The sequence below is a fragment of the Pinus tabuliformis genome, chromosome 8 (genome assembly GCF_031772625.1).
Source record: "Pinus tabuliformis cultivar Carrire ecotype Pingquan chromosome 8, CPIR1, whole genome shotgun sequence".
Classification (NCBI taxonomy): Eukaryota; Viridiplantae; Streptophyta; class Pinopsida; order Pinales; family Pinaceae; genus Pinus; species Pinus tabuliformis.
Genome location: NC_142294.1, coordinates 1,874,393,403 through 1,874,537,581, shown reverse-complemented (window position 1 = coordinate 1,874,537,581; position 144,179 = coordinate 1,874,393,403). Strand labels below are relative to the sequence as shown.

Sequence of the window (144,179 nt, the reverse complement as noted above, 5' to 3'; positions counted from 1 at the left end):
GGATTTCTTCCTACCACAAGATACAGCTACTTGTTTGTTTTACTGTCTTGGAGAGTTAATTACTCTCCTACTCCAAGACACTAGCCTAAGCTAAGTTGGTGTATCAGAGCCCTAGAAATAAAAATGTTACTAGGTGAATTTTAATTAAGCGCTGTGTTATTTAGGCTGTTATTACTCAAAAGGGTAAATGGATACAAAACCAATGGTGTTATGACCCGACTCAAAACTGAATGCAATCGAATATGATAATGTAATCCTTTCAATTCAATGAATCCTAACTAAAGTAAGGAGAGAGTTTCCATTTACTTCCAACAATGCAAAAAATTGATCACTAAGAGAAAATATAACAAATTCTCTAATGCACTAATTTCATCAAGAAAAACTAATGCAAATCAATTCCAAAATAGTTTTTTTATTTTTATTTTTGTGTAAATTCAAATCAAAGAAAACTGATCTAAATCTACGATTGATTTTTCAGAATGTAAACTATGCAATTGTAATCTATGCACAATTCACTTGAAAAGTATGCAAATGTAATCCATGCACATTTTTCATTCATATTCTGAAATTGAGAATTCTAATTATGCAAATGTGATCTATGCAAGAGAATTATCAAACACAAGACGATTCTAATGTAATCTAAGAACCAATCAAGTGCAAGTCGAGAAAATTGGGTGAGAGTTCCAAAGATCAAAAAATAAAAACACTCAGAGGCGATTAACACTCATACACAATTTAGCCCCCCCCCCCCCGTCGAATGAGGGGGAATTTTTTTTGCAAAAACAAAAGCAAAAAGATGCAAAATTGTGAAAAGACTGAGACAAACCTCCAAGTAATGACTAAAGGAAATCAAATTTAGAATTTCTCGAAAAAAGAGACTCAAAACACCCAATTGATAAAAGCTTAAAGTAGGAATGCCAATGATATTAACCAAGGAAAGTTTTTTGACAGGGAACAAGCAGGTCTGGGCAATGGCTAAAACCTATAAACAAATTCTAAACTGATAAAAAAGAGAAAAATTTAAAATTTTCAAATTTTTGACAGGGTACGCAGGCAACCTGTTTACACAGGTGCGTCCACGCTCTGTGCACAAAGCAAAAGTGAGTACAGGTACGCACTGTGCTTAACTCAGAGGGTGCGTACCTCTCCCAAAACTATGAAAAATAAAAACTAACTCAAAATTAACTAAATTCATCCAATCCCACAATCATCAAGTCAAAAACAGAAACAGAAAATACAGTTTCTCTGGTCAAAGTATCAATCAAAAGAGAAATCAATCAAATCCATGGATTCCCCAGTATGGTCGCCATTTTGTCATGCGGAAAGAGTCAATTTTGCGGACAAAACCGACCTCCCTAGAAAACAAGGCTTTTCTAGTGACAAACAAAACAATCAAGCACTATCTTTCCCTAAATATGCATTTAAAATAAAAGCAACCAGGTGTATAAGGCTTACCTTTAGTCCAACGCTGTTTGTAGGGGCCAAGCCTCTTGGATCCAAATGAGCTCCTCTCCTTGAAGCCTGCATACACAAACAAGCAAACGATTACATAGCACCTGAATAACTCATATAATAAAACATATTCATCATAAAGACCAAGGAGTTTATGAAACAAATTATATATAACAACTTGTTGAGAAAAATGAACTTAATTGTATTAATTGGAAACAAGAGAAACCTTACAACCAGTGCCTTGGTGTTGTGCAGGTCCAGCAAGAGTTCTCCTCTACTTTGATCAGCTCACCCACTTCCAAATGAATCTAAGAAAGGAATGTGATCTCTCCTCTCAAGCTCTATAAGGGAGTCCTAATTTCAGTAGCATCTACCCTTAGGAATGTTCAGCTTTCAACCTCCTTTGCCTCTGGCCCAATGCCTGTATTTATAATGCTTTGGAGGAAGTTAAACAGGTCCACCATCAATGGGATAAGCCCCTCTTTCAAAGGGATAGCTCCCCTCTTCATGGGATAAGTTCCTCTTTCATTGGGATGCATGAACCATCTGGAGGCGCTCAATCCACGTCAAACCATCTTCTAGAATGCTCTAGAATCGACCGCAAGTAAGTTTTTTGAAGTAAAACTTGCGCCTTTTGAATTTTACAGGGGTACGCACCCACCCCTTTACAGACAGAGAGTACAAGTATGCAGGTATTATGTACTTGAGGTGCGTGCCCGCAGGTAAGAGTAAGAGAAAGTGCGGAACCAGAGTTATATTGATTTTTTAAAGGCTTTCTCTCTTTTTTGGAGTTTGACATGAGGAGCAGAGGTATAAGACTTGCCAAGGAGGACAGTATGGTTATTGATGGAGCCATGCTGACTGCAAATAGTCATGGTGACAAATTTTAGTGTAACACAACCGACAGTTTCCAAGAATGTCTCTGTCAGTTCCTCTGTCCCTCTAGTCAGTGGCCAGGTTGTGCCACCGCTTGGGGGGTAGAACCTGAATGTTTCTATGGTGTCAGGTGCCACTAATGTGAGTGGCTCACAAGCTCACATGCTTGGTATAAACCAGCCTTCTTTTGGTATTATTCATAACCCTGCTGATCCTACTGGATCAAGTGATGTTCAGTACCAACAGGTTCAGAACCTCCCTATGGTCAAGGTAATCTGCAATGGGGGCAACCTCAGATGCCATATGGCCAAAATCCCCCACTGTGGGGCCAAAATCCTTACCAGCAGGGATGGGCTCCTCCATATGGGCCCACTTATCAACCTCCCATGCCTTTTAACACCCAATTACCTTTCTTGGCTACACTTGAGTTGCCAGATGTATCTCGCCTTATGAATGATCCGATCCTTCATTCGTCGTACTGGCCTTCAGTGTCGTCCAAGATACCAAGTGATTGCCCAAAGTTCGATGGGAAAGCTAAAGAAGATCCTTAGGCCCATGTGATGACATATCACCTCTGGTGCTCGTCAAAGTCCTATGTGGACAATTCCATTCATCTCTGCCTTTTCCAACAAACCCTCATGGGTGTTGTAGCGAAATGGTACATCGAGCGAAGTACTTACCATGACTTTAACTCTTTAGCCATGGCTTTCCTCACACATTTTCTGTTGTCGGTTCGCTATGAAACTGGAACCTATTTGCTCACATCGCTTAAGCAAGATACTGTGACACACATCTCAGATCACATCCATGAAAGGAGACGTAGGCAATGCCTAATCAAATTCGAGATTGCTGATCAGTTGCTCACTTAATGATTCACTAAATCATTCGTGGCCCCAATTGCTCGTGATATAGCTATGGGTGGATGCGTCACTGAAGAGCAGGCCATCGCTCGTGCCCAGTACTTGGATCTAGTTTATTCTCAGTATGGCACTTTATACGAGTTATTACCCAATGATTCACGGCCGTCATCCAATCCCGCAGCATCAAAGTCACTGGCTATACCTCCCGTTGATGGATTTATCGGTTCAATATCTCACACCCCTGCTAAAACTTCTTCCAAAGAGAAGTCGGTCTCAAATGTTGTTCCTAATAGTTCATCCCAGAATCCACCTGGCCCTAGTAAAACCTTAGAGGTCCATGTTGTCCAGTCTACCATAGCGGACAAATCCACGAAAGGAAAGAATAAAAGCAAAGGCAAAGCTAAATCTGATGCCCCGAAACAGGGTCCTCCCAAATCGTTTGTTGGTGAATCTTCACAATGGAAACCTAAGTATCCCTGCCTCATTTGCGAGGAAGATCACTACACTAAGGATTGTCCCCGACGATCCGAAGTTAGTCGCCTGCTCAAAGGGACCCTTGTTGTCCTCAAAGAGTCGTTTTCGTCTCAGCAAACCCAAATGGTAGACCAACCCCAATCTGCTTCCTCCGGATCTCAAGTGTTCATGATGAGTACGACTATTAATGTGGCTACTAGATCAAAATACTATCAAACTCCTACTTCGACAGCAAGAAAAAGAAGCCACACATTCTTCTTCTACCCTGAGTTTTTGCCCTCTTCATATTGAGCGCCCTAACCCTGATTCCGCTATGAGGCCACCCTCTCAAGGTGTGTTGCAGAAATCCTCGTTTGATCTAGAGAACCATGTTCCGTGGCTCCCTCATCAGATTACCTTTCTTATTCAGGTAATCATCAATGAGAAGACCATCCACCGGACTATCATCAATGATGGTGCTTCCACCTGCATCATGTCAACCGCATGTTGGAAGGCTATTGGTTCTCCTGCACTGAACTAATCTCTGAACACTTTGGAAGCTTTCAATGGGTGCGATTCGCAACCCTTCGGTGTCTTACCTAACCTTGCCATCAACATGGAAGGCAAGACAGTGCAAGTCGAAGTAGAAATTATTGACGCCAATCTCAATTATAATCTTCTACTTGGCCGAAGTTGGACCCATGCCATGCTTGTCATGGCCTCCTCTTTATTTCGTGTGATTCGTTTCCTCCATCAAGGAAAGATTGTCACCGTCGACCAGCTACCTTTCTTTGCCTCTTCCTCCTCAGATGGTAATGTTCTGCATGTCAAGCACACTGGTGCTCCCTATGAGAGTGTGGAGGCAAGTCTCTTCAAAGATTTTTCCTTAATGGGAATTTTTCCACTCCCGCCTGCTCATGTTGCCTCTGTCAACATGATCTCCGTCAAATCTGATCCTTGGGTCATACCTACACTAGATCTTGTTTATACTTGGGGCGAAGTGATGCCGCTTAGTCCCGTCGAAGTCAATTACGTGGAAATTGTTTCGGCTTTGAACTCTGCATCCTTTGATTCTCATGTGTAGAGGATCTCTCTCGATATGTACTCTCAATCCCCTTGGGTTGGCACTTTAGAATCGCTTGATCCCTTAGCCGAGACCTTCCTTGTTGATTAAGGTATCATGGAAATGATGTCTCTCAAGGAACCACCATGGATCGATACTCATCATCGCTCCTCCTTCCTGCCTCGCCCTGGCGGTCATGTCTACAGCTTTCGAAGAGTCCTCTTCTCTATTTCCCTCACCGATTGTTACTCATGAGGTATGGTTGGATGGAAATCTGGGTAGTATTAACCAAATGATGTCAATTGACATTTCTATCAAACCCGGTATTGTTGAACACGTTCATATTGGGGTATCTTGTTCTCTGGATGAGATCAAGACATATACTCAACTATTTCAAGAATTCTATGATGTGTTTGCGTGGACCTACGATGAAATACCCGGCATTTATCCTAGCATTGTGGTGCACGAAATAACAACGAATCCGCACACAAAGCCCGTTCGCCAACGAATTTTCCCGGTGCACCCTAGGAAGGTCACCACTATTAAGAGTGAATTTGAAAATCTTCTTAAAGTTGGGTTCATCTATCCCATTCCCGTTACAGGTTGGGTGTCGAATATTGTCCCAGTGACTAAAAAATAGGGCGTGATCAGCATTTGCATGGACTATCAAGATCTCAATCGTGCATTTCCTAAAGACAACTATCCTACTCCCTTCATTGATCAATTGATGAGTGTGCCGGGAGCGAGATCTTTTCCTTTGTTGATGGTTCTTATAGTTATGACCAGATCAACATCACACCGGATGATCAAGAAAAGAAATCATTTATCTATGCATGGGGTACGTTTGCATACACGAAGCTCCCTTTTAGCCTCAAAAATGTTGGAGCCACGTTTCAATGTGCAATGTCCTATGTGTTTCATGATATTCACAACATTGTCCAGCCTTACTTGAATGACCTTCCCGCTCATTCTCGTAAGCGTCAAGATCACCCAAACCATCTTCACCAGATTTTTCTACGCTGCAAACACTATAACATTCAGTTAAACCTACACAAATGTGTTTTCTGCATAGAATCAGGACAACTCCTCGACTTCATCGTTTCCAAGGACGGTATTCGCCTGGATCCGCTAAAAGTTGAGGCCATTGTAAATTTACCCCCTCCATCCTCACTGCACCAACTCCAGAGCCTACAAGGAAAGGCCAACTTTCTCTGTCGTTTTATACCCAACTATACCGAGCTAGCCACAGGATTTACCCGGTTTCTCAAACAAGGAACGCCCTTTGTATGGGACGAGGTGCCCCAAAAATCTTTTGATGATCTCAAGACTATCCTCATAAATGCTCCTCTGTTGCATCCGCCGGACTATTATCGAGATCACTTCCTTTACCTATCCGCGGCCCCTAGCGCCATTGCTATGGTCTTGGTCCAAGACGACAACGAAGGCAACGAACATGTAATCTACTACCTTAGTCGGAATCTCCTCGACTTCCGTTCAGGTTGTTCAATGCTTTTGGCACTATATCCTTTTGCGCACGACTATAGTGATTTCTGAATGCATCCCCATGACCTATATCCTGACTCGTCAGTTGCTGGGGCACAAATATTCTAAATGGATCGTGATCCTGCAAGAATTCGATTTGGTCTTCACTATAGCCAAATCTAGAAGTCATCTGTCTTCACCTAATTAATCTGTTCCCTTCCCTCCAAGTCTCTCCCTGCTGGTGCAGATGAATAGCTTCCAGATGAGACCCTTTTCCTGATTAGCACCCTTGATCCATGGTACGGTGATATCATCGTGTATCTCCAGACATCCATGTTTTGGTCTGTGTTGACCAAGGATGATTGTCGAAGGATTCCGCATCACTCCCAACCCTACTGTATTATTGGTCATACTTTATACCGTGTCGGTGTTGATTCAGTTCTTCGTTGATGCCTTACGATCGAGGAAGTTGAAAGAGTTCTCAATGATTGCCACTCTGGGGCATGTGGTGGTCATATGTTTGGTTACACTACAACTCAAAAAATCCTTCACGTTGGTTATTTCTGGTTGTCTATCTTCAAGGACTGCATTCTTAATGTTTGCAAGTGCCACGAATGCTAAATTTACCAACACAAGATGCACGCCCCACCTGCTCACCTACACCCCGTCATTACCATTGGTCCTTTTTCCAAATGGGGCATTGATTATATGACATGTAACCCTCGTTCGGATGGGGGGCATGGATATATTATCGTCGTTGTGGATTATTTCACCAAATGGGCTGAAGCGATGCCTACATACTCTGCAGATGGTAAGACGGTGGCTCAATTCCTTTTCAACCATGTTATTTCAAGGTTCAGGGTACCCCAAGACATTGTCACAGACCATGGCTCCCATTTCAGATATTACATGATGGCTGAGCTGACATCCACATTGGGCTTGCGCCACGATGGCTCGACCCCATATTACCCTCAGGCCAACGACCAAGTTGAAGCCGTGAACAAATTCTTGGTCACAATGCTTCAACGTACTATTGGGATGCACAAGTCAAATTGGTATCTCATGCTCTTTTCAGCTATGTGGGCTTACCGAACCTCAACCAAAGACGCAACTAGTTTCACACCATTCCAGCTGGTCTATGGTCTGGAAGCAACATTGTCGATCGAATGCAAGATTCCTTCACTCAAGTTAGCTGTTGAACTCCTCCTTGAAACGTCACCTCAAGAGGAACGCCTCTTATATTTAGAACGATTGGACAAGACTCGTCGTCTCACTACCTTGGTCATCAAAGCACAAAAGAAATGGGTCAAATCCCATTTCGATCAGTCAGTCTCCCCTCACGCATTCTCTAAGGGTGATTTGGTCTTATTATACGACCAAGCTAACGATAAGCTGGGGGCAGGCAAGTTCGAACCTATGTGGCATGGGCCCTACATCGTGAAACGTGTTTTGCAGAAAGGAGCCTATGAGCTTATTGATTATGAAGGAAATCCTCTCGATAAGCCCCAAAACGGGATTTACCTCAAGAAGTACTATGCTTAGGTCATCTTGCATGGTTACTTGTGTACATTAGTGTGTCATTCATTTTTGTACAACGTGGTTTTGTGTGATAGTTTTCAAACAACTTTCCTGTTTACTATGATTTTCTTACTTTGCAGATGTCTGCGACTCCCCACATCAGTTTCGCTGATGGTGCTTTCCGTAGTACTCGGAACCTATCATCCGTGGCATGGGCTATTTATGACCCTAACGGTGAGTTGATTGACCTTCAAGGTATCTGTCTAGGTTGCACAACCAACAACATTGTTGAATATAGTGCGGTCATCGAACTCTTGTTAGAAGCCATCACTTTGGGCATCAGAGAATTGGTTGTCAACATGGATTCACAGCTTGTCATCCTTCAACTCAACAGGCAATATTTCGTCAGGAACCCTCAAATATTGAGAATGTATCTCCATATCCGTCTATTGGAAAGGCATTTTGATTACATTACATATCATCATATTCCTAGATGCATGAATACAGTGACAGATGCATTAGCTAATTATGTGTTGGATAGACATTTACGAAACATGTAAAAGATAAAACAAACCATTTGTACCATAGTAGACAGGAAAATACAACATATATACATACATACATACATACATATATATATATATATATTATATATATATATATATATATATATATATATATATATATATATATATATATGGTGAGAATGTTTGATACATCAGAACCCCAAAAATAATATGTGTGTCTAAAATAACATCATTGGCTCGCAGGCCTCATATATCTGTGGCATGCATGCCCCAAAAAATATGTAAGTGCTAGACCTAGGAACTAATCAACATGGTGATCATGGTAGCATGATATGGCTCATGCAACACGAGTCAGCAATCAGCAGATCCGATCCGAGACTCCCACCATGTGTCTCTGGTATTGACGGGGAATGTCTCCTACCCAAGCATATTCTGGGATACCACAAGTCAACCCCTCAAGGTTCCTCGTGATCTCCTTCTCGTTGTCACTCCCTTCTTGATAAGGGGCAACAACATCGATATGGCGAGGGACGCGCCTGGTTATCAGGGACATCCCAGTTGGTCGCTTTGGTCCAATGTCTGCATTAACAAGAGAAATGTTATAAGCACATATATACCAAAAACAACTAAAAAATCTCAAAATCTCAAAATTTGATTGTTTACCTTCATCATCGAAGTCCTCTCCATTTGGTAAGGGAATATCTGGATCTCCACGGAAATCAGTTCTATTGTATGGCCAGTCCTCCATGATGATTTTTTGTCGTCGTAGCCATGAAAAGAATGTAGGTCGGCATGACACGTGCTAACCCCTAGTGATCCTAGGCATCAAACGACTCCAGTGGGTCATCCGCGGATCGCGTGGCATAGGAGGATCTACCTCAGTCAGTTGATACTGGAACAGTGGTACTCGTTCCAGGAAGAAGGTCACAAGTACAAATCCAAAGCAAAATTGCTTCAAATTCCCTGCCTTGGCTTTGGACAACTGGCGCTTGATGTTCATCTTCATGGCCTCTACCCAGTTGAAGATCACAAGAGTTGTACAGTCAATAGCATAAAGGAACTTCAACTTGATAGTCTCATGTTTTGCCTAGGATCCCACCACTCTGTTGATTGTCAATAGAAGCACCCTCAGTGTCAGATCCCAAACACTAGAAATCTTTATCTTCCCACTCTTGGATTTTAGGGCCTCGGGGCAGTGTTCGACAGGCAAGGAAGATATGCTTTCCCCAATTGTTCGTGACCCATACAAGTTCATTGGTTCCCCTCTACAGGACAATCCAGTGATGAAGTATATATCTGAATTTTCCAACTCCATCTCCTAGTCGCCAATGACAAAAATCTCCAGATTAATGTCCCAAAGACTAATTAGGGACCGAAGCAACTCGGGTTGGGCCCACATCCCTAGTGTAAGAAAGAATTTGAGGAGCCTGCAAGCCCTCAAAGATTCTAGATAATTTGGGTCATTCATTGCCTGGGTATCAACATCCTCATGTTCTCGTTCTTTCTAGTCCACCATTTTTAGCAATTCTCTCTTGCAAAAGCCATTAATTTGAGTTGATGATCATCCTTGGCCCATAAAATTTAAGTTTAAACAATCAATTTTTGAGAAAATAGGGTTTTTCCCTATCCATGGCGTCGGAGTGCCTGTTTTAAAAATAGTTGTACCGATCGATGCGGATGGTTGTGTTAATCACCCTCGACCAGCGCGATTCTGTGCCTGGAAAACGCGTCAAATGAGGGCGGAAAAGTTTTTCAAAAACCTCCTCAAAAAACTAAAAAAATGGTTAAAAGCATAAATAAAGAACATGAAAATGGAGCTCAGGGCTTTTGTTGTTACCTGGAACTGGTGGCTTGTTGATTGACCTCTTCGATCTCTCGCAATCTGCTCTGGAACAATTAGGGAAAAACTGAGTAAAAGTCTTCACAGCAGAGGTAAAATGGTAAATGGTGAAAATATATTTACTTTTCTCCTTTTTATTCATTTTTTCATGAAAATATCAGGTTTTTGTAAATATGTTGACCTATTTTTGCCTCAAGGACTCGATAATACACTTTACCTTACTTGTGCAGTGACAGGTGATGGATGTTCAACGATGATAATGAGTCACGTTTTAGCTCTTTTCTCGACTCGTTAAACTCATATGAAAAGATTGTCGAGTGGTTTTCCCTTTTGACTCGTAAAAGAAAATAAAATGGGGGGTTTGCTTTCATCTCTTTTTCGACCTTTTAAAAGAAAAAAGATGACCGAGCCCTTGTCGTTTCGAACACATTAATGGATGCGAAACGTCGTGTGCCCAGTATAAGTTTACCCCTTTTTTCGGGCTGGGAGGCACTATCTACGAAAAAGGTACTCCTTGACTGAAATGGTAATCTCAAGTATTGTTTTATACCTATTCGAGCTTGAGAGACACAAACATGCAAAAAGGGACCATGTGGAGTTGTCTTTTACGTGTCTTTTTTAAACTCTCTAAACATGAAAAAGATACCGAGTTACACCTTTGTCAGAATTTTTAAACTATTAAACGACATCAGATTCATCACCATGAAGAACATGAGCTTCTCCTTCCTAGGGCTCGTTAAACTTACTAGGTCGGATTCATCCGAAGGATGAACTTACAGTGCAAGCATATGCTATCCCCTTCAAGCTTGAAATTAAAAACTAATTGGGGTACCGGCTAAAAATGTGGGGGAAACTTTGGAAATCTATCAGTTGTGTCGGCAGCTCACTCTTGAACATGACACTCTTTGCTTCATGTTGGGTTCGGACATCCTCCTTTTCATCATTGGCCTTCCTGGGTTTGGGCCATTCATTTTTGCCTTCCATTTGATCTCTGCCTCGTCATCATGACCACTGATCCTATGGATACAATAGCTGCCAAACTTCCAGTTGTGTCGCCGATATGTTTAAGAGTTGTCCTTCTGCAGTTACACTTACCCTCTGATTCTCTATATAATCCAAAATCGTTTTGCATTCTCTCGTCTCGTGTCGATGATGTGGGATTCATTATGGCCCTCCTTCGACATGGTCTCTTTCCATTGATTTCAACTCATTATCCGAGAAGTTGACCGAGAGACTCCTTTCCGGTACCTTAGAGCTTGCATGCCCTAATGGCAAGTTCTTCGCACTCGATGACAAGTTTACATCATTGGCTTTCGATTGAGTGATTTCACAGGTGTTCAACTTCAGTTCCTTTATTCACATTCTGTGGGTTGTGCTGATAGTACCTTGAGGACCATTGTCATTATTGGGGGTTTCTCTCACGCTTGTTAAGAGTTTACATCATTGACTAGTACTCAAGCGACTTTCTAGCATGTTCGACGTCAACACATCTATTTGCATGCTAGGATCTGTACTTTGATCGGGTTGTGTTCGAGTGCAAGACCCTGGAATCAGATCAGAAAACGTCCAGGTTGTGAAGTGATGTGACATGGTTATGATGATATGCATGTCTCTTTCAGATGGGTGGCTACGACCAGACCATGAGTTATCATATGTTATCCTTCTCATTATTGGATGGTTGTGACCATACCTTGGTTTCGTTATGATCCTCTTTGACGAATGGTTGCACCCATACCTGGATCCATTTACATGATTATTCTCTAGATGGCTGCGTCCATGCCACAATTCATGTATCATTTGACAGGGATCCCAGTCTATGTATATGTATCTGTACTTTCTTGCAGGTTTTCCAACGGCAGACCAGTTCCCCACACTGATTTATAAAGCATTTCATCCCTCACTCTAGCTCGGCCTTCACGCTTTAGGGGGCATCTATTACACAACATTTTGTCACTATCCATGTACTCCCCATTCCTTGATCCTAGAGGACCTCTAAAATGAACCATGCATGCTTTGCCTTCATGAAGAAACTCCCATTGTGTCCCTCTTCATGAGCAGATAAATTCCATTTTGCACCATTTCCCCTGAAACTTCTGTTTTGCCCAGTTTACAAGACCGACGCTAATTACCTTTGTATTCCACACACCGATGTGCAAAGATTAGCACTATCCCTCGCACTGACCGGAGCGACTGAGCTGTGTTCCAGTTGCACTGGTCCTGTTATGGAAATTTTTTTAAATTAGGAGCCGAAGCTTCTAGCTCTAGAAGCTTCGTAACGAAAGTCTGGTAAATGGTTTGGCCAGATGGGGTCGAGGATGACAGTTTGGGCTCCTTTCCCCTATAATGATGGAACTACCTCAAGGGATAAGACCTTCTCCCATGAGAAGAGGATCCATCTCCCATCCATTTTTCCTATATAAACCTCCCTTCTTCCCAAGCACAAGCTAGTGTTAGTTTTTGGCTGAGTGTTGATGCTATTTTGGTTTGGAGTAGAAAAGCAAGTTATTACTAGTTGTAGCTATCTAGTAGCGTGAGGGAGAAGTGTGATTTGGATTGGAGTGAAGTCTAAAGGGAAGAGCGTTAAAACTATTGTTGATTGAGGCCATCATGGAATGCTAGCAGAAGAGTATGGGAACCTGGTCTTATAAGAGGAGGATTACAATGTCAAGATGAATGGTTGTAATCTATCTTTGATATTAATATATGCAACTATCAATTGATTTCTTACATGTTTTATAATATTACATATTCATGGCTTAATGTTTCTTGACTTGTTAAGTAGGTTGAATTGCAATTTGTCTATTATCATGTTTGTTGTCTGTTGTTGTTTACTTGTTTCAGGTACTTGAAGAAGGAAGCGAGAGATAGCTGGAGTGAGCAAGCAAGGACATCACCAAACAGGATAAGCAGACCAAGAGGTAGGCCCTCTTGATTGATTCTAACCTAAGGAAATATTCCATAGAATGTATCTGTTGTGGCTCGACCCATTATCGAGCTAGAGGAATTTGTTTATGTCCGCACTTATAATTTTACTTCACCACAAGCCCTGTCACGATCGACTTCCAGGAGTTATATATGAGCTTTAAACAAAAAGGCCACAATCATACACTAAGGGGAATCCAGACAAGTTCTCCTACTATCATCGACTCGTATCGAATAGAGAAGCTCTTTAAAAAGGTCCATCATGGGATAGTAGCACAATTTAATGCCATCCATGTTATTGAATCCACTCCAACATTCACCCTGATATGCAACAGGTATTAGATCACCACCAACGGGTCTTTGACAAACCTAAGGAGCTCCCACCCTCTAAGGGTGAACATGATCATAACATCCATTTGTTCCCAAGTACCCAGCCGCCAAATGTATTCCCATATTGATATCCTTTTGCACAAAAGAACGAAATTGAAAAAATCATCAAGAAACTCCTCGAAGCCAGTGTTATTCATTCTAGAACCAACTCTTATTCCTCTCCATTGGTCATGTTTTTAATGAAATATGGTGAATGGTGCATGTATCCAGAATTTAGGGCCCTTAATAAGCTCACTATCAAGGTAAAAATTCCTATCTCAATAGTTGATGATCTGGTTGATGAACTACATGGTGCCAAATGTTTTACTATGCTAGACTTCTACTTGGGCTATCACCAAATACGAATGAAGGAAGTTGATATTGCCACGACAACCTTATGAATTCATGAAGGCCATTATGAATTCTTGGTCATGCCATTTGGTCTCTATAATGCCCCATTCACTTTTGAGAGCCTCATGAACCACCTTCTGAAACCATATCTCAAAAAATTCATCCGGGTCTTTTTATATGACATTCTCATCTACAACATAACCTAGGACACACACCTTCAACATGTTGTCCAGGTAGCAACTACGCCAAGATCATAAATTATTTGTCAAATTATCCAAGTGTTCTTTTTTCATGGAATAAGTAGAGTATTTGGGACACATTGTAGGTTGTGAAGGAGTGAGGATTGATCCAGAAAATATTGAGGCAATGCAAGATTGGCCCCAACCAAGAACCTTGAAGAGTTTGAGGGGACTCTTGGGTCTCATCCGCTACTATCACAATTTTTTCAGAAATTATGGACGTGTTACCCGACCCCTCACTAATCTTCTCAAGAAATATTCATTTCTTTAGATTGACACAACTCAACAAGCCTTCTTAGCTCTCAAACAGGCCATGTGCTCCACTCCATTATTGGCCCTCCCACACTTGACAAAACCTTTCGTGATTGAATGTGATGCTTCAGGTACAGATATTGGTGTAGTATTAATGAAAGGAGGTAGACAATTGGCTTTCACTAGTAAAAAAATCAGTGACAAACATCTGGGTCAATCTACATATGAGAAATAAATGATGGCCAATTTACATGCAATAGACACTTGACAACCATACTTATTGGGGTGTCGTTTCTAAATCCGTACTCACCATCATAGCCTAAAATATTTCCTAAAGCAATGTTCATTGTCGCCACAACAAAATATATGGCTCACAAAAATGTTGAGATATGATTACGAGATAATTTACAAGAAAGGGTGTGACAATGTAGTGGTTGATGCCTTATCGCACTAATTTGAGGAAGAGGACACCCTTTTATCCCTCTCTCTACCCATACCAGATTGTATTGAAGAAGCCCTTCATGAATGGTTCTCCCACCACTCTTTGTCCCAGCTCATTAACAAATTATGAGTAGATACTAATTCCTCGGAGGAATACTCTTGGAAGGATCTTATCCCAACCTTCGCCCTCAAAACCTACATATTGGAAGAGTTTCACTCCTCTCCTGTTGCAAGACATTCGGGCTTTCAAAATACTTATGCATGAGCATGCCACTCTTTCCTTTTGACCGACATGAAGCATGACATTCTTACTTTTGTATTTGAATGCGAAGCATGCTAGCACAACAACAGGGAAACGAACAAGCTATCGGGAACCTTACAATCCTTGCCACTCCTTGCTTCCGTCTAGACAAATGTTTCCTTGGATTTCATTACAGGTCTCCAAAAGTTAGGCAACAAATCGGTCATCATGGTGGTTGTTGACATACTTTCCAAATATGCTTATTTTTGCGCTCTACCGCACCCATTTACCCCAACATTTGCGGCTCAATTTTTCATGGACCAAATATTCAAACTGCATGGCATGTCGACTTCCATTGTGTCTCATTGAGACCCTACTTTCACCGACAATTTTTGGCAAGAACTTTTCAAGCTATAGGGCACGCAACTTCAACTAATTAAGTACAACTTATCATCCCCAAACCGATGGTCATATAAAAGAAGTCAAAAAATGTTTGGAGACCTATCTGTGGTGCTTCACTTCAAACAAGAAACATCAATGGGTACAATGGGTGCCTTTAGCTGAATCGTGGTATAATACAAACTATCATGAAGTCGCTAAGATGATGCCATATGAGGCATTGTATGGCCAATTCCCCCCTTCACCATCTTCTTATATCCTTAGAAATTCCAAAGTACAAGAAGTTGATAAGCTCTTATAGAACCATGTCACCATGATCGCTCATCTCAAAGATAATCTACATCAAGCTCATAATCGAATGAAGAAATAAGCTGACCAACACCATTCAGAGAGGTCATTTCAAGTAGGTGACTAGGTGTTTCTGCAAATCCAACCTTATAAGCAGACCTATATTAAAGAAAAGGGCTACCAAAAACTAGCACCAAAATTCAATAAGCTTTATCAGGTAATTCAATGTATAGGAGCAGTCACTTACGAATTGGCCCTGCAAATTACTTCAAAAATCCACCCAATCTCCATGTATCCTGCCTCGAGAAAGTCGTGGGTAACAATTGCAGGGTTCAAACAAGCCTTCTAAAATTGGATGAGGAAGGTTCCCTTTGGCTCCGACCCAAACAGGTCCTCGATACTCGTGAAATACATATCCATGACCGCATGATCAAGGAAGTCCTCATCAAGTGGAAAGACACCTCTTTGGAAGATGCGACATGGGAACCAACCATTATTCTTCAATAGTTTCCTCAACTTCAACCTTGAGGACAATGCTACTTTTGATGGGGTAGGGCATGCTAGGTTCCAAACCTAACCCCTTTATTTATGTAATAAGTCCAAGGGACCTTGTCAGAATCATAGTTAGTTATTTTATTCAATAAACCTCGTAAGCGGTTATCCACATTAATAATAATTGTAAGTGGTTGACCTGCATTATAGAAAATGGACCAGAATTAGCTATAAATAGACCATAATTAATAAATAAAGTGGTTAACCTGTATTATGCAAGGGACCACTAGTAATTATGGTTTTGGATGTCATAAAGTTGTAAAGAGTCTTATATAGCAAGGGAAAAATCATCGAGTTTTATTGTAATTGAGCTCTGCTCTGTTGGAGGTTTCCCCCTCAAAGAGGCAAGTGAACATTGTATTCTACTTTTGAATCATAAAATATCTTTGCATCTTGTTTCCAATTCATGTGATGTTTTTGTGTTTCTGGCTATATTGTTTCGTATTTCTAGAATTTTGTTATTCTCGCAGGTCAAGTGCATAACATCATTTCTTATTACTTGACCATATTCATCTAACTTGTTTATGGAAACCCACTTGGTTCTAATCACATTTTTATCTTTTGTTCTTGGAAAAAATTTCCATGTCTAATTCTTCTCCAATTGACTCAGTTCCTCTTCCATAACATCAATCCAGTGTTTGTCTTCACTAGCCTTTGTGAATTCTTAGGCTCAAATTTAGATAGCAAGGAGAGATGGGCATGTTCTGTTCCACTTTTTAATCTTCATCTACTCTACACTCTCACATCTGTATGACCCATATTTAGATTTGACTCTGAATGATTCTCCTTGATGAATCTAGATGGCATATTTGTATCTCTATGTTATTCTTCTTCTTCTTCTTCCTCCTCGCAACTCATCTCTTCTGGATGTTCATTTCTTTGTGATTTCTACTTTTAGGCCTTGATTCATCCACTTTCACATTTGTATTTTTTACAATTACGTGCAATGATTTATTGTAACATCTTAAGCTTTGCTTCTTTATGAATAACGGAGAAATATAACTTCATCAAATTTGGAGTTAAATTTTCCCAAATCCTCATCGTCTCTCCTTATGTAGCACTTTCTCCTGAACAAATTGAATTATTTGATTGTTGTTGGTCTATGATTCCATAGTTCGTAAGGTGTTTTGTTGTTGTTGACTTTGATTTTCCCTCTATTCAAAATGTAGATTATGGTGTTGATTATTTTTCTCCAAAACATATTTTACATCTTTCCATCATTCAACATTGTTCTAGCCATCTCTTGTATGGTTCAATTATTCATTTCTACCACTCCATTCTGATGTGGAGTTCTTGCAGTTGAATAATGTCTCTCTATTCCATGAAACTCATAACTCTTTAAATTCATCTGAGATAAACTCACCTCCTCGATTTGATCTCAAGCACTTGTTTTTAAATTAGTCTCATGTTCAACCAAGGCTTTGAGAGCTTTAAACTTCTCGAATGCTTCTGATTTTTCTTTGAGGAAGCAAACCCATTTCATTCTTAAGTAATCATCAATGAGAAACATGAAGTAATTTTCACCTTGTAGATTTTGTGTTCTTGTAGGCCCACAAAGATCTATATGAACTAGATAAAATGGTTTTTTGTTGAGTACTCCTTTGTCTTGAAGGTTGTTATGGTCTGCTTACCATGTTGGCATGTGTGGAAATAGTGTTTGAAGGTTTTGTGATCTTTTGCATGTCTCTTACTACTTGTTTCATATTGATTTTCACTATATTATGAAAGTTCAAATGGCCGATTATTCTCTGCCATAAACAACTTTCATCGATTTGTCCCATATAGAATTTTTCTCCCTTGATATCATTAAGGAAATACACATTATTTTATGTTCTATTTGCATCTACAACTAATATTCCTATTTCCACTTTCCTTATCTCACAACCCTAAGAATGAAATTTGAGAGTATGCCCTTAATCACAAATTGGAGCAACAGAATATTATGTTTCAAATATTCAAAATACAAGACATTTTATGTTTTAGTATTTCCATATTTGAGACTAAGAGTACCTTTTTCCAGCTGTCCTTGTGGTAGCATTATCTCCAAATGTCACACTACCTCTGTTAACTTTTTCTCTTCTTGCTCCTCCTCCTTTTTCGAAACTTTTGTGGATTCTTTGGAAATGGTATCCCCTTCCTTGTTCTATGTAGAATATTCTATAATGCCACTTCTAAAAAAATGTGTTATATACCCATAGTTGTTGCACTTATCACATACAATATTGTAATCCGTCAAGGGGCAAAAATGAATTATAATTTCTATTTGTAAACCCATAAGTATTTATTCTTTTGTTCCATACTTATGAAAATGTGAGGTTGGGTTACACTTTTGGCCCTTTTTTGAGGAAAAAAATATCATTTTTAGAAGTTTTTCAAATTTCTGTAAGCAAAAGTAATTCTAATATTTAGAATTTCATTTTGTAGTAAAACGAAAACTTGTCAAAAAATCTATTGGCTTTTTATTACTTCATTTTTAGAATATTTATATACACATTTGATATATCAACTTAACAATTATTTGACTATGTGTTTTTTAAAAATCAAGGGATTGATAAAAAGTCATGCTTTTTTCCCCTAATGTATTCCTGGTTAACCTTGTGTTTAAAAAAAGGCATTGCAACAATGTAGACAGACTCTATTTCGGCATGGCTATATTTATGAAGCGAATAGATGAATATCATAATTACTATAATTTTTTGAATTGAACCAATATGAAAAAAATGCATATTTTGAAGATGTTTAACAAAGCGCCATGTTTCTAATCATATTAGTTAAAAACTAAAAAATATAAAAACTACCCATTCGAAAGGACAGACCAATGTAATGAACCATAATTTTGATTTCACTTAATCATAATGACTTTCAGATAAAAAAATAAATAAAATAAAATAATTGCACACATTTTACAAAAAAATTAGTCAAAATGAGCAAATATATATTAAATTCCATAAAATTTATATCTAGTGAAAGTAGATTCAATTTTGCAAATGTTGGTGTTGGTTCCGAAAGTAAATTCACTATATTTGATAGATTTTAACCATTCCATTATTGGAGAAGGGTGAACATATGTGAGCCAGCTTCGGTTGGTTGCAAAGTTGCAGGTTTTCGGTCAAAAAAAAAATTTCGACCTAAAAGAATAATATTTTTTTGTTGAACATTTATTTTTTTCAGTTGAAAGTTACAGTTAACGGAAAAAATGTTTTCGGCTGAAAAGCTCGTACTTTTAGTCGAAAACATTTTTCATTTTTTCCGTCAACTGCGAAAATAACATAGTGTGACCATTTCAAACGAAAGGATGTGACCTTTTTGGCCAAAAGCTATAAATAAACATGGCCAAAACGTCATTTTTTCACTCTCATCCCACATTTTCCATATGCGCCTTTCGGATAGAAAACATTTTGGATTTACCTTTTGGATATAAAACTTTTTTGGGTTGGATTTTAAATAATGGATTTTTTCAGCAACAAATTTCTTAAATAGGTAAATAAGATTGTGGATAACATATTTTCATATGCAACTCATCACTATTTTTTCCAAAATAACATGAAGTAAAATCATTTGAGGGAAAAACATATTTTACTTGCCTTTAATTTTAGGTAAGATAGTTTTTATCTTTTGTAGTAAATATTTGTTAAAATTTTCTCCCCAATTAACCCATATATGACAAAACCCTAAAAAATAGAATATATCTCATTTCGATAAAATTTGTCCTTCAAATTTTAGAGAAAACCAACAAGATTATTTCTTACATCAAAGTGATTGTAAGAAAAACAATAACCAAACAAGGATTTTTGGTGTTGAGTTGCGCGAGGCCACTTGGATGGAAAATATATTCCGAAATTTTCCTTGTTGTCCTTGTGAGGAAGGTTAGGTTTCTATGGGACTTCATTTTCTCTCTTCAAGTTTCCTTCATTTTTTATGGATCTTTTATGAAAATCAACATAGATTTTAAATTTTCCTTCATTTGCTTTCTTTGTTTTAAATTATGTAGCATAAGGACTTGAATTATCTTTAAGGGTCTTCTAATTCATATCTGATTCGGACTTATGCAGGAATGCAAAAAAATATAGATATACACATAAACACAAAGATGCAATAGAAATAAAACTTCATTTCATTAATATCAAAGAACTAAAATATGCTTACATACAGAAATGGAAATAAATTAGCTCCAGCAATGTTAGCTTATCTCTGAGAGGAGATGTGACAACTACATGCCTCTGAACTATGTTACAATGAGGCTCAAAAGCCTATTTATTATTGAGAAACAATGGAAAACCCTAAACATCCAAAAACTTAACCCTAAGAGATGAAGCGCCAAAACTGTGGGCCTCGTTTGGGGTAAATTGGTACATCAACTTCCCAAGGTCATAACTTTGGCATACGATCTCCGTTTGGCTATCATAATACCTCATTTGGAAGAACTCGAAGAAGAGGCCAAAAACAAGTTCATAACTTGGATTGAGACTTTCGATCTCTCTGTTTTTCCTAAAAACGCCTTTTAGTCCATCAAAATGGCTCCGGAAGTTTAGGACCCGAAAAACTGCCAAAAATAGTAAGTTGTGCTACAATTAAGGAAACTGAAAATAAACCACTGTGGGGGTCCTAGTGGAATAGGCTAGGGAAGTTTTTAAGGATGTAAGTTTATCTTAAAATTTAAAAACCATGGTGAATCTTACTAGTCCCTAATATGCAAATTGTGAAATGTTTGGTGATATTTTTGTAAAAATATTTACATTTATAATGATTTTATATTAGTCTATATAAATTTTTGGTGAATGTTAAGGTAAAATAATTTTGTACTATAAAATTTTGGCGAATCATTTTTAGAAAAAAAAAAAAAGGAAATTTGTGAATATTTTTTTCAGAAAAACATGGAAAATTAGCCCATCTACGAATATTAGCCCCTAAATTTTTCCCTAGAATAGGCGAGTGGCCACCAATATCCACTTAGATTAGTCCTCCCCCCTTAGGAAGCAATGGTCCCCATTGCGTTGAGTGCTTCCATGAGATGGGGAAACTTTTGCTGAACTTAGTCCCTGGTGAGCCACTTGCCATGGTGAAGGAGTTGACCAGCTTTGACAACCCGATACAGTTGGATCTTATGATGGTGAGTGTTCTTGATCTACATGTCCATGATCTGATCAATTGCGACATGTTCCATGCAGTCTAGGTTTAACTCTATTTGTGCGAGTTGTTCTACAATGTTTGATGTGTCCAGCAATGGTGGAAAGTATGGTCGAAGGTGGTCCACATTGAACACTAGATGCAGGCCAAGGAGTGGTTGAATATTGAGCTCGAAATCATTGTCCCCTACAACCTTAGTGATGGTGTAAGGCCCATATAGGAGAGGGTGAAGCTTTCGGTGGGGCCCAACAAGGCGCTCATTCTACAAATGTAACCAAACATTGTCACCCACTTGGAACTTGTGTGGAACCCGTTGCTGACCATGACGTTGCTTGTATTTAGCATTGGCTTTGTCTAATATGTTATGGACCTATTTGCGGATGTGTTATGGACCAATACTGCTCTCAAGCTCTGTCATTTTGATTATCCTTCCAAGACCAATGAAGGAAACAATGAAGGACACCGCAGGAATACATATTGGTGCAAGATAGGCCTCCGAGGGGTACTAGGTTTGGAAAAATGCCTCACACATGCATCATTTACCTTCATCCACCTTCATGAAACCATATTGTGTATAAGATTGTCTTTTCATTCATTGATTAAGTACTCCTGTCATAAGATAATCATAACTACGTACTTAAAGTCAATAAACATTCTTAACTCAAGAAAATCCACATCATCTTGCATTGCATTCTAGGATTAGTATTTCATTAATAACTTACCTCCAAGCATAAGCTTCAATTATAGAGAGAGTAGGACCACCTTTCTCATCTAGCTTGACAAGCCTAGCACCCCTTTAGTGGTTAACATGGTGATCTTGCAGTCGTGAAAGCCACAATCTCTATAGCGCTGGAGGCATCAAGTGGTTAGAAGCTAAGGGGAGGTATAGTTAACCAAGCATTTGCTTACTTCCCCTTGGCTTCTTTCTCACAACCTACTCTAGAGACTAGCTTCAAAATAGTCAAGAGGAAGGATACATATAGAACAAGCATATAACTTAAAATAAACCAAGATTCTTGCATCACACCTAGATCATAGGATTTATATAGCATATAGGATAGTGAAACATTTAAGTAACGATTGTTCATCCGGCCACTTGGTATTTAATGTATATAAAGCAAGTAGTTGAATCCATTAGGCATCGGTATCATAAATAATTCAATCTAATATTGTAACTTTCTAAAATCAAACAAGTGGCTAGGCCATTCAATCGTGTCTCCTGGACTTGTTGGTTTCCAATAGGTCTTGCATCTCCATATTCCATAGGAACTACCCCCCATAGCTTGATGTTGGTAGATAGCTAGAATAGAGAGGTCGAGGATCATATTGAAAGCCCCTGATCTGAGCCATTGTCACACCATGCCTGTACAATTCGAGTGACAACATTTTTTGGCGCAACTGTCAAGGATATATTTTCTCAGTGCTTCAATGACATTCTCTCATTTCTCATCTTTTTCATCAATCTAGCAATGCCAAAACAATTTCTAGTGTCGTTGTCATATTTTCCTTATCTTTTCATCTTTTCATCACCTTATCCTTTGTACTCTCACTAATATTTTCATCTTCTCTATTTGCATCTTTAGCACCTGAACATTTTGGTTGGTTTTTTGTTTGGGTGGCAACTCCACTTATTCATCCATCAACAAGAGTTTACACTAAAATAAATCCCGGTAGCTTGGTTAACCCCACTCCCAATCTTGAAAGGGCTCTAAGAGCTCAGTTAAACAAATTACATTCTAGTAAGCATTTAATATTTCTCGGACATGAAGACCTCCCTGATATCTACTTACTTTTCATTGATCCTATAAATCAAGACTTCATGGCTTACTACAGTCCTTGCAGCTTTGCAAACATTCAAGGGTATCCTCACGATCTTCCAGATGATTTTTCTATAAATAAGCTTACGATTTTCTAGGGGAATAATGCAGTCAATGTTGATACTCATGCCAAAAAGTTCACCACTTTTTTGAAAAGATATGCTCATGCGATTGCATACAATCATGAGGATGTCCGAATGAAAGTCTTTTTCCTTTCATTAGAAGATGATGCATTGCAATGGTTTCAGGACAAACCTGATAATACTTTTGACTCTTTGAAATCTCTTATTGATGTGTTCAACGATATGTTTGGGGACAAAAGAGAGGGAAAATATTTGGTCAAAGAACTTAACTCTATTAAGAAAAGGGAAAATGAGGCATTTGAAGAGTTTAATCGAAGATTCAATGGTATCTTGAAAGATATGAGTCAAGACTACAAGGCACCTGAAAAGATAGTTTTTGAGTAATATCTTGAACCCTTTGGTGTTGGCACTCAATATGAGATCACATGTGCCAAGCCTGTCACCTTAGAAACTGCTCAAAATGTAGTTGAGGAATTAGAGAAGGATAAGAAAGCTTCAGGTAAATAAGATATTCCTGGTTTTGAAAGAGGTCTAGTTAAGTCTAAAGAGAAAGAAATTAAGGAGGTAGAGCATGACCCCATTAAGGATTTAACACAAATGATTAAGGAAATGAGATTTGTACGTGTTCAAAAAATAAGTGCCATGTAGTCTAGGTTGATTCAAATGGAACGAAATCAAAATCATAATATTCAGCCTAGAAATAACAACAACAATAGAGGAAACAATAATCTGTGGCAAATAGGGAATCCTCCCAACGATTAGAGGCCTCCCACTCCACTTGAGTCTGCCAATTTTTTTGACCAACCTATCCCATTTTGTATACGATGTGAAAGTTTCCATGAAAAAAGTACGTGCTATTGCTAGAAAAATCTTGTATGAAGCAACAAATGAACATATAAATAATGTTAGTAAGAATTCTTCCAAGGAAGGTCGTTGCACATATGATTTCCTCATCCTTTTCCATAAATAACTTAAGTGATGAAAGGGATATTATAACTCAAATCTATGTTGAAACCCCCTCTTAGGAGCAAATTCTAGAGATTGCTAGAAGTAAGGGTTATACTTATCAGAGGAAAAGAAAAGACTATAATCAGAATAAGCAGGTTGCATTTGAAAGATATAAATAAAGATTAAAAGTGGATTGGGTTGCATGGATAAATATTATTAAGATGTCTGTCCCTGTGCTTCAACTTTTGAAAATACCTTCTCAATGGGTAGCATTCTTCGAAGCTTTCTGCTTGTCTCAACAAGATAAGTTTGATAATAATCCAAAGGACGAAGAAATTAAGATAAAGGATTTGAATTTCTACATGACTAATGCATATCATTAACCTTTATTTCTCACATTAGATATTAATTATCACCTTCTTCATAACTGCATGCTAGATTATGGGGCTTCAACAAATGTAATGATTAAGAAAGTTTTGGATCAACTAAATCTTAGAATCTCAAGACCTTATCACAACATTTTCTTGATGGATTCTAAGAAGACTGAAATCCTTGGTGTGGTCAAAGGTTTGCAGGTTTCCTTAGAAAACTGTCCATATAAATTCATCACGATGGACATGGAAATTATTGATGTACCAGACGTATGTGGAATGCTCCTATCAAGAATTTTTCAGTTGACTTGGGTGGATCTATTCATATGGATTTATCATATACCACTATTCCTGCAACAACAAGTGGTATGATCATATTATATAGAGAAGTAGAAAGAAGATACCATGTTGAAATTCCAAAGAGAGCAGAAAATGGTGAGAAGATTGAACGACAGGAACATCCACCGCAATATGTGGTTTAATTCATCCAGTTAGTTTATCACTTTTCTTCATCTCATCTTCCATCCCATCTTTTGAGAAGAAAAAGAAGAAGGCTTCAATTTGATAGAGGTGTGCAACAAAGTGATGTGAGTCTTCATTAGCGGAAAATAGTTAAGTTTCAGCAAGTGACATTCTACAAACAACCTATGGACCTACCAACAAGCAAATAGGTGTTCCATATTATGCCACAAGGATGAAATATGATGCCATTGGGAATCCTTTGTACAATATATCTAAGCTTACGCCCTTTCAATTATGTCAGTAGTTATTTTTATTCCATGCATTTGTGCAATTATGTGTTTACATTTCAGTTTGTTAGAATATATTTTCTATTCCAGCAGATATTTTATATATGCATGATGGTTTTGATTATGAGCGGATATCTATTTGATGGAATTACGTTTTCTTAGATACAAGATTCTGGATTCTCACATCACTTCATTGAAGCAAAGTGTCCCCATAGGGAGCCAAATGTTGCACCCATTTTGTCATAAGTCCAAGGAAGTAGTTGTGCAATTTTTTCAAAGTTCATAATCATCAACCAACCAGTTATAATATCATTATAAACCCATTTTTTTCATGTTGTAATGTAAATGATGCTAGTACGACCATTTACTCATGTAACAACCTAGGTAAGCCTATAATTTTGGCAACAAATTTCATCCTAGGAGGTTTTTTAACCTCACTTTATTGTGTGTGTTTCTAAACATTGATAATCAATAAGGTTTTTACTCCAGCTTAAACCCCAAAGCTAGGGTGGAATTTATTGACAAAGTCTTAGGTGAGTTTTAGTGTTATACTGAGTCTTTGTAAAAGTGGTTTGAGAATAATTTGATCTATTTGTATACATTATTTTATTACAAATCACTTGGTTTACTAGATCATATTGTGTCGTATAAATGGGTAATTATTTTGAGGATCTGTAATTCCCCCTTTGAGGGTTGAATTTGTAATTATCTGATGTAAAAAATATTTTAGTGCATAGTCCCTTGCAATCATAAACCACAACTAAAGTATTTGAAGGTGGAAAAATAATTAATCCCCTCTTGTGTTAATTAATTATTTTTTTCTGGCTAAAATAAAATAAAATCTTAAGCCAAAAAATTAATTAATATGAAGGAAAAAAAATTAAAATTAGAGAAATTGGTCCACGGGGCCTTGGATAGATGGTGACCGGGTGCTTTGTTAAGGCACTCCTTGAAGTGAAGTCACTGGTTCAATTCCACGCTCTGATCGGGGTGATATATTGGACATGATGAAGATGTAGTCCTTGCAAGTTAAAAAAAAAATAAAAATAGAGAAATTAATTTCTCCAAGTGGAAAATGACTAAACAAATCATGGGTAAAAAAGAAGTTAATTTTTGGAGGTCCGCCACCAAAGCAAAAATGGATATTTAAGAAAAATTAGGCTCTTGGACCTTGGTGTTTAAATCAAAGTCACAATAGGGGATTTTTGAGGTCTAAAATGTGCCTTCTAAGGAAATTATAAAATAATAGTGTAAATAATAAAATAAGATTAGATTACATCATCAAATTTTAGAGGGAAAAAAAGACAAAACTATTTTTTCAACTCGTATTTTCAACTTATCTCCGTATGGGTTTACCCAAATTTTGAGCGGAAACACTCATTGGATGCAAAATTTGATTCCTCATCCAAGGAGTAGCCACGTTGCATACTTTCGATGGACCCTGCTACACGAAAAATGATAAATACATGAAAGACGTGATTGCAATCATGTTTTCTTCATGTATTTCTCATTTTTCGTGTAGCAGGGTCCATCGAAAGTATGCAATATGGGTACTGCTTGGATGAAAAATTAAAATTTGCATCCAACGAGTACTCCCGCTCGAAATTTGAGTAAAAACTTAGGGATATAAGTTGAAAATACGAGTTGAAAAAATAGTTTTATTATTTTATTACTTTTTAATCTTTGTACTTTTTTACTCAAAAAATGATGAATCATCCCCCATGGTTGACATCATCATTTTGAATTCTATTGGTTTTTATAAAGTTTATTTTGGATGTACATTTTTCTTTGGTTGCCCATTTCAAACCTCAAAAATCCTCTAATGAAATTTTGAGGAAATTAATCCAAAAAATTATTTTTTGGATTAATAAAAAATGGTTTTTATGAAAAATTTGAAAAATTCCTCAAAAATAGATATTTTCGACGGTGGACATTAGAAGAAGATCAAAATCTTATCAACGGTCAAGATTATTTTGATAGGGATCAATCCAACTAGACATTATTTTCCGCTTTGAGGGATTTCTATATAAATAGTAGTCATTTTGCTTATATTTGATATCTTTGGTCGATGTAAATTTTGTAAACACTGGTATTAATCCATTGATCCGTTGGGAACATCTGAATATCATAATAAAAAGACTTTGGGATTCATTTCATGGTGTCCTTTGTCTATTGATATGTGGTATGTGCTGGTTATGTGCTTTCCTATATTGTGCTGAATTTTTATATAAGCCTGTTTTTTCATTTTTCGGTGTTAAAAACATTCTATTAGTAGATTTTGGGTCTATCTTAGGTGATCCAATTCACCATATGGCTGACAAGTTTTCTTGGATAAATATATGATTCACCTTGTTTGGGCTCCAAATTTTTTTATATGACTTTCTTACTTCGGTAAAGACTTTGGTTAATACCCTAACTTTCAAATACAATGAAAGATTGTTATCATTAAAAAAAAAAAAAAAAAATCTTGAAATTTCCTATTCTACAAGCATTGTATATTTGTAAATATTGTGTAAATAAATTTTATAACCCTTGTTTTGTAGCAACTAGGGTTTGGCATTTATTTTAAATTTTGTATATATTGGGGTTTTGGGAAATTTTATTTTTCATTTGTGCAGGTGAGCTTCAAAGTTGATCAAAAGAATTTTTCTAGGGTTTTGAGGTAGATCTAGGCCCTTGAGGGTAAGGTCTAGTCTCCATTGAATTTGCAAGGCCATCATTCAACAAATTTGCAATTTTTTGGAAAAATTTGAAGATCTAAAGTAGAGATCAATTTTTAAAGGGGTTTGAAATTTCTTAGGGCCTCCTAGGCCCAACGTCAAGCCTTTAGCCCTAGCCACAACATTCTTTCCCTCTATGTTTATGCCGCAGGCTTAATCTGCCCTTGGAACCCTTGTTGTGGGCCTCTATTTCCTTGTCGTCACCCTTGTAAGGATTTTGTCCTAGGCCGTAGGCCTTTCTTGGCCTCTCCTCCTCCTCTATTTCCCTATTCTCCTCTATCCTTGGGCTCACGATCTCCTCTAACCTTGCCACAGACTTCTCCCTAGCCTACCCCTCCTTTTCTTCCCTTTCACTCAACCTCCTTCTCCCTCAATATCCCTCCTCTCTCCTTTCCACAGTACCAAAGGGACTATTTCCTTAAGCCGCGACCCCTTCAGGGCTTACGACAGGCCTTTAAAGCCTTGATACCCTAGGCTTCAGGCCTTAGGGCCTCCTCTTACCCCTCGGCTTCATAATTTCCCTTAGTCGTGGCCTCCATTGGTCTCTACCCCCCAAATTATAGCCTCCTCATGCTTAGCATGACACTAATCAAGCTTATTTAGCCTCATTCAGTTACTTCAGTGGGTTATCTCTGAATTTCTGTCTCTAAAATTGATTGTTTGCAAAGAAGATTAGGCAAAATTTTGTGTTTGCAGGTGGCCATTTCACTTGAAATTTTTTGGTCTAGAAGGGCAATCATCTTCCAAGCCAAAAGGCTTATCAGTTTGGTCTCTCTAACCCTTATTCTCTTCACTATTTCACCTACAACTATCTAATCATTCAATAAAATTGGTAAACAACTCATCTAAGTAGCATAAAATCAACTAGTAAGGTGTCTAATACATTGATAAGTCACTTGTGTAAATTGGGCATTCATTGTTTAGGAAAATATCATATATTCGATGATTGTCATAGGCATTACAAGGCCTAAAATACAATCGTGGCATTAGAATATAAAGGAAATCAATTCATTAAAGATTTGGTGTTGGTAGAGTAGTTGATTCAAGTGGGTTGTCTCATTTACATTTTGGCAACATCTTCACCTTTGCATCCTAAGTGCTCTAAACTAAAGTAGCCTGTTGTTGTCCTATTGCTCATTCAATGTCACTTGAACATAAGTAACATAAAGGCTTATTATTGCTCATGCTCTATTGATAAGAATTTTCTCATTGTGGAAAACATTGTTTAACTTGTGAAAGTGTTATATTGGTGAAGTATCTCATTGCTAATAAGAACACTAACACTTTGGTTCCTTGTGAGTTTCATAATATTCAAAGATTCAATTTTGCACCTAATAAGCTCACTCACATAAGCATATTAATCTCATTTATTGTTGAATGGTTTCTATTGCTTAAGTTGGTGCTAACTAAGGAGATCATTTCTTGAACTTAAGTAATCCTTGTTCTTGTATAATTAGCATTGAGGATTTAATTGTTCAAATTGACATTGTGATATCTTATCTTGAAAGTTTCTAATAGTCTAAAGAGCATCAATCATCTAATTGTCTTGAGCAATTGCCATTTATCTCATATAAGTGTTAACAATAACCTTGTTTACTTGTTCTAACTAATATCTTGATAATAAGCGCTCTTTTAGTTGCCATTATTATCATTATTGCTTTATGGTTATATCTATTGTGAATCTTGGGCATATTGGTAATTTGATCTTAAAAGTACTTATCTTATTTGGCTTCTAATACTTAAACAAGTACCTCTTGGTTATCTTTGCATCTTTTGAGCACTAGTTAAATTGACACTTCATCTTGTGAATAAGATTGTCTTTTCATTAATTAATTAAGTACTCTTGTCATAAGATAATCATAACTAAGTATTTAAAGTCAATCAACAATCTTAACTCAAGAACAATCACATCATCTTGCATTGCATTCTAGGATTAGTTTTTAATTAATAACTTACATCCAAGCATAAGTTTGGTTGATAGAGAGAGTAGGATCACCTTTCTCATCTAGATTGAGGAGCCTAACACCTCTTTAGTGGTTAACACGATGACCTTGCAGTCATTAAAGCCATAGTCTCTGCAGTGCTAGAGGCATCGGGTGGTTAGAAACTAAGGGGAAGTATCGCTAACCAAGCATTTGCTTGCTTCCCCTTGGCTTCTTTCTCACAACTTACTCTAGAGAATAGCTTCAAAACAGTTAAGAAGAATGATACATATAGAATCCAAGATTCTTGCATCACACCTAGATCATAGGATTTGCATAGCATATAGGACATTGAATCATTTAAACAACGATTGTTCAAGGTATTTAATTGATATAAAGCAAGTAGTTTACTCCATAAGGCACTAGTCTCATAAATAATTCAATCTAATCTTGAAACTTGCTAAAATCAAACAAGTGGCTAAGCCATTCAATCTTGTCTCCCAAATTTGTTGGTTTCTAATAGGTCTTGCATGTCCATCTTCCATAGGGACTACCCCGATAGCCTGTTGTTGGGAGACAACTAGAACAGAGAGGTTAGATAACCCTGACCTAAGTCGTTGTCGCACCGTGCCTGTACAATAAATAAAATAAAAATAAATTAGAAAAAAATAATAATTACAATTATCAATAAAACATTTTGACTTTCAAATTACATAAAACAAATACTAAAAATAAAATAAAATAAAATAGAAACATAAAATTAATATTTAAACCAACTTAGGTCCATCTTGGAGAGGGATGCAAACATTTTTTAGAATGACAAAGGATTTGATCCCTCTCAATGCTTGATTGATGTGGAATTAAGATAGATGTAAACTAATTTATATACACATATGAATGCGTTAGTTAACTTTGAAATATAAAAAATGTCCTCATTATTAATTAACTTTTTGAAATATAAAAAATATCTTAATTATTTGATTTATTAAATTTATAAATACATAGATAGAAAAAATAATATAAATCTAAACTAAAAAAATTTTTGTCAATCTATTGCAAATTTTAATGAATACATGATTTAAATAACAATTTCAAACCTAAATGAATTCAAAATAAATTAAAATATATAATTACAAATTCTAACTATACATTCTTCAAATTAGAATTTTAAACCTCTAAATCATTTAAAAAATAATAATAAACTTAAACATTTCAAACCATAATTAATAAACATGGTTACTAAAATTACATCTCAAAATTGTAGTTTCAAATTATTAAAAAAATTAATAATAAAATAATTACTTAAAATTATAATTTTTTCCAACAAAAATGAAACATTTTAATTAAAGTTCAGTCTGTTTTTAAAATAAGTTTCGCTTTTGAATTTGAATTGTTTATCTTTACTTGTGACTTGGAAATAGTTTATGGTAGCCTCATAAACTATTTCCATGATAATGGGGCTGTCCTGTGTAAGTACAAAGTACAAATGACTGTACGATAAGGTTTATTAAAGAATGGTATATTTTTTTTATTTAAATAATAAAGTATTATATATATATACTAATTTGGTTCTGTATAATATCTTTATCACTCATTACTATTAATAAATTATATTTCAATACTTCGCCCCATATCCTCATTAAGTAATTCAGAGATTTCATTTCATCAAAGTATAACATCTTATTAACTGATCACTATTAGTGAATTATAATTCATTACTTCCCGGGACATAAACGCATAACATCTTAATCACTTATTATTATTAATAAATTATATATTTTTCAGAATTTAGATTTCTGTAATCCATAATATTGAATCTGTTTCATTATTAAAATAAAAATAAAATATCTAATTTTTTTATTAATAAATTATATATTTTTCAGAATTGAACCTGTTTCATTATTAAAATAAAAATAAAATATCTAATTTTTACATTACCACTACGGTAAAAAATTAGAAACATTAACTCAAAAAAATTATATTTCATTACTTGCACCACATCCTCATTAAATAATTAATAAATTTCCATTCATCAAAATGTAATATCTCAACAACTAAGTAAATTATATTTCATTACTTCCCACAATATCCTCATTATTAAAAATTATTTTTAATAATTTTCAATTCTTTAAATTTCATGGCCCCATCTTTCTCCTATTTCACACAAAATATTTTCAAACAAATGTTCTTTCCCCGAACCGGCGAGGGGAAAGGATTTGGAAATTTCTTAAGAATATAAATGACGGGTGCCCTGCCCTTCGCGTTATGTTCGCGATGGCCCCATCAATGGCCACTTTCCCGAAAAAGCGACCTGCGAAGGTGTCAGGAAATTATGGTTCAGACAAAACCCAGGCATAAATATCACAGGTTCTCCTTCCATCTATTTTCCAGGTATTATCAACCACAGTTTCCTCACTCCATATCCCATGGCAGTACTCATTCCGTTGATTTTCGGGGATATTGCTCGGCTCCTTCTATTTTCCTACTTATAAAGACACCACCGGCTGCATTATAATGAAATTCCAAAAGAATCTTGAAGCAACAGCAGATCAAATGGAAACAGAGTCGTCTACTCCGCAGTAAGAATGAGCTCCGAAACTTCGTTTTTGCTTCTTTACATTTTGATAAAATGGCTGCGTGCCAATTTTCAAATTATTTTGCCAATATTTTAAATGGATTGGTACTCGCAGTTAAAGATTAGGATATCTTTTTGTATGGTGAATACCGCATTTAATTGTTTCTTTATTGTGGTTTTCGGGGAAAGGAATTATTTGTAAAATCATTTTCGTTTCTGCTTCTGTATTTTTTAAATTAAAGATCAGGATTTTGTTAAAGAAGGCGAAAGTTGCATTTTACTGTTGTTTGATGTGGTTTTGGGGAAATTTTGAATTTTTACAGTGGGTAATATAGTGCTTAGTTGAAGTTGGATCCGATTTTAGGGTTAATTTATGTTTCTTTTCGCTGTTAATTTCAGTGGGTTTGATTCAAGCGGGCTCAGAGCCAATAATCTGGTAATTGACCTCCGCCAATGTTAGTGCTAATTTACTGAAATTTTGGGTGCAGATTCTTGTTTCATGCGGAATTATTGTCCAAGGCTTGGGAAGAGCCACTTCTTGCAAACAACTTAGAGGCTTATAGCCTAAATGAATATGAAGGCGTTGCATATGTTGCCTTCCCTTCATTTCATAAAATAGAAGGTTTTATTGTCAAAGAGAGCAAATATGGAGAGGGCATCATACAAACTGACAACAAGGTCTTCTCTGGTTGTTTCAAGGGTAATGATGCTCAACCAGCTCTCGTCCATCAGGGAGCTCTTAAGTTGTTCTACATATTTTGAATACAGATTTCTAAGCAAAGTTGTTCGACATATTATGGAGAATACATATTTCTATGAAAAGGTAAATTAATTTATTTTTGAAGTTTCAGAAAAAGTGATTGCTTCTTCCCTTGTTTAGAGATGAAATTTTTCAAGAAGAAGGAAAATAATGACATTCTGTTGATGTATTTCATGACCAAACAGATGCAGATTTATACGGATTCAAAACAAAGGAAGCTGAAATCCATTATATTTGTGGGTCATTCCTTAGGAGGGGCAGTTGCAACTTTGGCTACACTATGGGTACTGGAAAAGAGGCTCAGGCAAAGTTCTCCTTTTTGTATAACATTTGGAAGTCCTTTAGCGGGGGATGTAGGATTTGTTGAACAGTTGGCCTTGAAAATTGGGAAGGCAACTTTTTTTCCTGCAGTATACTCATACAGTAACAAACTATGGGCCTGACTCTCTTGTGAAATCAGATGGAGTTATCAAGAGAAGCCCCTACAGACCTTTTGGTAGTTACATGTTTTGTTCGAGTGAGGGCGTGGCTTGTACTGATAATTTTGATACCTTTTTGAAGATTCTTCATTTGACAATGCAAAGCTACGAAAACCCTCACGATAAGGACTGCTTTTCAGAGCATGTCGAGTATGGTGCTGTTTTGAATAATGTCGTAGAAAAGTCTATCAGTGGGAAAAGAAGTGCAAAACCTGATTCAGAATCTTCTTACAAGGCAGGAATGTCCTTGCAGCTGGAAGCCATTGGTATCGATGCTCAGGTAATACTTAACTCTTTTTTAAAAATAAAATATGGAAAAGAATATTATTATTAATGTTACAGTTAGCTTTCATATGATATATCAAGGTTAGGATGGATGTATATATATATATATTTTTGAAATAATAACATACACATAGATACACAAGATAACGACAAAATTAACCTTTTGTTCTGAATTTTATTTTCTCTAATAAGCTCCCTGCACCAGAATGATCTAGCACCGATTGTACACCATATAGCAAGAGATATTGAAAACAAGTATAACATAAATGTTTATAAGATATTTTTTTTCTTCTATATACTTCTGTCTAAGATTAGATCACGATACAAACCTCCTGAGCTAATTGTTGGACCACATTCGTGGGATTGTATTATGACAAAGTTTGAGTGGTTTAAAGAGTGTTGTGAGGAGGAAGATGACATCATATATTAGGACTCCTTCAAGAAACATAATTATATCGATACTAATTTAATAGGGAACGCAGTGTTTTGGGATGAAATGTGGGAGAGACATCAGTTGCTTAATAATTTTCAATCTCAAATTCAAAATAAGTGGATAAATGCTAGTACTTGAACAAATTTATAGATAGATAGAGATAATAAAATTAATTGGAGACACATTTGGGGCATTGTATGCTCTTTTTATTATTAAATGGATTTTACATCAACTAGGAATTTTCCACAATCATTTAAAATTAAATGTTTGTAAAGATATTTAGGATTTGCATCAATTTTCTAAAAATATCTTTCTATAAATGCCTTGAACGGACAACTAACTACCCGATTAAATCAAGATTGATTATTTTTAACACTCCCCCTTAATCTTAACTGCTACATTCATCAACACTAACAGTGCCTAAGTGTTGTCTATGAAATTCAAAAATAATTCTTCCCAATGGTTTGGGGAAGATATTTGTTGGGTGATGTCTAGATCCTAAAATTGAAGAGATATGTCACTATTGTTGACAAGCTCGTGAATGAAGTGATAACAAGTCTCAATGTGCTTGTTTTTCTTGTGAAATTTTGACAATGCAAATACTTGCTACAAAAGATAGTAGCTGGCTCCTTCTCAACATGTGCAAGATCTTTCAAAAATCTTCTTATCCATAGTGCATGGTAGTAACTGCTACATATTTTGCTTCAATAAAAGATATGGAGACAATTGATTGTTTCTTAGATACCTATGGGATCAAATTGTTGGATTCACAAGTATACTGAGAAGGGGGTGGGGGTGGTGGGTGAATTAGTATAATGAGAATTTTTACTTATTTAACATTTGAACATTAAACATCAATCTTATAAACTGAACAAACAATACAATTTATATGTGGAAACCCTTATAGGATAAAATCGCAAAACTTATTTATATGAAAGATATCGTAGGCATTGACCTACAAGAGACAAAAATCTAGGCACCAACCTACAAAAGGCACCAATCCCCACTACTATAATATTTGTAGGCACCAACCTACATGAGATACCAATTCCCATTGCTATAAATATTCTTAGGCACTATCTTACTTCAGTGCACTTGTTTGCTTCTTGACAATGTTTGTCAACTGCTTCTACTTTCATTGGGTCTGCTTGCTGCTTCTTTCTTCACTAGGTTTGTTAGTTGCTTCTTCCTTCAAGTTTACTTCTCCCAAAACTTGTTGCTTTTGGCTTCTTCCCAAGAAAAAACTTGCGCAACATTCCACATATCCAATTTTTCAAATTTGGCTATGAAATTTCTACCATAGGTACCTAGCGATCTCTTCTATGTCCTCCCAAAATTTCACAGTCTAAAACATCTTAGAAAGAAAATTATACAAAAAATATCAATCTGACATGTTTGGAGCATGTTTCAGGAGCATTCAAGAAGACTAACCTCCTTAGATCATATCTCCGAAATTATAGTGAAACAAGGTTTGAAATTTCCACATGTACCTTGAGATTTCTCTTTTATATCCTCCAAATTTCACAGTTTGAAATATCACAAAAAGAAAGTTATAGCAAAAATACCAAACTAACATGTTTGAAGTAGATTTTATGAACATGCAGAAAGTCTAATTTCCTCATACCATATCTTTGAAATCATAGTGTGAACCGAAGTCTAAAATTTTAACTACAAGTAAATGGATATCTTATATCTTTATTTTCCAAGTTTCACATTCTGAAACATCCTAGAAGAAAAGTTATAGCAAAAATACGAAGTTGACCTATTTGAAGAAGATTTTAGGAGCATTCAAAAAGCCTACATCCCTGAAATCATATATTTCAAATTATAGTGAATCAAGGTATGAAATTTTAACCACGGGTAAATGAAAATCTTCTCTTTAGTGCCTCCAAGTTCCATGGTTTGAAGCATTCTAGAAGAAAAGTTATAGCGAAAATGCCAAGATGGCTAGTTTACCCCCATAAATCACATTTTTGCTTCCACCTTTAGACTCCTAGAATCACCTCAAAAAATTATTCCTCGTTTCCTTTTGTGACCTCAGATCTCTTCCTACTTGGATGGTTTAAAAATGCACTCATATGCCCTTTATTCATAGTGTCTGTATGTTCACTTATGAGGATGACTTGTAATACTGGTTGAGTTGGCTTGCTTGTACTTTGGTTGGGTCATCTTGACAAAACATTTCATATCTCCTCATTCCTATGGAATTAGAGGGAGTTACATATATTGTTGAAAGGTCTCATAATAAGGTTTTCAGCATAGTATGCTTCCATTTGAGCTAGGTGATAAGTAAAATACCTTCAATGATAAGGTATCAAAATGGAGCATAAAATGCCCAAAAACAATATTTCCAACAATATTAATTTTTCAATATTTATAATGGACATAAGTAGTCTCCCCCTATCTTTGACATTAATGATAACATTATTTCCAACAATTTATCACTTTGTCATTAACGGCAACCCTTAGTCAATTTTGTAATAATATTGTAGAACTTCTCCTATCTACAATTATCCTTGTGTCTACAACTTCTCCTCCTTCAACATCAGTGACAAAGGGATGCTCCTCTTGAACTTGTTGATCGAGGTGGATATTGGTGGCCACCAACTTGTTCCACTGGCTCAATGCATGATTTTCCTATTTTGGTAGTTTTCAGGTCTTAAACTTCCGGAGCCATTTTGAGGCCTTAAATACTTTTTTTGGAAATGGGAAAAATATTGATGTTTGCAACCAAAAGTTGTTATCGTCGGATAGACCTTTCTAATAAGTTATCATGCGTGCCAAACAAAGATCATATTCCAAATTTATGACTCGGGGATGTTGATCTTCCAGCCTACCCCATTGGGGCCCATAAGCCTTTGGTGCTTCATCTTCTAGGGTTAGGGTTTGGATGTTTAGGGTTTCTCATTATTTCTTCATAATAAAAAGTCCTTTGAGCCTCGTTGTAACATAGTTCAAGAAGTCCAGTAGCCATCACATCTCTTCTCAGATATTAGATACCATCGTTCGAGCTTATTAATTAGAGTTCAGTTTCACTATATCTTTTTGTTTTTTTAAATTTGTATTTCATTTCGCTCATTCCTAAATCTAGATAAGTGGTATTAGAACAATCTTCTCTTTCTCATTTTTCTATGCATGTCCCCAACGAGGTTAGGGTACAAGGAGTTGGGACTTGAACTGCTTGAGCCCTTGCAATACTGTCCTTGTTGATCCCGATGGCCTCCCATGGCAAAAGAAAAGAAAGATGAGAAAGCACGAGACCCTATAAAATTTTTGCTCAAAGAAGCCCTCAAGTGAGAAAAGAATGAAATGATGTATAACTTTTCCCAAATCCTTCAACAAATACCAATAACCGATGCATCTTCATCCAACTGCCACTTCAAAGGCACCACCCCCTTTAAGGTACAAGTTAATTTTATTCCTATATTTGAAGGCAAATTATACACAAATGCTCTAGATACATGGTTAAATCTGTTGGAGGATATTTTTCATTCCATAGTTTTTTTGATCGAGAAAAGATTATTTTTGCACTCCTTAAAGCGACCTCCCATGTCAAAGACTAGTGGGAAACTTAATGTGAGAAATGGGCCACCGAGAAGTTTGCACTATTTTCAGCCGCACCTTTGAACTCTTTTAAAGATGTTGTTAAGAAGCAATATTATCCTATTGGAAGCTACGCAGAAAAATATATAAAATGGACCATACTACTATAGGAAAGAGACCAAGAAGTGTCAGATTTCATGAATATCTTTCATACCTTGCACACGAAGTTGGATATCAACGGATTTGAAAAACATCTAGTGCTAAAGTATTATAGTTGTGTGCACAAATACATCCAGACATAAATGGAGTTCCTAGACATCTTCTCGCTTGGTGCAACATACCAATATGCTACTCGAATCTAATAAACGTTTAAATAGAAGAAGCACGACTTTGAAATTATGAATCTAAAGTAGGGAAATGGCACCCTCAAACCACAGAACAAAGGACAAAGCCAAGGTGGAACAACCCAGGACAACCCATGGAAGCCACAAGCAAATAATATCAATGGGAAGATGAAGAAAGACACGTGAAAGTGGTGTGAGTTCCAAAACAACCCCATTCATAACATAAATGAGTGTCGCGCAAAGAAATCACCAGTGGTCGAGATGAAATCTTCAGAGTCAGATGTAGGTTCTGACTCTAAACCAAACCTTGAAAAAGGAAGCAAGTCATCGATGAAAAACCTAATGCCACCATTGCTACCACCAAGGTCTAGCAAAGTGAGCCCGAACATTCAAAGGAACGCGAGCATCGCTTCCACTCACAAATGCGGGTGAATGGGGCTATGGTACATTTCATTGTCAATAGCAAGATTCAAAATAATCTCATCTCAATAGACGTCGTTAAGCGGTTGGGTTTACCGACAATGCCACACCCACAACCATACACCATTGGGTGGCTCCACTGAGGAAATATGTTCGTGTCAACCAACAGAGCTACTTGCCTTACAACATCAAACCTTTCATGGATAAGGTATTTCGCGATGTTTCTCCCCTTGAATTTTGTGATGTTTTGTTGGGCCAACCGTACTTGTGCAAACATCATGTTGTGTATGATTCTATATCCCATAGTATTGTTATTACTTTGGGTAGAAAATTGCATAGGATAACAGAGGTAGCTCTGCCTCTGATCTCAATTAAGAAATGCAATAAGATCATCTCCTAGACTAGGAAACTTTTCTTACTCCTATTTCGTTCTCAAAGTAAGTGGAAGATCATGGTCACATCCATGGGCTCCACACAGGGATCCTTTGTGCAACAAAGGCAAGTGGATAAGGCCGTGGAAGAGTATAGAGGCATCTTCTCGCCCACGGGGGTACCTTTGTTCTATTAGGTCAAGCATCAATAGATCTAACCCCCAACACACCTCTACCTAATGGGCCAATCTATCATCACTTTCTTCGGAAAAACAAGGAAATCAAGTGGCAAATATAGGAGCTACTAAAAAAGGCACATCCGACTAAGTTCCTCACTCTATGGGAGCCCAGTTGTACTTGTGCAGAAGGAGGATAAGACCTGGAGACTCTACAATAATTATCAAACCCTGAGCAAAATCACAGTAAGGAATAGGTACCCGATTCTATGGATTGATGACCTTCTTGACCAACTCAAAGGGGGCAAGTACTTCAACAAGATTGATTTGATGTTCAACTATCAACATGTTCCAATAAAACCCACAGATTAGATATCATTTTTGGGATTCAACTGCGTTAAGTAAGTCATTCAAACGTATTACCATTTCCATTAGAGGTAGTCGTAACTGCGTTTGAATGACTTACTTAACGCAGTTGAATCCCAAAAATGATATCTAATATAATGCACTGCGTAAATCCCCCATACTTAAAAACCCACAGATGTTTGGAAGACTACTTTCAAGTCCAAGGAGAGTTTGTTCAAGTGGTTGGTCATGCCCTTCTGTTGTTTATCCATGACATTAGAGAATTTAGGTTAGGGTCTTAGGATCTCTGATGCAACCAACTCAAATGCCACAACAAACTACTTTGCACAGTGGAATAAATCTAACAATTAATCATCTAGTGCACAAATAGACAACCTTTTACAATTTTTCAACAACCCAACTTTGTTATATTATCAATCTATAAAACAATTGTCTATGGCTCTCGTATCAAGGATCATGGTCCTCATACAATCACTAATACAAGAATACAACCTATGGTTTGGTATCAACAAATATGACAACCAATCTACCCTGAACAATATACAACTGACCTTTCACAGCTCCACTTAGTCGTACTCGAAACACATCTGTTAATCCTTCTACTCCCAATATGCAACAACACCAATCTGCCTCTATCAATGAATCTTGCTCCTTTAGGTCATTGAAAGTGTCTCACTAATTTTTCTGCCCTCTAGTTGATCACTAGTCCATCAATGAATCAACACTTAAGGTTTTCTTGTGAGTTGTTCACAACTTCGTTTATGAATAACTCCTAAGTTGCCCACCCGTTGCTCCTTATTTTTTTAAGAACACAACACTTTTGGACTTCCCACTATTTCCTTCCTGTGTTGCTCCAATGAAGACGAACTTAGGACGTGGAGGCTGCCCACTATCACTGTCAAAGTCCTTATCCAACAATCAACTTAGGGCTAGTCATACTGCTCCCTTAGCTGCCCTTTTATCCCTTCAAAGAACAAGCTCTGATCTTCTCCAAGTTTTCCCTTCTTACAACTATTAAAGTCCTTCTCAATAGGTTTATTTAGGGCATCAAGAACACCTTGTTTCTGCCCTCAAAACAGACCTTCAGATGCCCTTCAATATTGACCAAACTAGGAAAACCATCCACTAGCAAAATATCAACTTAGGAAGAATAACATACCTCTGCATAGGACCACTTACCTTTGCTTTCTCCTTCTCGGACTTGTGCACCATCTCCTGAGGATCTAGGCCCTGGTTAGGGTTGATGTAGCAACCGCTACAATCCTACTTCTTGGCCCAAATCACCTCACAAGAATGCACTAAAATCTCCTCTACAATCCTTCTATTTTTGTGATGTACTCGACCTAGGATATACTGCTGTAAAAGGGTAAACAACCTTCGTCCAACTCCTAACTGATGCTTTGGCTTACTTCTAACTATCACAGAGAATTGCGACCTAATTCTTGGATAATTTTTCCACCAAAAACTTGCACAAGCAATCCAAAAAACTCTTTCAATACTCAACCTACTTCTCTTCTTGAGTCTTCCCAAACAATCACAAGAAATAAACCAAAACAAGTCTCCTCCTCTTCTTTATTGGGATTCAAGGGTTTGCAACCTATTTCAAATGCTCCCCCTCTTATGGTGAGTTGCACATTGGATGCGAGAATGAGGCTCCTTCTCTTCTCTTTTTATGACTCTCTTGTGGCAACGTCTATCCCTTAAGGGAACTTTCTAAGTCTAGGTCAACTTGTCTTTTGTGCCACAACCCCACACAAAAACACATAAAAATTAATGTATCCATGACGACAAGGGCTCTCTTTCTACTTTAAGAAACCCCTTGCTTCTTTAAGGGTGCTCTATCTTCTCGAAGTGCCAAGACATCAAAACAATGCATGGTTTCACACCCACAAGCTTGGGTGCAAAGCCCACCTCTTGGGTAGTGTTATCACCCCAAAAAACTTTCCTAGGTTGTATCTCAGAGATGCTTGGGAACATTACAAACTCAACAAAATGTTGGAAATGGATGAATGGAAGGAATGATGCATATTCAAGCCAGATAACCACTTCTACTATGCTTAACCCCAGACATGGGTGAACACCCCAAGACTACAAGGTTTTAGACCACCAATTACTCACAGTTTGAGAGATAAGTGAACATGGGAATACCGACCACATTAGCAGATGCACAAGCCCATGTGATGGCCGGCTGCAACTAGTAAAGAGGTCTGCAAATCTATTTCCTAATGCACAGACAGGATGACAACTCTCTGGCACTAAGATAACATAAACCTGCATACACATTCAATGATACATACTAGATTCTAACACAGAGGTGGGATGACAACCCCTCTAATGCTAAACATCAAGAGCACATGAAAAAAATGCATAACAAGCACAACCTGGAACAGAATAGAAGTGGAAAGTGAGCAATTAACAACAAAAGAAGCTTGTATTAGCTGAAAATGAAGACCAGATGCTGCAAGTATCACAATAGTTACAATCTCCAGAAGTTGAACCTTACATCAAAACAATATCCATCAACACTCATCACATCAGTCTTTTGGGTATATATAAAGGTTGATTACAAAAATAGCTGCTATCCTATGCGTGGAAGGGTCATAATGGACCACCAACCACATTAACTATCTAAAATGGAGTCTCTGCTACATTCTGCTTGCTTCAATAAATTAATTTGACATTCTCTGGTACTTTGTTGCACTCCTTGAGCAGGTGGAGTGTTTGTATGAATAAATTTCCATAACTGCTGAAGGCGTTTAACTGCTCGAGGATTGTCCTTTTCTTCTCGGCCACTCTGCACTTGAATGCAGTTGTTGAAGAGTAATTGCGTTGGGTACAGGTCGCTGGCCACCTTCTTCCTTCGGGTGTACAAAATAGTTATGGATTTGAAGACTGCATGGCGAACAAATGAGCGAGATCGGGAGTAAACAACAGCCGTCGAATCTTGCAGATGGACGATGGAGATCGACTTATAGGGGATATCGGGAGGTACAAGGATGGATAAACGAGGGCCGTTGGATCTTATACAGGCAGATTCGATGGTGAACGAGGGCGGAAGTTGGGCAGGAGATAACACGCGGGAACGACGGTTTTGGTAGCGGGCGGTATTTATCGCATCGCCTACGGGGAATGGCGATAAATTTACAGACCCGCGTGATCCCATTTATCGGTTGACGCGTGGTCGATGGGACCGGCGGCAAACTGCTTTCCCCGCCGGCTAACGCGTGTGCAGATTACGGGCACGGGACGAGTGATTACCGTTGGATCGGGAGATGGACGATCGGATGGCGGGAACTAACACACATGCTTCTTTGATTGATGTGACAGGGAAAAAGGCTTGCGAAAGGCGTTTAGTCGGGCTATCGGGGTTTTATGACGTTTAAACTCAGCACCTAGGAGCTAAGGAAACACGACTTTAATGCTAAATGTGGGTGTAAAATAGGGATAGCGGGGTTTTATGGAGTTATAGGGAAAATGAAGGAGAAGAGGAAACCAACTACTGCGAACCTCTTGTAGGCATAACCAACACTGCCAAACCTGTCTTTATCCATCGAGTGTTGAAGAATATAGCAGAGCTAACACTGGCTCCTTCTGCGGATGAGATCCTCCCTATGAGGTCTCAAGAACTGCAGACCAATACCTTCATACAAAACCAGCTTAAAAACAGTGCTTAGCATCCATTGGGTATGGAGTCAAATTAAATCTACACTAAATTCTGTAAAAGAAAATGCTTACAATCATTAAGGCCTGAGAGCCTTAAACAACATAAATATTCAAAAACTGGCCATCTGCTGGGCCATCAAAACTGTTTCTCCTCCACTCAACCGGTTCATCATAGATCAGCAAAACTGGATTTATTTGATCCTCTACCTCAAAAATTTTAGGGCATTTGGGCTCATTCGGTAGATATGGATCAAAATTCATTCCCTTTCTGTGTGTTCTCATCCTTGGATGCTCTTCATGGGAGCCTTTGTACACCTGCTGAATAATCATGGTTGATGTGTACTTATCTTCGTCACCTGTGGCTTGCACAATTAATATGAATGGTGAACCAATGTATTCTTGTGTGGAGGACACACATACATCACATGCTCCTTTATTTTAAGAACAATCCACATCCGAGGAGGAGTTCCAAAACTGTGCACCCTCTTCTTTTGTCTCCTGGCAAGATGCCTTTTCAATCTGTGTGGAGGCCATCTGAGCAGGCATCAGAAAATCAAGACTGATATGATCAGTATCAGTCTTGGGCTTTGAATTTTGCCCTGCCTCAGTGTTCTGGAGGCAACTTTGAGGGATTGTCACTTGAGCAGACAGAGGGACAAAAGATGGTGGGGAGCTTTCCTGTTCCCTGTTGATTACTGGGCAGGGGACAAAAGCAGGTTGGAAAATTTGCAGATCTGCACAGCCATGAGAAGATGAGCTGGCTTCGGGCTCAGACTCTTGGAGGAAGGGACCTGTTGCTGGCTGCTTCTGCTGATAAGATTGTTGCTTTGCAGGTACAACAAACTGATAAGCAGTGCCCTTGGATACTGCTTCTTCATATGCAGGTCTGGTTAGGAAAGGGGCACTGCCCTTATCTTCCAAACCATGGACCTCCTCCTCTTCTTCATATTGCTCTTCCTCCATGACTATAGTTTGAAAAAGGGTCTTGACCCTTTGATCTTCATTTGTATCTCTGTTTCTTTGCAAAATCTGCAACTGCTCCTGTGCTCCTCTGTATGGATTTGGCTTTGGAAGAGTAAAGGAACAAGGAGCTCCTGCTTCCTCAGAATGCTGCTCAACTTTTAATTTGGAAACCTCAAAAGCCAATGTCTCAATCATCCTGGCCATTTCATCGATCTTATGATCTGAGGATGATGAGAGCCCATCCCTCTGTGAGTTCCCAAACTCAATATGATCATAGAGCAGAACTTCCTTATTTCCCCAGTGATTTAGGAACACGTCATCTAAGGCCTCAATGTCTACTATGGCCCTAGGGGCTAGTTCGCTGAACCATTTTCTAACTTCTCCCTCTAGGCTTCGGACAAAGACCTTCATCCACACATCCTCTTCATTGATATCCAGGTTATCAGCATAACAATAAAAAGACTGTAGATGCTCTTCAGTTGTTACTCCTTCTGTACTAGTAAACTTAGGCATATATTCTTGATAATCTCCTGCGGGCATGGCGTTCAAAGGGACATGCAAGACCAAGGGCCCATACCTAGTAGCAACGATTCTTTCTATTTTCGTGAGTGCTTGTTGACTTGCCATGACTGAGGTAAGGTAAAAGGATACTGGTAAACTGAGTGATATGAATCAATGAAAAGGATAGTAGAGACAGAGGAATATGATGGACAACATAGGATGCTTTGTCTGGACTGAGATCCAAAAGGGAAATGAATGAACAGGAGTGGTATGAATCTCTAAAGGTGGTTTTTCACTAGCAGAGATACATAAAAATTCTTTAAGGCTTACCAGATCCTGATGCTCCCTTCCGCAAAGTTTTCTTCTGCTTAACGATCTTCTCAGGATCAGGCACTGGTCAGCTGGTGATTTCTGAGGATTTCTTCAAGCGTGCTTCACAAACTGCGCTAGGACTATAACGTGGATTCACCAAAGGTTGGTCTTCCTCCAGTGGAGTCGCCAGATAGATGATTACAACCAGAAATGTGTCCAAACCTTGTCTATCATCAAAGTTTGGAACTGTGTCATCTCCCAGGGAAGCTGAGCTTCAATCTCCTCTCCCCGGCAACGGCGCCAATTAATGTTATCACCCCAAGAAACTCTCCTAGGTTGTATCTCAGAGATGCCCGGGGACATTACAAACTCAACAAAATGTTGGAAATGGATGAATGGAAGGAATGATGCATATTCAAGCCAGATAACCACTTCTACTATGCTTAACCCCAGACATGGGTGAACATCCCCAGACTACAAGGCTTTAGACCACCAATTACTTACAGTTTGAGAGATAAGTGAACATGGAGAATACCGACCACACCAGCAGATGCACAAGACCATGTGATGGCCGGTTGCAACCAGTAAAGAGGTCTGCAAATCTATTTCCTAATGCACAGACAGGATGATAGCTCTCTGGCACTAAGATAACAGAACCCTGCATACACATTCAATGATACATACTAGATTCTAACACAGAGGTGGGATGACAGCCCCTCTAATGCTAAACGTCAAGAGCACATGAAAAAAATGCATAACAAGCACAGCCTGGAACAGAATAGAAGTGGAAAGTGAGCAATTAACAACAAAAAAAACTTGTATTAGCTGAAAATGAAGACTAGACGCTGTAGGTATCACAATAGTTACAGTCTCCAGAATTTGAACCTTACATCAAAAAAATATCCATCAACACTCATTACATCAGTCTTCTAGGTATATATAGAGGTTGATTACAAAAATATTTGCTATCTTATGCGTGGAGGGGTCATAATGTACCACCCACCACATTAACTATCTAAAATGGAGTCTCTGCTACATTCTGCTTGCTTCAATAAATTAATTTGACATTCTCTGGTACTTTGTTGTACTCCTTGAGCAGGTGGAGTGTTTGTATGAATAAATTTCCATAACTGCTAAAGGTGTTTAACTGCTCGATAATTGTCCTTTTCTTCTCGGGCACTTTGCACTTAAATGCAGTTGTTGAAGAGTAATTGCGTTGGGTACAGGTAGCTGGCCACCTTCTTCCTTCGGGTGTACAAAATAGTTATGGATGCGAAAACTGCATGGCGAACAAATGAGCGGGATCGGGAGTAAACAACAATCGTCGAATCTTGCAGATGGACGGCAGAGATCGACTTACAGGGGATATTGGGAGGTACGAGGACGGATAAACGAGGGCCATTGGATCTTATACAGGTAGATCCGACAGTGAACGGGGGCGAAAGTTGCGCAGGAGATAACACGCAGGAACGACTGTTTTGGTAGCATGCGGTATTTATCGCACCGCCTACGAGGGCATGGCGATAAATGTACAGACCTACGCGATCCCATTTATCGGTTGATGCGTGGCCGATGGGACCGACGACAAACTGGTTTCCCCGCCGGCTAACGCGTGTGCAGATTATGGGTGCGGGACGAGCGATTACCGTTTGGATTGGGAGATGGACGATCGGATGGCGGGAACTAACGCACATGCTTCTTTGATTGATGTGACAGGGAAAAAGACTTGCGAAAGGCGTTCGGTCGGGCTATCGGGGTTTTATGACGTTTAAACTCAGCACCCGGGAGCTAAGGAAACACGACTTTAATGCTAAATGTGGGTGTAAAATAGGGATAGCGGGGTTTTATGGAGTTATAGGGAAAATGAAGGAGAAGAGGAAACCAATTGCTGCGAGCCTCTTGTAAACATAACCAGCATTGCCAAACCTGTCTTTATAAATAGAGTGTTGAAGAATATAGCAGAGCTAACAGGTAGTTAGCCCACAAAGCCATTTTTTGGTGCAAATTCCTCCAATACCCTATACCCTAGGGTTTGGAGTACCTCGCATGTTACAAATATCAACACTCCCTCTTAGCGAAGGAGGTACTTCCAAGAATAGGAAGTAACTCTTCATCACTGTCACTGTTGGTGATACTAGTCGAACTCTTGATGCTCACAAATCTAGCATACCCTATGGCATGAACTACGCCCTTCTCGGATGTCTCACTACCACGAGAAGCCTCCTGCTTCTTCTCTTGAAACAATTTCAAGCCTTTCCATGGTTCCTTTTTGCCTGTTGTAGAAACACACTTACTCCCCACTGACCACACACTCTTCTTGGGATGCACATTCTCCCTTTGAGCCTGCAAACCTCCGCTAGAACTTGGCTCCCTCTAAACCTATGGAACCTAGACCTTCTCCTGCTTCTGCTTCTCATGACCTATAGGTTTGTTTGTAAGCATGTATAGGGCCATACTACCTCACTCCAATGACCACTCCACTAGAGCTAGAGCCTTTGGGCCAGAGCTTCAATTTCCCATCTTAGAAAATCACGGTAAACCCCTTCTTCTCAATCACTGAGATAAACAATATGATATATCTGATCTTTGGTACATACAATACATCTTGAACTTGCATCAACTGACCTGACTCCATTCTAAATGGCACGACACTTTATCCACTAATCTCTTTCTGAGTCTTTTCACCCATCACCATGTGCAACTTTGAGTCCCACTCAGCTAGACTCTCGAACACATCACTCGAACCCGTCATATGCTTCGATGCACCACTGTCCATGTACCATGCAACCTCGTTGATGGCACCCTTTGAGAAATGAGAAATCAAAGCAAAATTCTCACTCTCCAGCCTTATGGAGAGGTGATCTATCTCAGTAGAAGTGGCAACAAACTGCAACTGCCTTGCCCTTCTTCTTCTCATCATCTCCCTAATTTTTATTCAGACACTTCGTCGAATAATGATCATATTCACCAAAATTGAAACACTTCAACTTACTCAATTCCTCCTTTTTCTTGCCATTCATCCTCGCTGCAAGAGCCATGTCATCATCAAATGTTGACATTCATAATGTTGAGAAGAATTTTTTTTCGAAAAAATTATATGGAATATTTTTTTGGAACCAATATTTTGAACCCTTTGCTATAATTCATCATTAAGACAAAAATGAAATATCTGATTTAACATTAACAATATATAAATAAAAATACTTCAGAGAAAACAAAAAAAACCACAATAAAAAGTTCGAAACATTAACTCAAAAAATTAGATTTCATTACTTCGCACCACATCGTCATTAAATAATTAATAAATTTCCATTGATCAAAGTATAATATCTTGTTGGAAAAACAATAGTAATTCCAACCACCACCATTAATGCTGCGTCTAGCTTCTTCTAGAATTCGGCGGAGCTGGATAGCTTCCTGGAGAAGCCACAGACTCCAGAAGGTTCCTTATTGTGTATAAAAACATGTTCAAGCCATCGAATGAAAACAAGTTCTGTGTTTATGTGTTCAAGTGTGTGTTCTCTGATTTGGTATCAGAGCAAGGTGAGTGCTGCAAGGTTGAGCTCGAAGAGCCTAAGGTTCTTCTGAGAGGGTGCGTTCCAGAGAGGCTGGCGCTGTAGAAGAACTCCGTGAGAGATCAATGTGTTGTGTTTGGTTCTGCGCTCTCTGATTTAATAACAGAGGGAGGTTAAGCTTCCAGAGTGTGAGTCTTTGTTCTCTGTGAGTGATCAGAGTATGAGATCGCCAAGGGTGTGTTGCAGAGTGTGTGCGCAACACATTAAGCTTTGGTGATGGGAGAGATCGCATAAGGACTCATATTACTGCGTCCCTGTGCGTGAGTTTTCGCTGTTGTGAACTTCCAGTTCGTCTGCGTGTGCGTAAGAGCCGTCTGGTGCGAAGGACTGGTTCGTGAGGCTCATCGAGGGGAGCCATCTGTTGCCGTAGCCCCAAGACAAGCAAGTGGGGTAAGCGTTTGGTACAAAATATTCTCTTTATTTGCTGGTATCAGATTTTTTTTTGTGGAGAATATTGAACAATTTCAAAGAAAAAGAGTTGTATTTCATTCTTTGTGCGCATGAACGCAAGTGGGGCAAGCTTTTGCTAGCTGGGTGTAATATTTCCACCGTGGTTAACAAAACATCAGTTTTGACTTTGAGGTTTGGATGTAGTATTCCCACAGTGGTGAACAATTTTTTTTTATTTTTCGACTTTGTGGCTGGATATGACTTGGTGGCTGGGAATAGTTTTTTTTCTATGAAAATGAATGCACCTCGGGTAACTCGAGTAAGTGAAAAAATAGTTTAAAAAACTCCAACTTTGAATTAAATTAATTTGTGGTCGCTCCAAGTTAAATGATGTGTGTTTGAATTAAGAGCTCCAAGATTGAATTAAAGTAGTTTGTGGTGGCTGTGATTGAGTGGGTTTATATTTGTGAAAAAATTGTATCTTGGTGGTTGGTACTAAAAGATTTATAAGCTTATTGAAAATGGCTAATGTATTGGCAGAATCTTATTTATCTGAATCTAACAAGTTAGATGGTGAAAATTATGCAAATTGGAAGTTTAAGTTGCAGATTTTGATGGAAGGCAACAATACATGGGCGATTGTGTCTGGCGCTGAAGTTAAGCCAGTGTCCCCTCAAGCCACAGAAGTTGCAATTCAAGATTGGGAGTGATGGGAAAAAAAAGCAAAGGTGATTTTGCGGATGACGGTTAAGGACAACATTATTCCACACATTAGAGAGTGCAAAACATCCAACGAGACATGGGACACTCTCAAAAATTTGTATGAGACGAAGACTACAAATCGAATATTGTATTTAAAGAGTAAGCTTCTTTCAATTAAGATGGAAGAAAATGAAAGTGTCAGTGATTTCATTTCTAAAATTAAAGATCTAAAGGATAAATTAGGTGACATTGGTGAATCAATATCTAGTACAGACTTGGTTACTGTCACATTAAATGGAATGCTTAATGAATATCAAATGTTTATCACTGGTCTTTCAGCTAGAGAAAAGGCTCCTACTTTTGATGAGTTGGTAGGTATACTTATGCAGGAAGAAGAGCGGAGAAGAAGCCTTAAACATAAATCTTCCAATTCAGATTTGGCATTGATGGAAAAAGGGAAGCAGTGCTTAAAAGGCAAACAGTGGGAGAAAAATAAAGGCAAAAAGACACAGGTAAAATCATTTCAAGGTACCCCTTTAGCAAGGACAAATGCTAAATCAAGTAGAGATGATGTGTGTTATTACTGTGGAAAATCTGGTCATTTTGCTAAGAATTGCATGAAAATGAGGTCTAATCAATTTAAACAAAGAAGGCATTTAGGAAATTATGTTGATAGAGATGGAACAATTAGTCAAAATGTCAACAATCTTAAATTGTTTGTGTTCAATGCTGCTTTATCAGCAGAAACTGATGATGATAATGCTTGGTCTATAGATTCTGGTGCATCAATCCATATGTCATGTGAAATAAATTGGTTTGATACTTATCATGAGATTAATAATGGTGGACACATCTATTTAGGAGATAATATTAGAGGATATGGTAATATAAGTGTTATGATCCCTAATGGATAAGAAAAACAAATTCAAAATGTGGTGTATGTTCCAAGGTTAAAGAAGAACTTAATTTCAGTCTCTACTATCACAAATCAACATTTAAAAGTTGAATTTGTGAAATCACATTGTTTGGTAAAGGATGTGCAGGACAAATACAAGGTTATTGCAAAAGGAATGAGAGTTGGAGGCTTATACAAGTTGGATGTAATGAAGAATGGGCATCAAGCTTTGGCATCAACAGGCATGTCAACTATAGAACTTTGGCATCAAAGGTATGGACACTTAAATCATAATGACCTAATGTTACTACAAAAGAAACTGATGGTAGAAGGTCTTCCAATTATAAAGGGTGAACACTTTGAATGTGAAGGTTGTGCACTAGGAAAACAACATAGGGAAGAATTTCCTGTGCATGAAAATAGAAGAAAACGTGAAATACTTGAACTAGTGCATACTGATGTATGTGGTCCAATGCAAACTAAGTCACTTGGTGGAGCATATTACTTCCTTATATTTATTGATGATAGCACTAGATACACCTGGGTTTACTTCATAAGAAACAAAAGTGACGTGTTTGAATACTTTTAAGGAATTGAAGAGCATGGTTGAAAAGCAAACAAGAAAGAGCATTAAAATTCTTCGATCAGATAAAGGTGGTGAGTACACTTCAGGAGCTTTTATCAAATATTGTAAACAAAATGGAATTATGCAACAATTTACAGTACCACATACACCTCAACAAAATGGAGTAGCTGAAAGAAAGAATAGAACATTAGTTGAATGTGCTCGAAGTATGTTAAAAAGTAAAGGACTTTCTAATAGTTTTTGGGCTTCAGCCATTAATACAGCTGTATATCTTAAAAATAGAAGCCCTACTAAGAATCTTGAGCACAAAACACCACTTGAAGCATTTTATGGTTTTAAACCTAAAGTTAGTCATTTAAGGATATTTGGATGCAAGGTCTTTGCTCATATTCCTAAAGAGGATAGGAGACAGTCAGATGCCAAAGCCATCAAATGTATTTTTATTGGATATTGCATTGATAAAAAAGCATATAAAATGTATGATCCAAGTACTCACAAGGTCTTTGCAAGTAGAGATGTTATATTTCATGAGCATGTAAATAAACAAATAAAAGAAGATGAACATAATACATGGCAGTCTTCTTATGAAAGCTTTAAGGAAGAAGAAGAAGTTGTGGAATCAACTCAAGAACCAAAACACAATGGCATTCCAAAAGACACATAAAGGAATCAAAGTCCACAAAGAAATGAAGGCACTCCACAGAGAAGAAAAGGAGAAGGTACTCCACAAAGTAATGAACCTCTAAGAAGGTCAACACGACAAATTCAAGCCCACATCAGGTATAAAGATTATGCTTTAATGTCTCAAGTAATGAGTAATGACTGTTTTTGAGCCCTTAAATTATGAACAAGCCAAAAATCATAAAGAATGGATGGAAGCTATGAAAGAAGAATATGATTCTATAATGAAAAATGAAACTTGGGAATTAACTGAAAATAAAGTCTCTATAGGATCAAAATGGTTGTACAAGACAAAATTTAATGCATATGGTAGCATAGACAAGTATAAGGCAAGATTGGTTGCAAAAGGTTATTCACAAAAAGAAGGTATAGATTATGAAGATACCTTTGCTGCGGTTGCAAAAATGAATACAATCAGAATAATGATAGCATTGGCAACTAAATATGATTGGAAGCTACATCAATTAGATGTAAAGTCAACGTTTCTAAATGGTGACTTAAAATAAGAGATTTATCTTGTTCAACCAAAAGGATTTGTAAAGAAGGGTCAAGAACATCTTGTATGCAAGTTAAAAAAAGCCTTATATGGACTAAAATAGGCCCCCAAATATTGGTATGAGAAAATTGACAAATTCTTCTTTCAGCAAGGATTTAAAAAGAGTAAAAATGATCCTAATTTGTATGTCAAGACAGACAGAAATGGGGATATAGTATTACTTTCTATATATGTTGATGATCTAATAATAACAGGGAGTGCTGATAAATTAATTACAGATATAAAAATGAAGTTATCACAGGAATTTGAGATGAAGGATCTTGGTGAGATGCACTATTGTCTAGGTCTTGAAGTATGGAGAAATGATGGAAGAACCTTAATCACACAAAGCAAATATACAAATGAAGTACTAAAGAGATTTCATATGAATGGATGTAAAGCAGTGAGTACTCCATTGGAACAAAATATCAAATTAAGAAGTGATGATGGAACAAAAGAGGTGAATGGAACATTGTATCGATAATTAGTGGGAAGTCTGAATTATCTCACTACCACTAGACCAGACATTGCTTATGCAGTAAGTATACTTAGTCAATTCGTGGCTAAGCCTCATGAAAGCCATTGGATAGCTGTAAAAAGGGTCATTCGATATTTAAAGGGAACTATCAATTTTGGTATTGAATATAATAATGCTTGTAATGTTGAATTGACAGGTCATTCTGATTCTGACTGGGCTGGAAATCCAGATGACAGGAAATCTACCACTGGATACGTCTTCAACATATGATCGGGAGTTATATCATGGAGCAGTGAGAAACAGGGAACAGTTTCCTTGTCATCAACTGAAGCAGAATATAAAGCATTATGTAGTGGCACCTGTGAAGCTATATGGCTTAGAAGAATACTTGAAGATGTTGGTGAAGGTCAACAAGAACCAACAGTGATCAGATGTGACAATCAAAGCACCATCAAACTGGGGAACAATCCTGTATGTCATGCAAGGTCAAAACATATAGACACACAATATCATTTTGTAAGAGAAAATGTCCAACCAAAAGAAATTTCTCTAATGTACTGTAATACAAATGAAAATGTAGCTGACATATTCACCAAGCCTCTTGGAAAGGCAAAATTTGAGTTTTGTAGAAGTAAGTTATGTGTTGTAGAAAATCAAGATTATATTGCCTAGCTGAGACTTAGACCAGCAACTCCGCATCCTCTCCTTTCCCTCTCCTTAACAGTCGAGCCTCTGACAGACCTTATGGTCGAGCACCTCTCCTTATTAGTCGAGCGTGCTTACGCACCCTAAAGGTTCAATTTACTTATCGGGTGGGGGGGCGTTGGTCGAGCCTACATTAACTATATGAAGTGGTCTGTCTTCAGCTGTTGTTGTCTCCTTCCTTATCAGTAGTAGATCTGTATCCTTCCCTAAATGAGTTGAGGAAATAGTTGAAAGTGAAGCCCTACAAAGGCTCTCGTGAGAACGCGTGATAACCAGCCTCGCAAAGAGTATGTTTACAGTATCTTATATATTGTATATTTGTTATAAGGTTGGAATTAAGGGGGAGTGTTGGAAAAACAATAGTAATTTCAACCACCACCATTAATGCTGCGTCTAGCTTCTTCTAGAATTTGGCAGAGCTGGATAGCTTCCTGGAGAAGCCACCGACTCCAGAAAGTTCTTTATTGTATATAAAAACCTGTTCAAGCCATCAAATGAAAACGTGTTCAAGTGTGTATTCTCTAATTTATCTCAACAACTAGTCACTATTAGTAAATTATATTTCATTACTTCCCACACTATCCTCATTACTAAAAACTAAAAGTTTCAATTCTTAAGATTTCATGGCCCCATCTTTCTCCCATTTGACACAAAATATTTTCAAACAAATGTTCTTTCCCCGAAGCGGAGGCGGGAATGAATTTGGAAATTTCTTAAAAATATAAATGACGGGTGCCCCACGGCCCGCCCTTCGCGTTATGTTCGCGACGGCCCCATCAATGGCGACTTTTCCCGAAAAAGCGACCTGCGAAGGTGTCAGGAAATTATGGTTCAGACAAAACCAAGGCATAAACATCACAAGTTCTCCTTCCATCTATTTTCCAGGTATTATCAATCACAGTTTCCTCACTCCATATCCCATGGCAGTACTCATTCCGTTGATTTTCCGGGGATATTGCTCGGCTCCTCCTATTTTCCTACTTATAAAAGACACCACCGGCTGCATTATAATGAAATTCCAAAAGAATCTTGAAGCAACAGCACATCAAATGGAAACAGAGTCGTCTACTCCGCAGTAAGAATGAACTCCGAATCTTCGTTTTTGCTTCTTTACATTTTAATAAAATGGCTGCGTGTCAATTTTCAAATTATTTTGCCTATATTTTAAATGGATTGGTACTCGCAGTTGAAGATTAGGATATCTTTTTGTATGGTGAATACCGCATTTAATTGTTTCTTTATTGTGGTTTTCGGGGAGGAATTATTTGTAAAATCATTTTCGTTTCTGCTTCTGTATTTTTTAAATTAAAGATCAGGATTTTGTTAAAGAAGGCGAAAGTTGCATTTTACTGTCGTTTGACGTGGTTTTGGGGAAATTTTGAATTTTTACAGTGGGTAATATAGCGCTTTGTTGAAGTTGGATCCGATTTTAGGGTTAATTTATGTTTCTTTTCGCTGTTAATTTCAGTGGGTTTGATTCAAGCTGGCTCAGAGCCAATAATCTGGTAATTGACCTCCGCCAATGTTAGTGCTAATTTACTGAAAATTTGGGTGCAGATTCTTGTTTCATGCGGAATTATTGTCCAAGCATTGGGAAGAGCCACTTGCAAACAACTTAGAGGCTTATAGCCTAAATGAATATGAAGGCGTTGCATATGTTGCCTTCCCTTCATTTCATAAAATAGAAGGTTTTATTGTCAAAGAGAGCAAATATGGAGAGGGCATCATACAAACTGACAACAGGGTCTTCTCTGGTTGTCTCAAGGGTAATGATGCTCAACCAGCTCTCGTCCATCAGGCGTTGCATATGTTGCCTTCCCTTCATTTCATAAAATAGAAGGTTTTATTGTCAAAGAGAGCAAATATGGAGAGGGCATCATACAAACTGACAACAGGGTCTTCTCTGGTTGTCTCAAGGGTAATGATGCTCAACCAGCTCTCGTCCATCAGGGAGCTCTTAAGTTGTTGTACGTATTTTGAATACAGATTTCTAAGCAAAGTTGTTCCACATATTATGGAGAATACAGATTTCTATGCAAAGGTAAATTAATTTATCTTTCAAGTTTCAGAAAAAGTGATTGCTTCTTCCCTTGTTTAGAGATGAAATTTTTGAAGGAGGAGAAGGAAAATAATGACATTCTGTTGATGTATTTCATGACCAGACAGATGCAGATTTATACGGATTCAAAACAAAGGAAGCTGAAATCCATTATATTTGTGGGTCATTCCTTAGGAAAGGCAGTTGCAACTTTGGCAACACTATGGGTACTGGAAAAGAGGCTCAGGCAAAGTTCTCCTTTTTGTATAACATTTGGAAGTCCTTTAGCGGGGGATGTAGGATTTGTCGAACAGTTGGCCTTGAAAATTGGGGAGGCAACTTTTTTCCTGCAGTATACTTATACAGTAACAAACTATGGGCCTGACTCTCTGGTGAAATCAGATGGAGTTATCAAGAGAAGCCCCTACAGACCTTTTGGTAGTTACATGTTTTGTTCGAGTGAGGGCGTGGCTTGTACTGATAATTCGGATACCGTTTTGAAGATTCTTCATTTGACAATGCAAAACTACGAAAAGCCTCACGATAAGGACTGTTTTCAGAGCATGTCGAGTATGGTGCTGTTTTGAATAATGTCGTAGGAAAGTCTATCAGTGGGAAAAGAAGTGCAAAACCTGATTCAGAATCTTCTTACAAGGCAGGAATGTCCTTGCAGCTGGAAGCCATTGGTATCGATGCTCAGGTAATACTTAACTCTTTTTTAAAAATAAAATATGGAAAAGAATATTATAATTAATTTGATAGGGAAAGGAGGGTTTTGGGATGAAATGTGGGAGAGACATCAGTTGCTCAATGATTTTCAATCTCGAATTCAAAATGAGTGGATAAATGCTAGTACTTGAACACATTTATAGATAGATGGAGATAATAAAATTAGTTGGAGACACATTTGGATCATTGTATGCTCTTTTTATTATTAAATGGATTTTACATCAATTAGGAATTTTCGACGATCATTTAAAATTAATTGTTTGTAAAGATATTTAGGATTTGCATCAATTTTCTAAAATATCTTGAGTGAGAGTGTTTAAAATATCTTTCTATAAATGACTTGAATTGACAACTAATTACCTGATTAAATCAAGATTGATTATTTTTAACACTCCCCCTTAATTTTAACTATTACATGATTATTTTTAACACTCCCCCTTACTACATTCATTAACACTAACAGTGCCTAAATGTTGTCTATGAAATTCAAAAATAATTCTTCCCAATGGTTTGGGAAGATATTTGCTAGGTGATGTCTAGATCCTAAAATTGAAGAGATATGTCACCATTGTTGACAAGCTCGCGAATGAAGTGATAGCAAGTCTCAATGTGCTTGTTTTTCTTATGAAATTTTGACAATGCAAATACTTGCTACAAAAGATAGTAGCTAGCTCCTTCTCAACATGTGCAAGATCTTTCAAAAATATTCTTATCCATACTGCATGGTAGTAACTACTACATATTTTGCTTCAACCTATGGTATGGAGACAATTGATTGTTTCTTAGATACCCATGGGATCAGCTTGTTGGATTCACAAGTATACTGAGAAGGGGGGGGGGTGGTGAATTAGTATAATGAGAGTTTTTACTTATTTAACATTTGAACATCATTAAACATCAATCTTATAAATTGGACAACTAATACAATATATATGTGGAAACCCTTATAGGATAAAATCACAAAACTTCTTTATATGAAAGATATTGTAGGCACTGACCTATAAGAGACAAAAATCTACTTTGCTACTTTGTAGGCACCAACCAACAGAAGACACCAATCCCCACTACTGTAAGATTTGTAGGCACCAACCTACATGAGATACCAATCCCCACTGCTATAAATATTCTTAGGCACTAACTTACTTCAGTGGACTTGTTTGCTTCTTGACAATGTTTGTCATTTGCTTCTACTTTCACTTAGTCTGCTTGCTGCTTCTTTCTTCACCAAGTTTGTTATTTGATTCTTCCTTCACTGGTTCTACCTGTTGCTTCTTCCTTCAAGTTTACTTCTCCCAAAACTTGTTGATTTTGGCTTCTTCCCAAGAAAAAACTTGCACAACATTCCACATATCCAATATTTCAAATTTGGTTATGAAATTTCTACCATAGGTACCTAACGATCTTTTCTATGTCCTCTCAAAATTTCACAGTCTAAAACATCTTCAAATGTGAGTGAATGGGGCTCTGGTACATTTCGTTGTCGATAGCAGGATTCAAAATAATCTCATCTCAACAGATGTCATTAAGCGGTTGGGTTTGCCGACAACGCCACACCCACAACCAGACACCATTGGATGGCTCCACTAAGGGAAAGATGTTTGTGTCAACCAATAGAGCTACTTTCCTTACAACATCAAGCCTTTCATGGATAAGGTAGATGTTGCTCTTGTTGAACTTTGTGATGTTTTGTTGGCCCAACTGTACTTGCGAAAACATCATGTTGTGTATGATTCTATATCCCATACTATTATTATTACTTTGGGTAGAAAATTGCATATGATAACAGAGGTATCTCTGCCTTTGATCTCTGTTAAGAAATGCAATAAGATCATCTCCTAGACTAGGAAACTTTTCGTCCTCCTATTTCATTCTCAAAGTAAGGGGACGATCATGGTCACAACCCGGGGCTCCACACAGGGATCCTTTGTGCAACAAAGACAAGTGGATAAGGCCGTGGAAGAGTATAGAGGTATCTTCTCGCCCACACGGGTACCTTTGTGCTATTAGGTCAAGCATCAATCGATCTAACCCCTGACACACCTCTACCTAATAGGCCAATCTATCATCACTTTCTTCGGAAAAACAAGGAAATCAAGTGGCAAATCAAGGAGCTACTAAAAGAAGCGCACATCTGACTATGTTCCTCACCCTGTGGGAGCCCAATTGTACTCGTGCAGAAGGAGGATAAGACTTGGAGACTCTGCATTAATTATCAAATCCTGAACAAAATCACAGTCAGGAATAGGTACCCGATTCTATGGATTGATGACCTTCTTGACCAACTCAAAGGGGGCAAGTACTTCAACAAGATTGATTTGATGTTCATCTATCAACAAGTTCCAATAAAACCCAAAGATGTTTGGAAGACTACTTTCAAGTCCAAGGAGAGTTTGTTCAAGTGGTTGGTCATGCCCTTCTCTTGTTTTTCCACGACACTAGAGAATTTGGGTTAGGGTCTTAGGATCTCTGATGCAACCAACTCAAATGCCACAACAAACTACTTTGCACAGTGGAATAAATAATACAATTGTTTATGGCTCTCATATCAAGGATCATGGTCCTCATACAATCACTAATACAAGAATACAACCTAGGGTTTGGTATCAACAAATATGGCAACCAATCTACCCTGAACAAGATACAACTGACCTACTAGCTGATGTAGTGCACTTCATAGCTCCACTTAGTCGTACCCGGAACACATATGCTAGTCCTTCCGCTCCCAATATGAAACAACACCAATCTGCATCTATCAATGAATCCTGCTCCTTTAGGTCATTGAAAGTGTCTCACTAATTTTTTTGCCCTCTAGTTGATCATTAGTCCATCAATGAATCAACACTTAAGGTTTTCTTGTGAGTTGTTCACAACTTCGTTTGTGAATAACTCCTAAGTTGCCCACCCGTTGCTCCTTATTTTTTCAAGAACACAACACTTTTGGACTTCCCACTATTTCCTTCATGTGTTGCTCCAATGAAGACGAACTTAGGGCATGGAGGTTGCCCACTATCGCTGTCAAAAGTCCTTATCCAACATTCAACTTAGGGCTAGTCATACTGCTCCCTTAGCTGTCCTTTTATCCCTTAAAAGAACAAGCTCTGATATTCTCCAAGTTTTCCCTTCTTACAACTGTTAAAGTCCTTCTCAATAGGTTTACTTAGGGCATCAAGAACACCTTGTTTCTGCCCTCAAAACAGACCTTCAAATGCCCTTCAATATTGACTAAACTAGGAGAACCATCCACTAGCAAAACATTAACTTAGGAACATTAACATACCTTTGCATAGGACCACTTACCTTTGCTTTCTCCTTCTCGGACTTGTGAACTATCTCCTGAGGATCTAGGCCCTGGTTAGGGTTGATGTAGCAACCGCTATAGTCCTACTTCCTGGCCCAAATCATCTCACAAGAATGCACTCAACTCGCCTCTACAATCCTTCTATTTCTGTGATGTACTCGACCTAGGATATACTATTGTAAAAGGGTAAACAACCTTCGTCCAACTCCTAACTGATGCTTTGGCCTACTTCTAACTATCACAGAGAATTGTGACCTAATTCTTGGATAATTTTTCCACCAAAAACTCGCACAATCAATCCAAAAAACTCTTTCAATACTCAACCTACTTATTTTCTTGAATCTTCCCAAACAATCACAAGAAATAAACCAAAACAAGTCTCCTCCTCTTCTTCATTGGGATTCAAGAGTTTGCAACCTATTTCAAATGCTCCCCCTCTTATGGTGAGTTTCACATTGGATGTGAGAATGAGGCTTCTCCTCTTCTCTTTTTATGACTCTCTTGTGGCAATGTCTAGCCCTTAAGGGAACTTTCTAAGTCTAGGTTGACTTGTCTTTTGTGCCACAACCCCACACAAAAACACATAAAAATTAATGTATTCACAACGACAAGGGCTCTCTTTCTGATTTAAGAAACCCCTTTCTCCTTTAAGGGTGCTCTATCTTATCCAAGTGCCAAGTCATCAAAACAATGCATGGTTTCACACCCACAAGCTTGGGTGCAAAGCCCACCTCTTGGGTAGTTAGCCCACAAAGCCATTTTTTGGAGTACCACCCTAGGGTTTGGAGTACCACCCACGCTACAAATCTCAACACTCCCTCTTAGCAAAGGAGGTACTTCCAAGAATAGGAAGTAACTCTTCATCACTGTCACTATTGGTGATACTAGTCGAACTCTTGATGATCACAAATCTAGCATACCCTGTGGCATGAACTACGCCCTTCTCGGATGTCTCACTACCATGAGAAGCCTCTTGCTTCTTCTCTTGAAATGCTTTCAGGCTTTCCCATGGTTCCTTCTTGCCAGTTGTAGAAACACACTTACTCCCCACTGACCACACTCTCTTCTTGGGATGCACATTCTCTCTCTGAGCCTGCAAACCTCTGCTAGAACTTGGCTCCCTCTAAACCTATGGAACCTAGAACTTCTCTTGCTTCTGCTTCTCATGACTTGTAAGTTTTTTTTTAAGCATGTATAGGGCCATTAACTCCAATGACCACTCCACTAGAGCTAGAGCCTTTGTGCCAGAATGCTTCGATTTCCCATCCTAGAAAATCACGGTAAACCCCTTTTGCTCAATCACTGAGATAACCAATATGATATATTTTAGCTTTGGTACATACAATACATCTTGAACTTGCATCAACTGACCTCACTCCATTCTAAATGGCACGACACTTGATCCACTAATCTCTTTTGAGTCTTGTCACCCATCACCATGTGCAACTTTGAGTCCCACTCAGCTAGACTCTCAAACACATCACACGAACCCGTCATATGCTTCGATGCACCACTGTCCATGTATCATGCAACCTCGTCGATGGAACCCTTTGAGAAATGAGAAATCAAAGCAAAAATCTCACTCTCCAGCCTTATGGAGAGGTGAACTATCTCAACAGAAGTGGCAACAAACTGCAACTGTATTGCCCTTCTTCTTCTCATCATCTCCCTACTTGTTATTCAGACACTTAGTCGAATAATGATCATATTCACCACAGTTGAAACACTTCAACTTACTCAATTCCTCCTTTTGCTTGCCCTTCATCCTTGCTGCAGGAGCCATGTCATCATCAAAAGCCTTCCTCTTTGGATGAATATCCTCGTCTTGCAATTCTTCTTGAATGAAGTCATCCCACAACCTGTTCTAGTATGATAAATTCTCTTTGGAAATGATCCCTTTGGTGAACACCTTCCATTTTGGAGTAAACCCCTTCAAAGCAATCCTCACCATCTCAGAATTTGTAACAGTCACTTCAATGGCGGCAAGCTCATTGCGAACTTGAGACAATCTCATCAGATACGAAGTCACTCCTTCACAATCTATCATCTTGGTGGCCTTTAACTTATCCTTTAATACCAACTATTTGTTATTTTTCTTATTCTGTAACAAATCATGAGGAGTATTCCACATCTCATGGGCAGTGTTCTTCCTAGACAAATGAGGTATCAAAGGATCCTTAACACCATCTAGGATGATTAGCTTGGCCCTTGTATCCATTTCTTCGTATGCTTCAAGATCCTTAGGGTCAGTTGGCTTCTTGATCTTTTTCTCGAGAAAGTACCAGATCCCGTTCACCATCAAAACCAACTTGATCTGAGTCACAACAAAAGGAATTTGTTGAGCTAGAGAATTTCCTTACTTTGCACTAGTGCTCACCTTGCCAGACTTGCAATAACCATTTGAGATTGAGATAGATGCCTTTGATTATGCTATTAGTGCAGTCCTCACTCAACAAAGGAATCTATTCAGAGATACCCCCCTTATGATAAGGAGATGTATTCCATCGTGCAAGCCTACTGGATGTGGAAACATTACAATTTGGAGAAAGATACGATCATCCACACAAATCATTGACCTCTTCAATTTATGTAGACACAAGAGAAGTTACAAAATGATTTCCATAAAAAATTGGTCCATATATTTGCAACAATTCCATTTGAACATTAAATACAAGAATGGTAGCACCAATCACATTGCAAATTGCTTCAGTAGATCCCTAGTTGTGGCACTGACCATTGTTCTCAACTCTTGTGGGCATGAGACCTTTGGATGGATGCAACTATACAACAATGATCCGAAATTTGCCACCACATACAAGATGATGATGGAAGACAAGCAAGTTCCAGACTTCCACCTCTAGGATGCACTGTTGTGCTACTTGGGACACCTTTGTGTTCCTTCAAGCAAGCATGCCAAGTTAATTTGGGAGGCGCATTACAGTCAGGGTGTAGGGAACTTTGGCATGGAGAATACAATGGTGGTACTGCAAAAGTATTTTATTGGTTGAAACTCTGACATGATTTTTGCAAATATATCAGGTCTTGCATTGCATATGCCATTGCCAAGTCAACCATTAAGACACAAGGCCTGTATACCCCTCTACCTACTCTTAGCCTACCTTGGGAATCCATCTCCATGGACTATTTGCCTGGCCTTCATTTTAACAAGCATGGTAATGATTGTGTGTTTGTGGACGTTGATAGATTTTCTAAGATGGCCATATTGGCTACCTACAAGAAGAGTATCACAACAAAATCCACTGCTAAAATCTTCTTCGAACGTGTGTGGGTACATTTTGGGATCTTGCAAACCATCATATTAGATCGAGATAGTATATTCCTAAGCACATTCTAGTCAAGCCTTTGGTCATTGTTGGACACCAAGCTCACCAAGTCGACTGTGTTCCACCCCTAAACTAATAGCCAAACAGAGGCCATCAACAAGATGATTGTGCACATATTATGCGTGTACGAATCTAAGTATCCAAAAACATGGGATGAGAGTCTCCCCTATGTTTAACACAACTACAACAAAGCTCTCCATATCTCAAATGGCCAGAAACCCTTTCAGGTGGGTCTGGTATTTCAACCGTTGTGTCCTATTGTGTTGCAATGCCCCTTGCAACTACATAGGAAAAATTTGCACATGTTCAATCCAAAGCTAATAAAGCCACCAAGTTTATTGAATGCAATCAACACATCAACCAATAGGTTCATGATATGTTACATAAAGCCAATACTAAGTACAAACAATGTCATGATCAACAATGGGTTACCACACAAGTTTCAAGTGGGAGACAAGGTTTGGTTGCATTTGTAGAAGGAACTCCTTACAGGAGCCCATCAAAATCTTTAGCCACTCTGTTATGGACCTTAAATGATCACCAAGGATGTGGGTGATAATGCTTTTGAGCTCAGTATCTGCCGATTCCTTAGCTACACCCAATGTTCAATGTGGATTGCCTTCAACCATACTTTCCACTATTGATGGACACATTAGAAATTGAAAAGCAACTAACACTGATAGAGATCAAACCCGATTACATTGAACATGGTGAGATTCGTTCTTTGGTTGGATAGAGATAGAGATGAAGACCTTAGGTTTCATTTGATAAATCCAGGCTACTTGGAGTATTAAATATTCATGATTGTGAACATGATCCTTTCTATACGAATGCATATGTCCATGCCGTAGATCCATGTATTGTTAGATGCTTACACTTTAAGCATACTTACATGAGAGATGTCAAATATATTGTATCCACGCTGTAAGCAAACATGTAGATTTCTGCTTGCTAACCTTTGGGCGGCTGTCGAGCTCCTGCTACCTGTTCCTTCAGCCTGTGAGCCAACATGTCGGACCAGTTGCATGCTTTGCCTTCACTGGCCAGTTGGTCCAACACGATCACCCAACTCTGCGGGAAGGTCTCTGTGCTCTCTTCGCCATACAATCGACATGCAAAGATGACCAAGTACTGATACGCTTTCCGCAATATCTTCGTCTTGTAAATCTGGTTGGGTGTCATCCTGAATTTGGCTGGCTCCTTCACCCAGTTCTTCAAGATATCCCTGGAGTTGGCATTGTTATTGGGTATGCTGAAGGGTGTCTCCATGGTGATCATTGGCTTCAACAAGTGGTACATTTGTTGATAATCCGGTGCCTTGAAGGTAGCAATCTTTGTCCCACTGACATTGGTTAACACCATCATCTCGGGATCAGTGTGCTAGACGATTCAATGTATCATGTCCGTGCATGGGAACGCAAGATACCTGCATACAATCCGGTACAAGCCGGACTTGTGAATGTTCACATAGACTTGGCAGTCTTCAAGATCTTCCCCAAATGTGCCTGAGAATGCGTCATTGACCTCCTGCCATTTCAACTTGATATCTTTGTCTATAATTAGCTTGGTGTCTTCGTATATCGACAAACTCATAGACACTTGTCCTTTGACCCTTCTCTATTGAAGGCCATTGATCTTGAACTTTTGAGAGACAGATGAACACCTACTATATTTGGAGACATGGCGACATGCATGGAAAGAAATCTGTTAGTTAAAACCAAAGCAAACTTGAGGATTGACATGCAACATACCCAGGGAACTGTTGGCAAGGATTGCATAATTTTCACTGGGATGCTGGGAGACTGACTGCTTGAGCTGCGCAAAAGGAAGTTCAGACTGTCGGGAGGCTGGTTGACTGCTGGAATTGCGCAATGCGCAGTGCAGACTGGCCTGCTAGGTGCTGAGATTGTGTAATGCGCAATTTTAGCTGGAAAGTGATGCCCAAGGGACTGCATTGCACAATTTTCTTGACCAACAGACACTGCCTTTCAAAATTGCGCAAAGCAAGACTGGAGGGCACTTACTGTCTAGATTTGCGCATTTTCTTGGAGGAAGGCAAAACCTTTCCTCTCAGAATTGCGCAATGCTGTCTGGGCAAGGTAGAGTTCGAGCCAAGGTTGCGCAGACCTGCCGACGAGCAACTAAAAGCATATGAATATGTGAATGCATGGCGAGACCAAGTGTAAGCAGGAGTGAATGATCATGCATGCAAACAATAAATGCAAGATTAAAAAAACGGAACAACATGCATGTGTGTGAAACGAGTTGCTGAATTGGCGACTGTTTGTGCAAAACAATGTCATGCATGTGACAACAGTGAGATGCAAACGAAAACTGAAATGGTGCTTGTACATGCTAACATGCATGCAAATGACAACAAGTGTTCACAGAAATCAAGCAAACAACACTCACACAAGCCAAAACACAAAAAGTGACAGAAATGCTACAAAAGACAAGTAAAGCGGACTTACCTAGAAATAACTGAGCTATATGTGTCAAAAACCTCTGGATGTGTTGTGGGATATCAGAGCTCCAAGATCGATGTGAAGAATGAGCTCTGAAGTGTCGAATAAATAAGTTTGAGGCTCATGACGCGCATGCCACAAATCTAGGAAAAAGCGACACTTGGAGGAAAGTTTCTAAAATGATCTTTGCATGTAACCTCCAACTGCTAAAAATAGATCCCTAAAATCTAGGGATGCTTTTTGCATGTTTCTTTTTTCTATTTCAAGAAAAAGCATCCCATGCATGCAAGTCAAGTTTTCTGGGTCTTGGGTGGAACCGATCAACCTGAAGGCACATGCAACAACCTGCTTTACTGAGAGGGATTTTTGCGCAATTTCTGGGAGGAGCTGGGCTGGCTGTCCAGAGGGATTGCACAATTTCTGGGAGGAATAGTTGACTGCTGCCCAAAATTGTGCAATTTTTGGGCTGAGCTACATTGTTGGGCTAGATTGCGCAATTTTCCTGAGGAAGGATTGCGCAATTTATAGGCCCAATAGGCTACCCGAGAGATTTGTGCAATTTCTGGAGGGAAGGCTGGTTCCCCTCCATAATTGCGCAATTTTCTGAGGGAGCTTCTCAGCCAGCGATTGGCTCAAGTCCGGAGTGGCAACTTGTGAGGGGAGTGAAGAAAACCGCCATGCACAGGCTGGCAAGCTGTTGAAAAACCAATGAAGCTTATGTACTTGACAGTGCAAGACATGCTACTAAGGAGGGTTGGTAGGGAGGCTCCAAAACAAAGCTAAGGCAAAATTTTGGAGGGTGGTTGTAGCCGCTAGAACACTTGGCGAGACAAAGGTAGAAATCCAGCTCTCTGAATGGACCTTGTTCGTGAAAAGCAAGTCTAACACCTCCAGAAGTATTGTTCAGTTCTCTGTTTGTCTTGGTTTCCACACTTGCTTGATTGTAAGATGTAGCATCTGCCAAGCTCTTGGTCAGTCGACACACATTCCAAGTCAAGCCAACACAGTTGTTTCAATTGGGATGAGGGGTATATTGGTGCACAAGATTTATTGTCGTCAGAGTTTTAGTTTCATCTTTGGTGTTGCTTCGCTGCCAGCAGGCCTGTACAGTGCCCTGACGGAGTCACGCAGGAACACAAGCATTGCTCTGTTGCGAGCAAGCTTGGTCAGTACCCTTGTGGAGTTACTTGCATCACCTCTCTGCGCAAGAAGCCTTTCTCTTCTTTCGCTTTATTTATTTTTCATTTTTTCAAAATTTTTCACATTTTCAATTTTTCATTTTTCATTTTCATAACTGTGCATAACACTTATTCATTTCAAAGGCGGAAGAGGGATCCCAACTTATTGAGAGCAAAAGAGGTTTTTCCTTCAGAGAAGTAGTTTATATATACCTCTGACGTGCTTGTTAAGGTTTTCCCCCTCACCTTACTCTACTTGATTGAGCTAACAAGGATTAACCAAAAAACAACTGACTAGAGTAGGTGACATTAGTTAGCACGTAAGCGTTGTGTATTCACCAAGGTTCACTTCGAACAGTACGTATTTTCCATAGATGTATGATGGAAGGAAGATAACAAGTTCGTCATACAGAGGCAAGACGACAGATAACCAAATATTGATAACTGCACAAGTCCTCTTGTACTTCACCCAACTTGTTTCAAGAGTCGCGCATGGTTTCATGCGAAACTAACCTACGGACGCAAACAAGTCAACAAACACAAAACAAAGCAAAAGCAGAAGTAAATGCATAAGAAAAGCAAGTAAGAAAATAAGCAGGCAAGCAAACAAACATGCAAAGCGAGTAAGAAAACATGCATGCAAGCAATGAAACCGAAAGCAAACGCTACTCCTGTTAGTCCCTACAATCTCCTAGGCTAAAAAGGAAATCGACAAGGGTAACCTCAAACCACTTTAGCTCAGTAGCTAGCCCTACTGAGCATGAGAGGGATCTCTCTAAGTTTCTTGTCAATGATATGACCTTAAAGCAAATGAATTTTAGGCTAGATATGTGTATTGGTTTGTGAAAAGTTGGGTTTTTAAGGATTTGCTGAACTTAGGGTTTGGAGGTGGATGGACTGGTCAAAATGACTCATCATGCATGTGTGCAGGTGTAGAATGTCAATTTACTTTTTTAGGAGATGAAAAATTGTAATGGCCATTTCTACCCCAACATTTCCCATGGAATTTTCGCTACAAACCCTAGCTTGATAATTTATCAACATGGAATGCAATTGGGAAAGCAAAAATAGAGGGAAATGATGTACTTACTTGTTCCTCAGCCTTAGAAAGCAATTTGATTGAGTTTGAAAGCAAAAATTTTGAATTTTGGGAAAATTTGGGTGAGTTTCGGGCACTCTGTCCTGCGCGCAGCGCAGTTCTCCTACGCGCAGTGCCAAAGCGCAGTGCAATTCACCTACGCGCAGCGCCTGCCTCCAAAGCGCAACGCAATGTATCTACGTGCAACGCCTTCAATTTTTGGCCAATTTTTCCTAGGGAAAGGGATTTTTTGTTTTTTAAGCGAGTGAGCTCGGTGATGAAGAGTGAATGAGACATGAATGAAAATGTTTTGAGTCTTTTTGAGTTTATATAGGGGTAATTTCTTCACTTTTTCAAAAAGAGAAAAGAAACTAATCCTCCTTTGTGAGCTGATTTCACTTTTTGAAGGCAGATTTTACCTTTACCATTGCAAATGTGCTTTTTGCATCTCCTGAGTGCTGGTGCTTCCTTCTCCTGAAACTTTTGATGTCATGAAAATGTGAATAAATCATGTTTCAATTCTTGAACTCTTTGCTTTGTCATGTTTGACTTATTTCTGATTTTTTTATGGAAATGGTGGACCTTGGGGACCCTTGTGACCTAATGGATGACCTAAGACCTAATGGAATGATGATGATGACTTGACCCATTTTCATGGTATATGATAAGCAACCAACATGAGTGAAATTTCAAACAATGACTCTATCTTGGACTGACCATACAATGACCAAATTTGTTGTGTAAACCTAGTAACAAAAAAATTTGATGATGAAAACCTGAAAAGATCTTGGTAAAAGCAATTTTTGATCCAGGTGACAGGCTAACAAGAATGACACTAACAACTCCTACTCCTAAGGTAACAGTGCATGGGTTTGCTCACGTGAAGTGATACTTCCAATGCAGCCATAACCGCATTGGTCGACCCATGTTGGCGAAGGCATGGTTCGCGAACAACGCAGCTGTGCGAACCAACAAACATGAAAGATATAACAATGAAGATGTTAGAGTCTTATAGTGATAGGATTCATAATTTTGAATTGGCTAAGTTTGAGCCTTGTAATATTGTACATACCTTTGCTTTCTGCAAATGTTTTCCATATTAAAAATTTAAAAAATGTAAAGAGGGTATGTCCTAAAAGAAACATCAAAGGACAAAAAGAATAAGAAAAGATCAGAAAATGAAAAATATGAACCCCAAAAACAAAAATAGATCATGAAAGTGTGCAAGTCAAAATGCCACTATTATTTTACTACTTCACTATCTTAAATAATGGTTGTGTGCAACTTGTCATACATGCCACAACCCATGGTAGTCAAAATGCTTAATCTTGACTATTTCATGCTTTGAATTTGATGTTTATAGTTAGAGAATAGAATCTGACCAAAAAGTTTAATCTTGACAGATCATTAGATAGGTAGAGAAAATAAAAGGAGCTCATCAGTTTAATCTAAGCCCTTGGAGGATATAAGGTTAGAATTAGATAGTTTACTTTTCAAAAAGAAAAACGAATGATAAAGGTCTGCTAGTATAAATACACCTAGATAAAATGAAGAAAAAATGGTAGGGTAGGTAATGGGTAAGTAGAAGAAAAGTTGTTGAAGTATAAAGTTGATTGGATAAAAGCTCATTTATCATGCTTGATTATATGTTTCAATGTGCATGAACATTTGAAAAAGCAAAAACAATGGTTTACAAGTTCATTTAATTAACTTCCCTTCATTTTTTTAATCCCTTTACTTACTAATTTCCCCATTCACAGATAAATTCTAAGTACTTAAACCTTTCAAGTCATAAAGGCTCAGAGCATTTCTTTGACTTCTAGTGGGACCGGACCCTCGGTTTAATGACTTGTGGACATCAAGTGTTAGAATCCCCTTCATAAAAATCATTTCCTCTCATTACCCCAGTAAAACCCCTTTTCTTAAGGATAAACTTCGCTTGATTATATGTTTCAATGTGCATGAACATTTGACAAAGCAAAAACAATGGTTTACAAGTTCATTTAATTAACTTCCCTTCATTTTTTTAATCCCTTTACTTACTAATTCCCCATGCACAGATAAATTTTAAGTACTTAAACCTTTCAAGTCATAAAGGCTTAGAGCATTTCTTTGACTTCTAGTCGGACCGGACCCTCGGTTTAATGACTTGTGGACTTCAAGTGTTAGAATCCCCTTCATAAAAATCATTTCCTCTCATTACCCTATTAAAACCCCTTTTCCTAAGCATAAACTTCATTTGCCTAGGAAAAGTAAAAACCCCCATGTTAAATTCTACTTCACTAAAAAAACCCACAAAAGTGTTTTACCCTAAGTATAAGTATATATAAATAAATTGCACAAATATTACATTTATGCTTAGTGGTATGTTCACTCCGCACATTCATTTCATATTAATTTTTAACTTTATAAATTCCCAATACACCTTTTCCCGTATATTAAATAAATCCCCTATTTAAATATCTCAACCCTTAGTTTTACTATAAACTATATAATTTACCCCACATCCCAACAAAATCCATTTAATACATCATTGCGCAGTAAAGTTAAGCTAATCCCCTCATTAAGCCTCGCCCGATCATTTTAACCCATGATTAAATTCTAATTAACCCCAAACCGTTGAAGATTAAAGCCCCGCCCCCGACACCTCTGCTTATATTATCTGCGCACCTCCCTTCCCTGACTGCCGTTCGATCACCATCGCCCTCATCCGACGGTCCACAGCCATATCCGCTGCACCCGATGGCTGACCTTTACCCACCTGATAAGGTGGTTTTCCCCGACCCCCCAACTGCTACGTGAGCGTTGGAGTAGATCAGGTGATCCCTCCCAAATACCGCCCCCTCCACAAAAGCGGTGCGATGGCTTGGGAAATCGCCTCCCTGCTCAACCCGATAAACCACCCACTGTTCATTCATAAATTACCCACCAAAAAGTGACTGTTGCTCCATAAAAAGGCCGAGAAGCCCTTTTTCGCCTTTTGCGCTCGTTTTCTTTGTGAACCTCTGTGAAACCTTGTGACACCTGCAAATGCTGGATTCACCTATTGAACTCAAATTTCAACCCCGAAGACGCTGCAGAGTCCCCAATCAACCTCTCAGTCCGTACCAGAGTTATCTGAACATCTGCAGTCGCTGAGAACACCGAATTTAAAGCCAAATCACCCAATTCCAGGTATTTGAAGACGAATTTGCCAGACAACCCTTTCAATTTGAAAACGTTCAGTCTGTAAAGTATTTTAATTAAGTAAACTTAATTGAAATTGCTTTAAATTTAAAAGTCTGTGCCCAAACCCTTCTAAAAATTTCCAATTTCCATCAAAAACCTCTGAATAAACATGTGAAAGCCAAATTCAAATCCACAAGAACTGAATTATGGCCGCCCCTGTCGCCATGGATGTCAAACCTATCACTACTCCCCATTTGGACCTAGACCATCTCCCCTTGGCAGACAAGGATTTTCAAATCAAAGATACAAGTGCACATGAGGTTTTGCTCAAAATCCATTGCTTGAGTAAAGACATATACTTGAACCATTCTGATGACATTGGCCTTTGAGACTCCAATTTGCCCAAATACTAGTTTCCCCAAGTACATATTTTTCTAGAAATTGTCCATATATGCCATGCCTGTTAAATTCCCAGCCAGAGAGCTGTAATGCCCCCTGACCAGAAAGTTTTGTTTACTATCACAGCTGAATCAATCAATGAGATGTTGCTAGTCCAACCAGGTCCAAACTTGAACCCACTCTCCATTGGGGATCTGTTAGACCAGTACACCAAGTTGAGTCCCTCTAGACTAGCCCAATTATTTCAAACTTTCATTGTAGAAGAGCAACACATTCCTAAAATTGCCCCTCCATATGTTTCTGCCATGTTCTCTGAAAGGGGCAAACAAATCATAACCATGATATCATGTATTCTAGGTTGCACCACTAATGAATTTTTTGATGATCTTATCTTAGCCTTCATGTCCATTTACACCCCAGGAAAGCCTCCTGCTACTTTGTATGATTATGCCCAGTTCATAGCTGAAAGAATGCATGAACAGTTTACTAGGATGCACAATGAGAGAGTATTCAAATACTCATCTGTACTATACCATATGTTTTTGTATTATCAGTCAGACAGATTTCCATTCACCCTCCAGAAGCTGGATACCAAAGGCCAACCCAGATCTGTTATCTTTTGGACACCACTTTTTCACAAGTATTCATCACCTTACACCTATACAAATTTCATTGACTCTTTTGTCCATCCAGTCATGACTATGCTGACAGGAAGTCCTCCACCTAGAATAAGCCAGGAGATCAAAAGAGTCCTCCAACTGTCCAAGCAAAGTAAAGTGGGAGATTGGTATCTTTACCAAAATCACACTGAAATAAGAATCTATGGTTGCCAGCTAGTCCCATACAAACTCCCCAAATACCTCCCCATGAGGTTATTTGCTTTAGAGTATTATAGGCAGATAATGAACTCAGATGAAGTCAATTTTGTCTCAGCCAAGAAAAGAACCTAATTCAAAGTAAAAAATCAATTAGGCCCTTTCATTTGCAATTATAGAGAAGCAAGGCAGGAAGCGGATAAGATTTTGCAACAAATGAAGTTCCAAAACAATTTCATGTGGAAATATGACCCTCAGGGGTTTATGACTAAACTTAGAAAAAAGGTCTAATTGGGGCCTTACATTCATCATCCCATACCGGAGATAGAAAGATATGTCAATCAGTCTGAGTGGGTGGAAAACACTCTCATAGGCAAGGATAGTACAAAGGTAGATGTTGAGAATACCTTAATTGATTTAGAGAGACAACTTGATGAAAGCTCATTCCTGTAGGCACCAGAGAAGCAACCATGAGTACCCCTACTATTTTGCAGATTCCTCAGAATGAGGAAAAGAATCCCAAGAGGAACAGAGAAGGAGCCTCCACTTCAGGCATGGACACATCCAATGTGCAGTATGAAGTTAGCTAGAGCAAAAGGCCTAGGCTCAATCCTGTTTTAGAACAGGAAGACACAGAAGGCTCAGCAGAAATAACTAATACTGAGTTTGACATGAGCAAAGGCACAACTCCATCTGGAGAAACACAGGAGCCATCCACCTCACAGACTCAAATGTTGGAAAGGCAGCTAAGTGTAGAGGTCTCCTCATTTAGCAGACCTGCTGATAGAGATAAGGACATAAAGGACAGGTTTAAAGAAATCAAGATGAGAAACGAGAAACTGAAGGCACAGTCTTATGCACAATACTTAAAGCTCACACCTACCAATCAAACCAGGTTGATGTCAACTTTTGACATCGAGGAGGGAAATATGCAAATGTCCTTCGTAAAACCAATTGTACAACAGCCAAGGACATCAACAGATTACAAAAAGATTGATTTTGAGGTATTTGTAAGGGATATTCATCCCATTGACCAAATTGAATTTCACAAACAGGTTGGAGAAATGATTTACTCCACCCTTACAGGTAAAGCCATAACTGCCCACCAATTGCAGAATTCATTGAACAATATCTCAGCCCAATATCAGTTAGAGAAGGTCTCCTCATAGGCCAAGGATACCAGAATCAAGTCTTTGGAAGACTCGGTGATTGAATTGGAACATCATCCCAAAGACATCAAGGCCACTGAACAACTTATCAAAAAGAAGAATGATGACATTGCATCACTTAAAAAGCAATTGAAGGTACCTCAGTTGCAGCATCCCCAGACACGGGAAATCTTGGAAAACCAAACCAGAAATGAAGAATTGATGGACTTAGTCCTCAAACTAAATGATCAGTTGGCAGAAACAAAGAAGGAATTGGACACTTTAATTCAATTGAAGCAAAGTGATATTGCCACTACATCAGTGAATGTCATGCCAACAGTGTCAACAATTGTTCCTTCTACATTGGCAGCCTCATTGGCTCCCACAACTCCTATGGCCACAACACAACAGGTTTCAATAGAGTCTACATCAACAACAGGTACCTCAGGTGAAGAAGCAACAAAGTTAGTTGAAGTTATGGAAGAGATGTCCATACAGGCTACAGAGATGAATAAACTGAAAGAAAAGGTGACAAATTTGGAAACTGATTACAAGCTTGCCAAAATCATGTACAAAGAAGAAGTGCAAAAAGCTGCCAGAATGAATGAGAGATTAAAAGCCATGGAGAAGGACCTAACACTGAAAGAACCCCTTGGGCAAGCCAAGGAACTACTATGGGCCAATATCATTGACTCTGTCAATGATATTTGGCCATCTATTCAGGTAATTTTTGAGCAGATAGATTTAATAAAGATGGCTACAGAGGCCATCCAAAGAGTAAAAGAAGAATTAGGAGAGATGCCCAAAGATGCCACCAGAATCATCCAATTCCTTAACAGTAAAAATAAGTATGAGCTTTAGGAATTGGATATAGAGGACATAATTGAAACAATTTTGGAAGTGAGGAAGGTCCTTTCCAAGAGAAACTTAATTTAAACTTGGATGACAAGTGTCAGAATATGCAGGTAGCCGTTTGATAGATTTATGGCTAAGTTTCAAATTTTGAGAGAAAAAGGGTTACCTAGTCCCTTAGTAATAAATGACAAGCTCATGACACAACATGATTATAACAACAAAATCAGAGAGCTAGTAAAAGAGCAGGTAAATACATCATCTATCAAGGCATTGCCAACAGGCAAAGTACTTTATCAAACATTTGAAAACTTGTTCTACCCCCAGCATGAGGTAAAACACTTGTTTATCAATAAGCCCAATTTTGCCAAATACACCAAGGCAGATGAGATATATAGGAGGATGCTAAAAATCCAATTACCTGATGCTGAAGTATGTGAAAAATTGACTGATTTACTATAAAAAATATGCAGTGAAAAAGTTATTATACAGTGAAAGTAAAATAGCTAGGTGAAGAGATAAAGATAGATCAACATAGTTAAAGTGTATGAGTGTCAAAGTGTATAAGATGAAAGCCAAAAGTAAATGAAGCTTCCAGCGTTAAAGATCAAACAACAAAGCAACATAAAGGGCTAAAATCAAACCATAAAAGCTAGCAATACCAAAATAAAAGGGACAGCATGAGGCAGTTCAAGAGCTGTCTCTCAAGTTAGTTTGAAATATTTTGTAATAAGATTTTGTATAAATACTTCACAATTCGAAGTATGTAGTGTGGATTCTATTATACATTTCTATAGACTTTTTGATCAAGAAAACCCAGAAGGTTATGGTATCAGTTGATGAGCCAGAAAGCTGGATTGATTAATAAAGATCAGATTGTTCTAAGGATTCATGTGTTGAGCAAAATTTAGACAATTATTTTCTTATGTTAATGTCATTTTCTCAAAGTTATTCATAATCTTATATGTGTTTCAATCTAAATGCTATAACTGCAAATATATTTCAGAACTTGTTTAAATCACACTCTGTTTTAACAATTAAGCATTTGAATGTTTTCTTCTGAAATTTAAATTAAAGAATTCTTAATTGCTCTTTAGTTTAAATTGATTTCATAGATAATCCAAGTTAAAGGATCCTTAACTGCCTTTGATTTCGATTACCCTTTCGTTCGTCATTCATAATCTGGGTTTCAGAACCCTTAACTGCTCTCTCACCTCGAGTGAAACCCTTTCATCCCTCTGTCTCAAACACTCTGAAATACACTATGCTATCTTGCCCTTGGAACATCCCTTTAGTGAGTTTATCCAGCTTTGCTCCCTCATTAGTTGACTCCATAGCCTAATGGTCCAAAAGACATCTATTTTTCCATCTGTTTAAAAGATCCCACCACCCAATTTCAAACAAAATCAAAACCCCTGAACAATCATAGCTAGCCTAAAAACTTCTTAACAAAAAACAAAGTTAAAACTTAAAGAGAGAGCCCTCTCTGAGCATTAAGAAAGCTAGGTCCTGATCTCCAAAAGTGGATAGTGGTTACCTTTGGTTTTTCCTTTTTCTTACTTCAAAGGAATCACTGGAGTGCTAACATTTCTGGCGACCATACTGGGGACTTCGATCCTCAGTCTCATAGAAGCTTTAAGGAAACCTTCAATCAAATTTTGAGCCCCTTAAGGTTATTACTCAAAGTAAAGTTTTCAGAAAATTTCATAAAAACAATTTAAAAACTTAAAATTCTGGCTCCTAAAAAGATTCATTACACCAGGGCCAACCCAGACCCAAACCCTGCAACTATAGTGGATGACCCAGACCGAATTCTAAGGAAGCCAAAAAACAAAGAGACTCATACAGAGCCAATTCGCTCCCTGAGGAGCTTTCAAATTTAGAAGAAGCCCCTTTTGATTTGTCATTTGACCTCTCACTATTTAAAACCAAATCTGAGAATGATATCCATGAAACAATTTTAGACCCTCAATTTACAGACTTATTGAATAAAAAAGGGTTATTCATCTAGATTTAGATAAATTTGTCTTAGATGCTTTTGACAAATTAGAAGCCTTGACTTCTACTTTGATTAGTAATATAGATAGTGCTTATCTTCATCAATTTGTAGAGATAGCTACCATTACTGCTGCTGCCTCTCAAATTCCTTCACAAACTTCACTCACTGTAAATTCATCGTCCTTTACCATCAATTCATCAATTGTATCTACCACAATTCAGTCACCTAAATCCCTTATTAATCAATCATCTGCATCATCATCTAGTTAACCTCCATCAGTTTCAAGCCCTTCTTCAACCACCTCAAATTTACCCCCAGTTAGACCAGACTCACAGCAATGGCAAACAAATATGATCCTCTTGTTTTACCTACGCAACTTCATGCCATGCCTGTAGATTATCAAAGTAAGATTTTCTTGTTTGATGCTACTGGTCATTACACTACCCAGCAACATGTAAACAAGATGTCTGACTTTTTTGAATTGCATGAAATAGATGAGGCAGATGTCCAAATGAGACTCTTTGCCCAAAATTTAACTGGTGATGTCAAGAAGCGGTTTAAAGCCTTTCCTGCCAACCATATTACAGACCTAGCAAATTTCCAAAGGTTATTCATGGATATATGGGAGAGAAAGAAGAACCCATTACAAATTCTTTCGGAATATGAAAATATTAGGAGAGCTCCAAATGAGTCTGTTTAGGACTATTGCGCTAGGTTTAATAATATCCATAATGCAATCCTAGCCAACGTTAAGCCTCCAGCTGACCTAGCATTAATTAAGTTCCTTGATGGTTTTGATGCTGATATGTCATACCAGCTGAGGGAAAGAAACCCTGAAACACTAGAACAAATACATAGTAATGCTGTCAGTGTAGAGGCCAACTTGTTAGCTAAGAAGGCAAGAATGAGGAATGAGAAGAAAGTTTTATTTAAAGAAGAAGCTTCAAATTCAGATGGAAAAGTAGATGTTCTAGCTAAAAGTTTAGAAAGAATCATGGATAGGTTAGATATCATGGATAGGAAAAATCAATGGGAAAATGAACAACAATAGCCCCCAATAAGAAACCCAGATTTTAGGAAGAACCCTAATGCTACAAAAAATACTACACCAGACCAACATATTAGGCCACCCTTCCAGAAAAATTTGTTAAAGAATCACAAAACCAAGAACCAGAGGATGATAACCAGATTAACTTACTAGAAACCACAGAGGAAAACACTGTTTTTCTTACTCAAGAAGAACAATAGTTATATATGCTTCAACAATTACAGGTAAAATCTAGTGAATCTTTTGATTAGCAAGGGTATGAATTAGCTATATATGAGGTGCATAAACAATATAGTTTGAGAAGTAAGAAGAATAACGAAACTCCCATTAAAAGATCCATCCAAACTCAGACTAAGATAATAAAAGAAACTCCAGTTAAAAAAGTTTTGCAAATTCTCCCTAGGGGAACACCTGAAACTTCAACCCCTAGGATTGTAGATATAATCGCTAATGAAACCAAAACAAAGCCAATTATTGAAAACAAACAAGATAGAAAAGATCAAGGCGAAACAATAGAAACACAGACCGAAATGCCTACCACTGAGAAGTAGGATAAAGACACTCAAACTGCACATATTAAGGACGATTTGAATCAAACAAACAAACCTCAACTCCCTTTCAATATTAAAAATGAGATAGCTAAGTTAAAGATATCAGTTCCTTTAACAAAACTGGTAAAGAATGAAACTTACAGGTCACAGATAACTGTGACTTTGAACATAGGAGAGGGAGAGGATTCTGTTAATTTAAACGATGACTAGGATGAATTGTTGTTTGGCCCTGAGGCCAATGGAATTCATCAACAAGGGGGAGTTCCTCCCTTTTACATCAGCCTGAATATTCATGATAAAATTTTGCATAACGCTATGTTGGACTCAGGGGCATCCCACAATCTCATGCCAAAAGAAATAATGGAAAGACTGAACCTAGATATTACCAGGCCTTATAAGGATTTATTTTTTTTTGATTCCAGCCAGGTTAAATGCCTTGGTTAAATCAAAGACTTATGTGTGACTCTTGTCCAGTGCCTTGCAAAGAGCATTCTAATGGACATTGTAGTTGCAGATATTCCACCAAAATATGGAATGCTACTATCTCGCTCATGGGGAGAAAAACTGCAAGGATCTTTGCAGTTGGATATGTCTTATGCAACCATATATGTTTTTGGCCAACCAAGAAAATTATATAGGGAGACATTGATGAAATACATGGTTAGTAGTGAGGAGAAGCCCCAAAACTTTCCCATATACTCCATGCATTCAGATATGGACTCCTTCATATTATACAATGCAGAAACTGATAAAAAGGAAATTACAACCAAAGACCTTAAGTACAAAACAACTGATAGTGAGAACATATTCCATGAGTCACTTTGGCATTTAGACTTTGATGGGTCTGTAAATAGGTTAGGGGCTAGTGCAAGAGTCTGGATCCATAATATGGAAAATAACCATGCTGAGGGTCATGCTTTTAGATTGAACTTCAAATGTACCAATAACATGGCCGAATATGAAGCCCTGATTCTAGGGTTACAATTGGTTAGGAAATTGGGAGCCAAAAGAGTTTCTGTCATGGGAGACTCAGAGCTGATTATGAAACAGATCAGTGGTGAATATTCTGTCAACAACCCTAGGCTTGGTAGATATAGGGATATTGTTTTAGACTTGGTCAAGGACCTCCTGGAGTCGAAATTTGTTGCCATTCCCAGGAAACAAAACATGCAGGCCCACAGTTTGGCTACTTTTGTTAGTACATGTAAATTACCATTCCAACCAAATCACCAGTACACTGCAGAGGTCAAACACAGGCTTGTTATACCAGATAAACTTAAGTATTGGCAGATATTTTCCCAGGACTCTCAGATCTATGATTTCATGAACAATGAAGGTGAACTTCGGAACTATAAGATAGATACTGATTGCACAAGTGACAATAATGTAGAAAGTAGCTTACATATAAATGTTTTGGATGTACATAAACCTACTAAATTTACTAAAGTAGAAATAGATAGTTTAGAGAATGTAGAGATAGATGAAACATTGGATGATGATCCAGAGATTCTTAATTTAAAAGATAATTTTTTGCCTAAAGGATTAGTACCTTTAGAGGATTTGTTTGACTCTAATGATGTAGCTAGAAAGCCCAAGATGGAACCTCTAAGAGCTGACATTGAAGAAGTTAATATAGGAACTGAAGATAATTCAAAGCTCATTAAGATATCTAAAGCCTTACCCCCAGAGGAAAAGGTGAAATATATGAATTTGTTTAAAGAGTTCCAGGATGTATTTGCATGGAATTACGAAGATTTAAAATCTTGTGAAACCAACATAATCCAACACAAAATACCTTTAAAAGAAGATCATAAACCTTTCAAACAAAAACTGAGAAGGGTAAACCTAGTTCTTATGCCATCCATAGAAAAAGAGGTTAAAAGAATGTTTGATGCTCAAATAATAGCACCCATTAGATACTCAGATTGGATTTCAAACTTTGTTACAACTGGGAAAAAGACAGGTGAAATTAGACTTTGTGTAGATTTTAGAAACTTGAACAAGGTTTCTTTAAAGGACAACTACCCATTACTGAAAAAGGACCATATATTGCAAAGGGTAGTGGGCTCATCTAGGATTTCACTATTAGATGGATTCTCTGGCTATAACCAGATATTAGTCCAACCTGAGGACCAACCTAAAACTGCGTTTACTACTCCTTGGGGTACTTTCATGTATTTGAAGATGCCCTTTGGATTAATGAATGCAGGTGCCACATTTCAAAGAGCTATGGATATAACTTTTGCCAAAGAAATCCATGATTTATTGGTAGTATACTAGGATGATATTATAGTTTTCTCTAAATCTGACAATCAACACTTAGACCACCTCAGAAAAGTATTTATCAAATGCAGGAAATTTGGGATTTCTTTAAATCCTAAAAAGACACTTTTCAGTCTTGAAGAGGGAAAGTTGTTAGGACACATCATATATAAAGATGGGATTAGGATTGACCCTGCTAGAATAGAAGCCAACTTGACTATTTCCCATCCTCGAAACATAAAAGAACTACAATAATTTCTAGGTAAGATTAATTTTCTTAGGAGATTCATCTCAAATCTAGCAGATTAATTAGGGAATTAAACAATATGCTAAGAAAGGACTCATCAATCAAATGGAAATTGGAGGCCAAACAATCCTTCGAAGCTATAAAGCAAGCATTAACCAAGACTCCAGTCCTGATTAGTCCTGACTTCAGCAAAGATTTTATTATTTTTTCATTTGCTTCAGAACACGCCACTGTAGCGGTCTTGCTGCAAAAGAATAATCAAGGATATGAACAACCAATAACATTCTTTAGTAAATCCTTGAGAGATGCCACATTAAAATACAATATCATGGAAAAACAGGGATTGGCTTTGGTTAAAGCTATCAAAGATTTAAGAGTATACATTCTGTACTCTCACATTATTGCTTATGTTCCAAACTCTGTAGTTAAGGACATTTTGACCCAAAATGGGCATGAAGGAAAAAGATGCAAATTGCCACAATATTGGAACATGACATTGAGATAAAACCTACCAAGCTCATCAAAGGCCAAGGTTTAGCTGGACTCATGGCTGAATCGAACTATCAGGCCCTTGATATCAACTTCATTAGTGCTTTGGATGATCAGGAGGAGATGACGACTCCACAGATCAGTGAATCCTTTACTGAATCACCATGGTATGCAGATATTACATTTGTATTACTAAATTTACAAGCTCCTCCTGGACTAACAAGAAATAAAGCCAAATTCTTAAAAATGAAGTCATTAAGATATTGTGTTATAGATAATGCATTGTTTTGGAAGGACAGTAGTGATATTCTCTTAACATGTTTATTAAAAGATGAGGCTGACAAGATTTTGCAAGAGTTTCATGCAGGGGACTGTGGAGGACACTTGTACTGGAAGAATATTGCTAACAAGATTCTGAGGGCGGGTTTTTACTGGCCTACCTTGTTTTCAGATGTCAAAAAACATGTGACCTCATGTCACAATTGCTTGATTTTTGAGGGAAAGAGGAAACTGTTACCCTTGCCTCTTAAACCAATTTCCACTGAGATGCCATTTCAACAATGGGGGTTAGACTTCATTGGAGAAATAAACCCCCCATCCTTAGCTCAACATAAGTGGATTCTAACAGCCACAAACAATTTTACCAAATGGATAGAGGCCATACCTTCTAGGCAAGCTACAAACACCATCATAATCACCTTCCTAGAGAGTAATATCCTTTCAAGATTTGGATGTCCCTAGAAACTCATTACTAATAATGCAACAACCTTTAAGTCCAAAAGAATGATAGATTTCTGTAATAAATACCATATCACCCTTGACCATTCCACAACCTATTACCCTCAAGGTAATGGAATAGCAGAGTCATCCAACAAAAGCCTGGTTAATATGATCAAAAAGTTAGTGGAGGATAATAAAAGGACATGGAACAAGAAGTTAGTCAATGCCTTATGGGCAGATAGACTGACTACTAAGAAGTCCATTGGAACATCACCCTATCAACTGATTTATGGGATGGATGCAGTTTTCCCATCATCCTTGGGAGTGCCAGTCATGAAAATCCTTCAGGAACTATAGGTTGAACCGAATGTCATTCAAAGAAGAAAAAACCAAACTATACACTTGCAACAGACTAGAGAAGAGGTTTACGTAAAATCACAGAGTATCCAGGAAAAAATTAAGAAAGTCTTTGATAGAAAGACTAAAGCAAATGACTTTCACATAGGAGACAAAGTCCTCAAGTGGGATTCAAGGAGGGCAGATAAAGGCAAGCATGGAAAATTTAATTTTCTGTGGCAGGGGCATTATGTTGTTTATGGCTATAGAGGCAACAATGCCTTTTTTTTGACAAACATTGATGGATCAGATCTACCAGGAGTACCTGTTAATGGTAGGATGTTGAAGCACTACTTTTCCACCGACTTACATTAATTTACTTTACTTTCCATCATTGTACATAACATTGCAAGAGTGTAGATTGGATTGGATGGTAATCCTTTGAAGTTGAAGCTTGAAGAGAAGGCCCTAAGATTTAAAAGATTTACTGTCATAAGTATCAATAATGTAGATTCACAAAAGGACAATTTTCAAGGTAACCTCAGCCACAATTCAAAGGCTACTGATCTTAGAGTTCTTGACATTTCACTAGGAAATGCCATCCCCAAGTGGAGCCACTGTTAGAGTTTTATAGTGATAGGATTCATAATTTTGAATTGGCTAAGTTTGAGCCTTGTAATATTGTACATACCTTTGCATTATGCAAATGTTTTCCATATTAAAAATTAAAAAAAGGTAAAGAGGGTATGTCCTAAAAGAAACATCAAAGGACAAAAAGAATAAGAAAAGATCAAAAAATGAAAATATGTGAACCCCAAAAAACAAAAATAGATCATGAAAGTATGCAAGTCAAAATGCCACTACTATTTTACTACTTTATTGTCTTAAATAATGGTTGTGTGCAGCTTGTCATACATGCCACAACCCATGGTAGTCAAAATGCTTAATCTTCACTATTTCATGCTTTGAATTTTATGTTTATAGTTAAAGAATAAAATCTGACCAAACAGTTTAATCTTAGCAGATCATTAGATAGGTAGAGAAAATAAAATGAGCTCATCAGTTTAATCTGAGCCCTTGGAGGATATAAAGTTAGAATTAGATAGTTTACTTTTCAAAAAAGAAAAATGAATGATAAGGGTCTGCTAGTATAAATGCACCCAGATAAAATGAAGAAAAAATGGTAGGGTAGGTAATGGGTAAGTAGAAGAAAGGTTGCTGAAGTATAAATTTGATTGGATAAAAGCTCATTTATCATGCTTGATTATATGTTTCAATGTGCATGAACATTTGACAAAGGAAAAACAATGGTTTACAAGTTCATTTAATTAACTCCCCTTCATTTTTTTCATCCTTTTACTTACTAATTTCCCCATCCACAAATAATTTCTAAGTACTTAAATCCTTGAAGTCATAAAGGTTCAGAGCATTTCTCTCACTTTTGGTGGGATCGGACCTTCAGCTTAATGACTTATGGACATCAAGTGTTAGAATCCCCTTCATAGGATTCATTTCCCCTCATTACCCTAATAAAACCCTTTTTCCTAAGGATAAACTTCATTTTCCTAGGAAAAGTAAAAACCCCCATGTTAAATTCTATTTCACTCAAAAAACCCACAAAAGTGTTTTATCCTAAGTATAAGTGTATATAAATAAATTGCACAATTGTTACATTTATGCTTAGTGGTATGTTCACTCCGCACATTCATTTCATATTGATTTTTAACTTTATAAATTCTCGATACACCTTTTCCCGTATATTAAATAAATCCCCTATTTAAATATCCCAATCCTTATTTTTAATATAAATTATATAATTTACTCCATATCCTGACAAAATCCATTTAATATATCATTGCGCGGTAAAGTCAAGCTAATCCCCTCATTAAGCCCCGCCTGATCATTTTAACCCATGATTAAATTCTAATTAACCCCAAACTGCCGAAGCTTAAAGCCCTTGTCCCCCCCGACACCTCTGCTTATATTATTCGTGCACCTCCCTTGCCCGACTGCCGTCTGATCACCATCGCCCTCATTCAACGGTCCACAACCATATCGGCTGCACCCGATGGCCGACCTTTACCCGCCCGATAAGGTGGTTTTCCCCGGGCCCCCAACTACTACGTGTCGAGCGCTGAAGTAGATCGGGTGATCCCTCCTAAACACCGCCCCCTCCACAAAAGCGGTGCGATGGCTTGGGAACCGCCTCCCCGCTCAACCCGATAAACCGCCCACTGTTAATTCATAAATTACCTGCCAAAAAGTGACCATTACTCCATAAAAAGGTCGATAAGCCCTTTTTCGCCTTTTTCGCTTGTTTTCTTTGTGAACCTCTACAAAAACTTGCGACACCTGCAAACGCTAAATTCACCCATTGAACTCAAATTTCAACCTCGAAGAAGTTGCAGAGTCCCCAGTCAACCTCTCAGTCCGTACCAGAGCTATCTGAACATCTGCAGTGGCCGAGAACACCAAATTTAAAGCCAAATCACCCAATTCCAGGTATTTGAAGACAAATTTGCCAGACAACCCTTTCAATTTGAAAATGTTTAGTTTGTAAAGTATTTTAGTTAAGTAAAATTAATTGAAATTGCTTTAAATTTAAAATTCTGTGCCCAAACCCTTCTGAAAATTTCCAGTTTCTGTCAAAAACCTTTGAATAAACCCGTGAAAGACAAATTCAAATCCACAAGAACTAAATTATGACTGCCCTTGTCGCCATGGATGTCAGACCTATCACTACTCCCCATTTGGACCTAGACCACCTCCCCTTGGCAGACTGAGATACAAGTGCATATGAGGTCCTGCTCAAAATTCATTTTTGAGTAAAGACATATACTTAACCATTCTGATGACATTGGCCACGCCTGTTACATTCCTAGCCAGAGAGCTGTAATGCCCTTGACTAGAAAGTTTTGTTTACTATCACAGCTGAATCAATCAATGAGATGTTGCTAGTCCAACCAGGTCCAAACCTGACCCGACTCTCCTTTGGGGACCTGTTAGACCAGTATACCAAATTGAGTCCCTCTAGACTGACCCAATTATTTCAAACTTTCATTGTAGAAGAGCAACACAATCCTAAAATTGCCTCTCCATATGTTTCTGCCATGTTCTAAAAGGGGCAAACAAATCATAACCATGATATCATGTATTCTAGATTGCACCACTAATGAATTTTTTGATGAGCTTATCTTGGCTTTCATGTCCATTTACACCCCAGGAAAGCCTCCTGCTACTTTGTATGATTATGCGCATTTCGTAGCTGAAAGAATGCATGAACATTTTACTAGGATGCATAATGAGAGAGTATTCAAATACTCATCTGTACTATACCATATGTTTTTATATTATTAGTTAGACAGATTCCCATTCACCCTCCAGAAGCTGGATACCAAAGGCCAACCCAGATCTGTTATCTTTTGGACACCACTTTTTCACAAGTATTCATCACCTTACACCTATACAGATTTCATTGACTCTTTTGTCAATCTAGTCATGACTATGCTAACTAAAAGTCCTCCACCTAGAATAAGCCAGGAGATCAAAAGAGTCCTCCAACTGTCCAAGCAAAGTAAAGTGGGAGATTGGTATCTTTACCAAAATCACACTGAAATAAGAATCTATGTTTGCCAGCTAGCCCCATACAAACTCCCCAAATACCTCCTCATGAGGTTATTTTCTCTAGAGTATTATAGGCAGATAATGAACTTAGATGAAGTCAATTTTGTCTCAACCAAGAAAAGAATCCAATTCAAAGTAAAAAATCAATTAGGCCCTTTCATTTGCAATTCCAGAGAAGCAGGGCAGGTAGCAAATAAGATTTTGCAACAAATGAAGTTCCAAAATATTTTCATGTGGAGATATGACCCTCAGGGGTTTATGACTAAACTTAGACAAAAGGTTTAATTGGGGCCTTACATTCATCATCCCATACTAGAGATAGAAAGATATGCCAATCAATCTGAGTGGGTGGAAAACACTCTCATAGACAGGGATAGTACAAAGGTAGATGTTGAGAATACCTTAATTGATTTAGAGAGACAACTTGATGAAAGCTCATTCCTACAGGTACCATAGCAAGAAGCAACCATGAGTACCCCTACTATTTTGCAGACTCCTCAGAATGAGGAAAAGAATCCCAAGAGGAACAGAGAGGGAGCCTCCACTTCAGGCATGGACACATCCAATGTGCAATATGAAGTTAGCCAGAGCAAAAGGCCCAGGCTCAATCCTGTTTCAGAATAGGAAGACACAGAAGGCTCAGCAAAAATAACTAATACTGAGTTTGACATGAGCAAAGGCACAACTCCATCTGGAGAAACACAGGAGCCATCCACCTCACAGACTCAAATGTTGGAAAGGCAGCTAAGTGTAGAGGTCTCCTCATTTAGAAGACCTGCTGATAGAGATAAGGACATAAAGGACAGGTTTAAGAAATCAAGATGAGAAACGAGAAATTGAAGGCACAATCTTATGCACAATACTTAAAGCTCACACCTACCAATCAAACCAGGTTGATGTCAGCTTTTGACATCAAGGAGGGAAAGATGCAAATGTCCTTCGTAAAATCCATTGTACAGCAACCAAGGACATCAACAGATTACAAAAAGATTGATTTTGAGGTATTGGCAAGGGATATTCATCCCATTAACCAAATTGAATTTCACAAACAGGCTGGAGAAATGATTTACTCCACCCTTACAGGTAAATCCATAGCTGCCCACCAATTGCAGAATTCATTGAACAATATCTCAACCCAATATCAGTTAGAGAAGGCCTCCTCACAGGCCAAGGATACCAGAATCAAGTCTTTGGAAGACTTAGTGATTGAATTGGGACATGATCCCAAAGACATCAAGGCCATTGAACAACTGATCAAAAAGAAGAATGATGACATTGTAGCGCTTAAAAAGCAATTGAAAATACCTCAGCTGCAGGATCCCCAGACACAGGAAATATTGGAAAACCAAACCAAACATGAAATATTGATGGTCTTAGTCCTCAAACTAAATGCCCAGTTGAGGGAAACAGAGAAGGAATTGGACACTTTAATTCAATTGAAGCAAAGTGATATTGCCACTACATCAGTGAACGTCATCCCAACAGTGTCAACAGCTGTTCCTTCTACATTGGCAACCTCATTGGCTCCCACATCTCCTATGGCCACATCACAACAGGTTTCAACAGAGTCTACGTCAGCAACAGGTACATCAAGTGAAGAAGCAACAAAGTTAGTCAAAGCTATGGAAGAGATGTCCATACAGGCTACAAAGATGAATAAACTGAAAGAAAATGTGACAAACTTGGAAACTGATTACAAGCTTGCCAAAATCATGCACAAAGAAGAAGTGCAAAAAGCTGCCAGAATGAATGAGAGATTAAAAGCCATAGAGAAGGACCTAACACTGAAAGAACCCCTTGGGCAAGCCAAGGAACTACTATGGGCCAATATCATTGACTCTGTCAATGATATTTGGCCATCTATTCAGGCAATTTTTGAGCAGATAGATTTAATAAAGATGGCTATAGAGGCCATCCAAAGAGTAAAAGAAGAATTAGGAGAGATGCCCGAAGATGCCACCAGAATCATCCAATTCCTTAACAGTAAAAATAAGTATGAGCTTCAGGAATTGGATATAGAGGACAACACTGAAACGATTTTGGAAGTGATGAAGGTCCTTTCCAAGAGAAACTTAATGCTAAACTTGGAGGACAAGTGTCAGAATATGCAGGTAGTTGTTGATAGATTTATGGCTAAGTTTCAAATTTTGAGGAAAAAGGGTGACCTAGCCCCTTAGTAATAAATGACAAGCTCATGACACAACAGGATTATAACAACAAAATCAGAGAGCTAGCAAAAGGGAAGGTAAATACATCATCTATCAAGGCATTGCCAACAATCAAAGTACTTTATCAGACATTTGAAAACTTGTTTTACCTCCAGCGTGAGGTAAAACACTTGTTTATCAATAAGCCCAATTTTTCCAAATACACTGAGACAGATGAGATACATAGAAGGATGCTAAAAATCCAATTATCCGATGCTGAAGTATGGGAAAAGTTGACTGATTTACTGTAAGAAATATGCAGTAAAACAACTAGGTGAAGAGATAAAGACAGATCAACAAAGTTAAAGTGTATCAGTGTCAAAGTGTATCAGATGAAAGCCAAAAGTAAATGAAGCTTCCAGCGTAAGAGATCAAACAACAAAGCAACATAAATGGCTAAAATCAAACCATAAAAGCCAACAATACCAAAATAAAAGGGACAACATGAGGCAGTGCAATAGCTGTCTCTATCTTCTTGCAAGAAGATATTTTTATTTCCTAGATTAAATCTCAAGTTAGTTTGAGATATTTTGTAATAAACTTTTGTATAAATACTTCACGATTTGAAGTATGTAGTGTGGATTCTATTATACATTTCTGTAGACTTTTTAATCAAGAAGACCCAAAAGGTTATTGTATCAGTTGATGAGCTAAAAAGCTGGATTGATTAATAAAGATCATACTGTTCCAAGGATTCATGTGTTGAGCGAAATTCAAACAAGTATTTTCTTATGTTAATGTCATTTTCTCAAAGTTATTCATAATCTTATATGTGTTTCAATCTAAATGCTATAACTGCAAAGATATTCCAGAACTTGTTTAAATAATACGTTGTTTAAACAGTTAAGCATTTGAATGTTTTCTTCTGAAATTTAAATTAAAGAATTCTTAGTTGCTCTTTATTTTAAATTGATTTCATAGATAATCCAGGTTGAAGGATCCTTAACTGCCCTTTGATTTCGATTACCCTTTCCTTCCATATTCATTATCCAGGTTTTGAGAACCCTTAACTGCCCTCTCACCTCGAGTGAAACCCTTTCACCCCTCTGTCTCAAACACTTTGAAATACACTCTGCTATCTTGCCCTTGGAACATCCCTTTAGTGAGTTTATCCAGCCTTGCTCCCTCATTAGTTGACTCCATAGCCCAATGGTCCAAAAGAAATCAATTTATCCATCTGTTTAAAAGATCCCACCACCCAATTTCAAACAAAAACAAAACCCCTGAACAATCACAACTAGCCTAGAAACTTATTAACTAAAACAAAGTTAAAACTTAAAGAGAGCCCTCTCTGAGCATCAGGAAGGCTAGGTCCTAATCTCCAAAAGTGGATAGTGGTTACCTTTGGTTTTTCCTTTTTCTTACTTCAAATGAATTACTGGAGTGCTAACAGAAGACAAACACACTCTGAGTTTAGATGTGTCCACAAAACATAAGTGAGTGCAAGTGCATGACATGCAATCCGTGGACTTGCCCTAATGCCGTGTGACACTGCGTGTAGATGTTAAGCATATGCAAATCCTTGACTTTGACATGCAAGCAAACGGAAGAAACAAAGACAACTTGCGTCGTGCACGTGTGCTTGCTATGTAAGATTCCTCCAATGCATGAGCGATGAGATTATGTAGTTCGAGTGGAGGAAGCGTAATTTGTGTGTGAGATTGATCTTCAATGCATATAGATGAGTGACGAGGAGCCTTAGGTGTTTCAACAATTTCCTGATCGGAAGTGAAACCAACCTCAGGACAGCGAGGGCCTAACATAACCATCAGCTCGGGCTGAAGTGCCTCGACAATTTGGGGGGTTTCGACTTCGTTGACAGATAGATCATCATAAACAGGTGGCTTTGAAAAATCAACTGTGATAGAATCATCATCGTGATCGAATACGGGGGTAAATAGATCACGACAACTACGATAAGAAAAATCAATGATTTCATTGACATCCTCATGATATGATGAATCAAACAGAGGGGTAGATGAGAAGCGAAAAAATTCACCCTCTATGTTTTCGGAAAAGGTAGATGAAAAATCAAGTGGATTTTCAATGAATGATTTGTCCTCTCCGTTGTCTGATGATGGAATGACATCCGGTGTGTTCTGCGAATGATCAACAATGGGTGCATTTGTAGACAGAGATACACATGCGAAATCAAGGATGTCAGAATCACCAAAGATATCAGGAAAGCACAGAGGAGGCTCAGACAGAAGGGAGTCATCCTTCGCTGAGGGTTGATGCCAAAACTCCTAGTCATACTCCCCATGAATGATAGCGCAAGTTGGTTGCGCAAAACTAACCCCGTCAATGGCTTGATCCTCGTTCACAACAGGTTGAGGATCATCAGAATACAAAGACGGAGGTTGAGGTACGAAATACATGTGATAACCCATGGGATTCACAACCAAGTCTGCCCGAAAAATGGGAGAAGTGGTGTTGGGAGGATGTGACAGTTGAACGGATGTGTGTCCCTGTTCTCCTACATAACTTTGCAGTGGTGGTGCTGTTTGACGAGGGGACAAAGGAAAATCACTTGTGATAGTGACCATGTCCGTCCGTGATTGCATAACTCCATCACCGAAGTATGCTCAACGGGGCTTGGGCTTGAACTTTCTTTTAGGATTAATAGATTTGGTAAGATAGTACTCAAATCTGTCCATGAGATACTGGAATTTCATCTGACTTTTCGGAGCTTGAAACTGCAACACACGGAAGTGGTCCCAAAATTCCATAGGAGATTCATGCGGGGCCTTCCCTTGTAACAGTTTTTTTTCAAGAGGTTCTGGATCAAAATGATGGAAAGTAGATTCAGTGAGATCACAACACTGCTCAAGTGAGTGCATGCTATAGGGAGGCAGATTCCAGCATTACTGTAGTTGGGACTCACGAAGTGTGTATGCAAGCAGCAGGCTGGCCTCTTCATCAGAGCATTCATCTGCCTTGTCAAGCATGGCAAAGAAGTCTTGTAAGAACACAAGCCAAGCCACTTCGCCTTCACCATCATATGTGAATTCAGACAAGAGATCAAAAAACTCCCTCGTGATGTTGAGAAGTTTGGCATGCGAAAAACATCGTGGAGGGGTGAGTGTAACAGAATCCATGATAGATGTGCAAAGGTTCAAAACAGGATGAGAGGACACATTTATTCGCATGGTGAGATTCGTTCTTTGGTTGGATAGAGATAGAGATGAAGACCTTACGTTTCATTTGATAAATCGAGGTTGCGTGGAGTTATTAAATATTCATGATTGTAAACATGATCCTTTCTATATAGATGGATACGTCCATGATGTGGATCCATGTATTTTTAGATGCTAACACTTTAAGCATACTTACATCAGAGATGTCAAATATATTGTATTATGTGTGATTTGCAAGTCTCTTGACGGTGGTTCTCTAAGTTCTTGCCTTTTCTTTTAAAGCACTTCAGCCATCACTTCCCATTTTGAATTCATGCTTTAGGGGGCATCTGTTATACAATATTTTGTCACATTCCTAGTTTCGTATCCTGAAGTGTCGCACTTTGTGTCGTCAATGCCACAAGTGTCGCAAAGTGATTAAAGCTATCACAAACAATGTATTGACCATGAAATGTGTTTATAAAACCCCTCAAGAAAAGGAAGTAAACTTCTTACCTTGAAAGAATTTTGAAGAGCTTGTCAAAAACCTTGTTTTGCAAGCCCAACACTACTTTTATTAGGAAAATCTGTGCTGGTAACCTCTTGCATAACACATGACTAGTGCTGCTAGCACTACTTTTATCATGAAAATTTGAGCTGGTCTTTTTCAGGAAATTTTTCCCAAAATGGAGGAGAATCTTCTCTTACTAGAAAGCTTGAGAACAACGATGTGGTTTCAGGTGAATGAAGATTGGAATGCGATCTCCCATTCTTAGCCCTAGATCCTACTCTCATGGATATTTTCCTTGAGATGTGGAACTCCTCCCTCTTTTCATGGATCTTCAACTCCCTCTCCTTCCCTACAAATGTATTGCCCACCATACACTAATGGTTGACTGTTGGTTGGTTGCCATCCTAGCGCTGAATTGTGCCCAAATGCTGCCCATTTGCAAAGGAGAAAAGGTGTTTGAAGGCTAAGGCTTGGACTTGGAATCTCACTTGAAGGAGGCTTCCAACATCAAGGCTTCATTGGTTGTAATGCTCCCTTTTTGGTCTATTAATAATACAATATATGTTTTCTTTCCATAAATGTGTCAATTATTTTCCATTTATTTTAATGCTCCTTGATCTGTTACATAATTTGTATTAGAAAATGTTATGCTTTTCATAGGTTTTGTTGGCTCCACTTGATCTTTCTTGCAGGCACTCATCTACACCAGTGAAGAGGATATCGTGAGCTTGGAAGCTAAAGAGTCAAGGTCAACATCAAGGGTATCAACATCAGATTGAGGTAGGAGATCTATCCTCCTTTATATTTTTTAGTATGATTTAGGATTGCATGTAATTGTCTTCTATAGTTGCTAGATCTTCCCATAGGACTAGAGGCTTATCAAATGAATTTCATTGAAAAGGGATTTTCTCCTTTGTAGCTTGAAATTATCATTAATATTGATTCAAATCTACTCATTTATATGAGCCTTTATTGTCAGATCTAGCTACTTTAGAGCTTATTATTTGCTTTCCCAAGAGCGGAGGTGTCCTCATACTCTTTGGGCTTGCAATATGTAATTTTTTTTGTACTTATTCTAACCTCTTTTGTATATAAATTACTTTCTTGTTGTATATATTTGGATCTCCTTCTTATGCTTGCACAAATATGAAGGAAGAGGGTTTGGCTTGGAGATTTTCATAAATATTTTGTAGGTGGATGCTTGAAGATCAAGAGGACAAATTTTTGGAAGCTAAAATCTACCCTTGTTCATTGATCAAGCTATCTCGGTCTCCTCTCTCCATGCTTGTGCAGATCCTATATGACTAGGGTTTTGAGGAATATTTCAAGTTTGATTTTGAAGAGATTGTTATTTTAGAGGCCCCAAAATCATAGATCTATACTTGTGAAGCCTTCTCTCTTATCCACAAGCATTTAGAGAGGTTCTCTCTCATTCTCCCACGCAAATCTCTTTGTAAAGCTTGGATGGATAGTTTTTTTGAGTGAAATATTTTTTGAGAAAGGTGTATTTCCCCTTGGGGAGGTTTTCCATTGTAAAATTTCTAAAACCCATTGTACATATTGTTGAAATTTTGATGATCTATGTTATAACAATTACTTATTATAAAATTTCTTTCTATTGCAATATCAATTAAGCAATTTTAGATACAACATAAACCACATAAACCATATGCACAATGGAAGGAAACCAAGAACAAAATGAAACACAAAGGCTTCATGTCCAATGACTAGGGCAAAACCCCACAAAGGGGAAACCCTAACCAAATTCTTCTATTAGATATCAATTGTTCAGTAGAGATACATTGTACAATGAGAGATCAAAAGAATGAATAAGTTCACCCAAATTTGAACAATTTGCAACATAAACACTGAATCAATATTGACTTCTCCCTTCAACTGAATCAACATTGAAACACTGAAATACTGAAACATTGAATCAACATTGGCACACTGAGTCTTGCTCTTATTCTCCATTTCTTTGAATTCTTCCTTCAACATTGAACACTGAAATGATGAAGCACTAAATCAACCTTGGCTCACCAAGTCTTGCTCTTATTCTCCATCCCTCTTTCTTACAATCTTTTTTATGTCTCTCCAACTCTCTCTCTCAAATTTGAATTCTTCTTTCAAAATGCATGTGTAATAAGATGAAATGATATAAGTTACATATATAGGAGGTGCAATGAATTCATGCTATAAAGGAGAGGCAATGCATGCCTTAAAGAAGTATAACTTATGCCATTAAGGATACATTGTAGCATTTTTTGTTTTGTTAAGTTAAAATCAATTAGTCAAAAAATGAAAATATTTTTCAAAAAATGTTAAGCTAGGATATGGACAAAAAGAATATTGAATAAAAATGTTAGGAAATATCTTGATAACATGTCTATGTCAAAGCAAATGTTAGAATAGATTCCCTAAAAAATGAAGGCAAAATAAAATGTTGGGTTAGAGAGAAGCAAAAAGCAATAAACTTTGAAAGTGTGCAACTCCAAGTGCGCTACTTTTTTTTTTACTATGCAAAGTGATGGTTGTGTGCAGCTTGTCATAAATGCCACAACCCATGACAGTCAAATATTTTAATCTTGACTAGTTCATGCTTTAAATTTCATGTTTATAGTTAGAAAATAAAAACCTAGCCAAATTGTTTAATCTTGGCAGATCAGTAGTTAGGTAGAGAATAATAAGGAGCTCATCAGTTTAATTTGAGCCCTTGGATGTTATAAGGTTAGAATTAGATAGTTTGCTTTTCAAAAGAAATAGGAAGAAAAAGGTCTGCTAGCCTAAATGCACCCAATTAAGTGAAGAAAAAAGGTCAGGGTAAGTCAAGGGTAGGTAGAAGAAAGGTTGCAAAAGTACAAAGTTGATTGAGGCATAAGCACATTTATCATTCTTGATCATGTGTTGCAGTGTGCAGGACAGTTATGAAAGTGAAAAGATGCTCACAAGTTGATTTGGTTAACTTTCTCTCATTCATTTCATTCCCCACTACATCCTTACTAATTTCCTCATCATCCCATCATTTCTTAAGCAAACACCTTTTTCCCTTCATTTTCACCATTTCCCTTGGTTTCACACATTTCCCTAGCAAATTACCCTCCAAAATCATTCTCCTACCCAAAAACCCCTTTTCCCTAGTGTGAAACCCATTCCCCTTTGAAAATATTAATTTCCCTTGTGATTTCCCTAAAAACCCATAAAAAACCCTTTACCCTAAGTATAAATTCCCCCCTTCGCTTTATCTAATTAAACTCCGCCACTCATGTATTTACCGACGAAACCCATTTAACCTATAAAACCCTTCTAGTCTAAGTTTTGTCTCCCCCCGCATTATTTAACATTAACTCCGTTATATTGCCATTCCCGATATAAAAACTCTTTTAACCCACCACCCTTGGTGTGGTTAAATAAACCCCGCCGCCATTAACCTTGGTCCCACTCCATAAATCCATCACAATGTGTTTAAACCCGTTTTATTCATTAAAATAATTACAAATCCTTTGTAATTATTCCCCAGGCCCACTAATCTCTGCCCTTGCTCCCTTCGTGCATCTCGACCGCGCGATAGTCGTCCGATCACTAGCTCCCAGATCTAATGATCCACAACCATATCGCGCGCTCCCGATCTCCGATATTTAAAGGCTCGAGAGCACGCGAGATTCGTGGTTTTGCTTGGGCCCCTTGTGGTTACATGTCATTCCCACGTTAACTCGCGTGCCCTCGGAGAAAAACCACCCCACGGCCAAAAGCGGTGCGATGAGCCTCCAAAACCGCTCCCCCGCATACGATAAAACCATCCACTGCTCACTTTGCGCCAAATTTTAAAAAGTTAACCGTTTATCCGTTTAAACACGAAAACCCTCACTTACGCTCTTTTTGCCTGTTTACACAGTAAAACCTGTATAACCCTCTTGTGCCACCCTAAGCCTCTACAACCTATTTTAACCTCTGATTACCTCCCGAAAATGCTCCGGACTCCATCCACAGACCTTTCAACTCAAATGAAGCCATTGTGGATCTCCCTGTCAACCTGTGTTTTACTTAACAATTGTTGTATTTTGCAGGTGATTAGCAGAAGACCAAGAGACTGGATAAATGGTTTTTATACCAGTGAAAACCCTATTTGTTCCAGATTCTCAAGAAATGAATTTAAATGATTTTCCTGTACAAATAGAAATCAGGTCTAGACCAAAGACAGAGCAGAAGAAATCATTTACACAGTAAATGTTAAAACATACAATTTACACAGTTAAAAGACAAAACAGAGGAGGCAGATAAAAGATACAGTTAAAAGACAAACAGATGATCAATATCCAAACTCCCTGATGCTGAGACATAAAAAAACTAAATTATTTACTGTTGAAATACGCAGTAAAAATTTAAAATGTATAGTAAAAGTAAAAATCACAGTAAAGAATATTGACAGGTCAATAAGGTCAAAGAGTATCATATTAAAGTGTATCAATGAAAGGTCATAAGTGAATATTGTTGGCATTATGATGTATGTGTTGTACTTGATGGCAACCCACTTGTAGCAGAACAACTCACTTGTATGAATCTACAAAAGAGATATCAGATGTGACAGAATGCATGACAATAGTGTTTACAGATGTGATGAAATGCAGGGCAGCTTCAAGGAATCAATTCATAATGCAACTCACTCAGATGAAAAATCACAGTATAGCAGGTAAACAACAAAGAATGACAGATCAGTCTTCACAGAATGAAGAAAGAGAGGTATACGCAGGTTCACCATTGACCAAGTTGCGTATACACTTAGGTTCATTGTATACAAGTCGCGTATACATACACACGCACTTTCCCAGAAGGAAAAGCATGTATACCTTGAAAAACTAAATTTTTGGTCTAAAGTATTTGGTCCATGGGATTTTGATCCATGGTATTCGTCCAAGGTATCTGGTTCGAGGTATTGATCCTAGGCATTTGGTCCAAGATATTGGTCCTAAAGTGGCTTTGGTCCATGGTATTGAGAAAGGCCTAAAACTATAAAAGGAGGAGAAGATCATTAGGCCAATGTGTGCAAGTATCGAATATCTGATGAAGTGTGAGATCTAATATGCAGGTTATTGGCTTATGGTGCTGTTCTCGATCTGAAGCAAGGATGAACCTTAGCGTTTGATGAAGGATAAGATCTAATGGTGTATTAAGATCTTAATGGTTGAAGTGAATTATATTTATGTGGTTTGATCATGTATATGATTAACTCGCTTATGTTGTAGTTTGTAAATATGATGATCTGGGTATGGCTGAAGTCTGGAAGAATTGTAATGTTTAAATCATCATTAACAGATCTGTACGCAGGTTCACTTTAGAAAAGGAGTGTATACACGTTGGTTCTGCATATCAAAGCGACGTATGCATCATAAATTTGATTTGCAGATTTATACATTGGTTCTCTTTGAGGAAAGCACGTATGCACGCAGGTTCGACACATGGAAGTAGTGTATACCTTATAAAATATGTTTTAGTTGCTTTTGTTTGTTGTTGTAGTGTTTTAGGTTTTGGTTACTGTATTCTGGTGACAGTATTCTAAATGATCAGATTGATGGGTTGTCAAAGTGATTGATTCATTCGGTTGTGGTTGGTTCAAAAGGTGATTGGTTGATGCAGATATATTTGATGATTGAATTACACTTATGATGTTATTGATGGATCCAGTTTGAAAATTTATGAAACGGGTTCCTTCGAAGAAAAATAGAAGGTCATAGCCTTCTGTAGGTCGGCACCTATGTACTAAGCAAACATAACGGTTTGTACAAAATCTAGGGGGTTGTAGCTCCCTTCAAGTAGAAGCTGGAGAATGAGAGAAGGTTGTAGCCTTCTGTAGGTAGAAGCCTTCATACTGGTATAAGACGGCACCAGTACAAAAATTGTAAACAAAATTTTCTTATTATTAAAAGAAGACGAAGACGATAGCAGTAGGTGGTTTTTACCCACATTGGGTTTCCACCTTATATCTTGGTGTTCTTGTGTGTTGCTTATGTGTAATGCTTTATTTTTCTTTTACTGCGCTGTCTAATGAATTCCTGATATACTGATTAAAGTTTAATCCATGATAATTTGGGTCAATCTAAAGATCTCTGCATATAAGCTGGTTTCATTAAGTACAATTGCATATACACGCTAGTTCACTGAGCCGAAGTAGCGTATACAAATCAGTTTTTTGAAAAGTAAATTCTTGATCTGACAATGCTGATTCACCCCCCCCTCAGTATTACTTCCAACAATGACTTTCAGTGTGAAGATCAAACATACAAGCAACTTAAAGGGCAAAATATTAAAGACCAAAGCTAGCATAACCTAAATAACAGGGACAATAAGAAGCAATTCAATAGTTGTCTCCATCTTCTTGCATGAAGATATTTCCTTTTCCTAGAATAAATCCTGAAACAATTTATGATATTTTCTTAGTTCTACTATTGTATAAATAACTCTCTTCTCAAGTTATTAAGGGTTCATTGTTTACCATTGAACCAAGTTGACCATTGAAAGAGAGTTGCACTCTTCAAGAAGCATTTCAATACATTTGATGTACTAGCTTTTCTGGACCCTTAATACTAAGTAGAGGATTCTGAATTCAGTTTTACATAGTTTGTGTTTCCTGTAAGTTTTTCCAGTGTTACACATTATGTTTTTCTTCATATTCTTCTGTCTTACAAAGATACCTAGGTAGGAATAATTGAGTCTCAATCTATTCCTATAAGCTTTTAAAGTGATAATCATTAAAGAGAATGGATTAATGAATTGTCTGTTTAATTAGTTCCCTCTGAATTAATAAATCATCAACATCTTGTTGTAAGCATATTCTCTTGAACCTTCTGAACATCGGTCAGAGGCTTTCATACTTATGATTGTTTAATTTTCTGTATGAAAACTGTAATAATCATATTATTATTTTTTGTTTCTGCTCACCACTATTCAAGCTATTTCATTGAGTAAAAATTTATAGCAGCCCTCTACTTTGGGATTAATATTATTCAAAAGGTTAGGAATTATAGTGTTACATCTGTTTTATTCATTGGTCTTCCAAATTAAAACAAAAATCCCCAAAACAATTATCTTAGATGCTTTGGCATTGATAGCTGACCACTATTATCTTAGAGGTACAATAGGACAGAGATGCATGCCTTAGAGAAGTGAAACTTATGCCATTAAGGAGAGGCAACATATGCCTTAGAGAAGTGTAACTTATGCCATTAAGGAGAGGTCATAAGTGCCATTATTGTAATCAAGGAGAGTAACGTAGTGCCATGATTGTCATCAAGGAGAGAGGTGCGAAGTATGACATGATTGAGTGTCATGTAGGAAAGATGACTTGTATTTACTTTTGATAATAATATCATAGTATCATAAAGGTGATAATAATAAAATTGATGATAAAATATCAAGTCGAGATTGAACTATTAGGATTGATTAATGATAAGTTAAGCGATTTTCCATCAATTATACTTGATTACCAATTGATGCAAGGTGATTTATTAATTTTGGAAAGTCATACTTGAGATGCTAGAAATGACTTTCTATTTTTAGAATGTCACTCCAAAATTGTCAGAAATGAGATTTTATTTAAGGAAATTCATCTTTGAGTTGCCAATTTTCAACAAATATTTCTCCTTTGCATTTGTAATCTCTTAAGGAAGAGTATTTCTCTTCAAAGCTCCATCTTTTTAAACCCTCCTTAAATATCTAAAACCCTTATTCTTGTCGAAGAGGGTTTCACTTCATAATAATAATAAAAAAATGTTTTCTTGAGGGAGCTTGGGGTTCTTCCCCTTGGTATTCCTCCTCCTCATTTGAAAGGAGGATCTCTTGGATAGTTACTCACTAATTTGTTTCATTTCTTTTGCTAATTTAGTCATTAGATCTAAGTACTAACTTATTCATCTTGCATTCATTATATTAGGTCATTTTCTTGTTTATTGCATCTTCTAATTTCTAGATCTAGTATCTATCTTTCATTTGCAAGTAGTTTCAATCATTTGTCATGTAATTGATCTAAATCGTTTTTGTAATTTTTCACTTGTCTAATTTTCACTTACATTGAAGTAGTTTTAGCTTCTTGATCTAACTCTTGATTTAATTGTCATTTGCTTCATTGATCATAAAAACAATTGTAATACATTATTTTGATCATTTAAAGTGGAATGGTATTTTTCTAATTGATGTTCATAAGCCATTTCACTCGTGAAGCATTTTTGTTTTAATTTTCAAATCTACATCTCACTTGGAGCATTTGTAGTAATTTAACATCTAATTTGCACTTTGCATATCTCTAAAATTTACCTCTGAGCATAAGCTTGGTTGACAAACATTTAGGACAAACTTCCTCAATTATCATTCAATCTCCCTAAATTTGAGTTTGGAACAAAGGTTAAAACATGTGACGTCACAATTCTCTTGTGGCCGAGTCCCCTGTAGGAACGAAGGCACACAGGTTTTACTCCTTACAGGTTGTACTCCTTACTCGTTAATGAGGCCTTATCCTTCTCACTTAGCCTTCTTGAAACGACCTCACTCACCAACTTGAAGGAATTGACGGGAAGTGAAACCTTGGATTACGAATTTAATTAAAATTTACGAAGACCACTGTTTATTTCACACACTCACATACATATTTGTTTCATTTTTGCACACAATTTGTTATTGCATAATTTGGATTGTGAGCTTATCATTCACTTGCAAATATTTCATATCCTTATACTTGTACTCATGTTAATTGTCTTTTAAATGTTATATCATAATTGAACATCTTTCATTTAAGTACAAGTTTTACTCTCTTGCAAGTTCTATTCCATCTTGTTGCTCATATCTCAAATTGGTATATAATCTATTGTGGTTTTGATTTATTAACGCTTGTTTGACAACTTTCCATTTCTTGCAACTTGTTGTAACTTGAAAGTAATATCTCATTGCAAGTATTGTCATTTTATTTTGAGAAACATTTCTTACAAGTATATTTGGCATTGGTCTAATCATAACCTGCCTTGCAGGATATCTTGTTGGATCTAAGTGATTTATCTATCTTGTTGATGTTACATGCTCAAAAATATGTACACTTGCTAATCAATTTATTTACTTCTCAATTTATATTTAAAGTCTTCCTGAATAATTCGTTAATAATCTCCTAGACCTTGTTATCCTTAACACGTTTTTCCTTTGGAATCTTCTTTAAGGACCACGCGTCTTAGCTTAATTAGGAGAGATCTTAAATGGAGAGAGTTGGGAATAGGTGTTGGCTTGAGGGGGCTTGGACCCAGGTTCAGAGTTAGTTGCGCTAACCAACAAAACCCTACACCACTGACCCTTTCGGAAACAACCCGCGTAGCGCAGCTTGCAGTCTCACCCAAGGCAGTATTGGGGGATGCTAGAACTAGGTTTTGCATCCATAGGACTATGTGATGTGTTTCTGTCAAGCTTAGGGCTTTATCTTGACCTTCGCGAACTTTAACTCTTAAAACCCGGAAATTGCAGCAATTAACGGTTAGCAGATTTATGCCCTTCGCTGATTACGCTAAACATGCATAACCTCTGTTTGATGAACTGATGCTCGATGTGGAAGGTCCGATGAATCTCATTGATCCACCTCCTAGTGAGCCCTCTACTTCAAGAAAAATACCTTTGTGGCTCAAAGAGACTCTTGAAGATGCTGAGAAACATATTGCACCGAGAGGTACATTTCGTGAAAGCAAGAAGCCGAACATGTACCAAGGGTATTTAGCTGCCATGAGTACCATTGTACAATCTGAGCCTTGCACATTCAAGAAGCTGTGAAGCAACAAGTTTGGAAGGATGGGATGAACGAGGAGTATGAGTTGATCATGAAGAATGTTGTCTTGGATGTGGTTCCTAGACCTAAGGACATGTCTGTGGTCACTTCAAAATGGCTCTACAAGATCAAACATGGAGTTGGTGGGACGCTGAAAAGTTCAAGGCCATATTTGTAGCTCGAGGCTTCTCTCAAGAGGAAGGGGTAAATTATGATGAGATATTTGCACCAGTTTCCCGATATACCACCATCTATTCTGTTGTACTTATTTCCCATAGGCAGTCCTTAGTCTTTAGGCTCAAGCTGGTCCTTGAACCAGAAGGGGATCCCTCAATTGTTACGAGGCTTTATTTAATGCTGTTCACCTGTCACTGAACAACAACCTTTCAAGCACAATGGCCAGATTTATGGTTTTAATTAGGGGTGGTAGACGATCAATGACAATTCCTATTTATGATTTAAAGGCTCTCTCATAGGGTTCCTTTTGAAAGTGTCAGCTTCCAGCCTGACAGAACGACTTGATTTGTATAAGAATTTGACCAAAGAATGTAAGGAGATTCCTAATAATTGAGTAGCCAGACTGATTACTTAACAACTAGGAAGATTTGGATGCGTGTAGAAGATTTCTACAGCCCAACAAAACATATTTAAAAGGAAACAGAAGGCCAGACTGAAACCAATTCTAAGAGGAGCTATTTCAGACAAATAGTCTAATAAGTTAATCTCTTTTAATGGTTGTCAAAAAGCTCAAATAAAAACTAGTTAAAGAGGAGTTATGATGAACAAACAGTCCAATAAACGAATCTCTTTCTAAAGATAATGATTTGCAGACCTTCCTATAAACACTTTTATGATGTGTAGAAATAAGATATGAAAACTAGAAAAATATACTCGAAGCACAAAATTCTGTCAAAACTAGAGCTGTAAGGCTTTCATTAGAAATAATACAACATAAGCCTTATTACAGAGTGAAGAGTCTTAGCACCAAAATCCACGCATATTACTTCAATTGATGAAGTATTTATATAATTTCCTCACAAAATATCTTGATAAAAATATCAAGAGCTATTACAAATATCTGAAAATTGTATTACAAAAATAGAACATAAATAAATGTAACTAAACCTATTTGACAAGTTCTTGTACTATCCTTGAGGATTTCTATTGATAAAGAAGAGAAATTCGAATTTGATTGCAACTCATATTTGATGAGGTGGCCTCCAAGTCACTAACTCTCTTTGAGCTTTTTCCTCCCGAATTTCTGAAAAATAGGGTCCATCCATCCCTTCGAATATCTCAATCCGTGCTAGTTGTGTGAAAACAGAGAGAGGTTTTTGTAGTTTAGTATCGTAGGAACAAAAACCTCCTCCGGTTTCCCAAGATTCATCTTTTATTATCCACAATAGTTTCTAAAAAAAGGTGGCTTAAACAGGACATTGCAGAGTCAGAAAAATAGGCTAAACATGATGAGAGTGTATATCCCAACCCCTGATACTTGTACAAAAAGTGAGATAGGTTTTTGTATCGTGGAATATTATGAACCAAAACCTCTTCCAATTTCCAAATATTCATCTTTGTTTAGTCACAATATCCTCTGCAAAAACTAAAACTCGAAAATTTCTGAAAAACATGCCTTCAAAGATGCATTTGTATATCCCAAACCATAATACTTGTTACAAATCTGAGAGAGGTTGTTGTACATGAGGATGTTAGAAACAAAAACCTCTTTCAGTTTTTGTAAATTCGCTCTCAGTCGTTTGTAAACAATGTTTGAATTTACTTTATTACATCATTTAATCATGTCTAAATGCATGATTAACTAAATCAACCAGCTAGCTTGGCTTCAATCGAGGCTGTAATGACGAACGCCTCATCGATCCATGGTTGTACGCGCGCCTTCAAGACAACTTCCTTATGTCTCACAACGTCTACCTGCTCCTTGAGCACTTTTTCCTGCTGCATTCGCACGAGCCTCTGTGTAAGGGCCACCGTCTGCGTGGTCACTTTTATTTCATCGTATTGTTGCTGCAGCTCGCGTGCCTTTGTTTCTAAGCGCTGTATGTTCGGGTCCTCCTGCAGAGTGGTGAGGACCTCGAACGACTCTTCAAACAGTTTGGTGTAGTCCTTCATTGCATTGCTGATCTCCGCTATTCCTGCTGTAATGGCGCTGGCGCGCTGTTCCTTCACCTCAGGCAAAGTTGAAGGCTATGCCTTCAATTGTAGCTCAGCTATTTGAAGTTTCAGCTGCAGCTGAACCTTAGCCATTTCTTCTTTTGCCTCGCGCACCCCTGCTGCTAGTCTCTGGATGCGCGCCTCCGCTGGTTCCTCTGCTGGGATGGCCAACTTAGGGACCATCTGGCAGGATTCCTCAACCACCTGCACTAGTTGTCTGTTCTATGTCACAACTTGTTCAATATTAATTCGTTGCTCGCTCATCACCTGGAGCGCGCGGCCCTCCCTGGCCCGCAGTTCTGCAGTCACTCCATCTTGCAGAACATAGAGCGTCTCTCGAGGGAGCGCAACCATGTTTATCCCAACTCCCTTCAGTGCACTAACCATAGGCCTGTCGGCCTCATTTTCTGTAACCAGTGCGCCCTCTGGCAGCATTATGGTGTTGGTCATGCGGGCGCACAACATTTCCTTAGCTGCGACCGTGCCTACTGTGAGGCTGGTCGATAGAGTATCAGCCTGAGGAGTGCACACCTGCAACTCTTGTATCTGTGTCCGGAGGGCCCCCAACACTATCTGGTTTTCCTCTGCGAACTGTTGGAGGGCCTCCGCGGTGACGTCTCACACCATCTCCCCTATGTCATGGAGATCCCCCTCAGTGAGGGTGATCGGGTCGAAATAAGTCTTGGAGGCTTTCAACTTCTTCCACGGCCCCACCTTCTCTCTCGGGCGCTATCGCTTTAGTTGTGTGGGCGCTGTCTGCGCGTCCACGCCATCTTCCTCTGGATTTTTCTCCTGTGCGGGCGAAGGCGACTTTTCTCCCTCACGGTCCTTCTCAGCTGCCCTCTGTTGCTCTTCTGCTGCCTTCGCAGTGTCGCGCACCTCCTGCGCCTTGGCTGCTGTTGCTTCGTTCCTCCTCTTCTCTCCCAACTGGGCCATCCACACTTTTTCCTCCTCCTTTTTCTTATGTGCAGTAGATTTCTCTGCTTCCACTGCGGAGCTGGCGGGAGCACGCCACTTCGCCGGCCATGACTCAAGCACGACAAATATGACATCGTCCGTTGCCAGATAAGGTAGCTCCTTCCATGCCTTCACAGGGTCCTTCCTTGCGGTGATGTACACGTGATGAAAGGCCGCCTTGAACTCCATGAAGCTCTGCAGACTGTTTAGATAGTGGGCGATAATCGTGGCTTTCAGTTAATCCCCATTCTGATGTTCATCTCCATGAACACCCAAAATATCTCGGTGCCTCTAATCCTCTACGCGTCTTTAGTTGCCCACAGTGAAGCGTACTTCGCTGCCTCCGGAAGATCCTGCGCAATTGTGGGGAACTGGCTATCTTCAGGCAATTCCCAAGTCACCAACACTATGGATAGTAGAAGCCATGCATAGTGGAAAGTCTTCCCCTGTTCCTGTGCCTCGTGAAATTTTTCCAGGAACTCCCTGCACAAGTAATTCGCCTAGTTAAACTGGACCCCCTCTACTCACTGCGAGACACAAGTGCAACCACCGGCGCGGCACCTCATCCGCGCGACATTTTTGCATAACTTTCCTGGGTAATATCTGCGTCGTGACTTTGACTGCAACGTTACTGATATCGGAGATCGCGTACCCTCTCTCTTTCTTCTCCAGCTTGAACTTCTTCTCCATGGCCTCCGTGATGGCTAAATCATCACTTTTACCCTCAGATATGTTCGCTGGATCCTCCCCTTCGCAAGGGAGCCGGGTAATTTTGTGAATTAGGTGGTCCATGATGGGGATGGGCTCCTCCAGCCACAAACACCCATCATGCACCAGGCAGAGCAGCTGCCTGATGACGAAAATAGTCATTGGGGCACAATGGTAATGCGGCACCCAGAGCAGGTTTAACAATCCTGTTTTCTCTACTCCTCGCAACCACTTATGCGGCTCCAACTTTATGACTCCTACCACTGTCTTTTTCTTTGGCCACATTAGCTTCACGGTTGCCAAATGTGGGAATTTCTCGTGGTCCGCGAGATCCTAGTCTTCAAATTTTAGAACCGGAACCCGTCCTAAGTGCGCCCATGAAAAACGATATTATCAGGTAGCAGCGGAGTCTGTAGAGAGCTCTTTCTCTCATCTAGGTCCTTGGGCACCCTTGCTTTCCCCTTCCGCGGAGGAACATACGCGGGCAACCTGGTCAGAGGGTCTGCACCCTGGGTTTCTTCCTCCATTTCTTCGTCCTCCTCCTCTACCAGGATTTCTTCGAAGTCTTCTTCCTCCTCATCGGCTTCCAAATTGATCGCCTTCCCCTTTTCTTCCATGGTGAGCCTCGTCCTTAACAGATTCCTAGGGGACACGCACACCGATACCATAGGCTGCTTATCTTTCTTGGGTCTCGGTGTGTGCAGCGATTTAGGGATTTCTGCGACTATCCCGACGCTTTTTGGGGCTTCTCCTACTGTTATGGCCTGCGCGGCCTCCTCAGCAGTCATCTCTCCAATATCCATGGCTTCCTCTGGCGTGGCCATATTGCTATTCCACAATTCTCTCAACGGCTTAGGTAAGTGCTCAAACAATGCCTTCGACTTCAAAATATTAAACAAATCGGGGTTCATGAATCTCTGGGCATGCAATAGCTCAATTCTCAAATTTCCAAGTGTTGTTTGCTGGGCAGCCCTTTGCACTTTATAGCGCTTTTTGAATTTGAATTCGACCGTTCCCCCCACTTTCGGTCCATTAATGCTCCCTTGGCGGCAGATTTTCCCAAATCTAGCCCATAAAGTTCGCCTTAAATGCCTGCTGCCCACTCCATTTGGTCTCAAACCAAGCATCACATCGTGAATAGTGACTATAACGGTCACTTTCCAGCCAACCCGCGCAGCAGCGTAGCTACCCTTGCGCTATCGCGGACCCTGTGACACCTCGCTACTGCGCGCAGTCCTGACATCGCGCAGCTCTCAGGCATAGTAGTTTATAGTCCCACGCCTCCTTTCAACTGCCTGGAGCGCTAAGACTATGCTTCCCATGGCTAGTCAAATGGTCGGGCCACTTGTGTAAGGCTTTAACTGACTACCATTTACTTTTCCTGGGAAGAGTTCGCCATTTAACTTCTCCAACTGCACCGCGCCACTATCTGTGAGTTCCTTAATAACATACGACACCATCCAATGCATCAAACTGATAAACTCTTGGTTGTAGTCACCAAGTATTTCAATGTACTCGAGCTCATCCTGCTCTATCACCACAATATTTCTGCTAAGAAAGTCCTTCTTTATTCCTTCCTCAAGCTTCTTGACTTCTGCTTCCACCATGGTGCTTTTCTCCCTCATTCGAACTCTTTCATTCATGAGTTCTTGGAGCCTAAGATCACCTTGCTAGATCTCTTCATCGAGTCCCAAACGTTCTTCTTCGAGCTCTTCCAATTGCGCGAGCCTTTCTTTTAGGGCTCCGCAGTCCGTAACCCTTGTGAGCGCCACTATGCACGGACTAGACATGATAGACTCCATATGCATTACGACTTCTACTCTATCGACCAACCGAAAAGGCATTTGTCCGGGTACGTGTAGGTCCCAACCACTTTGCTGCGTGTTTCTATGTTGCACACCTTGTCAAATGCTTCCACGTGGATAACCTTCTGCGCAATAGTTCTTCGCACATACTGTTCGTCCAACCTTAAGAGCCAACTGCACATTTGTCCCCCAACACATGCTTATTGACCATACCTCTCAGCGCGGAGTTCATGCGTATTCGCATATATGTCGGCATCCATCTGGCTAGATGTGTGCATGGATTATCCTGCCCATTGTATTTATCTGTCAATCGCACTCTAGGCTTCCCAAACTGTGTGCGCATCATCCTTCTACATTCGCGCTAGTCATCAAATCTCCCTTTGTGCGTACCCCACCACCTCGCGGGCGTAGCGCGCAGTACCAAATTCAAAGCTCGGAAGCGTTGCTTTTTCGGCACCTCCTTTTCAAATTTATTCAATAAGGTATCTACCTCACTTAAGCCATCATAAGTAGGCAGGTCCCTTACTTCTGTCGATACACAGCGCAACGAACTTGTCATCATATTGCAATTCAGTGTAGTCACCTCATGTAAGCGATTCTGCCATCGCTTTGTTTCCTCATCAGAATTCGAAGTATAGGAGCTCTCGCGCTCCCATGCAAGCTGTCCATCCGAAGTGGGATTCACCCAGTCTCGGTTTCGCGCTGTTATCTTATAGATGCAGTCCAAATTATCATCACTCTCATAGTTGCGCACTGGCTCTGTATAGCGCGATCCTTCAGCAGGGTCCAGAGGTATAACTACGCGCAGTGACTTATTTTCAAAAATCATCTTGCGCTTCTTCAGATTAATCACCCCGTTCATGTCAGTGGCCCAATCAATTCCTCGGAGCGCGGGGTAGGGATTGCTGTCATCAACAATCTCTATCACTTCAAATTTTGTTAGCGCGCTTGCTCCTCAATATCCACAGTGATTCCCTACAATCACCCCATGGGTATTATCTTCTGCTGGTTCGCCATTCGCAACTGAATAGGAGACCATTGTAGTGTAGGTCTCCCCATTCGCTCCTATGTCTGCTTCGACAAAACGTTCACATCCGACCCTAAATCCAAAATTACTTGGTCCATTTTTTATTCTCCAATTTGCGTGGTCAACCTCATTTCTCTTCCTGTTCTTGTCTTATGCTTTCCAATCTTCCGGACTACGCGTGGTTCTCCTGGCGCGGTTCCAACACATATGTTAATGAGTTCCTGTAATCCTTTTACATCTTTACTATCACACAGTAACTTCATACATGTTTCCAAGAACGTTATGAGCATGGATGGATTCATCTCCGACTCCAGTCTATCTTTGCTTCCTGAAGTGGAGGTCCCCACAAAGCTCTTCTTAGCTTCCATGAAAGTTTCCTGAGCGCACTCCAAGTCAAACTTCGCTTCCTTTGTCGGGGCTTTGTGAACCCAAGTACTATTCTCCGGTTGTTTGCCTTTGTTATCTCTTGTCGCGATTCCACTTCGGAGCACAATGTTCACATTTGGATCTTTCTCCCGTAGCTCAGACCTCATCATCTACAAGTTTTGAGTCGGGGGAGGCGGTAGTGCTCCTTTGTCACATATCTTAGCTATCAGCGTAGGATAATCTTCCGTCTCATGATCAAACAAGGTGCAATATAAACACAATGACTGCGTTGGATTCGTACAATCGCAGGCATAATGTCCTGGCTCTTCGCAATTGTAGCATATCAACTAACCGTGACCTCTTCCAGGTCCTCCTCCGCCTCGGCCTCGTCTGCACCCTTGAAATCTTGTTCGAACCACTCCTGCATTCTGGTCTAGGGGCCACGATTCGGCCTGAACTTTGTACGTGGGAGTTCTATCCATCATCAACTTATAGCTCCTACAAGTGCGCTCATCGCGTTCCACCGACCTACAAAAGTTACAGAACAATTGTTGCGAATTTTTTGTATACCTTTGTAACAAATGACAGTTGTCCGTAGCGTGTTTTCCACCTATTTGACAAATCGCATAGCACAAGGCAGGTGTTGTGCTAGGTCCTGCTTGTGCTTCCAGCCTTAACGACATTGGTCCTCCTCCCGCGAGGTAATTTGCGAACACCGGGCAATGGCCCTTACCATGACCTTGACCTTTGCATTTTACGCACCACACCTTTTCGCGCACGTCTAGTTGAGTTGTTTTGTCCTGTTTCAGACTCTGCATCTCCAAGCATAAATTCTTCAACTGCGCGTGGATCTGTTGCACTCCTAAGTTAGGATCCTGCTCATTGCGATCTCTAAGGCGTCTGCCTGAGTCGTTAACTTCTATTGCGATGGCACGCTCCTTAAATGTGGCATTAGAGATGCTACAAACCATTCGTGATGTTGTCCATCCGTTAGATTCACATTAGCTTCGCGAATCTTACACTTCAACCTCTGATACAACTCCCAAGGAGTCTCGCCTGGTAGCATCGTGATTTCTTTGAATCCAATGATCGACTGTGCTTTAGACTTCGACCTGCTAAATTCTCTGTTTAGGGCTGCTTTGATATCCACGATTCCCGCATTTGGATTATTATTGGAGTGCTTAATATACCAGTCAACGCGCGGTCCTACAGGGCGCTAACTAGTGTCGCTTTCTTTATATTGTCATATGTAACTCGCTGCACTTCCCATACAGCTCTTACCACGAACCAAAATTGGTTTGGATCCTCATTTCCCAATCCCTTGAACACAGGCAACTTTATCGTGCTTGCCATATTGATTCGTGGTGGTGGCGGAGGTGGTACAGGTGAAGATGGAGGTGAAGGTGGTGAAGTTGGTGGCGGTGTGGGTGGGGGTGGTATTCGTAGAATTCTTTGCTTTATCAGATGGATTGCACTTCACGGCGAGACCTTCGCGAGTTCTTCCTCGTCCCCTTGCGGAGGTGAAATCAAGGGGCTAGTTTCTGGTCCCTTATTTCGTTCGTTCCTGTAAGTTTTTCCACTTCGTGTAGCCCCGAAAATCATGGTAGTTGCATAACCCTCTTTTCACACAATAACATTTTAATCCAAGTATTCAGGGACTTTATGTACTTACCTCGTGGTCCCTTGATAAAACGTCGCTCTGCCTCGCTGTAGCTCACTGAGGTGTCAACCGTAACTTAGTATTGAATACTCCTATAATTCTATTGAACCAGTGATCAATGGCATGCGTGATCTTATCCTCCGATGCTTCCAACCTTCGCATTAACTCAGGGGTCCAAACAATAGGATTGTCTAGTTTCCACCTTCTTTGGCTATCTGCTAACTTCGCCATCCACTTGTACATCTTAGTAGGAAAAGGTGCGAAGAAGATTTCGTGGATCTCTATGTATAGGTAGTAGTCTAACCACTCTTCTTTTGTAAGTCGTGAGTTCCTGTTCTTCTGCGCTGCAAACTCATGAATTCTTTTGTCCAAGCAGCCTTCAATTTCCTTCTTAGTTGGATTCCAATGATACAACATCAGACATCTCTAAGCAGATTCTGGTCCTGACAATGGAACCATTTGTTGGTTTGATGGGGCTTGACCCATGTTCAGAGTTAATTAACGAAACAAATCCCTACACTACTGACCCTTTCGGCATCAGCCGCGGTGCGCGGACTGAAGTCTCACTTGAAGTAGTATGGGGGGATGTTGGAACCAAGTTTCGGCACCCTTGAGATGTTTGAGGGGTCGATTTAGTCGAACTGTGCCTACCTTCACGCAGGTTACTTCACGCACTGTTCTGACCTGTGATACTTTCGTGATCTGTTATAATTGTCCTTTGCACAAACCTAACCAGGTGGCTGAGGTGATTACGCACTGCTATGGCAGCGCCCTGCGCTATTTCCCCAAGTTACACCATGTATCTTAATTATCCTCTTATAGATGTTAGTCAACTTTGTGTAACCAGATACTTTAACTCACATTTAATTAATCTATAGAGTTATATATGTTCGCGCACCGTATAGACAACATAAATGAAATTTATACCCAATATATTCGATATAGAAAACAGGGAATAAATGCACAAAATTGATGTAAAACTTCTCTTTATTAATGCTTCAATAGTTACAGACTCGACCTGCCCTGCGCACTCAGTTGCAAGAGTCTGCGTACTCAGTTGTAGACTACTAGGCCTCTGCGCACTCAGTTGCAGAGACTTCTCCTACTCTACGACCCAAAGACTCAACTTTACACTTAGATCTTCTACTATGCTTCTATTCCATGATCACTACTTAAAATTAGATTCTTTCAACTACTTAGAGCCTCGCTCTATTTATACAATCCCATGGTCTGTGGACCATGGGTAGATCTCTAAAGCTGACATTACATTACAAAATTGAGGGTGGACAACCCTATGAGTCATTTATAACTTCGCTTTCCGCACCCACAAAATGCAAAGTCTTTACATCGAATTCCACTTTTTAGCCAAAATCTAGGCTTTAAGCCCCAAAACTTTCCTTGGGGGATCTCGCGCCCAACACAAATCTGACAAGATCTGAAGTATGACTACATTTACCTCTGTTAACTTTTCCTGTGACTATATGATTCTGTCATTATCTGCCTTGCAACTCCTTATCTCTTCCTTTAAGCTTCTCAGTGTCACTACCAAGTCGGAAGAATTCCCAGCACCATATTGCTCTTCAGATTCATAGGGAGAGTCTTTGTAATCAACCATCTTTCTAGCCATTTGATATTTCTTCCTGCAAGCTATATCATGTCAACTAAACCAAATCACAATAAACCAACGTACCTTAGTATAACCTGGGGAGGATGCCTTGTCTGCAAGATCAACAAATCAACATGATACATGTATAACATAATCATGACAACGTATAGAAACATAAAACATAAGCATATGCCCATGCAACCATCATTCTAGCTAGGGTGAGTCATCGATGCATGACCACAACAACAACACACACCATGAACTCATGCATGACAACAACCATCATTACGTCATTATACACTTTATCACATGCAAACATGAACATGCATTAACGATGCATAACCATCCACACATATGCATAAACACGTATGATCGAGCACGGACGGAAAATTCTTGAAATCAAACTTGCAGGAATGATACATGCAACTAAGAATACAATAATATAACCAAACATGCAAGAATGTAACCAAGCATACCACAATGATACATGTAAGCGACATAAATCGACATGTAACTAGTTACACACTCACAACAAGGCATTCCACAATAACACCTCAAATCTCACATGACAACATAACTGCAATCATGGACAACATCATGCAAATACCACAAGCACATGGAATGAAAGGGTGCGAGACACACATGCAACTGACATGCATGCATGACCAACACATAGCCCATCCAGTCCGAGGGGTGAACCATGCTTTGATACCACTCTGTAACACCCTCCTCCCACATCTAACCAAGAAACCGGCCAGCCGGGGTAAACATGTGACGAGAGGCCACTATGATATGATTTGACTTCCCAAGTCACGTTAAGGAAATGGATCAACGGAAACATGCCATACAAACATTAATTATTAGCTACAAGACCCTCATGCACCAACCCAATACTTTAGACAACTTGCCTTAGGGTCCCACTGATCTTTTGGACGATTTGATGCTCAATCGCTCCCATGCTATAGGCATGAGTGTGACCAACAACTCAAAGTGGCTCTCATAAGCTTTCCTGCCAGCAACCAGAGACCAAAATAGTGAGTGATATGTCAACGACTCCGAGATTTGAGCCACTTTTTCAGGCCCAGAGCCTAGGTCACTGCCCAGAATTGAACCATCTCTTCAGATCAATATATTAACATGGAAATGACAGTACTAAAGCAAATACTTGTTTAAGACCTTGACTGGACCCCTATTAGCCACGATAGACATTTTGTCAAACAAATTGCAAATGTGTAATCTAAAAAGTGTAATTAAAAATTTTGAGCATAAGGGTTTCATACTTAGCTCAGAATTGCTAAGAATCATTGATGCCTCAACACATCAATTGCCATTCCATCCATTAGGACATAGATACATTGATTATTCAATTACAAGTAAAAACATGAGGGAAGTCATACATGGCTCCTGTCATAAAACACATATATAACCAATATAATAGGGACAAAAATACTTATGAAAGTACAATCATATAAACCACGTACAATCCATCAAAATGCTCATAGAAATATAAGGATAAATAACCTTTTGTTTATGATGCAAAATCCAAACCTGGGATGGGACTTCCATGTTCCACCCGACTATAGAATGGCTGAGCCAAATATCTCTTCAGCCATTCACCCTCATGGCATATTCCAAGCATGAATGTGAGATCTCATAGAATACATCAATAAAAAACCATCCAGGGCTTCCAGAGGCCATCAACTTAAACCCATCAAACAATGATTCCACCTCGAGGTCAGACATCACAAAACCATCATTAGATTGGTCTCTATCCTAGCCATCCATGGCTCTAGAGCATTTGGCCAACTCGGCTACGAGACTAGTAACTCAACTCGAGCTAAGGAAAGATGAGAACCAACCAAAAACACAAGAAGGAAATAAACCATAATCACCATGGCTATCTAGGAAATGGCAAGGCTAGGCAATCCGTTGTCATTCCTAACCATCCTCCATGCCAATGACAAATCACAACCAACAAACCTCATGCATATGCCATGCATGCCAAAGTTAGTGAAGGAAACATACATGCAACTCGATCCCTGCAAACAAATCTGATGTAGTTGCTGATTTCGACGCCCTCTTGCGCTTTTTTGCTCTTCTTTTGCCTTCTTGCTCCAAGAATCCAAGTATGACACACCCTCCAAGAGTGCTCCAAAAAAACTCCAAGTCTCTGTTGAAGCGCCGAAAATTGGGTCTACAACAAGGGGGATACCCACCCGGTCCGGACCTTTGTTAGCAGCTCCTTTTCCGTTTGGTGTAGTAGGTCCGATTGGGGATATGGGATTAGTTTCCCAATTTATGTGGGTGTGTGTTGAGAATTGATATTTCCTTTCTAATAATTTCTAAGTAAAATGATTTTATTCTAAGTCTAATTTAACGACATGCAATTGTATCCTAATAAACATAAATATCTAATTATAAAACTACCCCGGGATTTGATCTTTCAATTATGCGATCTAAAATAGTTTCTACAACAATTGGTAATAAAGATCATTCAATCACTATAAGAAAAGAATTCAACAAAGATGAACTGTTTCGTATAAAAATTTAGGCGAACAGTTGTGAAAAACATATCGCATAATAAGTCACTCATATATTAAGCATAAATAAATGGCTATCACCGTAAAGAAGTGCCAAATGATAACTCAAGCATTTAAACATTCATACATAAATAACTGAACATGAATATCACCATAACACATAAGCAGAATTTGTTAAGAGATAAATGTACCATTTATAACGAGTTTTACTCATGAGCTCCAGTGATAACGATTTATCTCTTCTTAATTCAACATCTACTAAGAGTACAAAAGTGCAATTTCAGTAGCAGATAAATCTTGTTCTATTCATTAATCAAAACCTCCTCGGAGGGTGCAGAAGTGCATTTTCTGAGGACAAGTTTTTGATAAATTTCAGGACCTTTCTCCAAATGCATGAGAAGGGTTTAAATACTACTAGCTAAATCTAAAAATAGTTTATTACAAAAATGTAGGATACGGTTTAAATGACCGTCCTCATTTTAGGCAAAAATAAAGCAAAACTTAAACTAAAACTGAATCTAAAACTAAAACTGACAACTAACTATCTATGTATCTGTTCCTTGTAGTCGCAAGCGTTCTGCATTTGCTTGAGGAGAGTTGGCTGGCCGACTTCCAATTTTAGCTGTCCTGCGAAAACGGAATCGACAAGAGTTGGCGCCATCTTCTCGGCAGAATTAATGATACATTTGAGAGTCATGCACTGGCTGTGTGGTTTTTACCAAGTACGTTCAGTAAGAATCCAAATTCAACTTGGTTAACCTTTTGATGGACTCTACTTTTTCTTGAGCCTTCTGTCTCCAGCGTGTTTGTAGATGTTGTACATTTGGTAGATATTTACATACCACTTGAGGATATCTTTGATAAATACCATTGGTTTTTGAGTTCAAGTTTTGCCTTTCGCCTTTAGCACTTTTTCCTACAAATTTTCGGGCTTACAGGCGACTGAGCGATTAGAGGCTTCCCTTCTCGAGGGGTTTTGCCTGGCGATGCACGATTAGCACTAATCGCATTGGAAACTGCCTCCGTTTCTCGATCCGGGCTTCCCTGGTGCTATTTTTTGCCTCTTGCGTGCCTTTTGTTAGAGGATATAAACCTTAAATTTTGTGGAAAGAACGACTTCGTACGTTCTTGGCTCTGAGTCTTAAACTGTCGGTCTGTTATCTCAGCCTTATCCAGTACCCGTTTGATCGTGTCCGTGTATGGAAGAATTTTGGGCCTCGCCATTATCCGGTGCAAGAACGAACATGTTAGTTCTGTAATAGACGCCTCAGATGACCCGTGTGAGTTAGCAGTAGCTGTAACCTCCATTACCCTGGAGTTTTCTTCCTCGAGTAGACTGTACATGCCTTCCCAAGTAGTAATACTGGCATCTCTGTTTCAGGTGGTGTCTGTGTATAAGGGCATCATTTCTTTCTCTTCAGAACTCGGATCCTTTCCGTTCTTTCCCATAATATTATGAACACTGCTATGTACACTTCTCTATGCTTCGCTCCTGCAGTTTACAAATGAGGCAAGAGTAATGATAAGAAAAAGGTGATGGGAAAGCTTTAAATGCCGAAAACATATAAAATATATCACCCTACGTGAAATGGCTCTTCGATAAGATCAAAACCATATTTCATTAATGATTGCCAACTAACTCATTAATTATCATTAACGCGCATAACTGGGCATCGGTTTATGGAAAAATCTTTTTCGAACAACGAGCCCTGTAGATCTGCAATAAGGCGATTTTGTGATTTTCTTCGCAATATCACAGATTCGTTGCGTGTGGAAATCATCCATTACAATGTGTTTTTCTGCGAAATGCGATTTGCGAGATGCGCCATCGCATATCGGCGGTTTGAGGCATTTAAGCTTAAGTGATATTTGAGGCATGCGATGCGATGAGGGTCTTTTGATGCGTGATTTCGCATCGCGATTTTGCAATCTTAGGATTCCGCTTGTAGGAAGGCATCCATTACCTTTTTGCGATGCAACGCTTATCATAAAACTTAAGTCTTTTTAAGATTTTCGGGTATTCTTCTAAGTTTATGATAGTAGGTTTTATTTAAAAAGGGAATACAAGAACTAATTTTTTTTTAATTTTTTTTGAATAAGGGTCCCTACTTATTTAGTATTAGTAATAAAACTAAATAAGAAGGGGGGTTGTTGCTGGCCACAACAATTGGCGATTCACTTGGAAAAACCAGTTATTTCTGTTTTTTTTTTTTTGAATTTTCTAAACTTTAAAAACATAAAATTTTCCAGAAAATCAAACATTATTATAGAAAGATAAAGTACACCATGCTTTAACTGTCAATGATAATTCGTTTCTTCTATGTCAACTTTGGTTATTTACTTCCTAGAGTTAGTCATTGTATCTACATCAGTCACTACTTAGTTTATAAAGATAAAAAAAAAGGTTTCTCTGTAAATCAATTTTAAATATGCTCATTTGTCGTAGGTAGAGCCTTTGCTGCCAGCAGGCGTTTATAGCCTCGACAGGATTACCTGTTACTGAGTAATGATCCTGTATCCTACTTAGAGAAATATACGATTTTCAAAGGGAAATCCATATTCACACTTATTGCTTTTATTTTCTTTTAATCCTTAAAGAACAATGCCTTGGTTTGGTAGCCAAATTATGACAGTGCCGTTCACTTGATTTATAACTTTGCTGAACAAGCTGGCTCGTGATGAGACCCCTTGTCTTTTGATTACAATAATCTCGAATCATTGCCTGTTGTGGTATGCAATTTTGGCAAAGTCAGCAAGCTATAATATCTATGATCATGATAAGTCGGCTCGTGATGAGACCTCTTATTCTTTAAGTTAAAGTGTATTGCTGGATTATTCCTTGAAGCTCGTAATTCCCTAGGTGGGGAGGAAGTCATTGTTTCCTTAAGATTAGCTCTGGACGACAATGGTAGAGTTTTTGGAAAGAGCCTTTCTACAAAGAATCTTCGTTTTGTTATTGATACTTTTCATTTGACTGATATAAAACAAATTCCAACTAAAGGTCATTTTTTATCAAAATTTACAAAGTTGAAACTAGTATCATTTTCAAGCTTATAGCCCTTTGACTGTATCTTTCAATAATAATGTTCAATTTTCTAAATCAGTCCTATTTATACAAGCGAAAAAACAAAATTTAAAAGAAATTCTAGTCTTTTTCGTGAATTCCAAATGTAACCATTTACAATTGGTTTATTATCAAAATAAAGGAAAAACTAATTTACAAAAATAGAAGAATGATCTCCTATGGAAAGTATTTTTTGAGGATTTGTCCGTTAACAGGTAAAGATTCTCTTTTTCCTGTTAAATCCTGTAACATAAAGGTAGATGGACCTATGATTTCTGCAATTTGGAAAGGGCCAAGCCACATTCGTTGAAATTTCGTATGTTTGCCCTTTTCCTCATGGGCCTTATCCCATTTTAAAACTAGATCTCCAATCTGAAAGTCCTTTCTGGATATCATGTTTGAATCAAAAGAAGCTTTTACTAATGCTTGGTGATGAGCATGAGTTATTTTAGCCTGTTCTCGTTGCTCTTCTAGCTTAAGGATTTGCAGTTGCCTTAGTTGTAAGGAAGAGGTTGGTGTTTCGTCGATAAATTGAACTAAGGCAAATGAAGGAATCGCTAGATGAGTTGGAAGGACCACTTCTTTCCCATAAACCAAATTAAAGGGAGAAGCTCCAATGGAGGCTTTCTGCGTTATTCGGTCTGCCCATAGAGCATATATTAAGGATTTGTGCCAATTTTTATGAGTTTGATCAATGGTTCGCTTAATGATTCTGATTAAGTTTTTATTTGTGGATTCAACTAACCTGTTCCCTTGCAGATAATAATTGGCAGAGTATTTAAGCTTAAAACTTCTTTTGAGCGCAAATTCAGTCATAGCATTGCCAGAAAAATACGATGCATTATCAAACATTAATGCAGAGGGTAAACCAAACCTGGTGATTATGAACTGATCTATGAAATCAATGATGTGTTCGGCATTAGCTGTCTTGAGAGGAACTGCTTCTAACCATTTAGTAAAATGATCTATAGCTGTAAGGATATATTTATGCTATTTAGAAGAGTGAGGAACGATCTCAGCTATTATATCCAATCCCCATTGATCAAAAGGCTGCTCAATGTTGATTGGTTGCAAAGGCAATGATGGTTTCTTTTGTCTCCCAGCAGCAGTTTGACAAACTTGACATTTCATTATGTAGCTATGTGCGTCTTTGAATAGTGTAGGCCAATAATATCCTACACGCAGGATTTTATGTGCGGTAGCATCTCCAACATAATGTCCACCTGTTGGTCCATCGTGGAGTTCCTACAACACTTTTTCAGCTTCAGCTTTCTCAAGACATCGAAGGAGAACAAAATCATAATTTATCCTAAAAAGTACATCGTTTACGAGTTGATATTGCTTAGCCTTCAACCTTAGGGCTCTTTTCTTTGTATAATCTAAGTTTGAAGGAGCATATCCGTTCTTTAGATAAAATATGATATCAACGTACAATGATTCAATATCGTTTAGGCTTACCTCATACATTTGTACTTCTGAAGACGGTATTTCGGAAATAAGCGATGCTCCAACCAGCATTTTACAAAAGCCTTGACCTTTTATAATATTTGCTGGTTTAATTTCGACGTCGTATTCTTGTAAAGCAATGACCCAATTGGCTCTTTTCTCACCCACGTCTTTTTGTACTAAGAGATTTCTTACCGCTGAAAACAATACTATGATTTTTGTATGGGTTTTAAGCAGAAAGGGTCTGAAATGTTTGATTTCTTTGAAAACAGCATAAGCTTGTTTCTCGACGTCTAAATAATTTAATTCAGCGCCTTGTAGATTTGAATTGAAAAAGGCAATTGAGGCTTCCGTCTTATCTTGATTTTCTTGAGTGACTATCGCAACATATGATCTATCAGAGGCAAATGTATATAAAATGAAAGGATCAGAGAAATTTGGAGTGGCTAAATATGGGGTGTTAACAATCGCTTCTTTAATCAGATTGAATGCTTCATATTCATCTTGGCTCCATTTAAAGACTGAAATCTTTTTATCATTGCTTGTAAGGGAGATACGATCCTTGAGAAGTCTGGAACAAATCTCTTTACAAAATTAATTTGGCCAAGGAAGGATTGCATAGCTTTCTTGTTGTGAGGCAAGGGTATTTCGGAAATCTCCTTGATTCTGTCGGGATCAATATGGATTCCAGATTTTGACACTATAAATCCAAGAAGTTTTCCTTCACTTAATGCAAAAAAGGACTTTTTTGGATTAAGTGAAATTCCGTACCTTTGGCAATGTTGGAAGATTTGTTTCAAATCTCTGAGATGATTACCTCGTTTCTTGGAATATACAGTTATATCATCTAAGTAGATTACTACTGATTTGTTTACTAATCCCTTAAATGCGATGTCCATGGCCCTTTGAAATGTGGCGCCAACATTAATCAGACCAAAGGGCATCTTTTGATATGCATAAGTGCCCCATTTGGTTTTGAATGTAGTCTTTAATTGATCATCAGGGTGGACCAAAACTTGGTTGTAGCCGGAGAAACCATCCAAAAAGGACATTAATTCTGATCCTGCAACTGCTTGTAATATTTGCTCCATGGGAGGCAAAGGAAAATTATCCTTTTGGCAGGCTTTGTTAAGATTTCGAAAGTCAATGCAAATTCTAATATCTCCGTTTTTCTTTCTAACGGGAACCATATTGGAAACCCATTTAGAATGTCGAACGAGAAAAATGATTTTGGCTTTCAATAATTTATTGAGCTCAGATTTAATCTGATTTTCTAAATTAGGGTGGATTTTCCTCAGCTTTTGTTGGACAAGTTTTTTATCGTCTATCATTGGGATCGTATGCTGAATGATAGAAGTGTCGTAAGTCTTAAGTTCATCATAGTTCCAGGCAAAGACACTTTTGTATTGTTTCAAGAGACGAACGTATGCTAATCTTTCTTCAGGGGCCAGGCCAAGACCTAGATTGATATTTTGTGGCTTGGTATCAGTTCCTAGATTTACTAATTCATAGTTTAGAGTTGAACTTTGAAGTTTTGAATTGGTAGATCTTTTGAATCGGTCTTTCAAATCGTATAAGTCTTCCAATTTGACTACTGATTTTGGCATAACATTATTAGTGCTATCTTGTTGCAATTGTTTGTCATGTTGGTCTTCATCTATAATCTGATTATTGTAAGATCCCTCTGATGTGAGGAAGCTTACAATATCAGGATCATCGTTAAAAATTCTCCAATTGGTAATGTTATCAGGAATCGAGGGTCTAAAAATTAATTCAATTGAGAATCTATCCGGGCTAAAGTCTTCCGAAGAAATGATCTTGGAAGCTATGCTTGCCAAGAGATCAGCACTAGCATTTTAGAGTCTGGAAATTGATAAAATATTGAATGTTATAAAATGTTCAGTCAGATCTTGTACTAAAGATTGATAATGCTTTAAATGACTTGATAGACAATGTATAATATTTCGTACATGTCTAATTACAATCTTGGAATCTCCAAAAACTTGTAGATACTTGATATCTAGTCCGATTGCTTTGTATAATCCTTGGATTAAAGCCTCATATTCTGCAGTATTATTGGTACAATCGAACTCGAGTCTGCAAGTTAACATAATTTTGTTTCCCTCTGGACTAACTAATACACATCCTGCTCCTTCTCCATCATTAGACTTAGAACCGTCAAAAAATAACTTCCAAATTAAAGATTTATTTACAGGATTATCTATGAAATTAACACATTTAGAACTATCTGTTTGAGAAAAGTTTTCTACTTGAGATAAAACAGAATGTTCTAAATAAGGTGAAGTATGAGCATTGAAATTTCCTAAGAAAGAATTAGCAGAATAGTTGCCTATTATATTGTTGTTGTATGCTACAGGTTCATTTTTTCTTCCAATTCTGTTACTATGTATTTTTGATGTCTTTCTCGTTCAACCTTTATTTGATTTGGTTTGCCATTGTAAGAGAGTCACATATGCGAGCAATCGGTTGCAAAATATCTATGAAGCTTTTCAGACCAATCCCTGCTAAGAATTAAGCCATAGAATTTTGGAATGTCTGCAACTAAAATATCGATAACTTGACATACCTTTGGATTAGATGACAACCTTATGGTAACATGATTTAGTTTTCCGATTACTTCAACCTGCGACCGGTCCAGCTCAACTATGCGCACTGCAGATTTTTGGGGTTGAACGTTCAACTTTGCACATATTGATTTAGGTAAGATATTGGATGAACCTCCTGAATCAACTAAACAATTATGCAATTTTTTATTGAAAACTTCATAAGGAGAAATGGCAGAGTATGAGATCTTGACCTTCCTCCAATTAGAGCGATGTCGTTAGGATTAACTTTACTAGTCACAGTATTTGGAGGTCTTCCCATCTCATGGGAAGCTTGCGCGATTACAGCAGCATGCAGAGGTGCAACTAGTATTGCGTGTAATTCTTTCAAAAGGAGCTTTTGTTGATGTTTTAACTTCCTCAATTCATAAAAAGTGATGTTAGCACTAGTCTTCTTCATGTCTTCTATGATATTATATTCCTTCTCATCAGAAACAATCAATGTTTTAGATGGAGTTGGTGAATCTGTTTGGACTGGGCTCATTTGTGTTGCTTTGGGTGACGTTTTCTTTCTTGCGACTTTATCCTTAGTCATTGAGCTTGCGCTCTTTGGCTTAGGAATAGGTTGAGGAGGATCGAGCTGATTTCTACTTCTAGTACTGACTAGTGATGCCTCTTGATCCTCTTCGTTTGGGAGGATAAAATCCCACATTCCCTGTACTTCTACAACTTCTTCTTCATCAGTAGGCTCTTCGTTGGAAATTTCCTCTTCTTCTTCTTCTGATTCAGCATTAGTAATAGCATTGGGAGGCTTTGAATCAGTTGAAGGATTTCTTCTATAAGGCTTGTAAGGATTTTTAGAAGAAGTCTCTGTTACTTGTTTCTTTATGTCAACCATTTCATTAGACATGGTTTTCAAAACTTTCTGTAATCCCTCTAAATCAAATGGGTCTTTGGACTATTTTTTTTTGGATCTTCTTTAAAAGTAACCTTCTTAGATTTATGTTCATCAACGATGTTTTTCTTTTCTAAAGCTATGATACGTTTCTCTATCGCTATTGCTTCCTTCATATTGTCAGCTAAAGTTGTTTTGTTAGCTCTATCAACGAAGATTGCTATGTTTGATGGTAGAGCAGATATGTACCATTCACTTCGAACTTCTTCGCTAGGCTTGGAGGCGGTAGGAATTTTGTTCAAAAGTTTATTAAAACACGAGTTAAAATCTTTGATAGGTTCCCTTGATTCAGCCCTAAGGTTAGACAGGTCATTGATCAGTGTCGCAGTGGACCTATCATCACCGAACTTAGTCAAGAATTGTTCTTGGAAAATATCCCAACTAGTGATAGATCCGGATGGTAATGAGAAATACCATGATCCGGCTGCTCCTTGCAAAGTGTAAGGAAAGAGCCGAATGACAACGTCTTCATTAGTAACCCCATTGAGATTTATGGATAACATAAAGTTGTTTATGTGTTCTTCTGCTAGCATGCCTGCTTCAGGATTAAACTTAGGCAGCCATTTTTCGGGATGGGCCGGTAATTGACTCAAGGGCGCAGGCATTAAGACTGCCCCTGGGTTATTCCATGGAGTTTGGGCCATCGTTGAACTACTAACAGAGGAAAGCGCAGAAGATAATCCTTGCAGTTGGGAAGATGAGGATATTACAGTTCCAAATGATTGAGAAGGAGATGTCGAAGTTCCAGTGGTCTGGTGGATGATAATTTGAAGTGGAGGAGTGGATGGTTGACTTCGTGGTGGAGAGGTTGAGATGGATGATGATGATGAAAGAGTCTCACTATCAGACCCTTTAGGTGATTTCCTTGCTCTCTTCTTTGTAGGTAGAGGTAATTCAGTTGGTTCGATACCAAATTTTTCACTCTGCATTCTGGTAAGGGGATGAGAAGGGTTATATTGCGAAGCCACACTACCTTGAGATTTTTCAGATTTTTGAGAAGATATTGAAAATCGCTGAAGTTTATGGATCAATGATTCAACTTCAGGAGGTTCAATAGTATATTTCTCTGAAATATTCGAGTTTGTGGCAGTGGTTGTTGTTCTATCAACTTCTCGCTCAAGATTTAAAGATTCTAAATGTGATGGAGAAGTCAGGGGAGATGGTGAGGGCAATTTACTCTCAGAATGGTATTTAGATTTAGATTTACTTGCCATTCATAGTTGGGGGCCCTCCTTTTAGCGCCAAATATGTTGAAGCCCCGAAAATCAACTCTACAACAAGGGGGATATCCACCCGGTCCGAACCTTGGTTAGCAGCTCCTTTTCCGTTTGGTGTAGTGGGTCCGACTGGGGATATGGGACTAGTTTCCCAATTTATGTGTGTGTGTGTTGAGAATTGATATTTCCTTTCTAATAACTTCTAAGTAAAATGCTTTTATTCTAAGTCTAATTTAACGACATGCAATTGTATTCTAATAAACAAAAATATCTAATTCTAAAACTACCTCGGGATTTGATCTTTCAATTATGCGATCTAAAATAGTTTCTACAGCAATTGGTAATAAAGATCATTCAATCGCTATAAGAAAAGAATTCAATAAAGATGAACTGTTTCGTATAAAAAGTTAGCTGAACAGTTGTGAAAAACATATCGCATAATAAGTCACTCATATATTAAGCATAAATAAATGGCTATCACCATACAGAAGTGCCAAATGATAACTCAAGCATTTAAACATTCATACATAAATAACTGAACATGAATATCACCATAACACATAAGCAGAATTTGTTAAGAGATAAAAGTACCATTTATAACAAGTTCTACTCATGAGCTCTAGTGATAACGATTTATCTTTCCTTAATTCAACATCTACTAAGAGTACAAAAGTGCAATTTCAGTAGCAAATAAATCTTGTTCCATTCATTAATCAAAACCTCCTCGGAGGGTGCAGAAGTGCATGTTCTGAGGACAAGTTTTGGATAAATTTCAGGACCTTTCTCTAAATGCATGAGAAGGGTTTAAATACTACTAGCTAAATCTAAAAATAGTTTATTACAAAAATGTAGGATACGGTTTAAATGACCTCCTCATTTTAGGCAAAAATAAAGAAAAACTAAAATTAAAATTGAATCTAAAACTAAAACTGACAACTAACTATCTATGTATCTGTTCCTTGTAGTCGCAAGCGTTCTGCATTTGCTTGAGGAGAGTTGGCTGGCCGACTTCCGACTTTAGCTGTCCTACGAAAACGGAATCGACAAGAGCTGGCACCATCTTCTCGACATAATTAATGATACATTTGAGAGTCATGCACTGGCTGTGTGGTTTTACCAAGTACGTTAAGTAAGAATCCCAACTCAACTTGGTTAACCTTTTGATGGACTCTGCTTTTTCTTGAGCCTTCTGTCTCCAACTTGTCTGTAGATGTTGTACATTTGGTAGATATTTACATACCACTTGAGGATATCCCTGATAAATACCATTGGTTTTTGAGTTCAAGTTTTGCCTTTCGCCTTTAGCACTTTTTCCTACAAATTTCCGGGCTTACAGGCGACTGAGCGATTAGAGGCTTCCCTTCTCCAGGGGTTTTGCCTGGCAATACTGCCTCCGTTTCTCGATTTGGGCTTGCCTGGTGCCATTTTTCGCCTCTTGCGCGCCTTTTGTTAAAGGATATAAACCTTAAATTTTGTGGAAAGAACGACTTCGTACGTTCTTGGCTCTGAGTCTTAAACTGTCGGTCTGTTATCTCAACCTTATCCAGTACCCGTTTGATCGTGTCCATGTATGGAAGAATTTTGGGCCTTGCCATTATCCGGTGCAAGAACGAACATGCTAGTTCTGTAATAGATGCCTCATATGACCCGTGTGAGCCAGCAGTAGCTGTAACATCCATTACCCTGGGATTTTCTTCCTCGAGTAGACTGTACATGCCTTCCCAAGTAGTAATACCAGAATCTCTGTTACAGGTGGTGTCTGTGTATAAGGGCGTCATTTCTTTCTCTTCAAAACTCGGAGCCTTTACTTTCTTTTCCATAATATCCTGAACATTGCTATGTACACTTCTCTGCTCTTCGCTCCTGCAGTTTACAAATGAGGCAAGAGTAATCATAAGAAAAAGGAGACGAGAAAGCTTTAAATATCGAAAACATATAAAATATATCACCCTATGTGAAATGGCTCTTCGATCAGATCAAAACCATATTTCATTAATGATTGCCAACTAACTCATTAATTATCATTAATGCACATAGCTAGGCACCGGTTTATGGAAAAAGCTTTTTCGAACAACGAGCCATGTAGATCTGTGATAAGGCGATTTTGCGATTTGCTTCGCAATGTCGCAGATTCGTTGCGTGTGGCAATCATCCATTACAATGTGTTTTTCTACGAAATGCGATTTGTGAAATGCGCCATCGCATATCGGCGGCTTGAGGCATTTAAGCTTAAGTGATATTTGAGGCATGCGATGCGATGAGGGTCTTTTGATGCGTGATTTCGCATCGCGATTTTGCAATCTTAGGATTCCGCTTGTAGGAAGGCATCCATTACCTTTTTGCGATGCGACGCTTATCATAAAACTTAAGTCTTTTTATGATTTTTGGGTATTCTCCTAAGTTTATGATAGTAGGTTTTATTCAAAAAGGGAATACAAGCACTAATTTATTTTAAATTTTTTTTGAATAAGGGTCCCCACTTATTTAGTATTAGTAATAAAACTAAATAATAAGGGGGGTTGTTGCTGGCCACAACAATCTCCAAGAGTATGAGAGAGAGAGAGAGAGAATAATGAGAGAGCTCCAAAAATGAACCGAGCAAAAGGTTACCAACTGATCCTCAGAAGCCTTTCTATGAATGAGGCCTTTATTTTATTCATTTTCCATTATTTTCCTTCATTTTCCTTTTCACATGCAACCTGTGATCTTTCACCTCCTTTTTCTCCTAATTTCTGTTATTTTCATAAATAAATGTGCCAAAAATGCCTTTTTTCCTTTTAATGCTTAGCCATTGCATTTGCTAATTTCCTTAGCCATAAACAACCAACTGAACACCCCTTAGGATGTCTTGCCCAACATTCAACTTGGAATAAGTGTCCCATTCGTTCCTGGTTATTGTTTTTAACTTTTATTACATGGAATTTTTACTAGGGCTGTTATAGAGGCTAAAAATCAATGCCCTAGGTACTAATTTCTAACATTTACCTACTTCAAAAGAGAATGGAGTTTGATGTAGACTTTAAGGAATTCCTCCACTAAGAACATTCATTACATGTCATACAATGAATAACATATGCAATACTCAACTAGAAAACATTTCAAAATTAATTTTCAACGCTTAGTGCACAATTTAGCATATTTTAGAAGCAACAATTCCATAGATTAGACAATTTCAAGAGAAAATTTCATCACCATCAAGAACTTACATGGAAACATGTATTATATCCATCCATTATCCATGAAGTGGCTCCACGGATAAAATCAAATTAGATACCAAACATCGAAATGCATCCAAGATACTCCAACACGCAATAAAGAAATAAGTCTGAATTCTTAAAAGGTATGAATTCCCCAAGTGTGATTATGATGAGAGTATAAAATGATCTCTTTCTTATTTATACATGTCTGATGAACTCTAAATTAGCCTAACATCCTCTCTTAGTTGTAAAATAATAGGAAAAACTAATTGAGGTTACAAGCGAACCTCATAGCCAATGGGAAACATAAGAATTAGCCCACAAAGGAGGCTGAAATGATGATCTCATGGCTGCATAGACCCTTTAGGGCATGTGTTAGGCTCCTCCTCTAGTGCCAAGTTGTTTGCAGAGTGTTCCATAAATCACGATCTAGGGGTAGTCCCTTCAATCTCCATGCAAATCATCCTACGAGCCGCAGTTTTGTGTTTGGGGTACAGAATGGATCTCCTAATGATAGAATAGGTTGGTTTTGGTCCAATGTTGAGGGCTTAGAGTATGGTGCTATCCCTCCCATCTATCAAGGGGTGCATCTGGACATTAGATTAGCTGCCACAACCTGTACATACTACTAAGACGGTTGGGCACATGCTAGTCTATGTGCATTATCTCATGAATAATGTGGGGGAAAGTGCAGATTGTTGCGGTGTTGTAGGTGCCCATGGAATGGAATGATGTTCCGCAAGTGTTAGGAGTCCCATGGATCTCAATGCTTCATGTTTAGGTTTCATATGCTCCTCAAGTGGACTTAGGCCCTAGTTAAGTTTCCCAACCCTTGATGAAAACGACTTTCCAATCACACACTGTCCAATGTTGCACCTTCACCATTAGGTAAAATTAACCATTAGTGCATCTAAGTGGACCAAACTTGTTAATCAAGGGAAAATTGAAACTTCATATGGGGCCTCTATTCTAAATTTAGGGCTTTGATCGCCTAATAGTTTTACCACCCTAGGTAGGAGGGGCCAATAAATGATCCTATTAGGTGTTTGCAACCCCTAAGGGAAAGACATTTCCCTAATACGTCCTTCAATCAATAGGTGTTATGTGAATAATGATGGAATAAATTGGGGATGAAGGGATCCTTGATCCAATTGCCATGGGTACAAGGATATAAATAGTGAGGTAGTCCACATATTGTGTGTACAAATGTGCGGAGGGAGCAATCATGGTTATATGTGTTACCTCACCCTTTGTTTTTCCACACTTATTTATTTACATTTTTTTTTTCTTGATTTTTCTTTGTATTACTGCTCAAAGCTCTAGGAAATAACAACATGTTGTAAATGATGTATAACAATTATTACCCCCCCGTGCAGGGTAGTGATATTTGAATTCAAGCTTCTGTGATCCATATAATACTATATAGAGATTTTTTTCGGAAGAAATCACATTGAAGATTTTGGTTGATGCGTTTCGAACTAGCGAGTGTCCTGAAGATGAACCACACTTGCTGGTTCGAAATGCGTTGACCAAAATCTTCAATGTGTTTCTTTCGAAAAAAATTCTCTATACAATTATTACCCCCTTAAGGTGGGGTTGTTCATCGCCCATTAGGAGTTGGGACATGCATGGGTTCTGCCAATGATGTGATGAGGAAATAAGTGACCCTTGAAACTAGGGTGATGACCATAATGATGAGGGGTAGAGCTCATGCTTGTATTTTTCTCACATGTTATTATTAATGTCCTGGCCATCTTTTGGATTTTATGATTTTCTATTTCTTTGTTTCTTGCTCATGGCCATGATATGCTTTTAACTTTCTTTTAGTTCCATCAACCTTCAGGGCAACATTTCCAGACCTGACCCAAATATGTGGACAAGGGGAGGGGGTATGTCAGTATCCTATGGACCAAGTGGTCATGCAGACCCAGAGAAGGGAAATGGTGGAATATGGCTTGTAATGTGTGAAGGGGAGTGAAAAATATGGAACGGGAAAATAAGACCACGTTACCAAAATTGGGGGTTTCCAAGTAGTGCCCTTCCTAAATCCATGGGCCAATAGGGGAGATCCCACGAGACTAGGACTGAAGATAAAACCTCCATTTAAGGTGAGGGTAAAAACCACAGTCAAAGGCATTCATTCTTCCAAGTCACCCAATAATCCATGTCCAAGTGCCCAAATGAAGAAAACATAAACACCTGATTGCACAGTGAAAAAAATACCCTTTGTTGTTGGATTTCCCACCTTCTAACATGTCACCTTGACAAATGGGCGAGGAAACATCCAACTGATTCAAGTGGCAGAGATAAAGTCAGATCACATCAACTGCAAAGTGGTTGTCAAGGGATGTTGGCTGCTGGTTGGAAGAGATGGATAAGAGAAACAGTCTCCTAGGGTTATCCACTTTTGGTGGGTAACGGGTAACATATGGCACACCATGATGAGGCAATGGAATAGAGAGTTGAATTCCAAATTCCTAAAGGTTGATGATGGTAGGGAAATCCTAGTACCATATTGTTATCAGGAATGACCCGAGGACATAAAATTTGATTGGTCTCATGAGCTAATGTAGCTCCTTTCCAATAGTTATGACGGCATAAAGGGGTGCAAAGCACTTGTTAACGAGAGTCTCTACCTTTTACAATTCATTAACAAGTTCAGTATTAGAAGCCTATAACTTGACTTGGTTGAAGGTTGGAACTTCCATGGAAGGTTGGAACTTCCATGGATGGTCGATAAAATGACCCTTGGCCCAATTCAAGATTAACTTTTCAATCTCTACCAATTCTTGTTCAAGGAGAATAAAGTCATCAAAAGCCATAGTATCCTTGGGATTAATAAGTGAATCCATGACCTCTAAGATGAATTGTCAAGAAGGAGACTTGTTGTCAAGGGAGTCACATGGAATAGGTGGAGTCATGGCTTGTGTGGGAAATGTATCTTGATCATATTCTATATTGGGATGAAGTTTCCGATCAGTGCTAGGAGGTGCTGACAGGACTACCAAAGGTACAATCACTTCTACTAAAGGAAACATATGCTCACCATACAGGTCTACTCCTAAAGAAGAAGGCACCACCTAGGGTTCGGGAGACCGATGGGTTCCACTGGTGATGGAAGAGATCACACGTGTAGGAGTGAATGAAGAAGAATGAGCATCGAGTGGGGTTAAAGAAAAGACGTTGATAAGTAATGGGTTTTTAAACAGTCCTACACCAACACTCTCATAAGCCGACGGGCTATCTCCAACGAATGGCACAAAGTGCCCGTAGTGGTATATTTGAATAATGGCATGCAATAGTCTAACTAATAAATTGTGATAATCTTGCCTTCACAAGGAAGTGAAGCACATGGAACACCAAGGACATGATAGTGGTCATGGCATAAAACGAACTATGGCTAAGAAGTACATTATAATCTAAGGGAGTATCAACAACTTCAACATCTATGTGCATGAGTTTTCCCTCTAGCTAGAAGGAAAATGAAGGAATATCACCTTGAGGCACAAAGGTATGAGCATCAAAGGCTTGAAGAGTTGTACTTTACTTAACAAGTGTTGGAGAACCAAGAGATTCATCGTGATGTGGCCATAATACAATTTTAAGACCGTTCGTAGATAAGATTGTGGTGTACGTATAAATAGAAGATGCACATCTATATATAGAAAGTGATTTGATGAGTGAGTCTAAAATGAGGAACGTCAACATCAAACGTAATAAAAATTGATTCTAAGGGGTCAACCCCATTCGATAGAAATCAACAAGTATTTTCATTGTGTAGGATAGCTATGCAAAACCTCTAGAGAAGACATGACACAAGGTGCTTGGGCTAAATTTTCAACAATACTACAATGTTAACCATCCCATGCATTAGGGTTGTATGTTGACTTATGAAGAATACCCTTAGGTGGGAAATATACTAGCTCCAAAGGATTATATGGTATGAAAGATCTAGAGGGTACAATAGGGATGACCGATTCCTTGGAAGCAAAACTTGACTCAGGAACGTTGTGAGACTTAGCTCTCGTAGACAAGTTAACTTTTTTAGTAAAAACATGTATAGGCACACATCTTGTGGGAAGATTATGCCCCCCCATTCCCCCTAGCAGAGGTGGAGAAGCTTGTCCAACCATTTGTTGTTGTGGTTGGGCGGGGAACAAATGATTCAAAACGACCGACTACTAGGTGGATACTAATGGTGCAAGAAGACGATGCACTTCATCCATACACAAGAACTTGTGAGTCAAATGATCTCCCCAACAAATATTACAAGGAAATTTAGCCTTATGACATTTCTCAATTATGCCCCCACCATTGTTGTGTTGGTTTTGAGTAGTTTCCTAAGCAAGTTTAAAGTTATTATTTTGTTTGTTTCTTTTCTTTTCCTTGTCGGGTTGCTGAGGATTATTTGGTGTTGTGAACTTCAATGTGAAAACCTTGGTTTTGCTCAGATTATTGTGCTTGTTGACAACTAGATGCACTTGCTGGGGCTTGAGATGTAATGATAGATTTCTCTACTTAAGCAACTAACTAGCTCACAACATCAGAGGAAATGGAACCTATGACACCATTATAGTGTGGTATTGGCTTAAGTTGTTGTGGATTAGTCAAAGGTCAAGGAGCATTGGGAATGACATCATATCAAGTGCCCAATTGAGAATAAATTAAATCTGGATGTTGAGCATGTAAAATAACTTGCTCCTTTGTAGCCTCCCCAACCATAGGGGCATCCTTGGCTATAGGTGGAAGCAAGGATAGGGTAAACCAAATTTTAAGAATTCCATCAGGAAGTTTGGTTTTAACTAACCTCTTGCATCTCCTCCACTCATGCATATAATCAGAAATGTGACTAGATTTATCTGGGTTCAATCCCCAACGAAACTAGAGATTCTGGGTTTGATCCCTAGTGGAGTCTCTAATTCTCTTGTAACTAAAATAACTTTGGTACAAGGAGCTTTTGCTTTGTGGACTTTTCCTAGAACCCACCAAGAGTGGGAACATATAACAAGCTGAACCCGATCCATCTCACAAGTAGGGACGTTAGTTTTGGTGTTTACAACGTGTTTTTGGTATGGTTTTGAACAATATTTACTATTGACATATTTATTTATGAGGTTGATATTTCTTCTTTTGGTTGGATACTTGATACTACATTTATATATAGATACTTATGATAATTCATTTTTGGAGGGAACTAATTATAACTTTGTTTATATACAACACTTTATTTACTGTGGTGCCACATTGGATATGCATGAATAACAAAGAAACAAGGAATGATGGGAGGAACAAAGGTTTAGTTTGTTTGACGATGCTTTGATGCGGAAATGATAATGCGGCACATATTTTGGCCGTATATGGGATATTATTATGCTTTTATATGATGTAGTTTATTATCATTAGTAATGATTGCAAGTTATATGAGACAAATCACATGTGATGATGCAAATTCTTGTTTATATATGTATGGTGACTAAGATGATAAAACCTATTTGAATAAGGAAAGGGTCCCACCTATTAGAGTCAAGATCATAATTTGAGAAAATTTTTCATAAATTAATTTTCATTGACCGTTCCCTTTAGAACATCCCCCCTTCTAATTTTGATTCAGTCAGATTAGAAACAAATTAAATCCAATCTTTTATTTGAAGAAACCTCCAAAATTGATTTGGAAACCTTTAAAAGGAGGAAGGATCTATGAAGGCAAAGAGGGAGAACTGTGAAGAGAGTTATGCTATAAGGTTTGTTGGTTGTAATTTCTCCTCAAAATTTAATTTCTTACAAGTTAGAGGCTAATCCTGATGGTGACAACCGTCTTATCCTTCCAAGGGGCGAAAAATTAAGCAATTCCATCAATATTTATAAGGATATATTTAGGCATCTTGAGCCTTTTTGATTTATTTGTTGTTGTTTGAAGGTCTAGTTATTTTTATTAGTGCCAACAACTTTCCATGTTTTAGAAATCAATTTATCGATACTTACACTTGTACGAAGGATTTTAATTTGCTATCATTTTGGCTTGTCCCTGAGCTATTGTATATGTTTTGTTTTGCATTGCAGTAGTTTTTAATAATATTGGTCATAAGCTTTCGTAGAAGATTTCCTTTCAAGACTTGACTGTACTCTTCATCGTTAACAAAATCAACCATTATTTATTATAATTTTATTGTTTTGCATATCTCTGTTTTATTATTTATGCTTCAAAAAATCTCTTTATGTTCTGTCATATATAACAACTTATGCTCTATAGAATCTAGGGCCTTCCATCCCATATTCTAACTAGCTCGCTACATAGTTTAAATTTGATTCATATTTTCAGTTACTTTACACTTGTTTATCACTTTTCAGCTGTGAATGACGTTATTTTTATGTGAATATTTATACTCTACTTTCTAATGTAAATTTTCTTTTGTTTATTTATGCACCACAAAATACATAAAGAAAAGCATAAAATACAAAATACATAAACCTTTAGTTGTAAATTTTGAGCACACTATCTCATTATCTCATTGTGATAACGAGATTCGAGGAGTTGGTTTGTTAGAGTCTTTCAAACTTAAACAATCATCAACAGGTGGACGCTATGTTGTGGCTCTAACTTGTCATCCAAGTACCTTTTCAAGGCAATACATGTGGAAAACATTGTGGATCGTGCTATCTTCTGCAATTCTAATTCCTAAGCAACCTCCCCAATCTTCTTAATCTCCTTGTAAGTCGCATATAATCATGGTTTCAATTTCTAAGAACTAATAATATTCAAGGATGATTTCATGTATGGATGAAGTCTTAAGAAAAGAACATACCCCTCCTAAAATTTACGCTCCACCCTATGGCAGTTTGCATACATCTTTTACTGATTTTGTGTTACTTGTATGTTATCCTTGAGGATTTTAAGAATATCTTGAATCTCCTACAACGAATCCCTGGAAATTGGTGCCTTGTTGTCTCCTAGTGCCATTTCTAAGAACGTGGGAGCATCATACTCATACAATGCCTTGAAAGGAGTCATCCTGATAAACATATGGTAGGTGGTGTTATAATAGTATTCACCCAAGTGCATCCACCTGATCCAAGTCTTCTGTTGCCCTGCCACATAGTTCCTTAAGTATCCTTCCACCCACTTATTGATTATTTCTGTCTGGCCATCTTTCTATGGGTGATAATTGGTACTTAGGGTTAGCTTTATCCTAGCTAATCCAAATAGCTCCTAACAAAATGCACTAAGAAATTTGATATCTCTGTCATTGACAATGTGCTTCGGGACCCCTTACAACATGAACACCCCCTGAAAGAATGTCTCTGCTACCTATGCCACTAAGTAATTAGATGATATGGCCAGGAAATGGGAAAATTTTGTTAATCTATTTACCACCACGAAGATGCAATCCTTCACTTTCACCTTTGAAAGCCCTCTGATGAAATACATTTAAATGCTCTCCCATTTTGATTTTTTTATTATCTAGGATAGGTAGTCATTATAGTAGTCCTGCTGGATGGGTCTGCTCTATTTTATTTTGATAGAAGAAGGCACATTCAACTACATGTCTCCAAACATCCCCTTTAAGGAATTTCAACGCAAATATCTCTCGTACTTGGCTATATGTTTTGAAGAACCCGTGTTGTCCAGTTAGGGGTGAGTCATGCATGGTCCCCATGCTCATCTCACTGAAATGTGACTCAAGGACAAAAAATATCCTTCTTTTGTAATATATAATGTCGTTGATGACCCTATACCTATCTTGTATTATTCCATCCATCATTTCACATGCAAACTTATTCATTGAGTACTCCACTAGTAGAAGTTCCCTACAATCACTCTTGATATCAATGAGAGAGAAAATTGTTGGCATCCTAGAGAGTGCATATTCCACCACATTCTTCTTCCCCTTCACATATTGACTGTCGAAATCATAGCTTGAATTTTGCTGACCCATTTATGTTGCCTCTCATTGAGATTGTTTTTCTATAGAAAGTATCTCAAGCTATTGTGATATGTTTTGACCATAAACCTTCCTCCCACCAAGTACTTATTGAACTTTACAAGTGCATGCATTATGGCCAACATCGCCTTTTCATATATAGAGTAGATCCAATCTGGATCCCTTAGCTTCCTACTTTCGAAAGCGACCAGATAACCATCCCGCGTCAATATTGCTCCTATGCCTTCCCTTGAAGCATCTCACTCAAAAACAAAAAGTTGTGATAATTCTGGGAGTGCAAGAAATGGACAAGAACTCATTACCTCCTTTCACCTTTCAACAATGTGACGAGCTTCTTCTATCCATGTGAAATCCCCCTTTTTTGTCAAATCTATTAGAGGTGCCACCATCTAAGAATAACCTTTAACAAATTGCTGATAATAATTGCATATCCCCATGAATCCTCTCAACATTGTAAGGTTCTTGGGTGTTGGCCACTTAATGATACCTCAAAACTTCTCTTGGTGGACTTCTACTCCTCATGTGCTAATGATGTGCACAAGGTATAAAATCCTTGTCATTCCAAATTTTCATTTGGAATTATTGGCAAAGAGTGTCTGCTCCTGTAGTATGCTCAACACTTCGTCTAAGTGCCTGGAGTTCTTGTTGAATTCTCTACGAAGTGCAAAGTAGAAACCAATCTTTTTATTTGATAATTCCTAGCTAATGATCTTCAAATAGTTTATTTTATGACATTGATATCATTGTGCAATTATACATAGAAAATTTCAATAATAAATGTAGCAAAGACAATAAATATCATGAAGAGATAGCCATGCCCAATAGAGACAACAAATTTATCCTGGGAAACCCCAAATTGGGAGAAAACACAACAACATTTCTTCAAAAAGGTTTACAATTCCAAATTTTCTAGAAATCTATGTCAAAATCCAAGTCCAAATACCAGTCAAACCTGGTCAAATTCCAGCGAGTCAACACTGGACATACTAGCCAAGAAATAAAATTTGGTCAAACTCTTAGTCTAGTCAACTTGGCCCTTGCTATCGACTCAAACCTGTGGCTGGATTATGTTGAATTATAAGGAGATAATGCTGCTATGAGATTTGGCTTTGAAGTAAGTATTGTAATGCTACAATTTTGTCATGATTTTGATGTGATCTGGATGGGATCCAAGCTGGAGGAATGGCTTTGAATCAGACACCAATGGTTGTAATTCCTTATTCTATCTAATAAAGTGTTTGAACCTTTTTCCATATGTTTGTATTGTTTCATAATGCTTATGTGTGTGAATTGTATCTAATACCTTTCACTTATATTCAATAGATCGTATGTTTTGATCGTTTTTTATTTTCTGTTGTGTTTACAGGTTACTTCTCAAGCAGATTAAGTATGAGAAGGAGCAACGGAATCTATACAACGGAGACGAGAGGAAAGAGGAACTACAGGTAGGCCTTCTGTCTTCTCATATTATCTATTACTTATAGGAAAAGTCTAAAACACTTTAAACTGTTCTTCTAGATACAACTACTTATCTAGGGAATTAGTATTTATCCATAGATATTAAATTCTCCAAAACAAATTGGCAACCATACTGGGGAACTATCACCTTTCCTAGTAGCTTATTCACATCCTAAGACATTCTTGTAGACCTTACTTGTGTTCACTGACTCTATTTCAGCGCTTTTATTTGAGGTTAGATGACTCTTGAGTGGCCTCTCAGGAATCAATGCAGACTTGGTCAGGGGACAGTGTTTTACAGAGCACCCTTGAGTGAGAGAGAGTGCTCTGTAGTGCAGTTAGGCCCTCTTTGACTTGCGCTGATCCACCTTAGGGAAAATTTTCACCTTTGGAATGTGTTTTTGCCAACTTTTCTCTGTTTGTTTTCTTGTTGATTGATCAATGAATGTCATGTCTCAGAGAACAAATTTCTATCTCCTTGTCTAGCCCTACTTTGATTTGATTGATTAATGTTTCTTTAATGTTTTCTTTGTCATTTTCAGTCTATAGTCAAAGTTAGAATATGGTTGATTAATCTTCGTTCGAAAGAAAGTTTCGTAAAGTCTTATTTTCCTTCGAAACAGAATTGTCGTCAAAGTCTTTGTTCTTATTAAAGATTGATTGATTGTATGTGCATATTTCCTTTTGTTCATATTCACATTAAGGAAATCGAAAAAAAAAACTTGCATCGTTCATATTGTAGTTTGTGAATGCTTGAAAGGAATAGCTAGGGAAATTGCATTAGATGTTCTCTTTGCTCTTTGTCAAAGATCTTATTTCTCTATCCTACTAGCTAAGGTTTTCATTGTTCAACTGAATGAAAATAATGCTTATCATATTAGTTGCATTTTAGGAATTGCAAAAATACATCATGTGGTGAACCTTGAAAGGAAAATTCTAAAGAAGATCAACTTAAAATTTATCTGAATTTACCTAATGGAGCATTGTCACCTAACGAAAAAAATTTAGTGGTTCTAGGCTAGAGACGTGTTCCGACATCGTAAAACAAAGCAGTTGTCGCTAACTTGTTTGCAATACATCCCGAGTGTGATACTTCATTCCACGTACGTGAGTATATCGTAGCTCGTCCATGTACCTTCGGGCATATAGGGCGGTGTTATAGTACGTAAAGTATATGGGAATGCTCTCACTATGCAGTTTTGATTTAGACAACGCTTATACGGGCTGGGCCTCCATGTACCTTCGAGTATATATGGGAGGACAAATCTAGGTTGTTATCCATCCTTAAGTAACCGAGTCGGCCGCCTTGTAAACTATGTACACCAAACACAACATTCGCGGAGATTCCCTGCCCGTACTTCTCGGTTCGCCAGGAGGTATTCTGCAGTTCACAGTTGTTTGGTAAACCTTTTTCTTAGATTATCCCTTTTTTTTTTATGGTACTTTGATTAAAATCAAATTAATTGACCGCGGATAACATCCTCCACGCTCACTCCTTAGTTGACCTTAGGTTGAAACATATGGTGACAATTTCGGATTCCACCGATCAAGGAATTCCTTTTGATGATAATCCTAGTTCTTTTCCTCCTTTCGAAAATATTGGTGCTCCTTATATGGCTACATTGTCCCTTCCGGGATTTACCATTGGTTTGTTAGTATGGTTGTTTTCAACCTCTTTGGTTCAAAATATAGTGATTTCTTCGCAATCGAGTGCACCTCCAACTGGACAAAATCAACCTCTCGTTGATCCGACATTTGACCCTTTGCTTTCTTCCTCAGTTGTTTCTTCCTCCCCTTCTTCCTCTTCGCTTGGTGAAAGTATTGTATTAGTAACCAGGTGGCTAAGAAGAAGAAGAAAGGGAAGAAGAAGCAAAAGAAGAAAATTCAGTAGAGGGGCAACCAAACAACCATTGCTTTGAATGCAACATCTGATGAGAAACCGTCCGTCAAGCCTCACAAATTTCGATATCCATGCAAACTTTGTGTGGGAGACCATCTTCTTTGAAATTGTCCTGATATTCCTTAGATATTAGAAGAATGGTCTTCTCGTTCACAACATCCCGTGTCATCAACTTTTTGAGATCATGCTGGTGACACACCATCAACTAGTAGTAGTAAAGTTCATGGAAAGAAGGGTAAAATTAAGTTTCCTTGTAGGTTATGTGAAGGGAATCACTCCATTCACCTTTCTCCCTATCTAGATGAAGCCAAAAAAGTGTTGGATAACCATCATGCTTCACTGCAGCGACTTCCATCTGGTTACAGGAGACTCTCCCTTAATCCTTCACTAGTTGATGAAGTGACTGACTCAAATCAACTGTCGGTCAAACCCACTCTCTTTGAAAGTGAATCCTATGAGTCTATACCTAACCCAAATCAACAGGTCGAGGAAACAGTTGACCCAATTTCACCTTCAGTTGATCGTACCTTTCTCCAAGAGAGTGCATATGATACCACTCAGGTTCTTTTCGTTTCTTCAGATTCAAATGAGCTTGGGGGCAACCCTCTTATTCCATGAAGACAGGAGGAAAATCCTCCCGTTCTCATAACAGAAGGGGATAATACTCATGTTTTTATGGTACCCCCTCCAAGTAGTCTGGTCACTTCCTTTGATTGGAATCCATTGATAGGATGTCGTCTTCCTTCTTATGTGCATTTCCAGATCATAGTACAGGTTTGTAATATGATTGTACTCAGAACTATTATAGATGAAGGTGCATCAGTGAGTATCCTTTCCTCAATTTCTTGGTAAGCACTCGGTTCGTTGCCACTTGTACTTGTTACCCAAAATCTGTTGGCTTTTAACAAAGAAACCAGTCAACCATTAGGGATCCTGCCTCAGTTACCTATTACTTTGGGAGGAAAAATTGTTTATCTGAACGTGATGGTAGTGATGGGTGCGACTATATTTATGACATGGGAGATATTGCTTCAACACTCTTTCGAGTGATTTATTTCCCACATGAAGGCAGGATTGTCATCGTTGACCAGCTTTCATTTCCTGATCCAAATATGGCTTCCAGTCAACCATCTTCCCTAAATGGTCCTTTTGTACCAATGGTATCATCCCCGCCACGGATTAATTATGTGGCAACCCGTTCCATGCTTACATCAACTGAAAATTCAGTGATGTTGTACATCATGTACTAGGGGCATTGGAACCAGATCTCTCTTTCAAGACCTCTTATGAGTTGTGATCGATGTCTATGAGGATAGTTCCTTGTCTTGTGTCAACCTTGTTAAAAATTGAAACCAAGGATTCGAGGATAGTTCTTTGTGTTGTGTCAACCTCGTTAAAAATGAAACCAAGGATACGAGGACAGTTTCTGGTCTTGTGTCAACCTCGTTAAAAAAATTGAAACAGGTCACATGAGGATAGTTCTTCTACTGTGTCAACCTTATTAAAAAATTAAACAGCTCCCATGAGGATAATTCTTTTAATGTGTCAACCTTATTAAAAAAATGAAACATGTCCTTGAGGATAGTGCCTTGTCTTGTGTCAACCGCGTTAAAAAATGAAACCAAGGATATGAGCACCTAGTGGTAAAGTTAAGTTTCCCTGTAGGTTATGTGAAGGGAATCACCCGATTCACCTTTGTCCCTATTTGGACGAAGGCAAAAAGGTGTTGGATAATCGTCTTACTTCACCACAGCGACTTCCATTTGGTTACAAGAGACTCTCCCTTTCATCATGCTGGGGGCATGAAAACTGAATCCAAGCATAGTTTTTCGTTTCAAGTTTGTGTAAACATGAAACTGAATCCAAGCATAGTTCCTTATTGTTCAAGCTTGTCTAAAAATGAACCCATTTTCATTTTTAACCCTCGTGATTGCCATTCTATCAGCCTCTTTCGTCAGATGAACCTTGATTGTTTTCATCCCATTGCCACCATCCTTTTGGCCGATCATACGCTTTCACTTGGTTGTTTTACTTTTTTGAGGAACAATTTCAATGAGTGGTCTTATTAGCCAGCCTCTTCACATAAATCTACATGTTTTGAGAAGTTCCAACATCACCGAAACTAGTTGCTACCCTAGACACCACTCGTTCCTCAAATTGGAATTCTCTTTAAGCTCTTTTTAGACTCTCTAAATATGAAAAGATTGCCGAGCATTTGTCCTTTCCAACTTGTTAACGGATTGGAAACGATATCTCTCTTGTATTATTTTACGCTTTTTCGGGCTTGAGAGATTAATTTACGAAAAAGAACTTGTGGAGTTTTCTTTTTGTCCCTTTTCAAACTCTCTAAACATGAAAAGGACCAAGTTATCTTTGTCGTTAAACTCGTTAAAACATCAAATAGCGAAAAACTTGTCCATCTAGACAAGACCGAGTTTCACCTTCGCTAGACTCGTTAAAACATCAAATAGTGATGGATTCGCCCGAAGGGTGAAATTATACAACAAACATATGTTATCATCCTCAAGCTTGATAAAAATAAAGAGGTACTGGTCAGCAATGATTGGGGAAAATGGGAAAAGGGGAAAACCATTTTATGGTAGCAGGTTGCTCTTGAACATGACACTTTCACTCCATCACTTTGACTATTTGGGTTGGGTTATTAGCTTGATGGTTATCACACCGTTGGTGTATCATACCATCCATCACTTTGTTTTGGGTTAATGATACCAATTCACTTTCGTGTCGCCGACATGTTAAAAAGAAGTCATTTAGTCAAAATTCATCCTTTGCAATACCATAACCTTCATTTTCATGACCGCCATTCCTGAACCTTGTGTCGTCAGTAAAATTCCATCTCTAAAAACACTACACTCATTTCGCGTCGTTGATGTGGGATACATCAAGGCCCTCCTGTGATGAGTCGCTTCTTGTCGACATTAGCTCATTATCCAAGAAGTCAACTTAGAAACACCCATTCAGTACCTTGAGGCTTGCATGTACCAATGACAGGTTTCTTGCTTCCGGCGATAGGCATACATCAATGGCCTTCGACCGAAATACTTTGTATGGTGTTCGACATCAAATCATCCATTCACACCATGCAGAATGTACTGCAGTACCTTGAGGATAATTGTCATTATCGATGATTTCTCTCGCATATGTTAACCACTTACATCATTGGTTGGTAATCAGATGGTGTCTTCCCATGTTCGACTTCAGATCACATATTCACTTGGTTAGACTCGTACTTGAGCGAACAGTTGAACGAGATTGAAGACCCCGGATCTAGTTTTATCCATCAGGGCTGCGATGTCAGGAGTACTAAATCATATGTACAATGGCTTTACATTGATGGTCATTCCGATCATGGGTCTATATCTGTAGATGACTGTTTATGTACATGTAATGAAAGTTTATGAGCTGAGCATGGGTATGCCTTCCCTCAGCAATTCATGTATAATCAAATATCATGATATATGTATTGTAATTGATGCAGGTCACCTTCCACTTTGATACCTCCTCATCACATCGTAAATCATTTCATTCGACATTGGCATTTTTGCGACTTCATGCTTTAGGGGTCAGCTGTTACAGATTCATTTGGGCACATCAAATCCCAACATTCAGATAAGTGTTTTAGGGCTCATCAAACCCTAAATTCAGTTGTTTCATGCCCTTAACAAGTCACCCCTTTGAATTCCTCATTCCTAGACAATTTCATGACTTGATGACATCCAGAAATAGCCTCTAGAGGAACCAGTGCAGGTAAACCCTTATGAGGGTGCGTTGCAGAGCAGTTGAGTCCACTGCCAGGGTGCTCTGCAGAGAACTTATGCTTCCTTTCACCTGTGCTGGGCGAGAATGAGCGAAATTCACATAGGGTTTGGGGAATATTTTTATCTTTGGAGTCATCTAGAAGGTTCCCTCACTTATCAACTCCTATGAGCTCGAAAATGGATGAGGAATGAGTTAAGGTGCATCCTATCCTCTCATCCCTTCCTCCATGGAACTAATTCTAAGTATGGAAGGCCATTCAATGCCACCATTAATGAAAAAACCTATTTCATCTTCCTATAAATTGACCACTCATCTAAGTGATCAGGGGCTGGATTATGTTGAATTATAAGGAAATAATGCTGTTATGAGATTTGGCTTTGAAGCAAGTATTGTAATGCTACAAGTTTGTCATGATTTTGATGTGATGTGGATGGGATCCACACTGGAGGAATGGCTTTGAATCAGTAACCAATGGTTGTAATTCCTTTTTCTATCTAATAAAGTGTTTGAACTTTTTTCCATATATTTGTATTGTTTCATAATGCTTATGTGTGTGAATTGTATCTGATTCCTTTCACTTATATTCAATAGATCGTATGCTTTGATCGATTTTTGTCTTCTGTTGTGTTTATAGGGTACTTCTCAAGCGGATTAAGTACGGGAAGGAGCGACAGAATCGATACAAGGGAGACGAGAGGAAAGCGGAACTACAGATAGGCCTTCTATCTTCTCATCTTATCTATTGCTTATAGGAAAAGTCTAAAACACTTTAAACTGTTGTTCTAGATACAACTACTTATCTAGGGAATTAGTATTTATCCGTAGATACTAAATTCTCCAAAACACTGTTGCTTAATCAAATTCGGTCAAATGAAAACTTTATAAACTTTGTTAAATAGTCAAGAGACTAGCTTGGTCAAACTTCCAAATCTTCTTCTTTAACTCCGCATGTGTGGCTATAATAGAAGAGAGAATATATGATGAATCCAAATTGGTCAAATTCAAGTAGCACATCATGTACTTATATAATTCAAATGAGTTTGAATTTGGCCAAGGGACGCACCCTTTCATGGTGGGTTTGACTTGACTTCTTGAGCCTACTTAATTCCCAAAATAAAATTTATTTTATTTTAGTTTTCACAATTTTGCTAAGCTGAGTTAGGAGATCTCTTGGCATTCAGGAATACTTCTCGATGCTACAAAAAGTAAACACTCCCTCTTAGCGAGGGAGGTATTCTCCTCTGTTATAGTAGATTTCCTCTTAGCTAAAATTTCTCCTTCAATAAGAAAATTTCATGAGCTTGCCATGTTGATGCATGTCTATATATAACTCCATCTTGGAGTGGGAAATGTAACTACTCACATGCACGTCTATAAATCACTCCATCCTGGAGTGGGTAATGTGATTCTCATGGGACTTTTACCTTTTCCAAAGTCTAATATGGATCTTTAGGTAAATTTATGAATCTCCTCTTGGTTAAAGTCCTTTATGACCCATCCAAGCTCTTCTGGCAGCGCAGGGCTTCTGGCTTCTCAGAAGAGAATTTGTCCTTGGACCATTCACACTTGGCTAACTAGCCCAATTAAAGTCCTTTATGACTTCTCATATGAATTACATCTATCTCCTTTGTCAAAGTCCTTTATGACCCAACATAGTCCTTCTAGCTTCTCAGGAGAAGACCTATCTAATCTTGTCATTTCCTTGGACCAACCTTTGGTCAAAGTCCTTTATGACCTAGCCAAGTCCTTCTGGCCTCTCATGTGAATGTATCCATATCTCTTGGTCAAATCCATATGACATAACCAAAGTCCTTTATGGTTTTAGGAGATGGTCTGTGCCAATCTTGTGAAGACATCATCTCTCCCTCTCAACGAGGGAAGCATTTTCCATCAAGCCAAGCTTGTCTCTGAAGTATACATATTTCGCTCTAAACAGAGGCTTGGTGAGAATGTCAGAAATATGCTCGCCTGTGGATATGTACTGGAGCTCCACTACTCATTTATGCACCATGTCTCGGATTATGTGACCTGATCAAAGAGTTCTGTAAGAAGTTTTTGAAGCCACGTTGCTTCATGACTTGCAACACTAGCTGTGATATACTCTGCTTTTGTTGTCCTGAGCGCGACAAATATATGCTTCCTTCCAACCAAGATATCATCGCTAATCCAAGGTTAAGTAGCACCCTCGAGGTGATTTTTATGTCCTATGCACTCCTTGATCAATCTGAATTTGTATAACCCTACAACCTCACTTCAACTCCTGAGACATTTATTAAACCATATGCAACTATACCAAATAGGTATTACAACACATGCTTTAATGCAACCTAATTTACATGTCTTGGCTTAACCATAAACTGGCACAAGGTGCTCATTACAAAGCAAAAATTAGGCATGGCGTTAACGAGGTAAATCAATGATTTGATCCACTCCCTACACCTCTAAATATGGAGTGAAATCACTCAAGTTCTTTAGATTGGTCACCATAGATGTAGCCATGGACTTGTAGCCCATCATACAAAATCTTCTCAAAATATGGACAATGTACTTCCCGCGAGGAAGATCTCATTAGGTCTTTGCTACACCACTAATCCCAAGAAATATTGTATCTAGCAAAGATCCTTTATTTCAAACTTGAGGCCAACTCCCTTTGACACTGAAGCATACCCTCTTATGGTAGTCGTGGATGCTCCCTTTGTCATGGAAGGAAACCCTTATGTCATCGCTACTCCCTCCGTCACATAAGAAAGTTCTTCTCCCATTGTTTCTCCCTTTCTCAAATAAGAAATTCCTTCTATTGTCTGACAC

General features: G+C 38.4%; 1 protein-coding gene across 1 annotated transcript; it reads left to right on the top strand.

The window, feature by feature from the left end:
• The first annotated feature begins 32,154 nt into the window (after window positions 1-32,154).
• On the top strand, window positions 32,155-135,675 carry LOC149243847 (lipase-like PAD4). The gene is made up of 6 exons (XM_089367872.1): window positions 32,155-32,441; window positions 32,926-33,260; window positions 33,383-33,956; window positions 55,158-55,641; window positions 55,767-56,338; window positions 135,600-135,675. The coding sequence occupies exons 4-5, from the start codon at window positions 55,465-55,467 to the stop codon at window positions 56,223-56,225; spliced, it is 636 nt and encodes a 211-aa protein (XP_089223998.1). The 5' UTR covers window positions 32,155-32,441; window positions 32,926-33,260; window positions 33,383-33,956; window positions 55,158-55,464; the 3' UTR covers window positions 56,226-56,338; window positions 135,600-135,675.
• The last annotated feature ends 8,504 nt before the right edge of the window (window positions 135,676-144,179 follow it).

What these genes read in the sequence shown, in the direction of transcription:
- LOC149243847 (XM_089367872.1), top strand. Translation starts at nt 55,465, where the DNA reads ATGGAGAGGGCATCATACAAACTGACAACAGGGTCTTCTCTGGTTGTC. An exon ending in ATACAGATTTCTATGCAAAG is followed by an intron (nt 55,642 to 55,766) that starts GTAAATTAATTT and finishes ATGACCAGACAG; the next exon opens with ATGCAGATTTATACGGATTC.